The 144,179-nt window shown below is 38.9% G+C and overlaps 8 protein-coding genes across 12 annotated transcripts in view; 4 read left to right on the top strand and 4 right to left on the bottom strand.

Annotated features, from left to right (window-relative positions):
- Positions 1–9,154, bottom strand: part of LOC145483695 (putative E3 ubiquitin-protein ligase UBR7) — an 11,638-nt gene extending 2,484 nt beyond the window's left edge. The window contains exons 1-7 of one of the 2 annotated variants that reach the window (XM_081462240.1): positions 8,883–9,154; positions 7,807–7,940; positions 7,222–7,282; positions 6,850–6,945; positions 6,158–6,211; positions 5,185–5,287; positions 4,644–4,828 (exon numbers count right to left, since the gene is read on the bottom strand). In XM_081462240.1, coding sequence (XP_081318366.1) covers positions 4,644–4,828; positions 5,185–5,287; positions 6,158–6,211; positions 6,850–6,945; positions 7,222–7,282; positions 7,807–7,940; positions 8,883–9,011 — 762 coding nt within the window. In that variant the 5' untranslated portion in view covers positions 9,012–9,154. Of the gene's footprint in view, positions 1–4,643; positions 4,832–5,184; positions 5,288–6,157; positions 6,212–6,849; positions 6,946–7,221; positions 7,283–7,806; positions 7,941–8,882 lie in introns of both variants that reach the window. The other variant, XM_081462239.1, reaches the window with a different exon arrangement.
- A 7,877-nt stretch (positions 9,155–17,031) lies between these two features.
- On the top strand, positions 17,032–26,357 carry LOC145483692 (adenosine receptor A3-like). Of its 3 annotated transcripts, none has more exons than XM_081462234.1 (3): positions 17,032–17,178; positions 21,892–22,018; positions 25,199–26,357. In XM_081462234.1, exon 3 carries the CDS (start codon positions 25,204–25,206, stop codon positions 26,185–26,187), a length of 984 nt encoding a protein of 327 aa, XP_081318360.1. In that variant the 5' UTR covers positions 17,032–17,178; positions 21,892–22,018; positions 25,199–25,203; the 3' UTR covers positions 26,188–26,357. The 3 variants fall into 3 exon arrangements, with proteins under 3 accessions (XP_081318360.1, XP_081318362.1, XP_081318361.1); XM_081462236.1 differs by lacking the exon at positions 17,032–17,178 and adding an exon at positions 18,168–18,903; XM_081462235.1 differs by lacking the exon at positions 17,032–17,178 and having other exon boundaries at positions 20,805–22,018.
- Positions 26,358–32,496: 6,139 nt separating this feature from the next.
- LOC145483717 (adrenocorticotropic hormone receptor-like) lies at positions 32,497–34,665 on the bottom strand. The gene has a single exon (XM_081462266.1). It carries the CDS (start codon positions 34,350–34,352, stop codon positions 33,237–33,239), a length of 1,116 nt encoding a protein of 371 aa, XP_081318392.1. The 5' UTR covers positions 34,353–34,665; the 3' UTR covers positions 32,497–33,236.
- Positions 34,666–81,502: 46,837 nt separating this feature from the next.
- LOC145485347 (octopamine receptor beta-2R-like) lies at positions 81,503–88,400 on the top strand. 2 transcript variants are annotated; one of them, XM_081464027.1, is made up of 2 exons: positions 81,503–82,115; positions 86,623–88,400. In XM_081464027.1, the coding sequence occupies exon 2, from the start codon at positions 86,640–86,642 to the stop codon at positions 87,738–87,740; it is 1,101 nt and encodes a 366-aa protein (XP_081320153.1). In that variant the 5' UTR covers positions 81,503–82,115; positions 86,623–86,639; the 3' UTR covers positions 87,741–88,400. The 2 variants fall into 2 exon arrangements, with proteins under 2 accessions (XP_081320153.1, XP_081320151.1); XM_081464025.1 differs by lacking the exon at positions 81,503–82,115 and adding an exon at positions 83,652–83,898.
- A 7,281-nt stretch (positions 88,401–95,681) lies between these two features.
- On the top strand, positions 95,682–97,957 carry LOC145485380 (beta-2 adrenergic receptor-like). Its single transcript, XM_081464050.1, has 2 exons — positions 95,682–95,764; positions 96,228–97,957. The coding sequence occupies exon 2, from the start codon at positions 96,464–96,466 to the stop codon at positions 97,589–97,591; it is 1,128 nt and encodes a 375-aa protein (XP_081320176.1). The 5' UTR covers positions 95,682–95,764; positions 96,228–96,463; the 3' UTR covers positions 97,592–97,957.
- Positions 97,958–108,995: 11,038 nt separating this feature from the next.
- On the top strand, positions 108,996–110,140 carry LOC145485620 (uncharacterized). The gene has a single exon (XM_081464259.1). The coding sequence runs from the start codon at positions 109,235–109,237 to the stop codon at positions 110,138–110,140; it is 906 nt and encodes a 301-aa protein (XP_081320385.1). The 5' UTR covers positions 108,996–109,234.
- A 14,168-nt stretch (positions 110,141–124,308) lies between these two features.
- Positions 124,309–134,077, bottom strand: LOC145483691 (D(1)-like dopamine receptor). The gene has a single exon (XM_081462233.1). The coding sequence runs from the start codon at positions 126,955–126,957 to the stop codon at positions 125,875–125,877; it is 1,083 nt and encodes a 360-aa protein (XP_081318359.1). The 5' UTR covers positions 126,958–134,077; the 3' UTR covers positions 124,309–125,874.
- Positions 134,078–142,476: 8,399 nt separating this feature from the next.
- The window catches only part of LOC145483690 (uncharacterized), a 26,650-nt gene continuing 24,947 nt past the window's right edge, over positions 142,477–144,179 (bottom strand). The window contains exons 9-10 of the mRNA XM_081462232.1: positions 144,085–144,124; positions 142,477–142,864 (exon numbers count right to left, since the gene is read on the bottom strand). Of these exons, the coding sequence (XP_081318358.1) occupies positions 142,788–142,864; positions 144,085–144,124 (117 nt within the window). The 3' untranslated portion in view covers positions 142,477–142,787. The remainder of the gene's footprint in view (positions 142,865–144,084; positions 144,125–144,179) is intronic.

Raw genomic sequence — 144,179 nt, 5'->3', positions numbered from 1 at the left:
CCCTCGATGATAACTGTTCCTGTGAATATACCACTTCCAGAAAGGATGGATTTAAGCGGTGGAAATCTTCCTGTCAAATGTCAACGATTCTGTCAAGCGTGGTCAAATTATGAAATCGCAGCTCAGCTAAAAGACCCCGAAAACCTGGGCAGAAATAATGAATGACAGGCAGCCACGTTGCTTACGTGCATCGGTTCTGATGCATTAGACGTAATTGACGCTATGGAGTTTGAGAACGAAGACCAAAGAAAAGACCCAGAAGTGATCTTAGAAAAGATGAAACAATACTGCACTGGGGAGTGCAATGAGACCTATGAAAGGTATGTGTTCAACTGTCGGGACCAAGAGTCAAATGAATCAGTTGATGCTTATGTCACTGCATTATGAAAATTAGCGAAGAAATGCGACTATGGGTCATTAACAGACTCACTTATTCGTGATAGAATGGTGGTGGGCATCAATGACAATTCTGCTCGTAAGAAGCTCCTGCAGACAAGCAAGCTCATTTTAGGACAATGTATAGACATCTGCAGATCTTCGCAGACATCAGCAAGGCAGCTAAAGGAGATGAATCAAGAGAATGTCCGTTTCGTGAAGGAAGACAAAAGAAAAACAGTTGACAAAAAGAAGACAAAGGTTCCAGAGAAGAACCAAAACGAGTCACAAGAACGCAAGTGCAAGTTTTCTTCCAGGCACCATCCTTTCACGAAGAAGAACTGCCCTGCATGGGGAACATCTTCCAAGAATTGTGGCAAGCCAAACCATTTTGCAGTGTCCTGCCAAGAATCTAAGAAGAAAGTTCTGTCTGTGGATTACACATCCGAAGATGAGGAGTATGAATATGTGGCCGAGATTGAAGTGAAAGAGCAGGTTAATGCATTAGCCTCCAGTCGTCACCCTAACAAAGTTTTTGCCACTCTACTGGTCAATGGAAACCAGGAAAAGTTTCGGTTAGACAGTGGATCAACAGTAAACATCATGACTGATGAGACAGTGTTAAAGCTCTGTGGCCAAAACGGCTTGAGTGAATTGGAAGAAACCCCTGTGACCTTGGTAATGTACAACCAGTCAGAGGTCAAACCCTTGGGCAAGAAGTGATTCAAAGTCATCAACCCCAAGAACAATAAGAAATACAGCATTGAGTTTCATCTTGTTCATGGTGATTGTAAATCCATTTTGGGCTTGAGGGCCAGCGAACACCTTCAGCTGCTAACAAGTCAACAGCCAAAATATTCTTTCTGTGGAGTCAAGTGGTGTGGAGGAGAAAGGTCCCAAGGTGGAAGACTACATTTCGCAGTACACCGATGTGTTCACTGGAGAAGGCAAACTAGAAGGGCTACTCCACCTGGAGATAGACAAGAATGTCCAACCAGTCCAGCTACCTACACGGAAAGTCCCCATTGCCCTCAGAGAGCCTCTAAAACAAGAACTGGACAGATTGTCAAATATTGGAGTGATTCGGAAGGTTGATACACCTACGAACTGGATTTCAGCACTTGTGGTCACAACAAAGAAAAATGGCAAAGTTAGACTGTGTATTGACCCAAAACCATTGAATGAAGCTTTACACGGAAATCATTACCCCTTACCTACAATAGATGATGTCCTGCCTCTGTTATCAAAGGCCCGTGTGTCCACAGTATTGGATGCAAAAAATGGGTTCTAGCACATACAGCTGGACGAGCCAAGTAGCTTTGCTACTACCTTTGGAACACCCTGGGGACGCTTTCGGTGGCTTCACTTGTCGTTTGGTGTATCCCCAGCTCCAGAGGAGTTTCAGAGGAGGATTGATATTGCACTTGAAGGCCTACCAGGGCGGAATGCTATAGCAGATGACATCCTGGTGTTCGGAGCAGGAGACACCAATGAGGAAGCACTCAAAGATCATGACCGAAACCTGAGTCAGCAGAGCGGCATCAAGCTCAACTCAGAGAAGATACAGTTCAGACAGAAGCAAGTCAGCTACATGGGCCACATCATATCATCAGAGGGTCTCCGGGCTGATCCAAACAAGCTGAAAGCCATCAATGAAATGCTGCCTCCTACGGACAAGGAAGGTGTGCAGAGAGTACTAGGCATGATTAATTACGTGCAGAAGTTTGCTCCCAACCTAGCAGATTTGGCCAAACCACTGAGAGAGCTTGTCAAGAAGGACAATGAGTTTGTCTGGGATAAAGAGGTTCATGGCCAGTGTCTAGATCAAGTGAAGCAGGTTCTAACCCGGGCACCTGCGCTCAAGTTCTTCGACCCTCAAAAGAAGACTGTACTCCAGTGCGACGCCTCTGTGAGTTGTCTTGGAGCGTGCTTGATGCAGAATGGGCACCCTGTGGCGTATGCCTCCAGGGCTCTGATGCGTACTGAGACTAACTACGCTCAGATAGAAAAGGAACTATTAGCAATTGTCTTTAGCGTTAAGTGAGTGCACCAAAGCGATTGCAGAGAATGCTGTTGCGTCTACAGAAATTTGATTTAGAGGTTTCCCACAGAAAGGGTACAGAGATGCACATGGCTGATCCACTTAGCCAAGCTTACCTTCCCCTGGTTAAACAAGACACAGTTGACACCCAGGAAGTATGGAATGTTGCCGACACAAGATCACCAACAGAAGTTGAGACTGAGTATATAGACATGGCAGAGTCTGTGCCCATTCGGAAACTAACCTTGCAGGAAATCAAAAGTGCCACTGAAGTTGATGCAGAGCTCCAGGCATTAGCTCCTATTATCACACAAGGCTGGCCAGAGAGAAGGGCTGATGTACCCTCCCAGTTGCAGGTCTATTTTCCCTTCAGAAAAGAGTTGTCAATACAGGATGGTGTTGTGTTCAAGGGTGAGCACATTGTAGTACCATCTAGCCTCAGGCAATGCATGATGGATAAAGTACATGCCAGTCACCTGGGCATTCAGGGGTGCCTCATGAGAGCCAAAGAAGCCTTCTACTGGCCAGGCATCTACAAGCAAATCACAGAATTCATCTCAAGGTGCAGCATTTGCAACAGCTACAAACCAGAGCAGCAGAAAGAACCTCTGAAATGTCACGAAATACCTACACGACCATGGCAGAGCATCTCGGCAGACCTGTTCAAGCTCAATGGCACCCAGTACTTGATTACAACTGACCGCTATTCTAATTTCTTCGAGTTGGATATCCTGACGTCTACGACAGCCAGAGCGGTCATTAACAAGCTGAAACCTCATCTGGCAAGATATGGTCTTCCAAACCAACTCACAACAGACAACAACCCACAGTTTGACTGTGCTGAGTTTCAGAAGTTTGCAGCCGAGTACCAGTTTGAACACATTAAAACGTCTCCACGGTATCCTCAATCCAACGGGAAGGCTGAGAACAGTGTCAAAACAGCAAAGAATATCTTGAAAAAAGCTGCTGATGCAAGCCATGACCCACACTTGTCTCTACTGGACTTCTGGAATACACCATCAGAAGGAATGGACAGCACCCCTGCACAGCATCTCTTCTTGTGTAGAACCCGTACCGCACTACCCATGGCTAGCCACCTGCTTCAGCCAAAAGTCATTCCCGATGCACACCTGAACTTGCAACAGAGACAAAACAAGCAAGCGCTCTCCTTCAACAGAGGTGCATAAGAGTTGCAACCATTAAAAGATGACGATGTGGTGCAGGTCTGACCATTACCAGGTCATTCAAAGTGGTTTAAAGCGCAAGTGAGTAGTCAGGAAGCTCCACACTCCCATCAAGTCCGCAGAGAGGATGGTAGGCTCTACCGCCGAAACTGTTCACATCTGTACAAAGTTCCTGAGAACTTTCAAGCGATGCCAGACGGAGACATAGGGGAATCGAAGGTCAATGCTCAAACTCTACTCCCCACCAGGAAACCTACTGAGGAGACACTCCAGGTGCCCCCTGAACCTTCAGCGTTGCAGTTACCAGATGTTTCGCAGCCAGATTTACAGCCAGCTTCGCCAAGTATTCCCACTCCTGTCTCTACTAGAAGTGGCAGGATATTTAGGAGACCCGCTTACCTCAGGGATTTCACCACCTAGGAATCCACTGTAAAGGCTTTTCGAACAGTTCTGAACCGTGAACAGTGTTAGATTTGTTTTGTTTCATCACTTGTCCTTTCATCCATTGCCTACCTTACCGTCCCTTCATTTCTTTGTTTTGTTTGTTCAAGAAGGGAGATGTAACAATGTTATGATGTCATAGGCTGTTCGGGCTTGCGCAGTAGAATGAGATGTATCCCGGATGGAGTTGTTGTTGTATTATGGCTACTAATGGTGGGCTTTTATGAGCTTTATTAAGCCGTTGTGTTATCATCGTTTGGTCTCGTTTAGACTATACTACAGGAACTGCTATCAAAAACTCAAATTGTTTGTTTAACAGCTGCTCACCTCTGTCTTCATTCCACCTCCTAGAGTGAGAAGAGGGAGCAGGAAGAGAGAGAGAGAGACCACCAGAGACAAATAGTTCAAAGCCACTGTTGTGACTGTTTTACTACTTTTATATCATTTATATGTGCTCTGTTTTGCTCAAAATTAGTATCATGATAAAATCATTTGCACACCTCTCAGATAATGGACAGAGAAAACAGTACTGTAAATTCACTCTTGCAAGATAGCAGTGGTTCCTCTTATGAGCCTGCAATTGAAGAGATGGAACTACCTACCACTTCTGATTCTTTCTGTTGTTCAGTTTCTTTAGCACTGCAAGTCTTAGTGCTATCTTCATTGTGGCTTGCTTGTGAGTGGCCTTCATCTGAATCACTTGGCTTAACAACTTTAATTTTGGCCTCTGTCTCTTGTTTAGAAACAATTTGTTGACTAGGGCCAATTGAAGACTGCTGCTGCGGTACTGCTATACATGACATAAGAAAAAAAATGAACAGAACACCTATAGACATGGCAAAACATGTAATGCATTCTCAAAAAATGTTCAGTAAATAAAATACAAAAACATTGACAGGGCTAAGCCTAAAGTGTACACAAATATACCCTTAACCTTCCATGAGTGATACACATCTGAATTCTCTACACAGTATCAATGTCAGCTGGTCTGTCTCCTGCCAGTTGGGATTTTAACCATGTTATGTCCATTAATGTTACTTGTTTCACTGCTTGTTTCCATTGGCTCTAAAAGTCCCTTTTGGGGCGTGGTCAATTAAGATATTTATTCATTTATATATATTTTTCTGACATGATTTTGTTTACCTGACAGAGAAAGATAAGCTTGAAGGAAACTACATTTTGTCATACAATCATCACAAATCATCTCTTGAAAGTCACCTCCAGGTGGCGGCAGATTCCCCAAGTGCTGAAAACACAGGGTTCACATAAGTTTTCAAGGTAGGGTGTCAATAACGAATTCCAATGGGTCAACTCCCAGTGCTACCACTGAATCATTACAAATTTTCAATTAATTTGCTGGGTCATGTAGTTGATCTTGTCAGGTTTTTGACCTGAGACCCTTCACTTATCTGGAACACTGACAAACATGTATGTGTAGCATTCTTACAGCATATACATGAAAGGTTGACACCGGAGACTCGTTACTATCTCTCAATATGAGTTATCCGCACTGCAAGAGTTCTCAAAGCTCAGTGCTCAACAAAGCTCTCCTTCACAATGGAAAGTTAACCGATGTAAAGGCATTGTACACCTGTATGTTCAAATTAAACAGAAACTAAACAGGTACAATATACACATCCTATGTTGCTATCATTTTATGGAAACTGAATGTCTGATTAACAAGACTAGCCACAAATAAAACAAACAAATTATGATGCTGGTCTAACCTCAGTGCATTTTAAATCTTTAACTTCCATATCAAACATCTTAACAAGTAAACAGGAGACAACAATAGACACTGGCAATTAAGGGACACTGTTTCAAAGTACCACCAAATTTTCAGAACTGATATTTAATAAGGGTAAAGGTAATTTGGCTAAGTTGGTAGCCAGCGGATTCCCTCACATGATGTGGGTAAACATACGGTTTAGCAGGGCCCCCTAAATGCTAATCGCTATGAAATCAGAGCTCTCCCTTTGAAGCCAAAAACCATTTTGCTTATGTTGTGTCATGTGATGTTACATCCAAAGGCTTTTTGTTTAAAACCCATCCCTTCCTCTGGGTATGTACTAAGTAGTGGACCAAGTCAAGACCCGACGATGGAACCCAAGCTTACCCTTGAGTGGTACCAGTCCTCACAGATAATACACTGAATCATTTCATCTTCAATCTGCAAATAAGATCAAACATATTAATGTGTAAAAGTACACATCAAATTGTTGTGTCCAATTAATGTAATGATTTGATTTACCACCCTCCTTCCAACAACCACCACCATTCCAACAATGCCGCCCCCTCCCCCCGCCCAACTAAAGTGCTTTTGTTAATAAACAGACCTATTTCAAATAGTGCCCCTTTTCCACTAAGCCCCTACTTCTATTTTTAATTAAAGTACCATCAGAGTACAAAGAAATAATCCATGGTTTATCCTCCTCTAACATCACTCCCAACAGCCTTATGCGCCTCATGGTGTGAAGAGAAATAACTAACTAAACTAACATCACTCCCACAACTGCTATTTCAACAGGAGAACACAATAAATTATTCCTTTCAGGCCTGGGGTTTCAATAAGGGCTGATAATGGAGCAAATTGACCGGCCATGAGGACAATTTTGCCTAGCTGTTTAGACCATGAAGAGGAGAGATCTTCTTAAACAGCAGTCCAACTCAAAAAGTTTTAAGCCCACTTGTGAAAACCAGCTGCCCTCCCACTGAAAACATTAATGAAACCCCTGCTTTTAACAAGAGACCCTGTCTAAACCATAAAAGATGACAGCTTTTATTACAACATTAGTGAGAAGGCTTCACCTCATCTTCCAGATCAGGATATGGTCTGTGGCAAGTACAATAAACTCCTCGGAAATTCTGATTATACTTGTTCATTGTATTTCCTGCATCTTTTTGCTACAATGAGAATAAGTTAAAACTTGGTTCAAAAAATTGTAGTACTATGTCTGAGTTATAATGGGAAGAATTCCCTTCCTTTAAAAACTTGTTGATATAAACATGCATGTGTAAGCGTACAGACAAATATGATTTACTCTAAAACTGACAAGGACAGTAGTGTCTGAAAAGAAATGAAATAGAAACAAATAGACACTGACAATACATTGATTAATAAATACCTTTTTAAACAATTGACCAAAAAATTTGTCAAAGACAAGAGTGTCAAAAACTTACAGGGTATAACTTGCACTTGGAATTACCAAATTTCTTGTTTCCACAGTCACAACGAAAATTTCTGAGAAAGAATAAAAGCCTTGTAGATGACATATATGATAATATCTGGTGATTGTTGCAAAGGCAACATAAGAGGGCATCAAGAATAGTGATGGTCCTTATTAGTCTACCTGCACAAGTGATGCCAAAGCTTGCTACAAAGGAATTAACTGGAGCTGTCACGCATAACAATGAGTGAGATATATTGCATGCAGTTTTGTGCATGTATAGTACACTGCAGGTGCTGGAATTCCCATGGTCTGTAAGGCACATGAAAATGGCATGACCGGCTTGTATTGCTATTGGTGAGAGTGTCTAAGAAGTCTTTTTAACACTCTTCTATGCACCCTTCCTTCGAGCATCTCCACATTCCCTGTGCTAGAGATGCTTTTGTGAGAGTGTTCATGATTTACAGCAGTGCCTGGGCCAGAAATTCTTTTGGGTATAAATCCAGCTACTACTTTGTGATATTTTCATGTCAACCTGGATGTTTACTGAGAAGAGAGGACAATTTTAACCACTTAAAACCCCTAGCGTAGTAGTCACCTTTTAGTGTACAGCTCATAGAGCACATGTCCTTCATGGCAAGTCAGGGTACAAGCTAAACATACCCCAGCTGGCTCCGCATCTGTTGGTGAACACGTGCCACACGCATAAAGTGCCTGGCGCTTTACATAACCCTGCAAATTAGATATACAGATACGTGATTCTTCTTCTCTTCTTTAATTGATGTTTTGCATGAACGGCATTTTAATAGCACATTTATCAGTGTTAAGAAACTTGATAAATGAAAAAGAATAACTTCTTCAGCGCTGTCCACACCAGCATGTTTGAAAATGCATACTTTTTTTTTAATTTGTTCATGCCTATCATCCACACTTTTGCGATTGAAGACACTCATAGTTTTCTTCAGACATGCACACAGTTGAAAATGCAGTCCTGAGTGGAGACATTTGAAAATGGAAGAGTGGACAGCAAAAACAGAGGCTTTTGAAAACACTGACTGCACAGCACATGTGAAAATGATAGTTGTAGTGTTTTAGCAAACATATCAAGTGTTTTTTGATACATGGACTGGGACATGACACAATAATAGTATTGTGGACACGGATCATTTGATGCATTTTAGTGCAAAAACAAACATTTTTTAAGAGCGCTGCCTAGGGGGTGGACCATTTGAGTTTTGAGGGTGGGGGATGGGGTGGGTAATTTGTTATTGGCATTTGCAGGACTTGCGTGTGCATTACAATTTTTTTTCTCCGTTTAAAATACTCATTTTTTGGCTCACCAAACATGCATGAAAGTTTTCTTGGCAGTGGTCATGTGTATGTGTTTTTTTCTGGTACGTGTATACTTCCAATATATTTCTCAAATTCACCCACCCCGTCTCAAAAGTCCAATGGTCCACCCCTGATAAGTTCATGTCACGATGGCCATAATCCTTGCACTGATAAACTTCCAGTTTTAGAAATTGAATTTTTAAATAAATTAGGCTCAGTTTGGTTGACAGTGAATAGATTGAAAATTGTCTTGAATCATTTCAATAATAGGTCTTAAATGAAGCGTAAGATCTACCCTAAAATGAGCTAAAAACAGTGTAAGCTTAGTTTAAATGAACTTACGGTGAGGTAAGTACAATGTTGATCGTCGCTGTCGCCCAAAACAGCTCTCGCCTCCTCCTCTAGTTCGTTATCCTCATGCAAAACATCAACCATAGATACCACTTCGTCTTCAAGGACTCCAGCTTCCATCTTTTCAGCTGTTTGTTGGTTCTTTCTCAAAAAACACGAGAAAAATTCACACACACAAAACGCTAAGAACAAAATGGCGCGAAACTTGGATTCGATTGCAGGTCACATGTTACGTCACATGTTTACAAAAATAATCGTTACCAGGCTTTCTTGACCGGACTCGCAGATCTTTGGAGCAGTCTGGGTACGTTTAGAGAGCAATCTTTGGACTCCCATATGAAAAGGACAGGGCGCTCGTCGTAGGGTGTTCAGCCTCAGTCCACAGTGAGAGCTTTTGCAGTACCTTTTGTATTGAACCGAAAAAATATGACATGAGATGATGTGTTGTTTTAGAATTGGTCGCTCTTATTAGGAGTGGAAAAAAAAAATTCAAGCCACGCCCACAAAACAGGATCTTGATACTTCTTAATATTATTATAGGGGTTCTTTTCACTATTTTATGGTTAGTATCAAAATTGATTACAAAATGTTACAGGAAATAGTGATGGGTGCAATTTTACTGTAATGTTCACCCTTAACTTGCTCCCCGGGCGGGAACTTTTTCTCGCCTTGTTCACTTTTTGAGTTCAACGAACATGTCAGGAAAACAAGCGACACAGAGTTTTCTTCCGAAATACTACTGACCTCATTACCACCACAACTTGAATCTCCTCTTGTCTATATTCTTGAAAATTGCGACAAACGAGAGGGGCATATTGGAAGATTCAAAAGAAAAGCTTTGCTGAAAACTATGTGCGCCTTGTGGAATTCAAATCCCGGAATCGAGACTCAGAACTTGTTATTAAACGCGGTTGGCATCATGGATAAACTACACTTTTGTTGCTCAGAATTGATTTAAAAGTTCACCGTAAAGTAAATGTAAGGTAACAAACTGCACTTTATCGCTGAGCTTTTTCACCGTAAATCTATTTTGAATTCCCTAACGAACTTGTCTCGGTTTAGAATCTTTCCTTTTCTTCATTCAGTCGCTTTTGTTGCACATTTACGAGCATTTTTCAATTAAATCTTTCGTATCAAACTCTGCCCAGCTGAGCTGAGTTATATTCTTTGGCTCGTTTTTCTGTTTTTCGGGATGTATTGCCCATTATTGTTTTATTTCCGCAGTAAAAAGTTATCCAAATCTCTAATGACTGGTGACCGAGATCACTAGAAACCCATCATCTGAGGATTAGAATTTGAATGATTTTTGTAAGTTATTAATTGTTAAACTAGTTGTAAACACTGATATTTGCTCACTTACTGAATCAGTAAGCCAGTTTGATATCCAACTGATTACGTGTGCTAATTTAAAATATTTACATACACCTGACGTGTGAATACGAATGAGGGAATTTCTTTTAATCCTTCTCTGGAGTACTTATTTTGAAGTTCAAGAGGTATTGTTTAAATCCAAGGTGCACCCAAATTAATTACGTCAAAAAGTTTTCAATGGAGATTTGCAAATGATAGAAATTACTAGTCTCAACCGGTGAAATGTATTGAACACGTATTAATCAACGAATAGAGACAAAAAGGGAACATCAAGCTGTTTTGAACAAAGAATTCACCGAGCATTTCCTTTTATGTCATTCAGAACAAATGAGTTCAGCCATTCCTGATATATTAAAAATAAAACTTAACCCCGGGGCGATGAGGAATACAACGAAAATTACTTACTCATACTCAATCTCGGTGCAATTTCTGTTGTTTTGTTCCCTTATCTTTCAGGCGAAGTTAAAATCTCGTACATCGGAAACAGGTTCAAATAGCTTCTTGTGTTAATTGTACTGAAGTCTACTGTTTTCATTGGTATATTCAGTTTACTATCCGGCAAGGACTGGCAATTTATTCCGTGCTCACTCAAACAAGATTGAGCAGCTTCCAAGTTATTACCTGCAAAATTGCTAAGAGTATATCAGGTACGTGAACTGGTAAATCTTTTATTTTCAGTCTTTTTTTAATGTGACCGGTGAACTGAAAATGTTTTTTTTTCATTGCCGTCGGGAACTCTATATCTTGCGTAGGAAGTAAAGAGTTAAAAAAGTAAACTTCTCATTTGAAAATAGGGATTGCGACCAATTTAAAACTTGAGCGAGAGTGTTTCAGGGATACATTAACGTGTTTGTCCTTTAATCCCTGAAGCCCCGTGAATGTGTTGGTAAAACGAATCCACGGCATTGGTGTTTGCCGACTGAACTAAAAGAAAAAAATTAATATTCCCGACTTCGTAACAAAAATTTTAATTTTTCAGTTAATATTGCGATTATCATTGGGTTGGCCTCTTTATGGAAAGCAAGCTGGTAGCTGGTGATCCGCTGCCATATACATTGGATACTTCATAATACACTCTTCAAAACAGAACTGAAAATATATATTTTTATGAATATAGACTAACTAACCCATATTAGTCTGCCTAAATATGCCCTATATATTTGTAATCTGCGACATCATTGACACTCGATGAATGCAAGCTTCAGATTTCTTCGTTCAGCGCGCACTTGTCATTTTTAAACCATTTGAATGGGTGACTGAGTTTTTACCTTCATCATTTTTCCTTTGATCAATTGAACTACAACGCGTCATTTTCTATGGGTATCGTGAGACCACCGATAGTTGCGGTTTTCCTTGCATTGAATTGTTGTTAGTGATTTTTGAGTTACGATTTTTGGGTCCACTGTACCACCAGTGTACCAGGATAAAAAGTATTTTACAAATGACGAATTCTTCAATGGCAGTCACATGAACTGAAAATGATAAATGTGAGACTTACTTAAACCATCTAATGTTAAAAGATGTTAACTGAAACATCCTAGATATTTCTTACTTCTAACAATCAGAACAGAGGTTGCCAGCTGTTTTCGATAATTCACCGAACAAAAATCATTTTGGCTTCGGCTGATAACACTTTGCCTCAGTCAACCTAAATTACTCTGGATATCATAAATATCAAAGTTAAAAGCTCATATAAGAATTGTTTTGACATACATTATACAGTAACTCACGTCAAGAAAATAATGGTTTACATCCATTTGCCTACTAGTGAACACGTATTGTAGGTTTATGTTCAAAAATTTAACTTAAAACTAAGTCTTGCACTGGGCGTGTATATCGGAGTATGCAGACCATTGCCTTCGAGAGGGCAGCTGTGGATTAAAGATACGCTGTATTATTACTGAGAGGGCCAATAATTAAAATAAACCAATCAGTCATAAGACTTGGTGATGTTCCCACAGTACTTGTTCAAGCATTAATGTAATAAAACATGGTCTAGCTCTGATATTAATGAGAATTCAGTGATTTTGCCCTCTATGTTATAAAACTGACTACCTTTTTACAAAGAAAACATAGTGGGCAAGAAAATACACTCATATCCAAGATGTAAAAAGCTGCTTTGGGGAGCATGCGCAGAATCCTTGCACGTGAGTCCCGGCGCTACATGGTCTACAATAATTCTACAATTGAAATTCACTCAACAGGCTCAGTTTCATAATGCGCTCCGTAGTTTGATATAAATACATAGTTGTCATCATTTACTTCAGTTATAATGGTTCAGACGCAAATGAGAAAGAGCATGCGAAAAACTGAAATGTCCTCAGAACTAATTTCTCTGAACGCAAATTGAAACACTATTTGTCTAGCTAGACACATGTCCTGATTAAGAACTCTCAAATAGCGCTTCTATACTTATGCTTTATCTCATCAATTATAATTTATTTTTAACCGCGTTTTCTAAGACGAAATATTACGCAACCCGAAAACAGAACATTTTCGAACAACCAGTGTTCTGTTGACACAATCATCATTCAAAGCAGATGTAGATTCCCTTACCGGCAAGTTGTGGTGAAATGTTTCCAATTCGTACTTGTTCGTTTTCTCGTTTCGTTTAAACATTAAAGTGCACCTAACCCCAAAAATTTTTTTTCGCTAAAACGAATCTAGACTTTATTTGAAGCATTTGGGCGAAGAAATTTTTGAATTTGGTTGAATCCTCGACTTTCTATGCCCTTTCAAAGTCGCGCTTGAATTGTTTCACGACCGCGTTTTAGGGAGTCTGGGGCGGCGGTACCTGATGACGTCTACCCAGGAACCAAACACAATAGCGCCTCAGTCAACTCTCTGTATTTGCTCGAGAAAATGGAACCCAAAACTGATCGTTCCGATGTATTTTGGCACTAAAACGTCCAAGTTTTGTCTCAGAATCATTCCTTTTTCGTCACTGGAGTCAGAGTTAAGTTTCGATTCGGAAGACTCCGAAATAAACTTCGATCGAGCACGTGCGACAACTGTGAACTCACTGCTTAGAGCTTTGAGAGCAATTTACAATATTTCAAGCGACGAAGGGGAAGACTTCTTTGTGGACGAGCTGCTTGTACATTAGGAATGGAAAGCTAGATACGAAATGGAGGAGCAGGCAAACGAAAAGTAGGAAAGAAAACTCGAGGACTGCTTTGGATGGTAATTTCGTCAACTAAACACAAGATTCCCACGCGTATTTATAGCCCGTTTACATTTGTCCGTAGCGAGAATGTATTTTGTCAAGGTGTGACTGTTCTGTTAAATCCAGTTTGTGTTTTACTTTCAATTGAATGCTTCATGTTTATAAGAGCGACGTACGTGTTGCAGTTTTGGAGACTTGATGACCTCCAAAACATTGGCTTCGATCGATTGAAAATCGTATTGTTTGGACCTGTATTTTTGAAGCTGCGGGAAGCAAGGCGGAAGGAAACATTTCATACAATTACCGATTTCACATTGTCACACGTTTTAACTCGTAACTCCAAATAACCAATGTAAATTGTTCTTAAAGTTTGCAGTGAAATTCGTCGGATAAGCGAAAAGGATGTGTTTCCTAAGCGGTCCGGAGATAATGTTACGCGGTCATATTTTTTACGCTGTTGCACAGAATCTTTGTCGCACTGCTGATTTCCAAACCTTCGAAAAACTCTTTGAGTCTAAAAATTTTGTTATCATGTAATTCTAAAGGATTGATCTTCGACTTTCATCTAAATCGAAACAGAAATAAGTGTTGGTTAGCGGCGTACAGTTGCGATCTATTTACATATCAGTATAACGCTTCTTTATCATGATCAGATCACACAACTTTGCCGGTTATGTTAATATATAGATTTAGGCCAGCCTAAAGCGTAGCTCCTGGGCCGGGTTGTTCAGCGCCAAATAAACCAGGAAATGGTAGAATTTTGATTTAAGTTTTGTAACTTTGCCGTGAGGTTTTCTGTATATTGTTTGGCCTTCTCTTTGGAGTTTTAACGATGACTATATACACAAGACAAAGCAGTAAAAAGCATTTGTATAGACGAAAAAGTTATAATTCGGTTAACTGTTAATCCTGGGTTAGCGTTAACCGGCTTCCGAACAATCCCGCCCTGTTTTCAACAAGTTAACCTGGGATGAGCCCGCGATCCAATCCAAAACCAGCACTTTGTCAGCGGTCAACTTCAAAAACACACGCGACCGCGATGAGCTGTAAACTTGAGCCCGCGATATGTCACGTGATACTGGTCAGCGGATATCTTGTTTTGACAGGTGTCAATTGATCATAACATGGATGTCCAATATCAAAGAAATACACGGTAAACCAAGGCTGCATGTCTCTGTCAACCTATTATTTGGAGTATGGCCACCATGTTGCGCGACTCCGTCGTCGTCGTCGCCGTCGTGCGTACGCGCCCACAAGCAATACCGCTAGCCATGATAACCACGAGAAAATCAACTCATGGGTTTCCTTTTCTTTCCTATATGAGAATGGGGCTCCGCTTGGGGGCCCTTCGGGCCGCCGGAGCTCCGCTATAAATACTGCGGGATTGGAAGATATAGGTTGTCAATAGTATTTGTACAAATCGCTGGTTAGCTCTAAGCAGAAAATTTATGAAAATAGCGTTCGAAAGTCTGCGGAACAAATTCTACTGAGAGTTCTTCAATGGTTCTCACAGATTCAGTTCGCTTGTTTCGGTTCGACAAAATCAGCCATAGTTTACGTCTTTATTGCACCATTAGCCGATCATCGCCAGTAAATTGTACAGCATATCTTTCTTTGAATCTGGAATATTGCTGCAACAGCCGATAGCACCTCTGGAAGGCGTTTCAGCGCACTTTTCGAATGTGTATTGCACCATCCCGAAGGAAATGAGAGGACGCGAGATATCCAACCTTCCTGGGTAGACGTCACAAGAGCCGCTGGACCCATTCTCCTCAAACTCGGTCGTGAAACAAAATGGCGCTGTTTTGGAGCTATTTTCGAGATTTCGCCGGGGCACAGAAAATCGAGGATTTAACGGAATTTTTTCGCAGAACTATTTCAAATAACAAGTAAATTCGTTTTAGCGAAAAAAAATTTTTGGGGTTAGGTACACTTTAACGATCAGTGGTGTCGATCATGCTGTCGCAGTCTTGTCAGTTTTTTGACACATGTAGTCAATATCCCACTTGAGTGGGCTCGCTGTAATCACTTGCTTTATACACGAAACACACTAAACTCGATTTGCCCTTATGTGTTAGTCCTGCTGGCTGCTATGATTTGACTTTAAAGCATGTCTTCTAAGCTAACTATGTCTAACTAACCCTTCATCGCACTATTCCTGAATTCTGTTTCAACTTTGAAAGGAAAGGTTACGGGCTCCGCCAAACGCACACTGAATATCAGGTACATGTTGCTTGCTGTGTTGTATTACAAACACGTTCAACGTTTAAAACGGGTCTGCATTTTTTGTTAATTTGATGTTTTAAGTCGAATTGTTTCGTTCATGCTCAGATTTTTTTCTGCTCATAAGAATGGATGGTGAGTATGGAAACGAGCAAAAGATATAGTATGTGGTTACATAGGTTTACATGTCGGAAAATCTGCCCGTATACACCATAAATGATTATGAAAATAGTTTTTCCGGTGAACTCTTTAACTCGATTAAGATCTTTGCTATTTTCTCTTCTTTATCAATCAGCCTAAGCACAGTTGTCTTGATGGTATTTCATTTCTAACGGGTAATTTTTTCTTTCTTTTTGCTTCCCTTGAACCTTTTCCAGCTCTTGTCCCTGTGCTATTACAACAAGCGTTTTTTTTATCTGCAACGAATTCTCATTTGACTAGCGAGAATGTCGCCCACTTGGTAACCTTTTTCCTCTCTCAACATGCTTTCCCCGTTTTATTCGGTTGAAGTTATCTTGACTGACGACAATGTCCTAGACTTGGTAACGAGTCCCTCCCAAAAGTGCATTTACCCAATGGTAATCTATTTTCTTTAGGTAGTAACGTAACAAACACAGCTGTCCGCGATGTCCAAATGAACCAATGTGTTCATTTTTTACTTTGACAAGTGTCTCTGCCTTGTTATCTAAACTGTGAAATGACCCACGATTGATTCACTTATAGACAGCTGACAGCTGAGCCAATAATGTGCAACTGACAGTTCCTCTCAGAGTTTAAATAATGTTGATTCATTATAGCCTAATTGTAGATCTTAAGGTCCAATTCTATTCTTTTGAGAGTGAGAAATGTTCTTAACCTAAGCACGTTGCATTGCTTCTGAAAATAGACTTAGTCTCTGAGAATTTCTCTATCACATGAAAACCGTTTCCAAGTAGCTGTTTGTTTGAAGTCAATCAAAATTGACAAAACAACCATCTTCACAGTCCCTGTGCTTGAAACCGTCAATGCAACAAGTCACGTGATATTCTAAACAGGTGTACAGGAAATTCAATTGTGCACTTCTGTTTCAATTGATTCCACCGGCTACATGATTACGAAAGAGGAATAGATTTGAAGAAAATTGTCCTTTTTGATAGTTAGGACTAACATTTTAACAAAGATTAACAAGGGCAATCAATTACAGCAAAATTTACGTTGAAATTCTTCGTCGAAAATAAGATAAAAACTGAATTTATTCGTTTCAGCAAATTTATACGTTTCCTTTGTTTAAAATGTCACCCTGGATGAAATTTTGTGACATCATTGTCAAGCAAGTTTATCCTAGTGCACCAAATAACATTGTTTATTGTAAATATGCGAGTAACACGTGACATTTGAATATCAAAGTATCAGCTAGACGAAACTGAATGTATGAATTGATGAGGTGATTCAGAGCCGAAAAATTGTGTTACAAATTTTCGGGAGCCAAGCTTTCCAGGAAATCAAGTTAATCTGGTTTGTATCACTCCACGACTGGTAAACGAACAGGTAAACATACACGATGACTTACAAGAAGAGTTCGGCGAGCTTAATCCAAAGCTCTATTTCTGTTGTCACAAAACTGAAGTGCGTGGTATTTAAGAATTAGAGAGAAATGTAAAACGAAACAATCCATAGGTAAAAGCGAGGAGGGAGGTTATGTTCTCAAATAATTAGATCATTTTATAAATTCAATATCATTCAGCGGCTTCCTTGATGAGAGAAATTATACACGCGCAGAACTGAGAAGAATCGATTTAACTGCGTTTTAGTCTGTCATAAACATTTTTACCCAATATTAGAGCACACGATATCTCATTTTATTGTTATTTACAATATAAACAAAAAGTGAATATGAAGGAGTCTGAAGTGAAATTCTATATCCCTTAGGAATAGAAAACTGTAGCCATATTCTTGATCCACGGTCACATGATTTTTTATAATTGTTGTTATACACAAAGGGTTATTATCCTGGCATTTGCATGCACGCCATGTAAACTTGTGAAGAGTGATCTCCATATCGGCTATAGATCTCTGGAGGGAAACAGCTCACAAATAACATTATTAAATATGCCAAGCTATTAACTAGCGAGCAAGTGGGTGTAGTGTGTTGTCGAATAGGTTTATTCTGTTTGTTCATACGCACCGCGTGGATGTGTGTGTTTTCTACATTTACATAATGTGCTATCCTACTTAATCCAGTACAACGATTAGGCAGCTGCACTTTTTTATAGAAACATGTTGCTACGGCTGCGCACGCTTAATAATACCAGAGCACCATAAAAGCAACAAATTACCAAGTGAAAAAACGTACACCAATCACTTCGAGTAATTCTTCTTTTCAATGTTCTTCTCTTCGAGTAAAGCGGATTTAAATGCAAAATTTGGTAAATGGAAAATTCCCTTCGATTTTCAGGTGTTAAAAACAAAACGTCATCAAGCGGTTTCTATTTGTTTTAAAATATAGCCCACGGTATAAATTAGCATATTTCAAAGACGTCCGCATTATCTGGAGTAAAGTTCGTAATTGTAAGGATCGTGATGTGGTGTTACAAGATGACAAAACTTGTAATTTCCTGAGACGTACAAAGGAATGATTTTTCACCACACTTCTTAACCCATTTGGCGTCATTATTTATTTCTGATCATTTATGCAATTAGCACATTCCGAACACCGGACAAAGAAAAATTTTGAGTCCCCGACGAGACTAGAAGCCACGAGTCCATGACCTCCTAGATACCGGGTGGGCGATCTAACCACTAAGGTACAGAAATACGCATGGAGAAGAAGTACTAGGTTCACATGTGGACAATATGACGTGGAAACTGTTCCTCATATTGAAATATAAAATCAAACAAATAGCAATCATTGTTATGACCAACCAAAAACATGGCGTAAACACAAAACAAAACATTTCTTGACTCGTCTGAATCGTCCTTAATTAAAAGATAGATTTTGTTTACAGCTTTCTTCCGCTGGTATTCGACACAAAGTCAAGTGAGCTATTTAATTAGTTCGTTTAGAGCAAATATTTGTTTGTTACCTCAAAAAGGGGACTGAACTCAAGAGCTCCAGTCCTCTAGTGCCATAATGTATTCCTTTACCTTGGTCATTATTTACCGAAAGACGATACTGGTGCTAGGTCTCACTGATCTGTCACTGGGTAACTTGCGCGGATTCATAACAAATGCGAACCAGCGAGCGAACGTATCGAGAACAGAGCACTTTTAAAGGTAAGCAGTGTTCAAAATGGCCGTATACAGTCAGGCTCATTCTAACTTCGCTCACTCTTCGAAACAAAAACTTCGAAGAATTGTAATAACTGGTTTTGTCAACGTTATTTCCTCTATAAAGAGTGGCCGGAACACTTAAACAACTACAGAGTTTGTAAATTATGATTTACGCTATACTAGTTTTCGGATATGATGGATCATGATACTGTAAAATGGACTAAAATGAGAGCTTTCGTTATGCAATTTTCTTTCATCGGAAAACTAAGTTGATTTGTTGACATAAACGGTGAAGAAGGAGATCAAAACAAGCTGTTTACCAGTCGCTTTCTTATTATTCTCCAAAACGTCCATGAACTAGCTAGTTTCGGATTCTTTCTGACGAAAACCGAGCGCTAAATTCTGAATATAATTGTTTACAGTCTATGCATGTTTCAGTGAAATATAGTTAACATCGATTTCTTGCTGTAGGGGAAAAATTCTTCACATTTACATTTCTTGAAGACATAATCATATCCAGTTTCACCTGCTCAGCACTGACAATGGCGTCAAGGCTTAAGTAATTTAATAATCTCAATTTTCTCAGTTTTCAATCTAGCTCTAGTAGTGGCTGAGAATCGATTTTTCTTTGCAAAAAGAACCATTCAAGAAACACGTTTAAAGTACTGATATTGCAATCTGTTAGTCAGTGCCTAGGGAGGGCTCGACCGAATTTGGGACATTTTTGTTCATTTCTTTGTATAATTGTAATTAGTTGAATTGAAAACAAAGAGAGCAAGCTTTTCACATTACGAAGCACTTGTATTTGATAGTTTTCCTTGCCCTGGCCCAGTTCCAGCCCAACATATTTTGAAGTCTGTCAGTTTGTTATAAAGGAACACAACCCCTCCGGAACAAAATGTGATTTTAACAAAGCCAAAAAAAAATTATTTACCAGTACGGACTGAATTATTGTCAGTCACAATGAACGTTTCATTTGGTAAAAGACACTGCCTAGTTGTTCCCCATGACACGCAAATGGCAACTGCACTTCTGAACATACAGGCGGACAAGGTAATCGAGAAGACAGTTGCTACACTTGGTTATTTTGCTCTCGTACCTGATCACGTTGGAAGATGGCTTTGTCAATACTTTCTTCAAGTGACATCAGCCTCGAAATTCATGCTAAAAGTTAATACCGTCATTACAGACGTACGTAGCTAAAACTAGAGGGTTTTACATGTATTTGAGAGAGCTGTTAGACCCTGCCACTAAGTGTAGGAAAAAAGAACCAGATTTAGCCAGGACCGAGTAAAATAATGTTAAAACTGACCAATTCATTAGTTAAGAAAACCTTCAAAACATATTGTTTTGTTTGAATTAACACATTTGATGATGGTGCTGTCTTCGTCAGTTGAACACCTCTATTTGGAGCTTGAGACTGATTATTTCACTTGTGACGTAATGCTCTTCTTCTCGCCACCGCGTGATGCGTCATCTGATTTATAGCAAGTAGATATATATTGACTAAAGCATTAACCAAATGTTAAATGTCCGATAGGTCGTTTAAGACCTATTTTTATATTTTTTATAAGACCTATTATTGTTTTTTTTTTTTTACCACTATATATTTGGTAATTTTTCTAATTTATAGCAAGTACATACATATTCAGTTGACCAAACCATTAACCAAATGTTTAGTGCCCGATAGGTCGTTTAAGACCTATTTTTATATTTTTATGAAACCTATTATTCTATGTTTTTTTTTACCACTATATATGTGGTAATTTTTCTGATTTATAGCAAGTACATACATATTGACCAAACCATTAACCGAGGGTTAAATGCAGGATGGGTCTTAAAGGGGGGGGGGGGGGGGTTGTCTATCTTTATTAGCTGGTATCTGTTATTGTTTAATGCATCGAATTACTTTCAGGCAAAAGCTTCCTTCCCGTAGAATATCCAAGGAATGATCCAAGATGACCTGATTTGGAAATAAGTTTATGTCCAGCAAGCCCAAAGCGACTTCATGTCCGCTTTCTGTAAACATCTTAGTAAATAAAACTACAGAGAGAATGTGATGCTTCTACACTTGCAAGATTAATTATTGCCTCATACACTTTTCTGAACAACGAACATAGCGTGCTATGGGGTCAATATGTCAAATATTTACGCCAACAAACAACTCTGTTGTTTTTAAACGCTGTTGTTTTAACACTGAACATCAAACTAGGAGTTGGAAGAGTTATCAACAGTTTTGTTTGGAAACGACTACTTGCTAATTTAAAACTACCAGGGGGCAAAGATATTGTCACTTGTTAAAATCATTTTCATGCTCAGGAATTATTTTCTAATGTTCAGTGCCACCTTGGTTTTTTTTTCCTCCGACGATAGAATAGCTTTAAAAGAAAGTGAAAGATTACTCGTTTTCTCTGAGTGGTATTCGCCGGGAAAATCGTAGTTACGTTAAGTAGTTCGTAACATTCGCGTTGCACACCGCGATTTTGAATGTATTATAGTCTAAAGCTGCAAACAGGCCGGCATTCTGTTAGCGTAGAAAAAGTTTCCTGCTCGTAGGATGAAATAGGAAAACTCGAGACACATTCAATGGAATTTTTCTTCTAGAAGAACGCGTTGGATGAGTAATCTAAAACTGAAATGTTCGGAAATATTACTTGCTGTCTGATGTAACAACAGCACGTAGTAATTTCATGGATGTTAAAAATGAGCTTTTTCAGAGCCCGCTTTCATATGGTAAAGGTGAAAAGTTTGTCTTTAATAGCTTATTAAAAAATACATTAAGTTAAAACTACTTCCCCTTTATACATCACGTTTTTGTTTCTGGCTGAATAATAAAACGAATCGATCACTTTTTATTGAATTTTTTTTAAGTAAGCTTTCAAATTGCTGATTGGGATGTCTTGGAGCACGTCCCACAAGAACATTAACTTCTATCTGTCTACTTAATTTGCTTTCATAGAATCTGATTGGTTTTCAATTTATATTTCACAGCAAATATATCGCGCGCAGCTGCTACGGTTGGTGTATTTTACAAGGAGAAAATAGAATAGCAGATTGTCAGAGAATAGGGAACTGCGATTCACAGTCGACCGGATTCAACTGGATTCTACGTATACAGGTCAGTGAAAAAGACGTCAAATATAAAAAAGTAAAGCTTAATACAGGCAGTTAATACTCAGAAAATCCTTATACATCTTCCCATGGATCCCTTGTCTTAATGAAACACTTTCATCTCAAATTGTTATGAATGAATGTTACTCCAGTTCGCCGACCTACTGGCATCTGTAGTCAAATATGATGTTTCGACTTCCTCGTATAATACCTAGAAAGGTGTTAATCACGAGTTCGGTCGACTAAAACGTGACATTACATGCGTTGCTGTCGACTGCGGCAATAAATTCGTTTGAAAGTGACGTTTTTAAATTATTTTGCCCAGAGTTCATTACAAGACACTTAAACCATCAAAAGAAAATGGCATGTCTGTCTCAGTTATCTTGATCTCGGCTTTAATAAAGGAAAACGCCAAGAGTTACTATCAAGACCTGTCCGCAGTATGGTTGATGACTTGTAGGCGCCTCTTATGGCAGCTTAAGTTTCATTTGTGTCAAAACACGTGTTCTTGTTCAAACAAGGGTTTCAAGATTACTTTTAAAGAATTTTAAATTTATTTCTGGAATTTCGGGTATGGGATATAATATTGAATTGTGGGTGTGAAACGATAGCAAATACTTTACACTACAGTTTTATCCTTGTAACAAAATTAAACAAAATTTAAATTCACGGGTAAGAACACCCGTTGAACACTCCTTTCAGTTTTTCTAGAAGTCAAAGCGATCTATGTTTGCTGTTTATATTTCATGTTAGGAAAATGTTAATATTTTTATCTCAAACCATATAAATAAGCATTAGAAAATAGGAAATACTGTAGATTTATCTTAATTTCGTAAGATATACATACCGTGAAAACAAAAATAGAAATGCAAGTTGAACAAAATGTTAGATGGTGGTTGATAGTTTGTGTTACCAACCTTAATTAAGGTAACTAATAACAATAGTATGCAGAAGCTTATGACCTTCACTAATGGACATTTCAATTCGGAATAACGCCAAAACTTGAAATGAATTTTAATGGCACAGCTCTTTAATTTAAATTTTGTATTATGATGGTACTCTATATTTATTACGATTGTCAGAGAGAAGTTTTACATGTAATTTTTTTTCTTGTGAGAGAAATCCGGCAACGAAGAAAAATAACAAACATTTCGGTCAGATTTTATCAGCTGGAACCGACAAACAATTAAAAAGCTAAATGTAATATAGAAGTAACTCCCTTTCCGTATTAAAATAAGTTGAGTATTTTAATACATTATTGTAAGTTGGAAATTGAACACCGGAACTAAAGCACAGTGGATTCATATAAATCAGTTGGCCAGCCAATGCCTTGACGTTATTTTTTCTTTTTGAGGCTTTGTTTTGAAAACCGTACACAATAGGCCTGAGGTTAAAAGTAAATTCTAAAATTCTGCCATTGTATTCTGATTTTGGCATCGCTTGTATATTAAGAAAACAAATATCTATCATTTAACTTTAACACAAAATAGTACATTTCCTTCGCGAATGAAATTCGTTTTTTGATTTATTTTCATGTTAGGTATTTATATGTTAAAAGCATTTTAAGCACATGTACTTAAAGTAAAATTAAACAGTATTGCATGACAATTACTGCACAAATAATATCCATTAGAAGCAGGGCTCTTGCAGTCAGATATTCATAGAAAATCATGAATTAAGGATGAAGGTGATATATTTCTGACTTATCGCAAAATCTCTCAGTAACTCAGAGATCCAGAAATTGAAAGCGAATTACCTGGGCTTTTCACTAGTCTAAAACAATATTCGCCTTTTACTCTGTTGAATTTGTTCAGCATGAAAATAGGCCGGTCTGTTAACGTTTGACGGAAGCGCAGTTGGATGTAGCAAGAATGTAGTGCTTCAATATCAGTAAGAGCAACTGTTTTGCTGGAATCGTGCTGTGATATTTAAAAATACATATATGTACCACTCAAACTGAGCTGTATTTTCTAATAAGTAAACTTGCTTTCCAATGTATCAGACAAACATTTATGGCCTATGATAACACCTCCATCCTTCTCTCTCAACGCTCGAGATCAAGGAAAACTGGCATGCACATGCTCTAAGTAGACCAATCAGATTTGATAGTAAGTATGTTGTATCTTCCTCTTTACAAAGGCGGGCTGACTTTCCTGCCCTGGGGCCCGTTTCTCGAAAGCTCCGGAAACTTTTCGGGTCAGCGAAGCCATTTTTAATTAGTCTATATCTCAAAACAGAGAGGGGTATACACCTGAAACTTTTTGTATGAAGAGAACCTCTCTTCATATTAAGAATACGTGAATAAAACAGCTCTGTAATCATAGGGTTTGAGATTTTGCTACGGTTTTCCGGGTGCTAAAACATTTCGGGACCTTCGAGAAACGGGCCCCTGCTCACAAAACTCAGCATTGAAAAAGGACCATAAAGAAGAGTTAAGTAGAGCGATTGCAGATCAATTGGACTTGAAACCTGGTTGACCTCAAGCTGATTGATGATAAACTGAGTGCTTAGATTTCAGTCATTTAACTTGTATTTAACCACAAGGACCACACAAGTGTTTGAGATCAAGAACTGAGCTTTATCCTGGTTTAACTTGTCAGTCTCAGATGGAAGCAAGAGTATTTCTCAAGTTACATGTTATGCATTTCTATTAAACTGGAAAAGTTGATATTTGCTTATAGGATAAGTGGCATATCAGAATATTTACAATCAGTCGCTATGATGGCTATGTCCAATGTTCATTGCTGGGCTGGCGGAGTTTACTCAGCACAACTGCTGTTTGCGTGTATTTATTTTACCTAGAAATCATTGTTTTGCTACTTATACTAGTTACTTTTTTATGCAAGTTATTTTTGCGCTGCCATTTACTTGACCAAGGCGGTATCCAACCAGAAGCTTCTGCTACCTTGGTCACTGCTCACATATAAATTTTATTTCTTTACAGGGTCATATTTCTCAATTTTATCACTATTTTCATTACTTTACCTTATAAAATTTATCTAAAGCCCTGTATAGTGTAAATAAAGAATTGAACTGATTGAATTACTGTTAAACTACATCCAGTCTGCGCTATAAAAGTTCTTATTCATAAATGTCAACGTCGGTAGCTGTTCAAGAGATTAGTGGAACCGAACTTTATTTATGTACCCCAGTAACTTATTTCAAAACACTTTTCTTTGTTTTTTAGGGAAAATGAACAACTCCACACCAGTCAATCAAACATTGCCATCGCCTGAGACGATAACACCGTTTTCTATAATGGCTTGGAGCGTAGCTTTTGGCACGTTAGCAGCCATGGCCATATTTGGAAACTCAACCGTCATTCTGGCGTTCAGTCGAAATATTAAATTGCACACGCGCACTAACTACATTATAGTAGGACTAGCAACCGCTGACCTGCTGGTAGGATTCATTGCAGTTCCACTCTATATCAGCATGATACTTCTGTACAAACGTCATCTTGCAATACCTCTGGTTTTGAGTGTGATTTACCACGCAATGGATGTGTTTGGAGGTTTCGCTTCCATATTTCATTTGATGTTAATAAGCTTGGAACGTTTCTATGCTATTGCGTTTCCGGTGAGTCATCGGAATTCATCCAAAGTTGTCTATTTTGGTGTTTTAGTGATTTGCTGGGCGACTGCAGGATCTCTATCCTTCATCCACTCAATCAGATACAGTAACTACAATATCACAAGAGCTTTCTTCATTCTCTTTTGCGTTTGCTTCACGGTAGCCTTTATTGTCATCTGTTCCATGTATCTCGGAATATGGCGAAAAGCAAAAGCAAAGAAGTTGATGAGGAAGGGTTCAAGGAAGACACTTCAGAAAAGAGATCATGAAGTCATGATTGCCATGTCCCTTCTTATCGTCATTATCATTTTTGCCGTGACCTGGCTGCCATTCTTTTGTATAAACGCAGTTTACTTTTTTCAATCGGAACTAAAACGAAGAGCAATATCGTTTGAAGTCATTCAGTTCACCAAGCTCTTACACTACTCCAACTCCGCCATTAATCCAATTATTTACTCGCTAAAAATTCCCGGATTTAAAAAAACCTTTACAAGCCTGCTAAAGCGGGAGTCAACGAGATCACTAAGAACTTCGTTTAGTATGTTACGACGAGATTCTTCAAAGAAGCCTGTGGCTCAAGCCGATAGGCAAGACCACTGTTGATTGTAGGTGCTGAGAGCAGGACGTAGAGAGAGAGAGAGAGAGAGAGAGAGAGAGAGAGAGAGAGAGAGAGAGAGAGAGAGAGAGAGAGAGAGTCTAAAGGCTGTATATCGCGTTAAGAATATAAAAAGTAATTATTCAAATCATCATACTGAGGCTGTGAATGTTGTAGCAATGAGATCCAACTCTGTTAAAAGAAGAAATAGGTCACGTTCGATATATCAATATTCTAACATGGCTCCGAAGCTTTCAGGACAAACTTCCATATTTGGTGTTGTTTTCTTTGTATCCAAGTCTCTTTTGGGAATTGAGAGACAAAAGAAACTTTAAAAAAATTACAATTTTTAAATATTGATATATCGAGCGTGGCCTAAAAACACAAGTTCTGAAAAATCGATCACAGGAAATAAAACTTCTCGTCTTAATTAAGGTTAGGTCAGCGCTCTATAATTCTACGTCGCACGTTTTACACTTGTTTCAGTTGTTATATCCCATCTACGATATAGATCGTTTTCACGTGACGTCATCACTTTCTAAAATCCAAACTAAAGAGCCACCGAAGTTTTTATCCTCACCAGGCATAAGAGGCGGTATATTTATATCTGTTTACAATTTTACAGCTCAATAGCGTGCTTCGTTTGGAATCCAGAGCATTTTGAATTTTAGGGTTGTGGAGGTGCGTGACACAAGGTTACAATCGAGTTTGTCGAAAAATGTGTACTTATCTCATGACTTTGAGCCTTTCTAGACGTTAGGGCATTAGGAAAAGTGCTAATGTAAATGCTTGTTTAATCAGTACTGATAATCAGTCGCCTAGATAGCCAAAGTAAGTTCCAGTTTACACTATTTTCCGGCCACCACATTGGTGTACCACAGAGGTACACCAACATGGCGTTTTTATACTGGGCTCTGTAAATATCTGCGAAACATTTCGACGAATATCTGAAGTTTGAGAAAACGCACAGGCCTAAAACTTGGAGAAGTGTCTTATTTAGTTATCTTCTGCAACATCATAATTTCATAGCATTTTCCACTGGATGGTTTTCGATTTTTTTTTTTATTGCGTGACAGTGAAAACGACCTATTGTTATGGACGCGTTTTTTTGCTCGGAATAATCAATACGCAAAAACGGGTTGGACTTAGGAGACTTAGTGAAAGTCCCGTACATAAATTGTCTAGCATCCGAACATACAAAAAATTTTGGATTTTGTGCACTCTCTGGTTGACTAAAAAACTCCAACGTGGTTATTCGCTTCAGCTGAAAAAATTCGCGTCAAAATCTTAACTTAGCTATAGAATTCTTTAAACTTTGGCTGGGATCGGAAAATAAGTTATTTGTGCCAGAAATGCATATATTGAAAAAGGCGGTTACCGACTTCGTTCCTGAGGTAAAGCGTGTGGAAAAACACCCTGGTTTCGAAACAGTGGCGCATGTTACTCAGAATGTTCTCCAGGATTTAATAACAAATATCGAAGATATTTCAACGGAGGCAAACTGTCGTTGTCTGTTACGTGATAAATTCAAAATGTTCCATTTCTTTGGAGTTCTTTGAAGCCATCGCACCATGGGTATTTCATTTCAACAAAAGTGGTTCTTCCCAAAAGCCTGTTAGGCCCACAAGCAGTTTACAAGGGTCCGGACAAATTTTTGCACGGACGAATTTTGTTCGTGGACCGCCTGTTTACATGGATCCGTGCAAATTCTGTTACAGATTGCAGCGGTGTATACACGGATCCGTGCAAATTTTAGACCAGTCGCGGCACCTGAATGGCTTTTTTACGTCTCTGTTGTGATTGGTTATCGCTAATGTTTTAAGTCAATCATGTTGCAGCCGATGCAGAACGCGGCAAATCAAACAGGGTGATAGACAAAAACTTCACGTGGTCCGATGCTACATGTAGTTATTGACTACAAAACAGGAAAAGCCGGGGAAGGAGTTGATTGGGAAACGGTCCGGAGCAAGTACGAAGACGTAACCAGCTAATCCGGCTAAAATAGCGATGCATGCTGCCACCGCTCGTCTCCTCATATCTGTAATCTGCTTTTGTTTCTTTCTTTTGTCTTAAATTTAACAAAATGGGACAAACTAGGGACAAAATGTAACAAACTGTTTCTTTTTTGCTAAGCAACCAGGCAAAACATAACTAGATTCGAGGCCTTAGCTTAACTGCGCTATCCGAGTAAAAAGTTGCTCGGTTCGGGTGTTTGCACGATTCGGTACGAAATATGGAACTGTGTCGGTCAAAAAATTGACCTTCTTTTTTCAGGTCCCAAACTTGCAGAGAGAGAGCGCGGGGGCCGATCGATTGTGTCGTGTGAATGCAGTGCGAACTCATTCATTCTGGAACGAAACTCATTCCCGAATGAAGATCATTCCAGAATCATGTGACTAGCCCTTTAACAAAGTAAAAAAACCGTGTTCTTTTCAAAAGAAATAAAGCTTCTACACTGACTGTCAGCAAAAACAAGCCTAAAAAAACATTTATAATGCTGCATGCTAACTTTACTTTGTTTTACTACTTTTCAGTCACTTTTACGCTGTCTACAAGACAGCACGGACAAAATAATAATAAAAAAAAATCATAAATGACATTATTACCTTATCTGAGTGCCTCCCTGGGGAATAGGTGTTCCCTTTAAATTACTTAGTAAAAAGAGAAGGCAAAAAGTGCTCAGTAGCAGCTGGCATGTCTTTTAAAGTTTCTAGAGATGCCACTTGGAGAAAGTTTAGTGCAGCGCAATAGGGAGAATAGCGTGTTTCTGTCGAGGGTCTATGGGTTGATAGTGGACTCCGTGAAACATCAGCGCACAGACCCTAGAAACACTCTTAATATATAGATTTAGGGCAGCCTAAAAGCGTAGCTCCTTGGCCGGGTTGTTCAAAACCCGATTAAGCTAACCCAGAAAAAGGTAGAATTTTGATTTGAGTTTTGTAACTTTGCGGTGAGGTTTCTGTATACTGTTTGGCCTTCTGTTTTGAGTTTTAATAATCACCATATACACAAAAAAACCCAGCAAAACACATTTGTATAGAAGAAAAAGTTATAATTCGATTAACTTTTAATCCTGGGTTAGCGTAAACTGGCTTCCGAGCAATCCTGCCCTGTTTCCAACAAGCTAACCCAATATGAGCCCGCGATCCAATCGATAACCAGCGCTTGGTCACCGGTCAACTTCAAGAAAACACGTGACCTCGAGGAACTGTAAACCTGAGCCCGCGATATGGTCACGTGATACTGGTCAGCGGATACCTTGTATTGACAGGTGTCAATTGATCATAACATGGATGTCCAATATCAGGGAAGTACACGGTAAACCAAGGCTGCATGTCTCTGTCAACCTATTATTTGGAGTATGGCCACCATGTTGCGCGACTCCGTCGTCGTCGTCGTCGTCGTGCGTACGCGCCCACGAGTAATACCGCTAGCCATGATAACCATGAGAAAATCAACTCATGGGTTTCCTTTTCTTTCCCATATGAGTATGGGGCTCCGCTTGGCGGCCCTTCGGGCCGCCGGAGCTCCGCTACTATTGTTACATTACATGATCAGTGAAGAAGCTCATGAAAGGCAGCTTCTTATAAAAAGTTTTTTTTTTAAACGAATTCAAAGTAGAAAGAATTCAAACCCAACCCTCCTCGTCCCAAATATGGATTCAGGTGAAAGATAGCTCGAAGAATAAGTCAATTAACTGGCTGAAAAGTGAGGCAAACTACAATTCTGTAAAACGACAGTTGGACACAGAAGTTTCAGGTTGCTGAGAAACCCAGGTTATCATTTCTCATTTCGCACGCTTTTGCAGGTCAACAGATGACCTTCAAAATTTCTTTTTGAATGTTAATGGTACAATAAAACATTAATTTTCAGACCTCACTACAAATAACAAACCTGACAAGTGACGTCACGCGGGTAATAAAGTGAGGTCACGCGGGGAGTATCTCAATGACGGTTTGAATATTTTCTACTAATAGGAGGTTAATAAACGAAGTTGTCATTTGTTATAATTTCATCATTCTTAAGTTTGTCCCTCGTAATCACAAAATCGCATCCATCGTAAAAAGAACTTGAGAGTAGCTTCTTGTGTTTCTGCTAGGGGGGCTGGCAGCGAGGCCTGGAACCGAGTTTCTATGATCGCCCCAGTTAAGAAATTTGGCCGAGCGAGACTAAGTACTGATTCGTGGAAAACAAACATGGCGGACTTCCATTAGCCTGCGAACGCAGACGTATTTCCGGCTGTCACTTGGTTCCGCCGAAAAATAACGTCTGCGAACCCGAGCCAGCAAACGATTTCTGTGACGTAGGAATTCTAAGCCAATCACAGTTTAGCTCAAATAACCCCAGAACTACTGCGCGACTCTGCGCGAGGTATTCGCTGCGAGGAGCACTCGAGTTTTATTCTATCATGGAATCTGATTGGCTAAGGAGAAACAAAAGTCATTACGTCACAGAAATCGTTACCTGGCTCGGGTTCGAAGACGTTATTTTTCGGCAGAACCAAGTGACAGCCGGAAATACGTCTGCGTTCGCAGGCTAGACTTCCATGAGCGGAAGGCGTTTGTAAACGTTTTGCATGTTTGACGTTCAAACATCTTAGGAAATGTTCCAGTTGCCCAACATCTAAATTTTGGATATTTTGAGGCATCGGGGATAAATATTCCAGTGTAAACTTGCGAGCGGGAACTCCATTATGAATTAATGTCGATGTTTAATTCAGTGGGTGTGAGCCAGATTGCAGTCATCTATTTCATTCGAGCAGTGGTGCATTCGAGCATTCGAGTAATGGTGTCATATCAACGGGATAAACTGAAGTGTTTCTGTATTTCTGGACTTTGGTGGTAAGGGTTGCCTTATTTGAACAGCTTCGTGACCCTTTACAGCGTTGAAGTTAGTTATAGCAATACAGTAGGTACGGCGCCTTCCTGTTACGGGCCGTTACGTTAAGGTGGAGGATTTTGCCTCTCACCGAATAACTTATCAGGTGAGGTCTGTTTCAGTTTCAGACATAGCATCTGACATTATTTGTTGAATACTGGATACGTCCCTCGGCAGTATTGAGAATCATCACCATCTCTTTGGTCCTATTTGAAACTAATAATTTATTTTTTTGTTTCTTCATGATCATCCTCAGACTTTCGTTTTGATCTTCTAGACTTTACTGCTTGAATAATTGGCCCCATTAAGCAGTTATGATAGAGATTTTGCAGGAAGTTTGACTTTATTACCTCATTTTGTTGACCTTTCTGTAGTCCACTATTTTTTTGGCTGCCTCTGAAACAGTTTACAAACAGTTCATGCTCCTCTATTCCACAAAGAATTGCCATTTGAGACAAGCACAATTAGAGAATGCATTCATCTGACTTTATTTTAGCTTTCCTTATTGTCTTATTTTACTGTCCTTTCATTAAAGGAGCTAGCTACCGCTAGGCAAAACTTCAGGCCAATTTTGATATGTTTAACTCCTTATCCATCTCTTTGCCTTGAAGGAATAAAACAAAGATCCCTTGCAATTGATACAACTTCTTGTTATTTTCCAAAGCGTTGGAGTCAAGTATCAAAATTGGCCTATTTCAACATCGTGAAGGTTCTGTTGACTCAGGTTTGTCCAAGCTAAAGTCATTTTTCTGGGTAAATGACCATTTTGCCTGTCTAGCTCATTACTAACTAGCACACACATACAGGTAACAGGGCTCATTTGCCTTCCCTGAGTCCCTGGTTTTATTTCATATCTCAATTTGCAGATGAGTGTATGGAAGCCCGATTTCAGTTGATCTCCAGAAGTATGACAGAGTTTTCTTCCACCACAAATCATGCCAAAGCATGTGAGCAGAAGCTGCTTTCTTTATTTCTACGAGTCAAGAAATTCTAAATAGCTTGTAAATGAAATACCTCAACCTAGTAAAAGTTCACAGTCAATCTGTACCCAGCAATTCCATTTTGGGCATTCCCATGCAGAAGCTCAAGAAGGAATATGCTTTCAAGTTTTAGAGTTCAAACTGGTACTGAACAGTAAGGAATGGAGGTTTCCAAAGCTTTTACTATCACTGCATTATTGAAACATGCCACTCTTGTTGAGTGCTCTGTAACTGTCTTCAAGTTTCATGATTTAAATCACTCGTAGAATGTCTTCAAACTCAACATATCACAGGGAAATCATAAAGTAGATGCGGTGTTTCATAAGTAAATCAAGACGGACAAAACTGTAGATAGAAAAGCCTATTGAATGTAAGCTCGAGTTTATAATACAAAACGCTGAACAGTTAGGAAATATTTCAAAGACTTACATTCAGAGGCTTCGCGCTATATGATGGCAGTCAAGAAACAGTTCGACATCGCTATTTTGCACAGAAATTAGAGAAGAATAATTGCAAAGGAAGTCTTCTCTTTCGTCGGTGTGAAAATGGGAGTTAAGTTAATGAACTTTAGAATTTCCACGGCAAAATAAAAACAGAATACAATAGTTATCTTCCTGATACAGCAACCAAGAATGTGAAATTCACTTAAGCTCAGCAGGAAAATATCAGCCTGAAACTTGTCGCTAATCTGACACAAAGTTGGCCGTCATTCCCTTAGTCCTGATTGTCTCAGAACTGTTGCTACAAAGTACTAAGAGCGAATAAAAAAATATCGAATCGAAGGCAAATCCTGCACAGAAGTGGCGGCGAAACATGTTGCGGTTCCGTGTTATGTTCGCGATCTGTGCATGCCGGCTACGGTTCTCAAATGATTGACAGATTTCTTTACTGGGGCGAACATAGAAACCAGAAAAGCGGCGAGATCAAAGGTAGCTGCCAGCCCCCCGCTCCTGATTTCTGCTTTCGCTCCAAACCATATCGTACGATCTAATCAAGGCCATGCATGTGGCTTATACACGATAATATGTTAATTGTATGACGTTTGAATGATCACCTTTTTATCCGTACACTGTAAGTATTACTCTCAAGTGATGTATTCAATGTGGAAGTGAAAGTAGTTTTAAACTGCTTCGTGATCGATCCAGCTAGTTAAGAATGCATTAAGAATGCGTTAAGAATGCGTTAAATTAATAATCTGACTAAAGTATTGCTCGACTAGGAATTAAATCTTGGGATTTACTTCTAGTTACGACTTCAGATGGCGTTGTTACGGTTATGGCGGGAAGGCTGGCTCGTCTGGCGCAGTTGTCTTCAGCTAGCCGTGTTACTTTGTGGTTGTTGCCATGAGTATCCACAAAACCGTTAGCGTTATCTCCAAAGCTTCGCGGAGAATTTTTTACAGCGAGGCTATCCAACTCGATAGAATCACGTGCAGGAATCATATACTTGAGTCCGAGAAGTTTGAAGAAAGTGTCTCTGTATTCTGGAATGCGTAAGCCGTATACCAGTGGATTAACTGCAGAGTTACTAAAATGAAGCAACTTGGTAAAGTAAAAGATTCTCCACGAGACACAATAGTGTCTACAGAAATGAAGTACCGCGCGAACCACGAAAAATGGTAACCAGGCAACAAAAAATAAACCAATGACAATGAACAAGGTGAGGGACGTCTTTAAAGCTGTATCCGGGGCTTTCCTGAGGCGAGTTTTGGCTTTGAACCAGATACCAGTGTAAGTCACAGACATTATCAACAGCGGTATCACAAACAGAATGTTAATTAGATAGAAACGAAAATCTATGGTTGGTTTGCTGACTGGCAGAAAGAAAGAGCTGGAAACAAGAGCGGAAGTAATCCAAATTCCCAGTAAGAAGACATGGTACATCCTTTGCGTGGCTCTTCGATGTCTCCACGGGTAAACTGTTGCAAAGAACCGCTCGATACTTATTGCAGTCAAATGAAAAATGGAGTTTAACGCGGCAAAAACATCCAGGACGTCATAAATTATGGTTATCTTGGTATTTCCGGAAGTACTGTTACCTTTCCAAGCCAAATATAACATGTACATCCACATTGGAATAGAAAGCAGCCCCACCAATACATCAGCTATAGCTAAACCAGCCACAAAGAAAGTCACGTGGTGACGGAGATTGGAAGACATGAAGAACGAAGCAAGCACCAATGTATTGCCAAATATGGCAGCAATAGCAGCAAAGCCACAAGGTAGGCACCAGGCCACAAGCTCACCAACAGACAGCTCGGTCAGCCAGGGATCTGGTGATATGCTTTCAGTTAGATTCGTCGTGGTAGGATACATGGTTCCTCGAGCTTAAATTCTGTGAAGGAAAAAAAGTAATATACACTTAGATTAAACACATAGATGCATATCTGGTGGATCAGAGTTTACTCTCTGCAGTAACTGTGGTCATTTTACGTTAATATTTTGCTCAGTAGGCTTCAGAACAGTGCCAATATGCAAACAGACGCAAATTTACTGTTCATTAAAGTACATTAAAGTCTTTCTCGGCGACATTGTTTGGCGACATTACTTCCATCTCGCCGATAGTATCGATCGTTGCGATCACATAGACACTACTAACATGACTGGCAAGTAAATCTGACTAATAAGGATATTTAAAAAATACGGGATGTGCTGTAGTCACCCGCTACCAGTGCTCAGATGTAATTTATTGGACTGTATTTGTTTTTATATTCTTCATGTCAACACAGAGCTGTCTTGCGCGTTCACCGATAACTACATACATACATATACGTTTTATTGAGCCTCCCCATTGGGGCATTTCAGGAACAATCAATTTAAAATTTACAATAATTAAACTGTTTTAAATGCACGTCACGTTAAAATGTTAAAAATATGTTCAATTAAATAGAAACTAAGATAGCATCGTAAATATGTATAAAATACTAAGCCATTTAAACATTAAAATAATTTATCGAGATGCTTAGAAGCTAAAATTTTTTTTAATAGCTGATGTAGCAAGGTCTTCTTAAAGGTTGCTACCGATTCGCACAGTTTTAAGGTCGGCACTGGAGAATTCACCAGAGGAGTAAAACCAGCTGTACATCAACGATGAAGCATGTGAAGTCCTTCCATTAACCCCAATTTTTTTCTTTGTTAAACAGGAGGCAAAAAGTTTCTTTTTAATTCCTTTGCTGAATGACGAGTTACATTTCTGTATTTTTGTCCCGTCGAAATGGCTTGAAATGGCGAGATACACTCTCCTTAAATGTAAAGCTTTGTGGATGAATAGTGGAAAGAAAATGTTTATATCTCGCTGAGCCCCTTCCCGCAAAAAAACCTGAGACGGCATCTGCCACGGAGCCCGGGCTACGTAAATGTCTACCGGTACTTCTTCTTATTCGGGGCCGCTTTAAATTCTAACATTTGCTTTTCTTCTCCATAGACCTCAATTATGATTTTTTTCTCTCTATTTGTGGTAGGTCTTCTTCTAGTTGCGCCTGCCTGTACACTGCTACTAAGCTACTGAGCTTCTAACAGAAAGGAAACGGCCCGGGGGGGGTACTCGCTTATATGAGTTATATAGGTACGTGCGGCCCCAAAGGGTATGGTTTTCAGCCGTTTTGGTCCATTTTAGCTGATTTTGGCTATTTTGGTCAAATATAGGGTAAAGGTTTTGGGAAGCGGGCCGCACACCCCCTAAACATGAGTTTATTCAGCTTTTTTGGCCGCTGACTTGAAACCTACTTACATTAGGAGGAATCTTTGTCTATTTTTCTCTTCTTTACGCGCTGCACGCGTGGACACTTGCTGCCAAGATCTCGCGACAACGTCTGCTTTTACTCGGTTACCGTCGGTTACTGAGCTAAACCATGCCTGATGAGGCGTTCAACTGTCGACAAACCTAGGTTGGCTTACTTTTGGTTTTGCCGCCATTTACCGAGGTTTCCTACTGTGATTTCACGATTAAAAATTTCACCTCACTTAAGTTAAAAGAAAACCAAGGTAAACATCTCTCGTGATAACAAGGGCTTGTATGTTGAATAAAGAAAATTACGAATGCGCGCGCGTCAATTTCAACTGCAGGGCAGATTAAACATTAATGATTAATAGGCCTGCTCGCAACCACTTAATTGAAGTACTTCTCTCAGTCTTAAAATAACGCTATGAATACCCTGTGACGGTACATTTGTCTTCACGGTCGATAAGATTAACTGAAGAACAGAAATTGATGAACATCATCTCAGAAAATTCATACTTGAGAAATAACACATTTTACCAAATTTGGTCATATAACGATACAGCCCATGATACCTAATTAGTGAGTTTTCACCTGTTTATAAAGACATATGTTGCCTTATTTAACTAACCAGCCACAACACTACAGACAGATATAAATTACCAATGATAATCGAAACATTGTCAGTTAAATGATAATTATTGGCTCAGTAAAACCTACGTAAGCGAGAGCTTATTCACAAACACGTTAAAATTGACACTGATCTGTTTGAAATTGGAAAACACAAACTTATCACAGTTCCGTCCAACGTAGCAATTTGCTGACTTTCCTCGTGTTTCCTCAGGAAACGATCATATCTACCTATTTTTGTGTTTTCCTCTTGCTGTCTTCCCTGATAGACAGGACCTATTGTTCTTCAGGTAAGATTCTAAAACTTTAGTTGTTTGATAATGTTTAGCTGTTAATGCTTTTAAGCAGGTGATGTGTCCAACACACTTTAAAAACAAATTATATAGAAATGTTATAAGAAACGATTTGGAAATACATGAGACAAGAAATATAAGTGATAGAAACCGACGTTTCGGTGCATCTTGCGCCATTATCAAGGTTACATAATTAAAGATAACAAGCGGTTTGTGAAGAGGCTAAGTTGAAGCGAATTTGCATAAAAGACTGCGAAGCTAATAGACCAATTTCGCTGTGTTAAAATTCACCCTAACAAAATAGACCTCAGCACGAGGTTCTGGGGAATAACCCCAAAAACTTTGTAGTTATTCCCCAGAGCCTCGCACTGGGGTCTATTGTTTAAGGCTGAATTTTAATATATCGAAATTGGTCTGTTACATGAATACTTTAGCACGAAGAGAGTCGGACTGTATGCAGATAGAGAACCTAAGTTGTTGCATTATCAGAAAGGAAATTCCACCAAAATAACGAAATAGTCGAAACACCGTCGGCGGAAAATTTTCACACTTTGTTTAAAAGTGAACGAATAGTGTTTTGCTTAATTTCTTTGTCAGTGTTTTGTATTCGGTTAATAGTTTCTTGCCATTTGTATTAAGCTTCTTTCAAGGCCATGCTAGGCCCCTAATTCATTACAGATTTAACCATATATAAGACATAAGACGAGGTTTTATTACGAGCAATACTAGGTGGCGATCTTTGTTAGCCAGCTTCACACAGGCAAAACGAGCACTAAAAGTTATCGCATTTACTTCAATGCACATAGCTTCTCATAGCTGGGAACGATTTTGTTCGCCCCAGAAGGGGACGACTATTCGAGAGTGAGGGCTATTGCGTGATTGGAATGGGGGTGATTTCTTCTCAAATACTGCGCGTATAAGGTACGATGTACTCCTTTAATTAGGTACAACTTGTGTAAGAAGGGCAAAAGATAAAGAGCAAAATTAGATGATAAGTATGCGGTTGGTTTATTGAAAACAGTTAAGACAGCATTGGTGGCTCTGATGTTCTCATTCAGCATGTATTTATTGAACATTTTATCTCGTATGCCCATTTCTGAATGCAGATAGCAGTGAAAATGATACTGAGATTATCCGACCCTAGAAAGGGTTTTTGAAAGTGTTTTTGGCCCCAGCACTTTGGAGGGGTGAGGGAGGGTGATTATTCCAACTTGGAGACCATTATTTTAAATGTTTCCACCACATGGGGGCGGATACTCGAGGGGAGACTGATCAATCGAGTTAGGGCTATATTGTTATTGCTCGAGGAAACACAGGCCATCTTATCGCATACTGTAGTGTATTGTATCACGTTATCTTTTTATAAGTCTTGCATAATATGCAAGTCCGTATGTGGTATTTTTTCGTGCGTGATTTGCACTCTTCTTCGTAGAGCTGGATCAGTAATAATAAAAACACCGCTACTTACATGCAGCTTTAAGAGCTTTAAGGTCCAACGACGCGAGCAGAATGAAAGCTAACGGAATTAAAATTTCAAAAATGGCTACCATTGCGCGTTTTGGCAACCCAAACCCGCCACGTCCGTGCTAAAGACGAACGACCTGATGGTCAATTGTTTCTGTTGTTGACGAACTGTAAGTATTTCAACGTAAATATTTTCTAGTAGTCAAATGTTGCCCTCAGTATATACTAAAATGAGCCAATGATTTACGTGTTCTTGAGCAGGGTATATATGTTATAGGACACCAGAATAACAGCTTAGTTGTAATTTTCTGCTGTCCTTAATCGTTCTTAGCTCGCAGAATGCAAAACCCAGCTAAAGATTGCGAGACTGTTAAAAAAAAGATTCTGTGATACTATACACACTAAAATGTCAGATAAGATACAACTACTCGGAACTGTTAAAGAAAACTTACATTGAAATATTTCCTAGTCAGTCATCCGGTAGTCATACCAACACCTGACAGCGGGAGAGTGTGCAGAGGAAGCGCTTGATATTACATCCCATGAAAAGATGACGCCATTAATTATTGTACATTATTCAACGATAAGCAAAGCCATTAAGGAGCTTGAAATGGTTCGATTACTTAGCCATTAGTAGTGATGGTCTTATCAGACGAAGTGTGTTATTTCTTTAGACGAGACACTCCTTTCTCCCAGGTGGTTACATAGCCTTTGATATATGCATTTTTCGATGTTATCAGTTGTTAAGTATTTATCTCTGCTGTTGCCTTTTCTGAATTCCCTGTAACTTATATAAAGCAATTCCCTAAACTTACATCCCAAGAAACTCATTTTCGCTGAAATGTTCCCGCATGGATATATAACTGTTGAGATGAAGCTTCATAACCAATGACCGAGTCTTATTCAAAAAACGTAATCATTTTTCGCGCCCCATCCACTCCTCCCCCTCCAAGGCTACTAAATTAAGACTTTATTTTTTCAAAACGATATAAGTTTTTTGAGATTACGACACTCACGCTAGGCATGGAGCTTGCCTCAAACTGAATAAGACCGTATATTAGCAGAATTCGTTTGTTGAAGCTACGACAGCGGAGCTTAACTTGTGTTTCATATCAGTTCTATTTACACAAATTTCCTTCGGAGAGGAAAAGATAACCGCCAGATAATAAGCCCCCCGCTAATATCTTTTTCAAAACTTCTTCGTTATAGGTGGATATAGTCTATACTGCCATTTAGTGGGTGTTAAATATGAATTCAAAGCAATATATTTTTGTCAAGAACTCAACCCTTGGCCGACGCAGTGGAACAAAATGATTACTCTTAGTGAATGATTTTAATGGAACGTAAAAGTGAGCAAAGCTTAAGAATAAAAAAACAGGTTTGCTATCAAAATAAAGTACTCTAAGTCTTGCCGGCGGTTATTTTCACTATAAGAAGATAAATAATTCTGATTAAGGTACAAAAAATTTGCAACAAAGAAAACCGCCTTCTCGCCGTCTCGTCTCTTTCTTGCACGGCGACACTTTTCATTTCCGTAATTCTTATTTTGGTCACAAAGCAAAAAAAAATACTCTTGATTTTCCTAGAAAATTTTTATAACGGTTTAAGCAGTAAATCACTCATGTCGTTTAATTGCTTGCTGTGAAAATTTAGAGAACAGACAAAAAGTGCCATACCTTCATAGCTTCGAATCCTTTTATTTAAGTTCCCAGGGCTGTGTTTGCTAATGGAAACAGTGAACGTCGAACCGAAAATATTTTTCGTAAGTCTCCAATGTACTTTACATGTGATACAAAAGTAGCATTGGCTATCCGTGAACAGTGTTGTAACGAGTGAAGTTACTTGCAAATTTTAGATGTGCATCTATTTTGCAGCGGTATTCCATTACCCAAAACATTCGATGTTTTCACCGGACTCATGCTTGTTTACCGTGAAGTACAAAGCTTATAAGGAAAGCTTAAGACATTTGCTTTAAGATTTCCACCCACAAAGACGAAGCTCGAAATGAAATATACCTTCAATTCCAGCTGGATTATTTCCTTCCTGAAGACCCCTGTTATTCGTAATGTTCGACTCTGCTGCTCAGCAACCTTGAAACTGTCTGGAAACAAATTGAAAGGTCTTAAAATCGAGCTGTCGAACAACCACCTTTTAACTTATGAATTTAATAATGCATTTTACTGGACCATCAATTAGCCGCTACTGCAAATGGAAACGAAGAAAATACTCGAATTTGGGAAGACGTAGCACCTATTTTAAAAGAATTTGATAGGTTTTATCATCTAGCTGCTAAACACCCACGTTCCACGTTTCATATTATGCATTTTAATGGATCATTAAGTTGCAAAACCGAGATCGAATTTTTCCTCTAGTGTAAATGGAAACTAAGAAAACACTCGAATTATGGAAGTCGCGACGTCAGTTCTGAAAGAACTTGAAGGCTCTTAAACACCAGCTGCATAAAAACGACATTTTCACTATTGATAGTTTCGTATTAAATTGCAAAAGTGAGAGCGAATTTTTCCGCTAGTGCAAATGGAAACGAAGAGGACACTCCAATTATGGAAGTCACGACGTCAATTCTGAAAAAAACTTGAAGGCTCTTAAACTCCAGCTGCACAACAACTACATTTTCACTTGACTATTCATTTGAAAAAACGGGGATGAACTTGGCCGTTACTGCAACTGGAAACTAAGAAAACACTCAAACTTAGGAACTGCTGCCTCGCATGTTCTATAAAAACATTGCCCTAGCTGACAGGTAATACGCGTAAGAATTTGTTTTTAACTTTAGCTCGCGAGCCGAGCGGCTGCCTATTCACAGCTTTTCTAGAATTGTTGAAGCCTTATTGAAGTACGTGTAAAGGCGTCTTTTTTTTTAATAAACTGGGACAATTTCACAGTTTAGATTTAAAGTTAGATGTAAATTCTGAATTTAGTCCAACGGAACGAACGTCAAATTTAATAATCGATTCAAATTCGACAGACAAAATCTTAAACTCAAAGTTTAGCTGCAGTCTCTTGTGATCGCCGGCTCCTGCAAATGAACTTTCCGTGGATGGTCTTTCATTAAGCAACTTTAGTTCAACATCAGTAAACAAGCTTAAACATTAACGCAAAATCACTTTCATCAGAATGTTGAAAGTGAGATTTCCTCGAAAAGTGTACACTGAATAAAAGTGTTAATTAAATGCAATAGTGAGATCGAGATGCAATTTCTGGATGCATTATGATATTGATGGCACAGCCCAGGTCAACCCAGTTTGCTTACTTAACGTGACTCTTACGATTTGCTTGAAGGGTAAAACTGCCTGGTGATTTGGGTTAATACCCAAGAGAATGCCTACTGGGGTGGTGTTGGTGGTGGGCTCAAAAAATAACTGGACAAGGGACAGTGAACTGCCATCACTTCGAATAACACAGAGCGCCGGTCTCGGTTTTGGATTCCTATTGTCCTCGGAGCTTTTGAATTTATTTTGTGTAGCAGGAACACTCTTGTCTTGTCTTAAATCATGCTTTAAAATTCAGAAAATGGTCGCGTGCAACAGAACTTTAAAAGGATGAGGAAGGAACAAACGATTGGAGTTGAAAGAGTTATTGATCAACAAATTTGTAACTGCGCCGCAAAGTTGACTTTAGTGGCCAAACAGTTGTCTTATTAATTGTTTCTTTTTTTTCCCCAAAACTATCTGGACTTACTTACGACTTTAATTACGCTCTACTATAGCGAGGCGTTTACATGGAAATTTTGGCCAACTGATGGACGGAAAACAAAACTAATTCTGACTTAGTAACCTAAAATTTATCTGGGCTGGATCATTGCTCTGGCATGAAATTAAACAATAAGCGCAGCACAAAACTTGATTTACCGAGAAAAGGATTAACGTCAATCCCACCGAATTCACGAATGAACTCTTTACCCTAACCTCCAATATTCAGTTCAACTACGTTTTATAATTAGCGCCTGATAAGAGCGCGGGAATACTCCCAAATCAAACGGTTCGGTGATATTTTCAGACTAACAACAAAGCAATCAACAGATTTGGCTAGTGTGGCTAATTCTATTTATCCTTATAACATTGCGACTTTTTGTTACTTGGGATTACATACCTTATCGACGCAAAGATTGGAAACTTTCTGATTCTGGAAATGACGAGACGAGCGGGAATGCGCGCGGCGTCCTGCGGTTCGTTCTGAAATTCAACACCGACCGTGTGCGGCGAAACTCTTCAAAGGAAAGGAAGATTGAATTGAAATTCTGTTTCATCTGTCGCTCTGTGAGATTGAGATTTCTTTTATGTAACAAACAACGTGGTAGGCTGCAAAACGTTTTAATGCTATCAATTGTAAACATATCTCCCTTCCACTGCATATGATCACAATAGAAATCCGGTGCCAACACGGCTGGTGACGAAATCAATTTGAGAGCAAAAGATATTTGATTTCAAAAGCCAGCACTGAGTTGCAATTTGGATTTGGGTTGAACAGCATCATTTTAGAGAATTCTTTTATATGGCATGAGTCGGCGCTCTGTAAAGTTATCGTATTGTTGTTGTATTTCTAAGGCTTGTCTTGTTTTAGTTATGTGCAAAGACGTTTTTCGTTAGAAAAGGAAATTTGTGTACATAAATGAGAGTCGTTAATTATCTTCTTGAATGCAAATTACTTTCCCTGGCTGAAACTTAATGAAACGGTGTGCTTCAAAGGAACTGAAAAAAATAATAATAAATGATGATAATTAGGCGTGTAATGATAAAATTCAAAATAATTCATCTCAACGTAAATTTATCCACATACAGTACACATATAAATAACAAACGCTATATTGCTAGTAAAGACTGCAATAGCGGACTCAGATACAATGTGATCGAGCTTTCTTCTAAAACGCAATTTAGCTACAAATGAAAAGAAGTAGAATTAAGAGCAGGCCATTGATGGCCATGACACATACTACCACTGTTTCATGGGTGCAAATCAAATAACTCTTTCACGATTTAGTGTATACTATATTTGCTCTTCGTTACTTTCCTTATATTAACGTACAGATATGCCAAGAAGGCCATCAACTAAGCTGAGTGGAAAATGAGCCTGGGGAAAGGGGGGGGGGGTTCTACTCAACCAACCCCTTAGCGGCTTGTATACCATTTTGACAGAAAAGGTACCCCTTTTGAATATCTTTAGCTGAAAAAGGTGTCCCTTTCACATACTTTTATAGCCGACCCGTATCATCAATAAATCGCAAAAAAGGGAAATCTTCTCATCATTTTTATGTAGTGTTTAATAAATTAAATGATGCAGCCATCAGGTGCGTCTGTTCGAAATGTTTTAATAAAAGTCCCTTTTAGAAAAATATCTAAATGACAGATTTCCGTACCCTTTCATTTCATTTCACTTGTGCAATCCCTACCGTTTTATATACTTGAAGCCTGAAAAAGTTACCCCTCTCGACCAGAGCCATATAGGCCATTATGGAGAGTACCCCCCGGGCCAGTGAGAGCCTTGTCGAATCACTGAATACTAAATACACATAACAAAATGATGAACGTGACTCCATCGTTGTTATTTGAAAGCCGAAGTAGAGACGACTCACTACTGTTAGCCAAATGGAATAAAGCATACGCTTTCAAAATATTCACATCAAACAAGCTGAAATAGCTACAAAGACTGCAAACGCAATGGAGAAACTAAATACCTCATCCAAAACACACATTGCCGTAGTTACGCTACCTTTTGACCCGTATGTTAAGACGCCTACCGGTTTCTCTTTAAAAAGTTATTGGTGTAGTTTTTGACCCTTCAGGATTTTTCTGAAAATTTCTTTGCTCCGTTGTTTTCTACTTAGATTATCCAACAACAGAACACCTTCAATCTAGCTTAACTATTCAAAACTTTTGCTGGGCTTCATTTCCGCGACTTGAAATACAATTTTGGACCCGCCCAAAATAGCAAACGTGAAAATTCATCGTCGTCGGAAGGCAGGCGACCATAACCTTCCTCCAACCGCAGCAATCCGCTTGGGCACGCGACAATTTGGCTTGGCCGCAGCATCCCTTAGATTTTATTTATTTCATTTTTTTTAGTCAGCAGGACCCCGTTGATAACAATTTTGCTGTACTGAAGGGTCATTTAAGTTACATATTCGATTATCTTCCAGAAGGTGCTGTACATACCGTCGATACAGGCTGTGTGGTAGTTCTGGCTTTTTGTTTGCGTGCGTTCGAACGTATTGTGAATACTCTTTCCCAGGCTCGCCTTGTAGCCGACGAAACACTTGACCCACAAATATGAGTCAGCATTTCCTCACTTTGGCAATCAGCAGTTTATTGATACGACGGCCATTTTAAATTCTACTGATTGTTTTAAATAGCTATTATGGGATGCTTAAGGGGAAAATACATACTAAGATCAATGGAGTGATGAAGTGTCTACTAGAGCGATGCTATGTGAAATCAAATCATTGAGCATCTTAGCAGGATACCTCCCCGACAGGCGTGGAACTGGCTCACAACCACAGCATCATTCCCGAAAGAGGATTTCTTGGAAAAAATGGCGCCACCTCATCGCCCTGCAGCACTCCAGATTTTAGTATGTTTGAAAAGTTCATAGATAATTTCATCTACCATTACAACATTGTTAGAGTTACTGTAGAGTTTTCACTTTTAGCACTGACTAAAACCTTTGGTAATCATTAATTTTGCGACACGGCAAACATAACCAACCTATTGATGGAGTCCAAAGCTTTCTTGTCGACAGGGGCAACTGTCAGGGGGGGGGGTGAGGGGTTGATAATTGTGGAAGCCTTCTAGGGTCCACCTCCAGACGTGTATTTGCTGAGCAGATCTGTGGGCAGATCTAAAACCAGCTTGTTCAGTTAATTCTCAGTAAAGGATCAAAAATAGGTCGAATCTGTTCAGAAGGACCTTCTTGCTTATTGTTGTGCCCGGATGAGAAATCAGTCACACACTCTTGTAGTTTGCCATAGGAGAGAGATCGCCTTCCTTTGACTTCAATGACTTCAAACAAATACCAGTACTTTTAGTGCAGTTAGTCGTAGGATAAGACAGTCGTATTATTTATTTAATGCCAATCTCCTTATTTTCATTTATTGTATTTAACGTTTCTGTGTGTGTAGCCACTGGGCTGGCGGTGACAAGGCGTTGAATTCTTCCCAGCAACATCGATGCGTCATATCTACCATGGTATCACGTCCTCCCTGTAATGCTTCAGCAGCGTCTGTTGGTCTTCATGGCTCTTACTACTTTAGTTAATCTTTGCGCGTAACACTAACTCTAAGCTACACGAAAAAGGCACGGACTCTTTCGTCCTTTTCTCCGTCTTGTCTTTTTAATTATGCGTTCTTCTTAGAAAGTGAGTGGATACTTTTCTAGACAGCCAGCTTTGGTCTGTTTTGTCTGTGTCCCGCAGGACTTTCCCTTGTAGCTAGAAGGATGCTCACAGTGTGATGATCCGTGTCTAATTAAATGGTAAATAGATAACGAAAAAGAGTGCCAGAGGCGCTAACTTGTAGGGGGTCTGGAGATATTTGTAAATTTATTTTTTAATGTATATTTTGTTTGAAAGCCCCCCCGGCTCCGCCGTCCCTGATAGTGATTTGTCTATTTCAATGGAAAAGACTTTCTGAAGGAAAGCTTGTCAAGAAACGATCGATTTCAAAACAAACGCTCCATAATTCTTGCTTAGACATGCAGACTGTTTAGGACATAAGCTAAATTTTTGCTAGAAATGCTGCCGTAAAGTTACGAAACGAAGTGATGATAGAAACACAAAGACAAAACGACAATTTTCCCTCAGGATACTTTTAAAAACTGTTTAAGATAAATAAAGTTAGACCAGAAGAAGCTAATAAAAGACCAAAACAGAGACTAAGCGGGGAAAAACGTTGAGAGAACTAGAATTAGACCACTCAACTGGGACCTCCGACAACTGAAGGTATACCTTGCTCAATCCGGTGTCATTTGCCAACATTTAATGTCCTATTATTAATGCCCTGGAGGTAAGATTAATAAGCCTACAATGACTCGTGTTTCAGTAGTCTTCATGCTTATCTTTGTATCACTTTTTTTGTCTTCTTTAAAAGCTCTTATTTTCAGTCAAGCTCACAATTACCGACTCACTACTTTCAAGGTATTGCTTTGCGATGCTCTTCAGCTCGACCGTAATATTTAAGTGATCCTAAAACGGTTAGCGATACAGATAATGTGTCGTTTTTCTTAAAACTAAGTGCTCCACTCGTACAAATGAATCATCTCCATCACAGCTGTTTCTTGACAGGAAGCGCTCTATTCACATTATTAATTCATAGATACACAGTTTTGACTTGGAAATTTCTATTTTTATACGACACTGACATGTATTATGACATTCACCCATCGATACTATACATTTTTTAACCACCGAAAGAGACATGTTGAAACTATCCACCGTGTTTATAATAATTTTCGGCATTACAGGTGTTTTAGCAAGCGCTTTGACTTTGAAAGGCTGTGCTATTTGAGACAAAATTACTCAAAACTTCCATGAATTTTTCGTACAAGACAAGTAATGTTTTTTTAATTACTCGGATAAATTATTGAGCTTTATTTTCAAAAGGAAATAAGTTTGACACCACCTAAGAAAATTAATAAATATGAAAAATAAATAATAGCTTGAAATACGAAACGTTCGACAGCCTTTGCACAGTTGTATCTCGTATTGTTGTGAAAAGAAACGACATATCAGTCATATCAGCCGGAAAGTCACCAAACTCAAGACAAAATATGTTGACCTAACCTTCATCTCGGGCTCGGCCATGCAATTAGCCAAGGAAACGTCATTAATAAGTGCAACAAGATGTTTATTTAATGCGCTCATTGCTTCAAAATTCTGTATGCATGTGGCACTGGAGGCAACCGAGCTAACCTGTTGAAAAGAGTCCAGGCAGGATTCTGAAAACCCTGAAGTGTTGTGGAGCTATAGTCTTCCACCCCATTCTTGATTTACAAACAAGTAATATTTCAGGTATGTTTGTACGTAATATCTCTTTGACTTTGTAGATCATTGCGGTCGCTTTGGCCTTGGGTTGAATAGCTGACACATCAAACTCCACTAAGCCTTACCGTGAGTATGGTATTGTGATCAGTCAGTAATTTGTTCCATATTTCGATGGTTTTCCCTGAAGAGTGTTACAAATAATTCTCAATACTGTTCGCTTCACAACTCTGGCTCAACTTTGTTATTTACATCTATTGGGTGACAGAATGCCAAAATGACACTGAAATTTCTCCAGACTTACTTAATCCGAGCCCCCTCTGCGATTCTTTAAATTCTGTGTAACCTTTTGATTTTACCGGTTTTCATATTTCCAAATGCTTTGGGAACACCATTCTAATTTTCCATTAGCTTTCCATGCGCATTTGGTTCAATATAAAGCTCCTTCATTGAACTAATCGTATGGAAAGAATAATTATCCGACCTAACTATCGGGTTGCTAAATCTAATTTAAAACATCCATAGACCAGACGCCAAAGAAATGCGATAATTATTGGCAAAGAGGTGTTTTAATCAGGGTGTGTACATGATTCAAGTGATGGAGCCACCTCGACACCCCAACAGACAGAAGAATGAGTCTTTTATGACTAGGCTGGTGACTCCATGTCAAATACCATTTAACAGAAAATCGACACTGACTGCGCACATACAAGTAACAAGCGCTTGACCCCGGGGGGGGGGGGGAGGTACTCCCAGAAAAGTTGGATGGGGGTGTGCGGCTCACTTTCCAAACCCCTTACCCTAATTCTGACCAAAATCTGCGATTTTTGCTACCCTTTATGACTTGACCAAAAAATTGGATACCCTATTTATCACCGTTGCGTCTGGCACAGTTGTCCTAAACATAAGTTATGAAGGGCTTTTGTTGATGGTCTTATCGATAATAATAAAAGAAGTAGCTTCCTCTAAGAAACGTACCCAATTCAAGACATGAGTGCAAAAGCCATACCCTATTTGTGACCAAAATGGCCAAAGTTGATACCCTATTTATGACCAAAACGGCTGAAAAACCCTACCCTTTGGGGTCGCACATACCTATTTAGCCTATATAAAGGAGTACTCCCCCCCCCCCCCGGGCGCTTAGTAAAGTGAGAGAGACAGGCAATCTGGGAGAAAATGGTGAACTTTTATCGTGTGCTTATCGCAGTAATAGAGGAGCTGACATATTATGACTTGTGTTAAGATAAGTAAAATCTGCAAAGAGGTTAGAGATTCTGCACAGCTGTAAGCTGTAAGGGGAAAGTGAATGTAGACTCCTGTGAACGACAAATGGTTCCCATTAACCTAATTCAAAATGGAGGATCTCTTCCTTTGCAACTGATATAGCCATTACCTTGATGCGCAGTTGTGGAAATGTAATTACTTTAACAAACGACTGGTATCCGGAGATTTTAGAATGAGTAATGAGACATGCTTTACGGGTCAGCGAGTTCAATCAGGGTTAATTTCTTCAGTGCTAGTTTTTTTTTTTTAATGTGTTGTTGTTAATTGCACGCTGTATCAGATGTGCCCTGGAGGTAAGACTAAGAGTAATAAAAATTTACTAATTACCTTGGTCTTTACATACCTTATTACATGAAATTTTCACGACACGTTAATCTCGCGAATTTCGCGATTTAAAAAAAATTGGGAAATTTAAGTGACGCGAAAATTAAATGTCGCGAAATTAACATGATGCGAAAATTAAGTGACTCACATTACGTCAATAATTAAAAAAGCGACTTCATTGCCATTACACACGTTTATAACAATCATTTTGAACTATTCTGTGGTAATGTTCTGGTCCTCTTCATCACTACTGCTTTCCGTCTCCACTCCAGGTAGCATTTCTTTTGTACAATCCTCGAACTGTCCATTTACTGGCTCCTTGTAGTGCTGTTCCACTAGTTGCTTAAACCTTTCAATTGCCTTGTAGACACTGTGAGAACATCTTTCTTTTTACTGTTTAAACAATCAGGTTGCGTTTCTGTTTACTTGGACGTTGTTGATTAATTTGTTTGATCAAATTCAGGGACATCTTAAATAACATTGACGAAGAAATATAGTGTGTCTCACTCAAAAACGCGAAATTAAAGTGAGTCAAAATGCAAAATTTTCGCAAAATCGCGAAATTAAGGTGTCGCGAAATATGCGAACCTCAAAATCGCGAAATTAACGTGTCGCGAAAATTTCATGTAATAAGGTAGTTAATTTTTGAAGGCGGCAAACATCAAAGGAGCAAACAAAGATTTCAAGATTTATGTTGGAAGGTCCAGGACCGTGCACAATTAACTATGGTCAAGACCAAAAAACCGAACAAAAACATACAACAAAGAACTTTGTTGGGTTTCATAACCATTCCCCTCTATTAAGTTTTTAACTATGGTGTTTAGCGGAGCCATTGAAGTGCCATCCTATCTGTATTTTTGTCATCTTTGCTTTGTCTCTTATATTTAATCACTCTCATTTTCACCAATTAAAGGCTCCTACTTTTCATGTATTCTTTCGTGATTCATTTCAGCTTCTGTAACACGTTATTTTAAATAACGTGTTGTTTGTCTAAATATCAAGTATTGATGGATCGCGCTTTTTGTCCCGAAACACCTCAATTATTGAAGCAAGACTGTGAAATCCACTCATGGTTGACGTAGCTATAAAGCTACGTCCGTTTTGATACGACACTGACAAAGATAATTCATTTTTGCCAATCAAAAATTACAGTAAAAGTTATGCTAAAAGTATCCATCAATCTGCATATAAAACTTGCAGTATTGCAGACGTTTTGCTATATTTCGTGTCGGCTTCGTTATTTGAGACAAATTATCTCAAGACTTTGATGTATTCTGCCCGTTGGTGAAAGAGTGTTCCAGTTTTGGAATATGTGTTTACTTTGTTTTGTTTTGTACAGTTTTTTTGTACCCACTGCATCGAACTGCAGACGAAGCCCTCTGCCAATAACCGGGCATAAGCTCACATCCTGAGCATTTCTCTACCAGTTTGCTCCCTCGAACGCGCTTCTTATGGGCGATCGATAAATTAATTTCATTTTTGAAAGGAGACATTATGTTTAATTGAGTCCAAAAGCATATTAATGCCAGTCGAGACTAAACAACTATTTGAAAAACAAAACCTTCCGCGGAAGTTCTTATATCTCGCGCTGATGAGATTAGAACGGCATCTCAGAGGAATATCATCAACTTCAAGACAAAATATGTTGACCTAGCCATCATCTCAGGCTTGGCCACGCAATTAGCCAAGGAAGCGCCATTAATAAGGGCAACAAGCTGTTAATTCAATGTGGTCCTTGGAAAGGAAAGTCACTGTAAGTAAATTCAACTGAGTGTTTTGAAGTTGTGAGAGTTTGTTTGGTTGTTTTTAGCTTGGCGCTGTAATGGCGCGTAATCCTGTGTTTCTCTCGCCATAAAATTTGAGTCAATTTCAGTCGAGTTTACCTCTCTGATCCGGTTGCTGTATTTAGGAGAATTTCTGTGGAATACATTTAACGAATTTCCTCGCTTTCTGCTATTCAATTTACGGTAGAAAAGTCTGATTTCAAGTGATTTTAAAAGTAACGACTGACAGAAATTGTTTTTGTACTGAAAACTTCAAACTTCGTACGAAATTTCACCCCGCAAAAACAATTTTTGAGAATTTAACTGGTGAAATAAATGCAACTAACATAAAGTAGTTCGAAAAAAATCTGTTCTTTAATACATCTTTCTTTGTCTACGATCTGAGTTACTCGCTCGTTACCGAGGTTTTTTACAAATCGTTAGTAGACGGCGCGGAAGCCGATTCAGTGACAAGAGTTACGTAAACAAACCCATTTGTAATCTGTAAAACTAATTTACTGCAGGAGAAAAAAATAAACATGTTATTTGCCGGCTTAGGTCGGTCCGTATAGTGAAAAACTGTGACCTCGGGCTTGAAAATGCTGCCCGAGGCCGCAGGCCTCGGGCAGCATTTTCAAGACCTCGGTCACAGTTTTTCACCATACGGACCTCCAAGCCGGCAAATAACATATATATCCGTTGGAGGTAAGTATAAGAAACATTACAGAAAGGATTCTAAATACCCTGCAAAAAGGTGTTGTGGGTCTACTGTCTCAAACTTTCAGCTGGTTTCTGTTTTACAAAGAATATTTGAGGTATGTTTGCACGTAACATTTCTTTACCATACCGCGTCGCTTCCAGTGCGCCTTGCAGTATGATATTGAAAATGAAACTGTGAAAAATTGGGGATAATTTTTCCAAATTTTGAAGTTTGGCCCTCATGAGTATCACAGCTTGATCTTGCTGTTGGTCACTTCGCAAGTCTGTTGTCTTATTTAGGGCAACAGAAAGATGGCGAAAGTGTCGGGGAACCGAGCTTTGGAATAATTTGGAATTAATTTACCGTCGAGAAAACGGACAGTTATCAAAAGTTGCTTCTTATTTTTCAAATGAGTCGAACCACTGTTATCAAAGAAAAATGTCAATCTGTTTCCACGAAAAAAAATTGCGCACTTTATGTAACTGGAAAAAAAGCAAATTGCCCAGTTGTATTTCTTTTTTAAATACGTACTTGGAAAAGAATTTGTTTTTTTTAAAAATTTTCTGTGGTTGGAACCTTCACCCGGCAACACTTCAATACCTTAGGTATGTAAGAAGTATGGAAAGGTTTTCAATTTTATTATTAAAATTAGCTTCAAAGCTTTTGGATATCACTTTTAAATATTTATCATATTTGAAACCTTAAAATAGCCCCAAGGTATTATATTTTGTGACATTTGAGAAATAAGTTGAGCAGGGCCGTCACAGATTTCAAAGCCTTTGATCTCTGACGCAAGGCACTTTGTCAACATGATCATTTACACAGAGATTGATGAGTATGATTGAGTATGATGCGTTCAACATATGAAACGAAGAACCTTGTTAGGTCAATAATCTAAGGATTTAAATTTTCGTGACGTCATAGTGCTTTCCAACTTAGGTCCCAGGGTCGTTTCTCCCCAAAGCGAGGCGGGAGGAATGGAGATCCTGGAAACGAGGCTGACCAGACTCTTTCTTTTTCATACCTGGCTATCGTGAGTACTTCTTTGAGTTGATGAAATGTGCCGTGGATATTAGCTCCGCAGTGAGCATCGTTGTGTTATTTACCACCATTACCGCGCTTTGGTAAAAAGGGTTTGGCTCACGCTTTATGTGAGACATAGACCCTATGCATAAATGGCGCCGACATATGAATAATAATACTTATACATCCTAAGCCTCACATTCATGTGAAAAATCCTTTGTCTGGAAACATGAGCACGAGGCTAAGGATGTACAAAGTCTATTAATATCTCAAAGGAGGTATTAATCCTGATCATGTATATGGATTAAAACCGACGTTCGAAGTATTTATCTGACATATTTCGTGGTTTAATTGGGAGCTTAAGTAATGACGACGGCGACCCCGAGGATAACGCCTAGAGAAAACTAAATCTATATTTTACCTTCGAATTTCTCAATTGTGTAAGTCGTTTCAGTGCGACTATCGGTCTCAAAATTTACTCAAGCTAAATATGTAACGCCAACGTTCAATTTCAACTAAAAATACGACAAATTAGCCGCCGTCGTTCGAGTTCTCCAAAATACGCAAAACTAAGTCATTTCACGTTGTTGTTTTGCAGAGGACGACAAAGAAATGTACCAAGATTTATAACGCACGAGCACAGCTATTGTTTTCCTCATTAAAACCGTCGTCGTGGTTTGCTTAAGCTCTTTAATAAGAACATTATACAAAGCCCAAGAGGACGCGGAAAAGCTTGCAAATTTATAGTACCATGTTTTTGGGCTCCAGCAGGAAGCAAAATACTTTTTGTCTCGTCACCTGACATTGTTACCATTGTGTGGCTCTCTGACAAATGAAGAGATCGTCCGGATTTGACTCGAAGACTAAGTCATTTGAATAACACAAGGTTGTTTGGATTGCACGCTGTTTTCTTTGCCTTGTCTGATGTTGACAAGAAGCGGTTGCACGCGTCGTTGGTTTTGTCAGTCTGTCAAGTAGGCCAAAACGTATGAAGTGAAACTCGACAGAAACAGCTAAAAGATTTTATGAAGAGCAAAGTACCGACAGCTCCAACACACTGCATACGAAGTTGTTCGGCGGAACCAAATTCCAGACAAGTTGTCAAGAAAAGGGTTAATGTATAGGAATACCGTAATGCCATGTTTTCGATAATGCGAACCATGTTGTCGATTCCAAGTTGACAATGCTGTAATTAGAAGAATTAATTCACTGGGGAAACTGGTAAGCTCTAATGCGTGGCCTTACAATTTGAATGGTTAGCACAGCGGGTGTCTAATATTACATAATTAATCTGAAAGTTACAGTCAATCAAACCCTATCGTGACATACTGAAGTAGTTAACGTATTTGATTTCGTCAGAAAGAGCTTGTATTAATTACAAACTACAACATTTCATAGACCACAATACATAATCTGCGTAATTCCCTTACAAAAGGGATTTATATGTATAAATCCCTTACTAATCGATCAATTCAATTCATTTGCCCTGCTCCATCAGGTCCTCCACCCACTTTCAATTAGTTTACTATTCACACGCGTTGTAAGATAAATATGGGTCAGTGGATAACAAAAGACAATGTGTGAATTATAAACTAAGTTATAATAAAGTTATCTTATCTTATCTCAAAAGAAACTTAGAAAGTTCTTTACGAATACATCAAATCTCACAACAATGTCAACATTTGTGAGTCAAACCAAGCGACGTGTACCCCTCAAGATTTCGTTAATGAATTGATTATTTGAATATTTTAACCGCTAGTCGTTTCAAGAATACAATAATGAGTTTTATCTTTTTCTCAGCTCGTGAGCGGGCGAAATTCAACAATTCCTGGAATCTAATTGGTTCTTGTAGCAGGCGTAATTTTGTCATCCGGACCGCCACAGCGGACGGAATCCGTCGAGTTGATCTATTTTCGTGAACGAATTAGCGGTAATCGTCAATCTTTCGCCCTTTTTACACCTCATAGACGATTCACCTCTAAATGGCAAGGAAATTCACTGTCAGTAGATTTAATTGAGTTTTTTTGAAGTTGTGAGAGTTTGTTTGGCTCTTTGTAGCTCGGCGCTGTAATGGCGCGTAAACCTGTGTGTCTCTCTCTGTACAATTTTAAGTAAAAAATGAGTCAATTTCAGTCGAGTTTACCTCACTGATCATTGCTGCATTTGACAGAATTTCGGTGGAGTACACTTTACGAATTTCCTCGCTATCTGCTACTCAATTTACGGTAGAAGAGTCTGATTTCGACTGATTTCGCAACGACTGACAGAAATTGTTTTTGTAGTACAACTTCAAACTTATACAGGCAAAAACTAACGATAGATAAATCCGACGTTTCGGCGACATCTTGGCGCCATTGTCAAGGGAAACTAATTAAATATGCGATTTCAAGAGTAACTAAGAGTTCAGAGTTCATTTGTCCACAGCTAGGGACTTTCTTAACACCCTCAACCACGCTCACCCCGCCATCAACTTTACTATGGAGGTCGAAAATGATGGAATGCTTCCCTTTCTCGGTACTCAACTCCTAAACAGAGCGCCTCGTATTGAAACTTAAGTGTTTGTGAAGCCAACAAACAGTGGTCTGCTTCTCCATTACCACAGTCATGTCGATAATAGGTACAAGCGCGGACTATTGACAACTATGCTCGATCGCGCACATCGCCTGTCTTCGTCATGGTCCTACTTCACTGAGGAGTGCGAACGACTGAAGTCTGTTTTCTCTAAACTGAAATATCCCAAGCACCTTGTTGACTCCACTGTCAAAACCTTCCTAAATTTAAAGGTCGCTGACCAGCCCTCATTACGGTCCAGATCTACGACAGAAAACACTACTCGGGTTGTCATACCCTTTAAAGACCAGGAGTCTGCTAATATCGTGAAGACACAGTTGAAAGATCTCAGTGTGAAGCTGCAGACCAGTGTTCAACCGGTGTTTACGAGCCGCAAGATTGCCCAGGAGTTCCCGACAAGCGAACCTAAGCCTCAGCTCATTGATCAACAATTTGTTGTGTATAACTTCAAGTGTGACCAGTGCGATGCTGGTTATGTCGGTTACACCTGTGGCCATCTGTTCGTACGCGTTGATGGACATAGAAGCAAGACCTCGTCAGTACGCAATCACTATGATAGTAGACACGCAGGCAGGATTCCGGATGACCTTCGCAATTGTTTTAGCGTGTTGAAAAAATGCCACAACAAGTTTGATTGTCTCATTAATGAGATGTTACTCATTAAACAATTACGACCGTGTTTAAATGTACAATCAGACTCAGTTCGCGCTAAAGTCTTTGTCTAACTTATGCAAATTAGAAACTCTGAACTCTTAGTTACTCTTGAAATCGCATATTTAATTAGTTTCCCTTGACAATGGCGCCAAGATGTCCCCGAAACGTCGGATTTATCTATCGTTAGTTTTTGCCTGTATATGTTTATCTAAATCATTGTTGATTAGAACTTCAAACTTTGCACGAAATTTCACACCGGAAAAACACTTCTGGAGAACGTAACTGGTGAACTAAATGCAACTAACGTAAAGTAGTTCGAAATAAATCTGTTCTTTAATACATCTTTGTCTAGTACCTGAGTTACTCGCTCGTTCGCTCGTTAGATTTTTTTACGAATGGTATGTAGACGGCACGTAAGCTAATTCAATGACAAAGTTGCGTAAACAATAAGCACTTAATGATTGGCCCTAAGAGAAACTGTGAGTTTTACTTCCCCGAGACCCTCAATGTTCTTTAATTGAGGTCGAGGAGAAACAAAACTCACTGTTTCCCGCGGGGCCAGTCATTAAGGTTTTGATTATACCTCCCAACTCAAAAATAGAAAATAAACTACGAAAAAGTCGTTTGCGTAAGAGCGCAGCAGACAATTGATTCGTCGCCATTAGGTGAAACAAAATGTAGTTCTGAGCGGGCTCCTTAGCGATTAGCTAAAGTAAAAGAGTACGTCATTGTGTGATTTCACAGGGAACCAATAGAGTTCTTTGACCACTGGAGTGGAGTCAGAAAGCAAATCAAGTATATTTTGCATTGATTATATTCACCTAGAATTTCTTCGTAACTAACCTATAACCAATTTTCAACATACCTTACAGGTGCAAGACGGTTTTCGTCGTAATCAGGAATGGATGGCGCATTACTTGTTAGCAGTACCCAGTAACTGAATTCGTGGTAAGGTTTATGAGATTAATTACGTCCATGTGCAATACCAAAAAGAAATAATAATAAAGTAATGGACTCCTTAATATTTTAATTTGAGATACTTTTATCAATTTGAAGGGAATGTTAATCTTCCTCGTTCATTTTGGAATAAGAAGAATAAGGGATTGGTGGGCCCCAGCACCGTACAGACTTCTACTGTGAAAGTCCTACAATAAATTTAAAAACTATCCGCACATATGATGATTCTACTGGATTGGACTTCTGCCTGCACTTTTACAGTAGTTAAGTTTTCATTCGGTTTGCCGACTACAAACGAGGTTTATTAAATCTTTAAACTGATTTTGGCAATCTCGACTAAAACTGTTTAAGGATACTTTAATAAAATCGATACCACTAAATTCGCTAAATCCAGTGTCTGCTAAAGTGAAAACTTGTGACCGCCGGTTAACGCTTGAGAGTAACAGTAGTTGCTACCTGTTGATTGGCTGAGAGAGGGTCAGAGTAACAAACGTCGTGTTGCATGTCAGCTTGGCGCCTTGAATTCTTAATGACAACAATTCTTGAAAAAATAAAATTTACCCCACCGGAGTCCTTTGTGAATTGATCAGATTCTCAGACCAGAGCTGGCATCAAACAACTGAGGAGGAAATAGAATAATTCAGTTTCCATTGAAAGCAAATAGCGGATTGAGTAAAAGCAAACTAGTCACCCGTCGCAGCGAAATACATTACGGATGTGTCTTCTTAGCCAAAATATCATGGTGGCAATTGTTTAAGTTTGCCAATTTGAAAAAGTTATTTTCAAGTTAGGCTACCATTTTCCTTTATTTCATAATTGCTTTTGAAGTTTGCAGATTGACCGGCTGATCTACATTTCATGTTTCTTTCTTCCAATCGTTTGGAACAAACAATTATGTCCATGATCAAGAGCCAATCACTGTTTATCAACTGTTTATAAATAATCGAGCCAACAGCCGGGCTCTGATCACTATGATCTCATTTCTTTTTGTTCTCACTTACACTTTTTTGAATTTTGTTGCTACAAATACAAATCAGGTCTACTCTTATTAACTTATTGGTCTTGGGTGAAAAAGGGAACCTGCGCTAAAGTTAACCAAGTGAACAACCAAGCCCCTCGATATCCAACTCCAGCTACAAAGTCCACGAGTTTGACAAGCCTTACACTTCCACAATGTGATTAAAATCTCTAGCTTTTTTGTGGACGTTTTTCGCTAATGAATACCGGCCTTGCTGTGGAGATCTATTTTTCACTTTAAAAAGGCTTACTGTCCTTAGTGGGGAATGTCGCGACGCGACGCTTCACGATAAGCTCAATTATGATATTTGTGATGCAGATCTATGTCAAGGGAATGAAAAAGCAAAGCTGTAACACCAGAAATCGTGAAAAATGGGTGAGATTCTTGTCTGGAACAAACATAGCTGCTGCACCGAGCGTGATACATCATGCCATGGATGCTGATAACAAGTAAGAACGCCTCGAAGACACTCGGTGCCTGACGGGCCAGCCAATAGCGTACAACCTCTCCAAGCTTATCAGCAGCAAATGGAGAATGGAAGCGATGCCAGAGACGACATCCAGGGCGATAAATGCTCTGTACAACAATGAATTACTCATCCAGGACACACTCTCAAGCCAAATTGAGACCAAAGTCGCCGTCCAGAATGCTATCGACAAAAGGCCCACCAGGACGTCAGCAGCTGCAAGTCCAACGACAAAGTAGGTGGTGCGCGTTCTAAGCTTCTTAAAACAGATAAAGGCTGCTATGACTAGAGAGTTGCCGAAGATGGCTAAAATGGCTACAAGGCCGTTAACGATACATCAAGACACCAGTCCAGCCAGGTGCATCTTGTTGAAAGACTGCTGATGGACCGACATGGACACGCCAGATGACTTATTCATCGTTGAAACCTGTGCTTCGGAATTCCGTTTCTAAATAAACAACAAAATGTGTTATCATCTTTTTCTCATTCACCTTAAACTGGTTCACCATGTTCTCTGTAAAAGACTGCAATGAAAAAATACCAGAACGTTTTGAGTTCAACAAGTAGTAACAATTACCACCTTCTAAACAGTAACATTCGCATTTTAATCTAATTGGAGACTAAACAATTACGTGGCTAGGAGCGGGTTGCTCTATACAAGTCACGCAATTGTTTTTGCCTCTACTATTTTTGAGTTGACAACCTCTTTACCTATTTTCAAATAGATAAAGAGATTGTTTCCTAGTTTGAAATACGTATAAAAGGAATATTCAAAATATTCAAAGTTGCATTTATCAAGGTATTGTTTGTTTAAGCACTGTGATTGCAGCTCCCTTCTTATTACAGCTCATCAGTTCTGTGGTCAAAATCAGGTGGGATATGAATATTTCAAACTAGTTTCTTTTTTTAATTTAAGAACAATTTTCCCTGCATTTTTTGCAGGCTATATAAATTTTTCCCGTTTGAAAGTGATTTGAAGAATAGCCGTGAGCAGTGATTTACCATAGTGATTATAATTTTTTGCCATCTAAGAATGAATCTTTTTGTTTGCCCGGCCGGGGCTGTAGACGCCTGCTTTAACAGAATTTAATATATGATGACCTTACCGTAAAATAAGTGAGATTCCTCGTGCGTTCTGATTGGTACAAACCCATAAAAATCCGCAAAGAAATTTCTTCACAGCATGAACAGGAGTTGTCGCTCGTCTGGCATAACACCAATAACGTATGGATATCTCTTATTCAGCAGCAGTCGCAAACGGTAGGTGCAAAGAGGAACGGATCACGGAATGGTCGCTATATAAGCTCACAAGAGCTGATACAGCGACTCGTTTCACGCTTGCCTTAAACTACAAGTTTTTAAGCGCTTTCTGAGCTTTTTGTTGTCAGCAAGGCGTTAGCTAGTTACTTAAAATCCCGATTTAAAATAAACAAGACGAATCCGAGGATTGTTAACATTGTTGAAAACCTTAGCCTTGATATGTAAGCTGTCCACTTGTTTTGATTTAACTGTATGACTATAACTATGAAATAGAGGTGAAATATTATGACAACGATTCCTCGTTGTAATAAATCAAACAACGTGAACAATCTTCGGACGGACACGTCCTGTTTATGTTATATTCAAAACTGTCAGATGGTGCTGTATTTTAAATTCGGACAGTTTTTTCTGTGCACCTATGTGCAAAAACAAAACAGCTCCGTCAACTTGTCATCTGAACGAGTGAGCAGAGTTTTTTGCCGATTTAGCAGAATCCATCAGTAGCTCTCTTACAGCAAATTGTCTTCAATAAACTCGATGCAATAACATCAGAAAGAGAAGCTACATCTGAGAATTTGAAAATTTCTCCAGCCTGGTAAAATCTTTGGCAGTCACTGGGTGGTGAGTTAACTGGGCATAAACACGGTAAGCCTGCTGGCGTACATTCTTGTTATGCGTGTCTTCCGGAGAAAAACTCTTGTAAATTATCAAAATTATTGTTGCTTTTCTGTATGTAAACGCGAAGTCTGAGGCATCTGATCGCTGAATTCAGCATTTTTCAGTTTGAGAATTAAAGCTCATCTCTGAAAACTTTTCTGTGAAAATAGTATAGTTACCGCCAGTTTTCTTTTTCGATCCCAATAGCGTTTGTTGAAATCCTATTTTTTACATCATCCTAATTTGGGCAAAAGACTTATGTATTTAGCACGCACCATCTTTAAGCCACGTTATTACGAACTCGATCCGGTTATCATGGACACACTCGGCCGCATCATAGCCATTTACCGGTTTAGTTTCTCACGAGACAGTTTAAAAAATAGTATATTGGCAAAAACGAAACGAAGAAAAAGTGGTCAGAAGCATCGTTTAAAATTCGGCTGCGCCTTTACTTCATTTCTCTTTCCAAGGTTTAAGCTAGCAATTCACAGGTAACTTACGGCTTTAGTTCAAAAATTGTCATGCGACTCAGCTGTTAGAATCTACTTATTTCTCATTAAATGTTATATTACATCGCAGTTTCAGTTCAAAACTGGTATTTGGTGTTTAGTTTGTGCAAAAAATTTACATGTTTGGTTTCAAAAGTGTACTTGATTTCTACAGAGCATCAGTTTTTCTCTCAATCACTTACATGTTATTTGCAGGGGAGGTATTTTTAAAATGAACGTTTTCCTCACGTTATAAGGATCCTTTTCGACGATAAATGAAGTGTGATCCTGTTCACCAATTTGCATGAACCCCTTTATGTCTAAATTAGGCACTGTCAATAATATTGAAAATTTGTGCCTTTTCCCATATTCTCTTCAGCGTTCAATATGAATTTAAAGCATCTTAACTGCAAGCTAATTTCCCTTTATATATCATAATTATCATATATATTCATAATTAAAGCTAAACTATAGGGAAAAGTCTGTACAGAAAGCTGCTCAGACAGTGAACTCACTTTCCGTAGTATGGATGTTATCTTATCAACTAACCAATAAATGAAATTGTTTTACATAAATTTTGCCCTCCATTTCAAAGCTTATAGGACATATTAATGATGCCGTAGTCAGATTTAGTGAGACTGGAAACTGACTCAACTTCCTTTGCTATTCTATCGAGGTAATAAAGCAGTATTTCGTAAAAATGGAACAGGACCTTTCTCAGCACAACTGTTCCAGTCAAGTTCGTGATTTCTTGTAGTTTACTTGCAGTTTGTCAAAAGGAAGTGTAGGTATCTAAGCATCTATGCTTTTTACCATTATAGTCATGGCTAGTGAAGTGAATAGTGTACCTCTCGCATGGCTTGTGTTCATTTTCGTCCCTCTCTCTGTCCCAATCACACCAACATAGCTCCCTGAGAAATGTTTGTTGATTTCACTTTTTCTCCCTGGCTCTCTCTTAATCTGTCTAGTGCTTCCCATGAGGTCCGATCATTATCGATAAAACCTCTCAGGAGACGTTTTAAAATTTCCATACGTCAAATTCAAATAAAAAAGGATAGTCTGTATGCAGATGTGTTTTAAATTTTGTTTGCCTTGCTCTTTTCAACGACATGTTCTTCCGATGTTTTCATTCTATTGTTCGCAAATTAACGCGGAAAACCTTTAAACGCTACTGATGCCTTTCAGAAAAATAAACACTTAGATAAGCTATGTGCATTTTAATATTTGCTATTAATTATTTTGTTACCTGCCCATTCCTTTTGAGAGGTACGTATGGCCATAGCTTCTAACTGTGGGATCTCTCTTTTTCCTAACATACATCACAAATGCAAAAAGATGTAGACAGATGACGAAAAAAGTAGAAAATAGCAAATAACCACATGGTAGAAATGAGCTCCTTTCAAAGTCCTTAGGCTAACATTAGAATTGCCTTTCTAACAAATATCACACTGTATGTGGTCAATCTGATGAGACAAACTGAATCGTTTTATAGAGAGTAATTAACCAATATTTACATTTTTAAGAAAACGCAAGGGACTGCTAACGACTAGTTTTGCTTTGGATATTCGTATCTTAAACTAAGTCGGTGTGGTAAGAGACATTGTATTTCAATTTTTATTCCCAGTAAAACCGTCGTTGGCGCGGTTACTCATAGACTGCATTTTTTGTCCGTTTATTTCAGCTGTCAGCAGTTCTGAGTTTAGCGTCTGTACTCCCTTATGTGAACATCAAGCGACGATGATAAGGTTTCACTTAAAGCTGGAATCTTTGATTTATCGCTGAAATGCAAAACGTTTAATTAAACATTTAGTTTGTCATAGAGAAGTCAACGATAATGCAGCTTAGTTTTTGAATAGGGGTATTCTAAGTAGTAACACCGGTCAGCGTGATTTGTTTACCACGAAAGGGCGTCCTATCGATAGAGATCTGGATTTCCAGTGTCTTTATCTTGAAGATTTTTGTTGCACTTGCAGTTGCAAAGAAAGCAGTGAATACTTTAAGACCTTTCCCGGCGTCAAGAATACACTGTAGATTAAAATTGGACAAAAGCACACTGCATACTGCAGCGAAACTAATTACCGTTTTAGTGTTGGCGGTTACCAATCCTACAATTTACACTTTATCTACTTTATCGAATCTCCGATATTGGCCTCTTTTAAGGTAAGCTCATGTTGCTTTTGCACAAAAATGTCGATAACAGAGCTCAGTGCGTTTAGAGGACTTAATTTAAGTGAATGGTTCCTATTATTAGCAGGAATTTCATTTGCTTCCGTTGAGTCCAAGCTCCGGAACAACGCTAGCCAATGCCGTGGCTCAGAAGACCAAAACGTTTGCATAATTATGTCTAATTTTCAGTAGTATTTGAAATTCCCGCGATCGCGTACAAAGTTGCGAAAACTTATAATGGAACCCACTTTTGCCTTGAAACACTCGTTTGAATTTGTACATGGTAGCCATATGAAAGGTCAGTGGGTTTTTCGTAAAGGGGATTCGTCGCTTCGACAGTCGGAATTTCAATTTTTGTCATCAACGCATTTCAACGCCACTGTCTATCGAGTCAGTGAACTTTTATACTTTCCGTGTACTTGTTGTCTTGTCTGCGATAAGAGTGAATTATCTCTTGACCTGCTGCACTTGTTCAGGGCCCAATAGTATCAATCAAGACTGTATTTTTTTCAAGCCTTAAACAGGCGATAGAAAAATGAGACAAATCAGATGTATCCGTAATACTGGATGTAGTCGATTTAAAAATTTTGTCGAAATTTAAAATTGCGCCGTTTCGGTTATACTGAAACCCTCTTGAGCATTTCGTGGTCGTGTGGCATACAATACTGCGACCTAGCGAGTTCTTGTTACCCGTTGAAACAGCTCTTTTGTGTTGATTTTTTCTGGATCTTAACGGTCGTGATGTTCGTTTGATATTAACTCTCTCGTGGCCAACAGAGATGGGTGGTAAGCATTTGGGAAGCGTGCCGAAAAGACTTCAATCCTAACCAACTTCAAAGACGTACGTCACATCGGATGTAACACAAAAAAAAACGAGGTTGAAATCTTAAAAGGTTGATACGTCAGTCACCATCCTGCCTGAAGATAAAAATGGATGGAAGTGATAATCAGTAAAATATAAATGTCCTTATGCAAGATCGGGAGACTTCAGACCAGCGTAGAAATCCTACGTCTCACACAGAGAAATCCAAACAGGTCAATGACCAAAAATCCATTCCTGACCCTGTTATAAAACCGACCCCTTGTATTTCACATTCCAAAGCACCGATGCCATACCAGCTACCTTCTATGAGTTACATGATAGATAAATAAACCGAAGATTTCGTTGAGAGTCCATTAACAGTTTTGGAAACTGTCCCACTTATCAAGTTTTCAAGCATCTAGCCCTTATTTCGTCCTCCTTACAGCACAACACTGTTAAAAAGGCAGCGACTCCATGGAAAGATACTAATCAGGTGTAACCTAAGCTCGCGTGTTTTATAGCCTCAAATAGGTCAGCGAAAACCGAGAGATCTTGGTTTTGGGTGTAAGTCAACCCGAATTTTCTGACTTCAATGTAATTAAAGCTGAAAGATTTTGGTATAAATTCCGCAGCTGATGCAAACCAGTAACACATTGACGTAACACATTGAGAAGCCTCAAGGGACCATTTCAAGTTTGTTTTTAGCGACATAGTGGACTCAGTATTAGCAAATTAAACCTAAGGTGCTTTATCACTTGTTTTAAACCACATTTGAGTGGCATAAAATGTCTATTTAATCCTTAGCAAAACAAATATTCAGATATTTTACTTCCGAAGGGGTGGGGGTGGAATAACACTTAACGCCTTAACGAAAGGCAAAAATAGTTTATTTATCATTTACCCTGAAGGTTGTGATGTAAACGAAGAGCTTTGATCTATTTTACTCTAATGGAGAGCTTCTTAAAAAACACCAAATATGGGCAAAATAAAACACATTTAACCAACTACCTATTATAAGATAATAAAACAGGTTGTGCTTGCGCAAGGAAAATATTATAATTTGATGTTGTCAAATTAGACCAAAAAGAATATTATATATTTACCTTGGATATCAAGACAGAAACTGCACTTACAAGCCATGAATTAAGCCAATGGCAAGACAAAGGCCTTACTTATATGATTTTGTCTATTTAGTATTTTCCTTTATTCTTAAACAGATTGTGTTTAATTTTCAACTTGCTGGATCAAAATAACAATATTTCAAAAGGATTTAAAGCGATTTTCCGTAAAAGTGTAAACACTTTGGAATCGGAAAGGAATAGTTATTAGTATTAAAGAAATTAAAGAAAACGGTCTCTATCTGTGCTCTCTAAATTCCATAAAGCCTTAATAACAAGTGTAATAAGTTTGATTTCGATGCAAACAGTTAACACTAAAGAGAGAAATTCGATAATTCAGGAGACAAAAGAAAACGTAGAAATGGCTTTATTCTCATAGTTACCATGAATAACTAAAATCTGTCCCCGTAAAAAATATGACTTCCAATCGTTTTAAGATAAGCAAGAAATGCATTTAGTTTGTTGATTTTCGCAAAGCTGATATGCATTGGGTGTACTCTTTTGAAGGCTGAGCGATGAAGAGGCAAATATGTTGGGCCTCCATGGCTGAAACAGGTGTTTGGTGCAAGAAAGTTCACCAAAGATACGATGTAATTTCATTGAATAAAGTTGTTGTCGCTTTATTTATTGGTTTATTGGTTTATTTATTATTCTCTCGTCTATAGACGCCTGCAGGATCCGGTAATCAAGTCTTGACGACAGTGTACGCCACACGAGCCGTCTTCGGCCATCCATTAAGAACAGCATTTGGACGGTATTTGAAATATCGCGACTGGTGAAAGGGGAGGAACAACCATTTTATGGACTTACAACTGAATAACGTTTAGAATCCCCGGAAAGACACGGTAAGCCTTGAATCTCATAAGTTTATTAAAATAAGATTTGCTCCTGTCCCTGAATGTCTACAATTTAGATTTATGTTTTCTTTTTTGCCGATTTTATCGCACTCTTAGACTTAGCATCCAAATAATAATGAAATTTGCAGACTCCTGGCTACAGCCAAGGAAACAATCACTATCAGAAAAAGTAAATTGTTGAGGCGATAAAACGCAGCACTTTGTGACCGTTTAGCTCGGCAATTTGTCAATCGACGTAAATTCCACGGAAGACAAAATGTTATCTTCTAGAGGCTAGAAAACCATTTCTTCTGGGTAGCAATATCTCACCATGTACATAAGAGGCGACCAAACTTGTTTTGCCCAGACCTTCATAAAAGAAAAAGTTGTTGGTCGGAGTAGTGTGTAAAGTAAAAGGGTTTAATTTTTGACTGTGTGTCCAAGAATTTATAATTAGCAATACGGCAAGAGCACGGCAAAGGTTTTGTTTCTTAGTTTTCTTTGTTGGCGAAGGAACTGGTAGACCTTAGAACAGACTTGCCTCTAGCGTAAGTTGGGTTATAATTATAGTGTAGATGAACACAGCTTTGAACACTGCGTAGTTAGTCATTCAAGCTAATGCTGTGTGTTCGCATCAAGCCGTTGATGATTAAATCAATGTTTCTAAAACCTGTCTTCATATCAGTCAGGGCCTTCTTACTAATCCATAGGAATCAAACTGTGTTTATTTTGTGACATTTAATCTACACTTTCATTAGTTTAAATCAAGAATGTCAGAAATTGTGTTTAAGAAATGTACTTTTGCTGTTTTTCCGAGAGAAGAGGAACACAATTGTAAAATCAATATTGCGACGATGAACCATTGACTGTGCAGCAGATGTAATTGACTTTCCGTGAACAAAGGGGTTTGTAAACAATTTTATGTCGCTATAAATCGTTCGATAAAACTTCCATGGACAACTGCAAAGACTATAAACAAGCTGAATAAGATATACGCGGCATTCACAGGGCTTAAAGTAGTACCTGATTAACACTGAAAGTTACAAAGGCAGTTCATCTCGATTTCGCTACGTTTTTATACTGCCATTATACTTGTCGTCAATACCATCCAGAGTGGGGAAGTAATTTTCATACACATAAGTAGGGGCAAGCAGTTCAGATAAATATCTTGCTTATCAGCATGGAATAAAAGCTCAGCTTTGACAGTCACGATATAATGCCCAGAGTCAGGCGAAGTTAATTTCCAAAAAAAAAAGTGTGTAATGGAGAGTAACAATGAAGATGTTATGGTACCTGACGGGTTTACTGGCCGCATTAATTCGGAGTAAGTGAGTGAGTGTAGTTTCTGTGATACTGTATCGCCTCCTTTGTTGAGCACATGATATCTTGCGTGGGTTTTTGTATCCTATTCTACTCTGGAGTATGACGGCGGAGGATCAGAAACGTTTAATTAAGAAGGAAACCATCTATTCCAATTGTTAAGAATGATTGTTAAACCAAATTAAGTTAATTTAACTTAATAAAAGAACACTCCAGTTGTGGTATGTCAAAATAATTAGAAAAATATCTTAGTGAAACGCTTGGTCCATCGAATGGCTAGAACTGTGACTAACCTAGCAATTTTTGAAAGTTACCTCAGGTCATCATAATTTCGAGTTAAAATCGAAGTTTAAGTGTCAGCTTTCATGAATTGCTTTCCTTCTTCGCTTAGAAACGTTAATAATGTCGAGGGTGAAATAGGGTTCGATGGCATAATATAAACACTCAGGAACATGTTGCTTTGGGGTTAGAAAGGTTTCGGACAAAATAGTGTATTTTTGGCTCTATTTAGGATCCACCTTGTGCTAATTACGATGCCTAAAGTAACCGAGTTTACCCTGCGAGAACAAAGGGGCTATTTAATTTCTAATGATTAACGATATTCTGGCTCCGAGATACATTATAAAGTGATATTCGACCTAGTATGGAGTAATGACACTATGTTGAGTCGAGTGAGCAGTGTATTTGAGGTACTCAGTTGTTCCAGTGCTTCCTCCATGCTTCTACACGTACTTTGTCGGGTAGCCAAGTCACCTAACGTCGTATTTTGGGGGAAAAACATCTTCTACATGAATATCTATAGGTGTATATTTTTTCACAGAGATACGAAGAACGCATGACACAATTTGCACATGATTTCATTTTGTGCTGTATGATTCTAAACTGATGACAGAAGAACAAGTTATTCCTCCATTCAAGCAAATGTCCAAAATGCAGTCAACATGATAAAGTTGTTTTAGATCTATGGATGCACTGAGTTATGTCTCAAGTTGGCTACTTCTGAAAATTGTATTGCCATGACGAACATGCACAGATGAATGATAACACGTATTTTTACCGATTTGTTTACTTTGAATTCGATAAGAACACCGCAATGAAACCTCATCGTTTTTAGAGATGCCACTATATGAAAAATAAATCTGATCATTGCCCGAAACATATCTAACGTCGCTCGAAATGAAGCTATATATGCATTTGTTGTCATTATAGAGCGCGCTTTAGATCGCAGTGCCAAGTAACAAAGGGACAAGTTGGTGGTGTACTCCTGCAACTTTTACTTGTAAAAATCGCTTTTGTCACTTACAAGAACATTGTCTATCATGACAGGTAGCACGAAATGTCTTCAGTTGTAATGATGTGTTTTAGCTATACTGCAATATGTTGAACAGAAAGAGTAGATCTTAAGTCAACATACTTACAATGTTTGAAGCATCCTAACCAACAGACGACATTTTAGACCCGTAACTTTGTGTTTCCAGTATCCCTGATTATCATTCGATGCACTTTTACTTTTTCTTCCTTTTCATTGCCTTCAAATAATTGTCTGCTTATGTGTAGTACCGTCTAATTGTGTTTTGCTCATGCATAATTGTAACCATGATCTCTAGTGAAAAATAGCAGATTGCTCCCCTGAGCTGTCAGAGAGTGATTTAAATAAGAAAACAAATTTGGTGATCGAATGATGAAACAATTATTGAACTCAGATATCGCAGCTGTCAATTTCTTTTGATAAAAGCAAGGAAAAACAGAAAGCCATGACGTCATAACTGTAGTTTTCCAATCAGAATGTTGCACGAAGTTGCATAATTTGATTTTCTTAAAGGAGCTCAGTCACGGTATTTTGAGTTATTTTGGCCACATACAAAATTACCTTTAAATGGTAGGAAACCTGAAAATAACAGTTTAATAAGATAGAAAAACACCAAAGACATAATGATAAACCATAAAGGAACAAGGATGGTTAAGGATGGAGAAGATTCACACGGGTTACAAACGACGAATTTGAAAAATTGAGGCTATGCGCAAACCGTGACTGAGCTCCTTTAAAGAAATGATAAGAAGCTCGTCCAGATTTAACGCAGGTTAAATTTTTAAACATAACTATTTTGAGACGTATTTACATTAAAACTTTGTTTAGTTTCTACAAACACTAACTCTTAATTGTTGACTGAGAACTGATACGCGAATTGAATTCGATGGCGAATAGCATAGTAGAGGTTTCCCTAGACTACACGTCGTTACCGAAAGACTCGGAAAGAAATAGTAGCTGTTTTGTTAAACGTTTATACTCTTGACTTCGGTCTTTTTGCTGATTCTCCCAGATCGTCCTAGTTCAAGGAAACAAGAGCCTCGTTGTTTGTGATAGCTTTCACAACCATGTTCTATCTTTACATTACAATACATTATGTATTATTTCAAATTTTATCGTCTTTTGACGGCCCAAATATCTAACTGATTATTCGTTTGTCAATAAACATACGTAAATTGGCATACATTACATCTGAATTGTAGAGTTGTAAATATCTGTGAGTTTAAAAATCTGCAAGCTAAGAGGTATTAAGTTTCGTGATAGTTTTTGTCCGGGAATCACTTCAAGATTAGTGAGCAGAAATTGCCTTATCGTCAGGCAGCTGTTAGACTGGAAAATCAATCAACCACATTATATTCTTAATTAGTGTCTGTGTATTTGCTTAATTTTTTGGATATAAGGCATAAGGTTCAAAACTATGAAGCTCATTGTCATTCTTCGCCAACCGCTCGAAATAATTTACCAAATATTAAATCTGTGATATTTGTGAAATGCAAACAAAGAGTACAAATATACAGCGATACTACACATCAAATCAAAGGAGACCTATCGTCAAACTCGTGGATTAAGTAATCTAGAGATGAAACATGTTGGCGAACTTGCAATTACTGGTGTATTTTTAAAGGCTGTTAAAAAAAGCTGGGTTCGTACCACGCAAGGTCGCAATTATCTCACAAAGCGTAGGCTTTTTTCGTTGGCTTTTGGTGCACACATATCACAGAATAGCTAGGGTGGCAAAATTGCAGCTGAACAGAGAGTGGTAAAGGCTAAGGGTTCTTGGGTCACAGAGGACACTCATGCCAAAGAAATCACAGAGTACTCCCCCCCCCCCCCCCCCAAACACACACACACATACACCCAGATCTCGATGTTGATGTTTGTCTGCCTGCTGGGGAAATTTACAAGTATTCAAGTCGTACGAGCTTACAGACCTTTTTCATTGCATTTCACTCAAGGCTATAGGTAAGGTTTCTTATGAGACAGCACTTCTTTGCCAATGTAGAACCGCTTGTCTCTATATATATATTGCATGTAAAGTACATCAAAATAAGTAGCCTCATTTGCAAGCATTTTCAGTGTTGATCCAAAAAGTCTTTCCACCCACAAATATGGGGTCCTAGAAGCTCATAGAGGGGTTTCTTTCCCTTTGTTATCTTTTCAATCAGGAAGCAAAAGTGTAAACAAAAGACAGGGTAAAAATCATTTAAGCTTATCAAAATCAAGTATTTGGGAATTTTTTTCCAAGTTTATGTGCATTTCACATCCCACTCAGAGTTCAGATCAATATACTAAAATAAACAAGACAAGTGTAGAGAACACAACTGTAATCTAAACTTAACTCGATGTCGGTTGAACGTGGACTACTCAATTGATTGAACGTTGGATCTCACAGGAGATCTAATCAGCCAAACTTGAAAAGTAATAAGTCAAAGACTACTGCAAGGCTGACACAAGGTATATCCAAAACAATATTTTGGCTGGCCTCAGGTTTAGATGTTACTAATTATAAAAATGAAATTACAATATTATATAATGGTGCCGATGTTTGCCCTGGTTTCGTTCATTGAGAAGTGTTCGTTTCGCTCATATAAGTTCATTAAGGTTCTCGAATAAGACACATTCTCATCGAAGCTTACCACATTTGTGGGTCACTTTCCAGCAAACAAATGCTCATCTCCTGGTCATTTCGAACGCCTGGACGAGTCAAATGCTCATGAAATTCAGCGCTCAAGTTGGCCATAGTACTAATTCGAACATTCGAAGTCAACCCCACTTCAATCTAGCGAAACACGTAACATTAATGGTCGCGTAAAAGCTACAAAATCATCCATTCGGGCTGGTACGATACATCCTTTGGGTAGTAACCGCGCAAACACGATAGCGAGGCTCGCGCTGACTGCACGGTTACTATTCCAACATGGCGTCGGGCTCGGTAACTATTCCAACATGGCGTCGGCCTCGGGCGTTCTCGTTCGGGCCGACTAATTACGAACGGTGTCTACACCTGAGTGAGTGAGTGAGTGAGTGAGTGACACATTTGCATATCGGGGTCCCCGCAAGAAACACGTTTCTACGCTTCGCGTATCCACGAGTTTAAAAATCAGAGATTTATTATCCAACTTTTGTAATCACTGAGTTTATCAGCGAAAGAGGCAGAATGTGACAGTTTTGCGTGACACGCGCTCACCAAACTATACAAGAAATTGCTCGTTTCGAGCGTTATTTGGACAATATTCACTGCAATTGGATAATAATTCGTGCATATCGTCACATAGTCAGTCTTTCTCTTCAAAATAAACAACAAAACGAGTGTCTCTTAACATCAGCTAATAACACTATTAAAAACACAGTTAAAATCTTTACATGTTCTCAAACCTAAAAGCAGTCCTTTAACCGTTTTGGCGGGCGAACATTTCCACCAGACCTGGTACACATCACAGGTGATGTTGGTGTACATTCAGAGGGTGTGGCAGAGAAGCTTGAGCTTCTTTAACAGTTTGGGAACTAAAACGTCCTCCTCTAAGATTGTTGACTACATCTCGTCGGGTTAAAAGATGTCTAGTTCATACTCTGGTGATGATGATTCTTAAGTCTTCACCAGGTGACCACTGTTTTTCCCAACACTCTTCCTCGCAGGTTTACCTCATAAACTTCTAGGTCCAACTTGTTTGATTATTGTGGCTGTCTTCCCCAACTTTTCTTTGTCGGATGGTAACTCTCACGTCCCTCTGTTATGGTAGTGTTCTCGATTTGACTTTCTTCCTTTTAACTTTCCATACAAGGGCCCAATCGAATTGACGCCAACACGCCGCTCCATTGTACTCTGAATATTTTTACTTTGTTGGTTTTACATTTGAGGACATTTTCTACTTCAGCTTCAAAGCTCTAATACAACGACTATTGAACCCAACTAACAGTTCACATTTATTTAAATCAGTCTCCTGGGACGGTTACATTGACGCCCGTAACGTGAAATGTATGCCTGACACGTCGGTTTGTACACGTCAAACGGTAATCGGAACCAGCCAAAACGACCAAAGAATGTGTTGAAAATTTGAGATAGGATGACTTTATGGTAGTTGTACTTGCTAGAATCATTTTGGCATCCAAAACAGACATCTCTTTGCGTTACTTAGTCTAGTTGCCACTTATCCGATGGTTAGGAGAGGATACTCGGTGAACTTTCAGGAGTGCTTTGTTTAGGAATTGCGGGTCAACACAGATTCTTAACTTGTCTGGCTTTAACTAGGCTGGATACCCACTTGGTAGACTCTATCACTGGCATGATAATCCCGTCTCCAACTAACTTGACCAGTTCTTTTAAACGGTGTCTGAGGTCTACAGGAACTTTTCGAGGAGGATGAGCTACTGGCCGGACCCTTTCATCACCTTCCATATGATGTAGAAAATCTATACACCCTAAGCCTTCGGACACATTACTGTATCTTTTCAGAATTCACTCTTTGCTTAGAACCTAGGTGTGGTTTAAAACGTGTCATTTAGGAGTCAGCAAAGTCAGGCACCATTACCTTGAGAAAGTTCAGTTCCTGATATATTGAGTTACTTCGCCTGCAATTCACTCTCTTAAATGGTCGGTAACCTCGTCTTTTCTTTTCACAGCTTTGCTGATAAAATATCTCAACAAATCTGATTATTTTACTGATAGCATAGATACTGATTATTGACATTAAGGTGACACAGCTTGTGTAACACGCTAACACTTTATACACTGGGCATATTCTCTTCCCAGACCCCTCTCCTCCCTTGTTTTCTACATTGGGAGGGCAGAGAAGACTTTTGTACGACAAATTTGTCTTCTATTGAAACTCTGGTATAAATGAAATAATTTTATTTATTATAGAGACGAGGGTTTAACGGGAAAATACACCACTTGTAAAATTCATGCGAATTTACATCCGGCACTGTACTGGCGTATTTTCCATATCCTCACTAGTGAAGATATGGATGACTGCATTGATATCATGTTTGACCCATAAACTGTACTTACATTTGTTAGTGTATGATCGAAACATGTTCGGATCTTCCTCGAAAATCTTCGGAAATTTCGGTTATCTTCTGAAATGTTTGGTAATCTTCCGAAATTTTCGGAAAATGTTCGGAAACGTTCTTGTGGCCTTCGGACAACTTATAGAGAATCTTCGGAAATCTTCGGAAAGTGGTCAGAAAACTTCAGAAAATCGTCAAAAATGTCGTTATCCTTATGTTTGTGTTTTAACAAAATAATACATGGTTGCTTGTGGATATGGAATATCTCTTCTTACGCGTTTGCTGCGTTCACTCGTGGGCCATCGCTTGAACAGAACAAAGTAATTGAGAGTAACCAGCTCAGCTACCTGATAAACACGACTTACTGTACAGCAAGTCTCTCGTTCCCTTTAGCTCACTGGTCTGTCTTGCATCAAGTGAGTTGTCAAATGTCTGAACCGAATCACCCATGACAATGGAGTGACGTCACTTACCATTTGTGCAGATTACTTCAGTTTACATCAAGGGCACGTCTACCGTCGTCGCAACGAGGGCGCCAACTACATTTACTCAGATGCATGTTTAAAGAAAGTCGCTTTATCAAAGCTTAAAAGGGAATAAATAGCTTTTCCATTTAAATGTTCAACTTCAGGAACTCGTCAGTTAACTCTTCAGGAACTCATTTAGTTAAAATCTGTGGTCTATTGACATTGAATGATGGCTCATTTGGTTTGCGTTCCATTACTAGTCCTCTCATCGTTAGTTAATGTAACAATGTCACACAATTCAATGCCAGTTGAGATTTTTCAAATCGAACTTATTCAGGATTAGCTGTTAACCACAATCAAAGCACTTCAGTCTCCTTTTCAAACGCCTTCTGAAACGCCTTGTAATGTCGGTCAGTTTAGGTAGTCCCTGTGTTGATCACGTCTTTGTCAATCAGTCATACGTAATTCCATTTTGTATTATTTTTCTAGTATAACAGGTTTCTGTAATAGAAGTAGCGAAGATTAAAGTTATAAAAAAATAATAAAAGCCATATCCAATTTTTGAATACTCGAAGTCTCGTTACCTAGCAATGGAGCTCGAGTCCAGGAATGGGCTAGCTATTTCAGACCACAGATGACGTTACAAATAGCACGCATGAGAATGACTCAGGTTTCGTTTGACATTAGGTAGACACAGGTCAAAACAAGACCTGGCTTTCTGCGGTCTTCATTTTCCCAACATGGTACATCCCTCCAGCTTGTCCGCAGAAGAACTCTCGAAATGCTGTTGTTATTCTTTGATGGGACAGTAAAAGTCAGAAAGGTTTCAAACGTCTTCATAGAAAACTTGCTAAAATCGGTATATTTTTTTCCCGACAGCTAGAAACGATGAGGTCTTAGATCCTTGGATTTCCCGCACTTGATTTGGAGCAGTAGTTTTAAAATGTTGATCAGCTCACCACATATTTAAAATCAAAAGTATAGCTGCCACCATAACTTGACAGGTATTTCTCTTTGATTGGGTTGAGCAACAACCAGAATATAAAACAAATCTAGCATTGAAAATTGGGCTATTATTAAAATTAGTGGAGGTACTTTGTTTAGAGGTCGCGGAGACGTGCGGAGACGTGCGGAAAAGTGTGTGAGAAAATGACTCACATTTTCTCTACCCCACGCCAGAGACCAAATGAGTTTGCTTCTTTGTTATTTCATTTTCTGCGCGCAAAATCTCTTTTTCTCTGTGGCAACAGGGCTTTGAAATGTATCTTAGTTTGAGAAACGTCTGAGCGCAAGCTTTATGTCAGTTAGCTGTAACAGCTTATTTGAACTCTGTTTCAAAGATTTAGTTTTTTTTCTGAAAAGAGTATGGTAAGGCATTGTTTTTCATTTTGCTGGGAAAAACTTGTTTCTTAAGACTACAGTTTTTCTTTTCCGATCTCATCGTGAAATTTTATCCCGCTTTCAGGCTTTATTATCCGAATCTCGCATGAAGTTAGATGCCTGACAAATCATAAAGGACATTTTCTCACGGAAAAAGAGCCAGCTTCATTTGCTTTTATCTTGAAATTACAGAAAAGCCGACTTTGAATGTAAGCTCATCAATATTCAACACAGTTGTAATAAATGTACACAGTGTGACGCGTATTTGATTATACAGGAGTTCTATGAATGGTATGGTATGTTGTATGTTACTACATTTTACTAAAATAATTAGATATTTGTGTAGCATTGGATCAAAGAAAAGTGCACACTTCATCTGAGTAGTCCCGGCCCAGAAAGTTATCTGTTAAAAATGCAAATGTCGACAAAAAATATGACATCTTATCGTATAAAACTGTCACAAAATTGTCATTAAGTTTGTTGACACAGCTTATTGCGCGTGCATAGTTATAATGCAAAGATTAGTTTTCCCAAAAGACTGGGACTTTTTAATATTCCATTCTCAAATTAACTATATTTATTAAAACAATGTTAATATTGGGTGGAAACTTATTTACACTAGCCATCACTTACCGCGGTGTTTTGCGGACTGGGCATCAGATAATCATCGGCGGTAGCAACCACAGTTATCTTGAATTTACTAGGAAAACATAGGAAAAACGTCACAGAAGTTATGGGTTGAAAACTACTCTGTCAGCAATATATCCAGCTCATTAATCAACAACAGGTAACAAACGCTGATTCAGGTTCTTTCTTGTGTTTAACGGTCTGATCTGTTCGCTGTTGAATTCTGCAGTCGATATTTGACGATCCCCGATTTGTAAACTGCAGACAGAATCTAAAAACACTTGATGTGCTGCGTTGAGGTGATCTAGTTAAATATCCCACAACTTGCAGTAAAAATACTGGCCACTGTTTCTGTGGATATGCGACTGAATTCCATTATGATGTTTTGAATAATACTGCTGCTTCTATACGGCGTCAAAATTCAACTTCGTTGTCAGGAGTGATCAATAAATCCCTGCTTGTAAATACAAATCATTATCGTTTGGCTCAAGAGCAAGTGACCAAAGATATCGATCGAGAGTTTGGAGAGGTTCTTCTATAGAATTTGTAACAACCGTGTTGTGAGTCAAAGCGCAAAACAAAATCTTTCGAGTCGTCTGTGAATCGTGCTTTAGAGACAATCATTTCAATGACAGTAAACTTTTCAGTAGTCCGACAGGTCTATGCAGTTATTGAAAAAACGAGAAATTTTGATTGATATCAACAATTTTGCTGCATAATTTACCACTTCATCTCATTGGCGCAAAATGTTCTCTTTTGAAGCTTGCCTTAATGAAATAATTTCAAATATGAATGAAGAAACATTATTCAAAAGCTGAAACAGAAAAATAAAAAAAATGAGAAAGAAAAATAACAAGAATGGCGAGTGCATGAGATAAAAATCTTCTGAGCGTGAGTTGACTGAGTAAACATGAAAGGAATAAAAGCTACTGAAATACTGAATAATTTCTATTGTGACAGATACAGAGAAATGAGTGGTTAGAGCCGGCCTATAAAGTAAGAATTCTTTGTGATGATGGTGATGATAAATTATATCTTTTTAAATCCGCCACGATAACTGGGTTATTGTTACGTAGATTAAACTAATTTCTGGCCCATTTGAATCACTTTGGCAATTAGTACGGCGTATTCAAGATAAATTTGTAACCATATTGCATTTACAAGATTAAATCACAATGATAAAATAGCGGTTTGATGACAAATGACTATTTGGCTTGCTCCTTTGAAAAGAGAAAAGGCGGTGACACCCTTCATTCTATCTCTATAATAAAACTCAATCTCCCTTGGAACTCCAAAAGTGTCTTTTTATTCTTGGGAATATGAAGATGAACATGATTAGAATTTTGGCATTGTGGTTATTAACACTCTCTGTTGCTGGATTTCATAAGCGTTTAGAATAATCTATAGGGTGAAATTCATTTTTATTAAATTATTTATATAGGTTTAAATCAAAGAAAGTGAAGAATGATCCTCGCAGTAAATTTTCCAATTTAAGCAATTGGAAAGAGGAAGCCTGAAAAAATCAGGGCTTCAACGGGATTCGAACCCGTGACCTCCGCGATACCGGTGCGATGCTCTACCGTCTGAGCTATGAAGCCACACATTGGGAGCGAGATCAATTAATTTAGTTCATATCTTCCCGTGAGGAGTGAAATGATGTGAAGTATATATGAAATAATTCATATTTGAACTGCGGTTGTAGATGAAAGTGAAGAATGATCATCGCAGTAAATGTTCCAACTTAATTTACTGCGATGATCATTCTTCACTTTCATCTACAACCGCAGTTCAAATATGAATTATTTCATATATACTTCACATAGGTTTAAATCGTTAGTACATTCCACGCAGTCTAATTTCAAAATATTTTTTGTACTCCCTAACAGTTTATTATTAACTTATTCAACCAATTTTTACGAGACAGCTTTCTCGTTCTTAAGAACAGGAACAGTTTATTATTAACTTATTCAACCAGTTTTTACGAGACAGCTTTCTCGTTCTTAAGAACAGTTTTTCACGGTCTTACATTTCAGTCAAGTCCATGTAAGTTCATTTATTATATCTCTCAGTTAGTACACGTTCTGTGATTGGTCAATTTAGCAGGCCGTACTCTACTGGACGGCCCGCTAAAATTTAAAGCTGTTTTTGTTGCCAAACTGTTTCGTGATTCATCTCCAAGTGTTCTTAACTTTTATAGCAAGTAAATGTTTAAAACTTTCTTTTGCTTTAAATTGTGTCGTGCCAGGAGCCATAATCGGGGACGGAGACCGTAAGTCTTGGGATCCGCGCGCACCTATGATATGGGACAATTTTTCTATTTTTAGAACAAATTGCGCCATCCTGACGTCATATATCCGCGCGGATCCACGCACATGTCCGGGGCTCTCGCGTGGATGTTGTCACGTTGCGTGATCAAATGGTGAGAGTTGAGAGACCTTGAGAGATTCTCTTGGGTATTTTTCACAGCGATGGCAGGGAATAAGGCAGGGAATACGAACCAGGGCGCTTATATGTAGTTTTATGCTCTGCGCTAACGGAAAAGGTGGGTTTTCCAGGGTCGAAAACAAGACTTCAATCTCGCGCTGGAAATGAATAATAAGATCTGGTCGCGCTAGTTGTAAGCTTACGCGTATGTTTTTGCGTTTGTTCTGACTTAAGAGTATAGCAAGAAAACTCTCTACTCTGGTATCGAGTTAATTTTTGAGTTTCTCAGACAATGGTTAATCATAACCAAAACCTGTTTTGATGGTTTCTTATTGTTTCTGCTTGTTTGGTGAGTTTGCAAAAGTTTTTGAAAGGAAAGTCTGACCCGTACAATTAGCTCATTTGCATAGTGCAGCTCGTGCACTTTCAAGTCCGCGTCGGTGTTTTCAATTGTCAACAAATCTTGAAAAAGATTTCTTTCGTTATCTTTTGTGCTGAGATGCTGCAACAAAATTCACGAACGCAAAAAATGCTACTAACATCATGTGTGTTTCTTCAACATAAGCATAGTGAAGTTTTACACTGCGGAAATGAATATAAACAAGGAGTTTTGATAACTCGATCAACAAAATCGAGATCGTTTTTCGAAGTTGATTAAAGAAAGCGTCAATGTAACTTTGCTGATTATTTCTGCTTTATTCACATATTTTCAGCTTAGCTTTTAATATGTTATCAAACATTTATCAATCTTAAACATATTTAAAAACTATAGAGTTATTGTTTGAGTTCGATGTACGTTTTCACACGAAAGTGCGGCGCAAGTACAATTTGTCATGTTTACTGACTGTACAAAACAAGCATCGGCGGGCGCTCTCATTCATCGACAACAGAGAATTTAGTGGAATTTTACACGAATAAAACTGAGCAGTATCTACGGACATAAAGTTATTGGGCCTTGATGAAACAGCAAGCGTTGCTTACAATTCAGGCGAAACTCAAACTGACCAAACTAGCAATTATTTTGTTTTACTTTTCAGTCGCGATAGACTGGCAAATTGCTCGCAAGCGTGTGGCAAGAGGAGCTAGGAACTATGAAGTCCTAAAGCTCTGCTATATCTAAATATATCCAGCTGGTTTGTTGCTGTGTAATGGAAAAGCTGTTAATCTTCAACATATGTGAAATTTAAAGTGGAGTAATGTACAGCTCATGTAAAAGAAGCATCCGTCGGAACACAACTTGGTCAGCGATATATATAAGCTCGAAGCGGAACATACCTAAATTCGACACTGTCTTACTTCACTCGGCTCAAACTGGAGCAGCTTACGACGAAAATACTTAAGAAAAATTCCAACAGACGTAAACGCATTGAGTTGTGGGCCAAAAACATGAAAAATTTCGGGAATTTCGGACGCCATTTCCCCCGCGCGACATCCGCAAAAATCCTCGCAGCATGTACGTGCGTGTGCCTCAGGCGATGGCGCAATCTGTTCTAAAAATAGAATTATTGTCCCATATCATGGGGACAACCCCAATACTTGAAATGGCGCGCGCTTACGGTCTCCGTCCCCGATTATGGCTCCTGGTCGTGCTAACGACTTTACCATTTCAAATTGACTCGTTTTGCTTTCGAGGTGCGTCAGAAATTTGAAGCCGTTCCGCGTGAATAGAAATCGTTCCCGAATCCTTCAGACACACAGTAGAGATATAATAAATATATTACTAACCTCGTTTTCTCGGTCCGTACTGTAAGTTACGAATCCTCGTTTTTTTCCCTTTCGATTTATGGCCCGCGCGCTTCGCGCTTAGGCCATAATTGGATGGAAAAAACTCGGTCCGTTAGTCTGATCTCGGCCTGAACTCAGTTAGCAAGAGGTATTTACATGGTAAATCAGCGGTGACTGTGTCTGTATATAATCTACTCTGAAATATTCCGTCTTTGTTAGGAAGAGAAGCTACTCCATCAGAAAGAAGAACATGATTTCTTCAAACTTCGTTCCTGCTCATAGTTTATACTAGAAATCTAACTGTGATTTGAGATAGACGTAAGAATGAAAACAGACTGGGTGTGACAAACAATGATTTACCAAAGAGAAGATGGAGTTCCATGTTCTCCAGAATATAATGCACACTCTAGGTCTAAAAATACTGCTGGTGGATGCACTAAGAAGCCGAGCGCGATTGCGTTCAGCAGTTTTTCTAGACCTTTAAAGTGCATTATCTTATTAGAAAATACGAAAATAGTCTATTTATATCTGACAAGGGGGAGTGGGGGGAGGCTGATTGCTCTGGCAACACAACATCCGGGACTTACGTGCTGTATAATTTGCAGCCGCGCATCTTCAGCTCAGCTCCAGTAGCAGGTGTACACAGGTAGCAAAGGGTTTATGAGGTGTTGCGTAATGAAGCAAAAACTATTGCGTGACGCTTGAAAGTAACCAAGGTATGAATAAATCTGAACAGCGATACAGTTGGGAGACATGCGATGGTAGTGAGGGTAGCTTATGTTGACAAAAGAGGATGACAATTTTTTTTTTCATAGATGACAAATCAACTGGTACAACTTGCAAAAGAAAAGGTGCGACAAGTGTCTCAACCGATTTCTATTGTTCATCTTGTCACGTTTGTTTTGTCAAACTGCCTCTATAAATATAAAGGTTTTCATGCGTGAAAGATTTAATATCCCATTCTTAAATTAATTATGTTTGTTAAAACAACGTCTGTATTTATATGACGATGATTTCCTAACTTTGATGACAGTGGCCATCGCTGAAAGTGCATCCTACGGATCACTTACTCGGATGGCACATAAATAGTGCTGTGGTACCATGAAAATTATAACTTGCTCCGAGCTAAGGGAAATCAAATGAAATTAGCCAGCTCAATATTTAATGGATTAGTGTCATCTTCTTGTATTCTAGTAGCCTTATCCTCTGAGTTAGGATACATTTTTGATACATTGACCCAAATTGGTGTACTTTCAAAGTACTGAATTTCTGATCAAAGTTTGAAAAAACTTCTATCAGTTCTGTTTGGTCAAATGCTTTTACATACAAAATTTGTTCAGTGAGGTTTACGGATTTTCATTGCAAAACGGCGTGCGATTTACGCCTTGAACCAAAAGCGACGCCCCTCTTCCTTTAGAGGCCTGCTGCATGATTATAACACAAAGTAATCATTTTCTCAAAATTTGTAACACCATAAAGAAGCCACGGCTGTGAGAAAATATCTGTGCTTTCTTTGTTAATCGCTTTATCATATAGTTGTGTTTACCTGCTAAACTAAGACTATTGAGCGATAAAATTAAAATTGTTAAATTGATTCGCTGACATTGCCTAATGCATTTTGCTTGGTCAAGATTTATATCTAAAACCTTTGAAAAATCCTTGGCTTTTCATAGCTGTCGCGAATTCAATGCGGTCGCCACTTTTCTTTCACAAATATATACGTTTTAATGAAAATTTGAAAAAGAATGGCGACGTTAATTGCTTCGGACTGCGGGTGACCAACTATTTACACAAGAAAAAGTAGAAAAGAGTTTGCCGCTTTAAATTTCCTTTCAATGAAAGGATGATATCGGGCTATCAAAGAAAAATCCACATAGATCAAGACTGCGAGATTTATTTAAAATTAAGCAGCAGCTGTTTGAATTTTTATCTTTTCCTGAGGTTCCTAAATGTCGGAAAATTTAAGTGCCATTTATATTCAGCAACGGCTAAGACTGATTTACGTAACTTACCAAAGGCCGGCGGAAACTAACACTACAAAACAAATTTTCGTTGACGAGTTTACAATCGATATCTTAAGATGAAATTTTGTTGGTTTCATCGATTGTATATATCATCTTTGAGGCTGGTTTTCGTTCATTAAAACTTCAGGAGTTAAAGCTTTGTTCACAGTGAGAAGTACCCCACTGGGAGGAAAATAAAATTCATCAATTTTGAGTCTCTTGATCTTTTGAAAAACTAAAATAGCAGATGCTATCATTTCCAAAAATCCCACAACTTGGAGAGCACTTTGGCAAGCGGGAGTACTATTGGGTTCTCAGTGACAGAGAATAAATGCTTGATTTCTAATCACTCAGTCGACCAAAAACGGAGAAGATGGGGTGCTTTGCGTATTAAGCAGTTTAATACTTAAGATTTTAAAAGTGTTCTGGATTTTTATTATGGTAATTAGCAATATTAGTGATACTGTAGTCATCTGCGCTCTCCGAAATACCCGCTGGGCATCAGAAATTTCAAAGGTTTGTTTGCTTAAATAAAAACTACAAAAGCGTGCTGACGAGTAGAGCTGTGTTTCATAAGGTGCGGTTAGACTCATTAGCTTCACTGAACCTATCTCAGCTAGCAGGCTCAATTCTCACGGTAAGAGTTGAATAATGCCACAATAATACGTAGATCTTCTTTTTAATATTTCCTCGAGGTACGCATAATGTTTTCTCAGCAGACTCATATCAAAACAACCAGACAAGCTACGGTTTCAATCTGAACTTGCTTGGCTTGTAGTTTGGAGAGGCTTTATTTGCGCGTTATTTTAGCTGTCACATAATGAACAGTGACGAAAAAGCGACTAAAAAGTGTTTGTAATCAGGTTGCTCTTCCAATGCGCCATAGGAAGATATAAATACTATTTGGTTAACGCGATAATTTCAGCCCTGTATGTCGCGCTCCGCCCGCCGGCTTAAGTTAGTAACATTTTATTGAAATTGCATACCAGCTGATAATGTGTTTAAAAATGCTAGCTACAAAATATTTCTTACCGAAACACGAAAAAACGTCACTGTGTCCGTTGTAATTAAAATAGGGTTGGTTTTAAACTCTCTTCAACAGGATATTATCGGTTTGATTTCTCAGTTTTGGTAAGATTTTATTTTAAACTGATGATTTATGAATAATTAATGCCTCGATAACCACCTGACATATGTTTAGTTAAATAAACATGGGCCTCGCATAATGTAGGACATTTTAGATGGTATAAGGAGGCCAAAGATTCCATTCACTTACCGTTAAAGGCAACTGATCTCACAAGTCCCTCCAATTCAGCAAGTTTCCAAGTTCTCTACTGATACAAAAAACATTCGATTCCCTGTGGCCTATCTTATTGTAGAGTGTGGAAAACGGAGAAGATCAGCTCTAGGATTACTTATTGCTGCTGCCGGCTGCCGGCAAAAGGTTACAATCCCAGTAAAACGTTGTCAAATTCTTAATATACAGACATAAATCACGGCCTTTGCCATTTTTATTGCAAGCTATATTACATGTTAGCAGCTATTGTTCAATTAGTTTCAAGAGATGTCCTTTTCCGGCTAGTTATTAGAAACACATTTTGTTCCTTTGGGAAACGTCGATTCTACCAGCAAATTTGTGATAAGGCTTGCCGTTTAAATTATTACCTCGTGCAAGCGTTTTCGGCTAACATCACGTTAAGTCGCGTACATTGTCGATTTATTTCTAAACACTGCTTTGAGGTTACCTAGTAACCAGATGTTTATAATGGCGCGATAATTGTTATGGGGGAATAGACCACCATGCATCTAAGCTTGCAACTCTAGGATCCTGAATATTAACGATTTTACAGCATCAGAAGCGTAAGATACAGAATCAGCTCTCGAAATACAAAAAAACACACATTTATTGACTTTTGTTGTTAAAATTTACGTTTTCTCTTCCCTTACTGATTTGCGCATGCCCTTGTAAAGAGATAAAGACCACCCACAGTTGTGATGGTAAAATATACGAAATTTTAAATAAATTCATTGTTTTCTATTTGCCAGAACAACCAGTAATTCTTTATTTCACTTCAGTTCGATGTTGTCATTTTTTCGAGGTTGGATACCAGTCCTTAAGGAGACAACTTCCCGAAACATTATTTCAAATATTTGTGCAAAAAGTATTCGCGAACAAAAAGACCAACACGAGTAGAGTCTATCGCGCGGTAAGATTTTTGCATATCTTGGTTTTTCTTTTTTTCTGAATAATTCTCAATGGGTTTTAATGAAAGGAAAAGGCTACTACGATAGTAAGGCTCGCTTGTATTGTTGATTAATCGGTTATATTGTCAGTTGTTTCCTAGTTTATTTACAGACCCATTTCGATTTTGCGTTTGGACAGTGATCAGGCGCTCTGAATAGCACAGCACTTTGAAAAGGTAATCATCGCTGAGAAAAATTTCAGAAATCCCTTCAGCTAAGCTTCGTAATGTTCATATCCGATAAAATACTCACGTTATATGTCAATAAGATGCTTAAAAAAACAGACATGAATTTTACCTTATCTACAATCCTTAATATCATCAAACAATTGTGTGTTTATCTGAACATTATCCATAGCCAAATTTAAAAATAACTGAGTCTATGTCACTTTTTTATATTTAAGTATTTCTACAACGTGCGGTTTGTAAACAGAAACAATACTTTCACGCCATTAAGAGACTTCTACACATTCGATTCGTCCATTGAATGATACAAAGTTGTTGATTGAATTGGTGGTGAACCTGGCCTTGTCCGATCCAAACCAAACCAGAAGGCGGAATAATTAGAACTGCGTACAGACAGGATACTCGTATTTTGTTTTATTGAAATTTATTCATAAACTACAGGACACCCGCGGTGATTTGTTTTAGGAAGACATGCGGTTTTCGTCATCTGCACGAACTTCCCTTTCTTGAGATTCCAGCTTAAATCAGAATTCAACGATGGGGGTGTAGCATCTAACTTATGAAACAACTGTGAGTATGATTAAATTCGTTTTTTGTGTTACAGAAGGATAAAGTTTAGATAAACCACAGGTGTATTTAATGTCACGAGCTCCGATTTCGACAAAATCATCAGTCTACAAAGAATATAATTTCTTTTCTCCATAATCAGATCACTCAAATGAGGGACAATCACGTATTCTGAATCATTTCAAACACTCACTAACAGCAATTTTAATTGCATTGAAAGCAATAAATACTACCAGCTGTGATTGGTTACAAAATTCTACTATCTTTGTAGTTTTTTGCTACATTTACAACCGACCTGGGTCTGGGCACGCGAAATCTTGAATTCGGAAAACAGAGGAGTATTATATGGAAAGCACGGCAAGACTGTCTGACCCGCGCTGAACACACATAAAAAAACCCACAACACATTACGTTTGTTTTTAAAACCCACTGGCTTTGATGGTGAAGTTATTTGCCTATGATGTGTATACAAATCAAATAGATAAGCCCAAGGGAAATGAAACAGGGAAATAAAAATCTAATCGTCATTATAAAAATGTGAGATGAAAATTCTAGAGTTATACAAAATAGAAGATTTGGGATATAATCTTAACGAAAGCCGCGTAGAAAGACAGTCACTAACATAGATAAAAGATTTTTTTAGTAAATCATCTTCGGCTTCGTCGCAGATTAGGCAAACACGGAGACATTTTCACACTGTACTTGACAAGAATCACGTTTTATGTCATTTAATGTGCCAGTTGTGCTCAGCAACGACACTAGTCACCATACCATGTTGTAACATTCAAACGATTGTAGCTATATATTTTTGTTTCACGCTATTCGGGAGTTTTTATCGACGCAGGGTATAACTAAATATTTTTCTGAATAATTCGTGATATTAGTAGCTCCATACATATGTGACTGTTAAAACAAACTTATTATATATTTTTACACTGACAAATTTCGCGATATGTGACGATTCGGCCTTCTTAAATCATTGTCAAATAAAATAACAGTTTGAACACTGTTTTCACTAAAAGAGGATTAAAAATGCCAGCTTGAAACAAAGATATCTCCCAGAAGTATATCTCCGAGCTCAACTTCTTTATTTGATACTGGTGAATTTACCATAAATGTTGCTACACGGGATCAAAAGACTCGAGGTTTTTTTTCCTATTTTTACTGGTATTCGTCTTTGCGGTTCTAGAAAGGATTGAGTCCATTCAAAACCAATTTTGGATTGTCTGCTTATGTGGATTGCACTGTAGCAAGTGTTAATTGAATATAACTTGTAGACATATCATCACAGACTAGGAACTGATATCGCTCCTTGTATACCAATTAGCAAATAATCAACAAGGCCGCGGCTTGTCGTCAATATCAAATAAGCGAATATCCATGAACTGCTTTCTTAAATCATTCAATAACTCCCTTCCGTGTTAAATTGTACAAAATCGAAAGACAGCTATAAACACGTCATTTTGGTAAAATTGGGGAAGCGGTTGTATAATTAGGCATTCAGAGCAGTTGAAAGTGGAATAAAGCACGCAAAGGGTGGTTTTCACAAACGCATAAGTAACATGCGCAGACGCAGTAGAGCGCTGCTAAGTAACACCTTCACCTTACTGCGTCTGCGCATTTCAGTTTATGTTCATGCGCTAGTGAGAACCAACCTGTTAAAGAAAGCTAATCTCTAGAAAACGGTTCATATTAACTAAAGGAAGCCAAATTATTGCGGAGCTGAACATAGCATCCATTGTACAAATCTGAAAGGAAACTGCGCTGAAAACCGAGTAAGTTCACTGAAGTAAAAACAGGTAAAAGACAACTGCAGCTGTCTATAGCAACTGGAGTTTGCTTATTCTATCACGAAATACGAGTGCTTAAATAGTTTTACTCTCCACGTGCACTGCAGTTTTGTTAAGGAATGTTGAAGGTTTCCCTTGCTGTATGGGTGAAAAGTCATCCTATATCGCTAGTTCATGGTCATTTGTATACTGCCACTCAGCTATTATAATGCTTTCACGATAAGCCGGGGCCATAGAGGTAAGAATGATCTAAAAACGGTCTAGTAACAGCACTTCGTCCCATGATGACAGTACGGGTCAAAAAGCCTGCATAAGGAACAGCCCTTTCCTAACTATTTGATTAATTCTCACACTACAGGTCTCACACCACAGGAAATGGCGTCTAACAATTCAAACAGCACCAACTCAAGTGGTCCCACAGCTGTCTATTCGGGTTCCCCGCCTCCTTTCATCGAATTACAATACCTGATATTATGGTGTGTGGTGTACTTGATTCTCGCCACTTTCGCCATATGTGGGAACGTCCTCATTATATTGGTGTTTTCAAAGAAGCGAAACTTAAGGACAAGGACCAATTATTTTGTGATTGGCCTGGCACTCGGTGATATTTTGGTGGGCACCGTAACGATTCCATTGTATGTGACTTTGCTTATTCTACTGTTCAATCAGAACTTCAAGCCAGCAAGCTTTGTGCGAAAAATATTCAGCCCGATGGATATTCTCTCTGGAATGCTCTCTATTCTCCAGTTGATGACAATCAGCGTTGAGCGAGTGTACGCCATTGCCTTCCCATTGCGTCATCGCACTACATCCGCCCGCATCAACTTCGTAATCTTGGCAACAGTGTGGTTAATGGCCGCTGGTATTGCCTCTCTTAACTTCTTCATACCGAAAGGCCCCGAATGGAAAGGCACGTTCCTCATTTATTCCACGCTTGGCTTCTTTATACCTTTCTCTGTGATTTTCTTCGCTTACACGTCGATTTGTATCATCATAAAACATAAGACAAAGATACCGCGCAACAGAGCTCGAGTTGTCAAAAGAGAGAGCCGTACAGCGCTCACAGTCTTTGCTCTTATCCTTCTTTTCCTCGTCACATGGTTGCCATTTTTCAGTCTTAATTTAGTGCTCTTCTCCTGCACAAGTTGCGCAGCAGCAGTGCCGTTGCAAGTTGTTTTATTATTCAAAGCGCTGCATTACAGTGGATCCGCATTAAATCCTGCTGTGTACTCTGCACGCATGCCTGAATTTCGACGACCAATCACCATTCTTCTCAAGGAAAGAAGATTTACAACATCTTTCTATCGGCATTCGATAGAGCGACAAACACTTAGGAGAACAAGTTCTCGACGCCGAGATGTTGAACTGTCAGACATTAATGATCAGCGGACGAGCAGTTATAGTGGAAATGAACCACGTGCTGTTACTACAAATGGAAATGATTCGGAAAAGACTGCGATTGTGGGAGGGATTTGATAGCAGCTGAACGGAAAATGCACTCATTACACGAAAGGGTCAAAAAAGATAAAAATACAGTTTTCCATTGTACGCGAAAATATGCGTGGATTATTATATTATCGCGGGGATTAGCTTTCCGATTGCGAACGTCGCGGAAAACCTCATTGGTACTTCGAGAAACACACGCTGTCCACTGAATCTATGCACATCTTTCTAACCTAATGGAAGGTCTAGTATCGCCGCCCCACCCTGTTTTGAGAAATCCCTATTAATAGGCCAAAGTAATTTTGTCGTGGTTCAACTAAACCCAATAGCCTTGTTTAAAACATTCAGTTCTATTCTTAACAATAATCGGTTGACGAACACTGAAAAAAAAACACGTGAAAAGTAGAGGATATTCTCAGATATCCCTTGTGCCATAAACATAATATAACAATAAATCTACCAACAATAAAACGTTATAACAATAAATCGATTAGCGAAAGAACTATGCAGTGTTTTTTGCTCTGCACACCACCCTGTGATCATGGAGTGGCTTATCATAGACTGGCTGTTATTTAGGCTGTCGCGTCATTTGGATTAACATGACGGACTTGCTATCAATACAAATAATAAAGCGTATAGGCGTAAAAAAACTGAAAATTTTTTTTTATGTTTTATGCTGTTAGTTAAGTTTAATCGAAGGTTGGGTAGTCTAACAGCTCTGATGCGTCTTTCAATATTAATCATACATAAGCAACCTCGAGTTAGATTTCTCCCCTGAACGTCAAGAAGCCTTTAATAGGACTTGCATAATAAGGAGGAAACAGCTCTCCTTTGCTAGGATAGAGGAGTTCAACGGTGATCAATTCTACACCTGAGACTATGTCATTATTATTACAAAGTAAGACAAATTTTGCCAACTCTTTAAAACCTATCATTTCAATCATATCATATAATGGATGAAGGGCAGGTTTGAAAATCTGCTTAAGATGTTTCTTAAGGACGTTCCCGCGAAAATTCCCAGTCAATAGAAATTTTTCAGATTTTTACTGCCGTCAGATAATGAGTTACTTATGTCAGAAATGCAAAAAAATTGGGGTCACCGATTTCGTTGCAGAGATAAAGCGTTTGTAAAACTACCCTGATTTTGAAAAATTGGCGCTCGTAATTTACCATGGTCTACAGGGGTTTATAGTTAAAAATATCGAAGGTGAGTCGACGGAGGTAAACGATCTTTGTCACATTTTGTAGAAGTGGGTCTGTTGCGTAAATAATTCTAAATGTTGCCAACGTTTTCACAAAACTTAACCCCTCGAGAGGCATTTGTAACCGCCGCACAGATGAACGAGGAGCTAAAAATAACGGAATTTGATGGTGCATTTTGCAAAAAATTCAAACCTCTAATCGATAGAGTTTGTTCATATTTTCGCTAAACGTAGAAAATCGGTAAAGAAAATGATCCATCAAAAGAAAAATAGGGGTCACTGAACGTCCAAGATCGTTAAATCCAAGCAAAGCTATAGCAATGGCCATCTGCCCTATCATTGTTCATTTTATTACTTAGCGCGCGCATCGATGCGTGTGAATTTGCTTTCGCAGTAAGGATGCGCAGAAACAATTAGCGCGAACATCCTAAATCTGGTTGTGGAACCACAAATAAGGTTGTCATAGATACACGTAATTTATTTTTGTTCAATAGTGCACTAACATAGAATTATTTAAAATCTTGTAAATGTGTCGTAACGACATATCTGTAGAGTAACAATCTAAGTACCAAAATTATTAAAAGCTGGGAGTTTCCTGTTATCACTATATGGTTTATGTTTGCATAAATACATATGATATACATTACTCTAAATATAAATATAATTCTCCAAGTTCCGCACTTTGTTGCTGTTTTTGTAGTAACAGCTTAACATTCTTTCATATTTTTGGAGAATACCATTCGTATCAGAGCATAATTGTAATTTTTCTTTCCTTTTTAACTTGGAAAATATTATTTTCCAAGTTGTAGTGGTGAAGCGATTTCACTCCACCACTCCTTCACTCCTTCACTTCCTGTTAGACAATTGAAACCCCGGGGGGGAGCCCCATATGAAAAGGTCACGGATGCTCGTCGGAAAATTTGGACATGGACATGGCGAAATGAGGAACAAATCGTTGATAAATAAAAGAAACGACATTCCACAAGGCTGGGAGTTCTACAGTCTTTAATATCGCCTTGGAAAGGGAACGAAAAAAGAAAAGAAGAAAAAAAAAGTTATTACAACACGGGGTATTCGTATTTGGTCACTCCTCCAAGTACGAACCCCACCGAACAGGGCTTAACTATGTTGAGCGGACGAGACGTGGTGCTCTCCTTGTGATGTAGTGAGTCTACGCTGAACGAATTTTTTTTTAGCTTCTAAGATGAGAAAAGGTAACAAAGAGAGAAAAAAAATCTCTGATACTGGCTGGGAAAATAAAGAACGAAAAAACTGACAGCAATGAAAATGAGAATTATTACTTGCTTTTGCGATCGGACAAGCGGTACTTTCTTTATAATTGTCTCGGCCTCTTCGATAATAACTCCGTCTCTCGAGGATAACTCGGTCTCTCGGACCGATAGCTTCATGAATGTTTTCAACAGTGTCACATCTCCCCGTGTATTCTCTTACCGTTGCGTTTTGCACTATTTCTTAACAATGCTTGTAGGCTTTAACTTTAACTTAACCTACGGATTAAAACCTTAAGTGAGTGGCATCAAAATTGTCACTGCTTACAGACGATCCATTTTCCAAGTTGAGTGGCTCATAGCCACTTTGATTTTCTACCAATATCTCCCAACGTGGTGACATGGTGAAGCGTGCTTCCAATAATAACAGAATCTTACAACAACGAGTAGCAGAAGGTGCAATTTCAGCAGTTTCTGGTTCCAGACACTGACAATAAACGTTTCAGACCATTTTCTCCGATTGTAATAACTTTATTATCGGCAATGTTTTTTTATTCTGTCAATTATTATTTACGAAGAAAACAGCAACAGCGGTCTCTGCACGCGGGACGCGCTAATGTTTGAATAATTTTAATGACAGTGAGTTTGGCACCTGCCTTGTGTTCCAACCACAAATTGAAAAATACGACTCAGTTTAGCCAACTTCTACATAACTTAAAGAAACTTCCACACTTGAAGCAACTAAATTTAAAGCGACAATAAATATAATGAAGTTATGTTTCATTTTCAAAGCATGTTCAATTATTGTCAGGTGTAGCTTGAAAATACTTTTTCCCTCCACGGTGTGAAATTACAGCGACCACTCGATTTGTAAATAACAAGTTCATATCATGCTATTGCACAGTGATCGAACGTGTGTTGACTACATTTATACAATTATTGGCAACCTATGCTATAGTTTTGGGTAGACTAATTTATTAGCTCGTTCATTCATCGTAAAAGCTATCTCCTTCATTATCTAGACAATTAGCAAGAAGCCGTTTGTATTGTTATTAAATAGCCTGTGGTTTGAGGTATTTTATTTTAATTGGACGAGTCTAGGCCACTGTGAAGTACGGTTTGCGCTATGCCGGCTGTGAAACATGCGTATCAATAGAATTACTTCAAGATCGGTATTTAAGAGAAAAGGAAATTATTTATTTAAAGTTCTATTATCAAAGATCTGATCTGTTTCTGTAGAAGATTTGCCTGAAAAATCATTCAGATCAGATCGCAAAACAAATAACGGATGTTAAACAAAGCCACTCTGAAGAACTCAAAGAAGAGGAAAAGTATCAGAATATAAACAAACAATGAGAAAAGAGTGAGTGCAGCCACAGACTATCTATTTGGTAAGTATCACTGTTATCATTTTAAAATTTCCTTTACAACATAAGCATTATATGTAATAGTTTTCCTTGTTCTTCTGTTTTCGCCGAAATCAAACGATTTTCTCTCCCAGATGCAATCGCCATTGTGTTAAAGTTCTTTTGTGTTGTATTTGTTGGAGCCTATATTACTCAGTCAGAAGCAGGATGAGATATGGTGGGACACTGGCCTTCAGCGTGCGATGGGCGAATCTCTCCTAAAACAATATCAGCGTTGAAGTTTTTTTGCCTCCTCAGAAGGTAAGCAACCGAAGAACTGACATCTTCAAAACGCGTAGAGAAGTTCTGTAATACTCCTAATTTTTAATCATTAGATCGTTTTTCAAAAAACATGAAAACAACTCATTTAACTTTTAAAAACGTGTGGTTACCCCCTACATTTCATGTTATGAAATGGAATGGCAAACCTATTCAACACTTGATTAGTTTCTGGTTGTGAGGAAAAGTTATTTAGATTGTATTTTTGGGTAAGCCAGAGGAGAGCTGTCAGGGACGATAAAAGCGCCATTCCAGCGATTTTGTTATCAGACATACCAAAAGTGGTTCTTATGTTACCATTCATCATGTAATTTAAAGATCTATATCGATGTGTTTGCTTTTCTGTATGTAAAGACGAATTCAAAGGAAATGTGTGAAGAAATATGTTTTCCTTCTTTTTCAGAAAAATGCTGACGTCAGCATTTTTGTCAGAGATTCAAGGCTAATTATCTCGGAAAAATGCGTGCAATAGACCTTGCTAAGATCGAATTTTCTGACAGGGTCCTGACCTGGCAAAAAGACCTTTATATCTAGTAGACACCGTCCTTAAGTTTAGCTGTACAGTAATACGACGTGAATAAGATTTTAACCAGAGTTGTCAAAATCATGTTAGTTGATATCGCAGGATATAGATAGCCGTACGATTAATAGAGTTTGATTGGTTGGATCTGGATTTGTGCTAAAAGCGTCATCTTCCCCTTCTCCCCTCGCAGAGAAGGGGACCATCAATCAGTCTCCTCCAAACAACTCGGTTTTTTGCCGCCACCTCTGCCTCCCTCCATGTCTTGAATCAGAGATGTTCTCTCTCCTTGTTAACCGTTCTTTGCCCCGTCTCACTTAACTGTCCTCTTCTGCGTTTGCCTTCTGGTGCCCATGTTAGTGCTATCTTGGGATTTTGGTCTGAAGACATTCCCAAGACATGGCCCGGCCATTTCCATCTCCTAGCTCTTACTTGTTCACTGATTGTTGCTGGTAAAATAGAAAAGCAATAGAAAAGCAAAAAATAGGAATCAAAATTATGCAACCCTACGAGAAACTAGCTAAAACTGAGATTCTGAGGATTCTGAACATTTCGTGAGGTTGTTTGCTCGGCTTTGCGATTGTATTACATGCGGGTACGTGACACGTTGGAGCCCCGGGATTATGGACGTTTGGTGCCTTTTTCATCTTGAACCTGCAGTGACTGGAGCTCATCCATAAAGTTTTGACTGGTGTTTTAACAGGCAGCAATACATCCATATGGTCACACCAATAAGTGTTCTTATTTATAACGGACAAAACTGAATCTGAAGTTGACCCACCTGTTAAACCGCTTCGTTTCATTTGCAGCTAACGAAACATTGCACAGAAATTAAGAATACGTTTTACTTTTTGTTTCCCATTTAATTTCTTTCAGGTAGTAGAAGACAGTGGTGAAAGAAACCTACCATGGCAAGTCTAGATCCTGTTTTAACCTGGATATATTTTGTTCTTCTCTGTGTTACAAGCATTATTGCATTACCAGCCAACATCACTGTTCTGACCTGGAAGCCATCCAATCCCGATGATCGATTGTGTTTTGCAAGGCTTGGTCATTTACTAGCCAGTCAAGCTCTCGCAAACATCATTATAGCTATTGTTTTTATCCCGCTGTGGTTGTTTATTCTAATTGTGCAACACAAAAACAACACCTCAATGAATCTTGACGAACTAAATGAAATATGTGTTCATAGTTTTGATGTCTTTCATGGATTACTAGCTAACCTTCATCTGGTTGTTATAGCAACAGAAAGGACGTGTGCCATTGGCTGGCCAATCATTCATCGCACGGCAGCAGATCGGATCACCTACATAGCAAGCGTCTCGCCCTGGTTGGCTGCTTCTTCACTATCATCAATTATGATAGTCATATACTATTTCACTAGGGCGCCAGTACTCGCAGTTGTCTCTTCCTCTACCTTTTTTGGATTCCCCGCTCTTGTCACCTGTGCTGTATTCTTAATGGTGCCGCTGAGATTGCTTCAACACGAGTTAACTCCATCACAAGAAAATAACGTTGCAATTAGCAAAACAATGGCTCTCGTATTTTCGTCATATTTTATTACAAGCTTGCCATACCACGTTGTCAGTGTTCTGAACTTCTTCTGTACCTCCTGCGATCTTAACAAGCTTTCTACATCAATCGGATTAAGATGTCTTCTGTACAGCAGTTCTGCCCTAATTCCCATGACAGTAATGTTATCAGTGCCTGATCTGAGAGCTAAAGTACAGTGGTGCTGTTTCAGGTTTCACGCCATTAATGAAGAATCTCAGAATGATCTGCATGCTATGGAAATTCCAGGTATTCAATCAACAAACAACTCATGCACCCTTGTTAACACAGTACAGAAGAAGGACGAGCCTGTACAAGATGAAATTCCACTTTAAAGAGGCTTAGACACCTACAATGTATTACAATGTCTAGACTGGACTAGAAGTTCAATGACACCACACCGAAATGATATTTCAAGGGGCACGGTAAAATGAAGACAATTGATGGGATTAGAAAATTGCACTCTGATGGATGTCGGACCGAACACGTAATACGTAACTCGTAGTTTAGTGCAGTTTAGTTCAGTTTCAGTGCGGTTGATTACGAAGCATGCTCAAATCAACACCCCAGTCTATATTACAAAGTATCTAGCTCGAGGCTTGATCGACTTTCTCGCTATTTTTGTGGGCAATTTTATTCTCCTCTCAAGTGACACGTGACAAAGCGATGCTTTTTGTTTTTACGTTCTTCGTACCACCGGACCTATCTGTTCTGTGTCCCTCGTAGTTTTCTTCCAAATGCTGGTTTTTGTTGTTTTTTTTTGTTTTTTGTTTTTTTCATTTAACACTCCATCTAGCTTAGGAAAGTAAGACCTTTGTAGATGGTTCACTCGTTCTCAGTTGTAGAGGTCAGGAAAAGACCCCGGGAACGAGTTTTCGGCCAATACGCACTGGAGCTTTGAACATTCAAATGAGTTGCAGTACTTTTATTAAAGATACAAAGAGAACCGTCTCCACGCTTTCATGTTGTCTTAAAATGATTGTCTACCAAAGGATGTCTAATAACCAAGATAAGACAAATAAATGAAATGTTTTGAATAGCATCTGTTAACTAGATTTTTTGAGTCAACAGAGCACCCAAACATTGCAAAAAATAATCAGCAACATCGGACATGAAAAATCACAGAAACTTGATATGCGAATAACTTTTCATGCAGATTTTATTCTTTGGTTTAACGAATGTACTGAAGTGATTTGTGTATTCACTAAACTTGCCATCAAATTAACAACTCCAGTAATCGATGATAATTTTTAAATTGGTGAAGGTGGCCGACAGTTTGCTCTGTTCGAATACGACAGGGACGGCTGAATAAACACCAGCATTTAAAAATGTTAATTGAAACGATATCGAAGCACAAAGCACAGCCAAAATGACAACGCTTGTTTACTGTGTTCGGAATTATAAATGTGTGGGATAAAAATAACTGAGATTTTTTCTTGACTAATTAATTTTCGTTTTGGTTAAACGTGGTCAAAACTCGCGAACGGATTTCATTTGAGAATACGTTTTTCACACCCATGGTAAAATTTTGATTTTAAACTCGTTATTCAGAAATTGGAAACATTCGATTCATGGTTTGAAAAAAGGATATTAGCAAGAGTAGTTGTCTTCAAAATTTTATTATAAACAGTAGTCATTTCAAATTAGTTGCCGTGACATCTCGCGAAAGAAAACTAAGTTTTGACTACTCCTTGATTTCCTTAATCTGCCAATTTGTTTGCCTTCGTTGTTTGTTCGCTGTAAGGTGGAAACAATTGATATTCTACGACACAAAAAGCTCTGCTGAAGGTTGACAGTTGGTAGCAGTATTCTATTTATGATGCGGGCGGCCAGCCACAGAGATATGCTTAAAGTTAACACCAACAAAAAGGTAAGAATGTTATTATATAAGACGTTTACCAGGTATTTTTGTAGATCAAAGCCAATTTCTCGTCATATATATATGGCCTAAAGGAGATATGAAAAAATCTCTGATGTGCTAAATACTAAATCTCGACAACCGTTTAAAGCAAGAAAACGCGTGAAGTCTTTTCCTCCTGAAACATACTGATATTCACAAAGTGATGCTTTTGTTCCGAAACAAATGAGTATGACCCTTAATTCCCCAGCATGATAGAAGGAATTCAGTCAACAACCGAGCCCGGCAGCACCAGGATATAGTTCTCGGTCTTGATTTTTAAAACGACCGTGAAATGCGTAACAAAACAATGAACAGATAAAACAACAAACCCTATAAATAATTTAAAATGAAAGAGCAGTGTAGGGAGAATAAATCTGGCTTACCTTTAAAAATGCAATAATATATCAACGACATTTGTCTTTTTGTGTTGCAGCGAATATAAAAGAAACTAACATCGTGTCATGACCGTGACTCATAATTAACATTGGTTTGACTCGTTTCCTTCGCGGTTTAACTGATGTTACAAAGTGACACGATTCTCTCCTTCCTTTTCTAAACATGAACAGCATGAGATAAACAGAAGCTCGAGAACAGTCATCACACCATAAGCAGCGAGAAGCTAATGTCACTTCTATAGCCTGAAGACGAGGATCTCTAATAAGGCGAAGGATGATAACTAACACCAATTCATCTGGGGATCACTTGATTGGTTCCAACAGAACTAATACAACCGAGGCGTTCCAAGAACTGGTTCGCACAAGCGCTGCTATAAAAATTACATTTTGTATTATCTACTCGATTATTTCTTTTAGTATCGTCTTGGGAAACATTATTATTGTTTCAGTTTTTCTAAGAAAGCATAAACTACGCACTCGCACTGCCTATTTTCTTGTGAATCTTGCGTTTTCGGACATCATCGTGGGTGGCGTTGGAGTACCTTCTTTCATCTACATTCTCGCTAATTCAGTGGAATTTCCAAGCTTTGTTTATACTCTGTGGAACACAATCGACGTATTCAGTGCGACAGCATCCATTTGGCATTTAATGATGATAAGTATAGAAAGGTTTTATGCAGTAGGATGGCCATTCCTGCATCGCATATCTTCTAAAAAGCCATATTTCTGTGTCATTGCCCTGGTATGGAGCGTATCAGTAGCGCTGTGCTGTATCACAGTGACAGAAGCGTCCAGATGGCCTTATTACACACTCTTCGTTTCTGTGGTTTCTTTCCTTTGGCCTCTATCAGTCATTCTTGTCGTCTACATTGCCATGTTTGTAATTGCGTCAAAAAGTGTTCATCACAATCATCAACAAGCCCAAGGCGCAGAAAAGGAGACACGCATCGCTAAAGCAATCTTGCTAGTGATTGGTTGTTTTCTAGTGGCTTGGGGTCCTTTCTTCGGCCTGAACTTTGCATACTGGGCGTGCCGTTCATGTGTTGATATCAAATACGAAGTGATTCTTGCTTTCAAGGTTCTTCAATACAGCAGTTCGCTGGCGAATCCTGTCATATACACACTGCGACTTCCTGGTTGCTATGAAGCATTCATGGAGATGTATGGCCACTGGTTAATTAAGTGTAAAAAGTCTAATTATCTAGATAACTTGGAATATCCGCTTGCTCCTTATGACGACATATCTTTGATCAGAATTCGTGGCATCAACAACATCTCGTTTCATTCCCCGTCATGGCGAGTAAATCCTACAAAGCGATCGATGAAAACACGGGTCGGCAATGGAAATTCATCAAGATTGTTTCGAAAATCCAAAAACATGACGTTCTCGTCGGTGATATAGTCGACCATGTGTGATCTTGTGACACAACATTAACATAACTGGCCTGTGTTTTTAATTTCGCCGATTCAAGTCTTAAGACTTGACATTTTCATGTACAAACAGTGTACTTGCTCCTCAACGATGTTATCGTTGTCACATGGTCTCAATGAAAATTAGAGGAAAAGACAATTATATTGGTTTTAATAACCACAATAAGAAGATAACTGGGAAGGGGATAAACAAATAGGATCAATATGTGTTTCAAGCAAGTAACTTTGTTGTAACCTGGGAATAGGCAAGAAAATTTGTCCTTGGACACTTTCCGGGTAGACGGGCGCAACCAAAAAAATAAAGAATTCAGTTACTGCAAGATCAACTCAAGGACGTTTAGCGAAACATGGCTTCAGTAGTCTTGAGTCGTCAAAAATATTTCTATTTTTCCTTTTCCCTTGATAAATTCTACAAAACCAATAGAAGAAAATAAATATTCCTTTATTTACTTCTCTTTATTTACTTATTAGATACTTTATATCCAATAATCAAACCTGTAAGCAAAACTCAAGGTAATTTCTTTCATTCTTTTATCTGTTTGCAATTCCGTATTAAATGGACGGGGAAGACGCTACAAACTCGCTTTGGTGATTTTCAAAATGAATGCAGTCCAAAGATGAAAAATATTGCATCCTCTTAATAAATAACTTATGATTTATTATGAGAGATAAACGTTGATAAAAATTTCTTCATCCACTTATTGATATCCATTGAAATATTACATCAGAATATGTTTGAAGTAACAGTCTACATGTAGTCTGTAGGTCTAGCATTTTTGGGCAAATGAAGAACTTTTCGCCATTCGTATATATTCGATGTGAAAATCAAGATATGAAAGGGCGTTTCATTACTCTATGCCTCTGCTATCTAAGAAACGTTTCAGTGTTAATAAAATAAAAATCATTTTTCAAAAGACTTTCTTCACCTTCTCCTAGAAAAAATTGCACGATAAGTAAGTATGCGCTGAGTCTAGCTTTTTACACCTCAAACGTTTAAAAAATATATAAAGTGACAAAACAAATACATATATATATCTGACCGATTTTCCAAACAAAAAGGTGCAAATCCTTAACACGGTTTTCATAAATCCAGTCATACATATTTTGTTCAGAATAACACAACTATCATCCTACGTGGCGACACTCGAGCTGTCGGCCGCTGGCGCCAAATTAGATTTTTGGAGACACAAAATGTTTCCTAATTTTCACCTCTTATAGCCTGATATGGTTTTGGAATTCTAAATTCTTTTGGGTGAACATTGGATGCCGTCTCCGGTGAGAAAAGTTGCTCGATTTCAATGCTTACATTGAATTTAAGACAGTAGAGTTTATCCCGCCAGCTTAATACTGATTAGTTAATTCAAATTTTAGGCGCACCAGCCGTATGCAAGACTAGGGGGTTAGAATATCATTAGGGTTAGGGCATTAGGGTATTGGGGTATTCGGGTATTAGGGTGTTAGGATATTAGGGTATTAGGGGATTACGTTATTAGGGCATTGGGGTATTAGGATATTAGGGTATTATGGTATTAGGGTATTAAGGTATTGGAGCATTCGGGTGTCAGGGTATTGGGGCATTGGGGTTTTGAGTCTTTAGGGTATTAGGGTATTAGAATAGAAGTGTATTAGGGTATTGGTTTATTAGGGTTTTGGGTATTTGGGGTATTGGCGTTTTGGAGTATTAAGGTATTAGAGTATTGGGGTATTGGGTTATTGGTGTATTAGTGTATTAGGGTATTGGGGAATTACCCTCTCGTATCCGCTTTAGCACACGTTTCATTTTTCTCTTTTTTTTTCTGTCAGCCAATCATGTCACATATTTCCTTAAGTATCATTTAAATTTTATAACCGTTTCATCCATATCTACTTAGCTTCAGTGTAGCCCCTGAAGAAGGTTAGTCCTATCTAATCGAAATATTGGGTATTAAATTTACCCTTTTCAGCCGTACTGTCAGCCTTTCAATTGGTTTTATGAATTACTCTTATACCCTAATATCCTGATAGTCTATCATCCTAACACCCTAATATCCTAATACCCTAATACACTAACGCCCTAATACCCTAACGCCCTAATACCTAAATGCACTAATACCCTAATACCGTAACACCCTAATACCCTAATACCCTAATACCCTAATACACTAATAACTTAATACTATTATACCCTGATACCCTAATACCCCAATACTGCAATACCATAACACCCTAATACCTAAATGCCCTAAAATCCTAATACCGTAACACCCTAATACCCTTATACCCTGATACACTAATATCTTAATACTATAATTCCCTGATACCCTAATACCCCAATACTCCAATACCGTGTTGCCTTAATACCGTAATACCCTAATACCCCAATACCCTAATACCTTAATACCCCAATACCCTATTACCCTAATACCCAAATACCCTAACAGGCTAATACCTTAACACATTAATACCCTAATACTTTAAGACCCTAAGTCCCTAATACCTTAACAGCCTAACACACTAGCACCCTAATCCCTTAACAACTTATACCCCAATAGCCTAATACCTCTTAAACTGCAAATTTCTCGGATACCGACGTTTATTGTGGTTAGTACATAGGGAACATAGGAGTCATATTTGACCTTTTCTCCAGTTAAATTCGCCGTACAATTGTAGCGCGAATCGATTTTTTGTTGATTCATGTTATGATAAGTTGGTTGTCCTGTGTGAGGTATTGTCACGTGATCTTGAGGATCACGTGTGGTGTAAAAGTACTGCAATAAACTCTTGAAGTTGAAGCGAGCAGATGTGTATTTTCTCATACTCATACCAATTCAAATGACTCAAAATCAAACTGTGCACATCCGATCGTGTTGCGATGATTAAGAGTCTGTCCACGAGAGGACCAGGCAGACGTGGCACATGCCATCTCACCGATTTCTCTCAAACTTTCACAGATGATTAAGGTCATTAAGTTATTCAAGAGTCCAAAGTAGCTCGGGCTCCCGGTCAATCCTCGGGGTGTTAGGGCTTTCACATCAAATCCCAGGGATAAAACCCCGAAATTAGCTCTAAAATTGCACTTCCAACAAAGATTTCTCACACTAACAGAATGCGATGGATTTTCATCTTGTTTAATCCAACAATTCTTTAAACCTTAAGCAATAAAAGGTCCAAAGTTGGAGTGATTTGAAATTATTCTCGCCAATCTAGAACATTTGAAAATTAACCATGTCACGCAATAATTTTAAGAAACCACAAATTAGTCTTTTTAAATTGCAAATATCTCCAATGGGCAACGTTGCATGTCGACAAACATGTAGTCACAGTAAAACCCTATTATAGTGCTATGTTTCTGACGAAAACAATTTTTGGCCTCTGTGAAATATTCATGATCACATTCCTCTGAGGTACGTGACAGTCCAAGCTAACTGGAGCACTCTGTGACCATAAGCTGCTGTTTAAGGAGCCGATTCGAATCCTGTAATGGCATCAGTGACTCCAATTTGTTTGTTTCTCAGCTCTAAAAACCTTAAGAGATATTTATCAGCATAGCTAAGGAGTTAAATTAATTATATAAATTCTAACAGGTACTAGTAAATCTAGTAAAACCGATACACTCTATGCCGGAAGTCGACAGCTGAAAGCAAAGTGTGTCAGGTATATTTTGCCACATTTTGTTACTTTCCACACTTATTAAATTTATTTCAAACTTGGAAGGCACTCAAAGTAATTTCCTTACAGAAGAAACAGCACCCCTCAAGTGAATGTAGGTGTGTGGCGTGACACTTGTTTCTGTTACATGTATCAGTATATCTACTTGAATTCAGAAATAATATTCACTGAGCTCGAAAAAAAAATATAGTCTATCTTTGACAGGCAATCCACATTCTACAGCGAATTAAGTTCTTATCGGTTACTTTTCTAAAGTATATTTTGGAGATAGAGGTCTTTCAATCAGGCTAATGTAAACACCGTCGCAATGAAAAGTAAACAAAAATAAACCATGGTCTCGCTCTCCCGAGGATAAACCCCAGAATACGTTAAACACAATTCGTAACATCAAAAACACCAGTGAAAACATTAAAAACCGCATTGCAAACTGCTTAACTAAATCCCAAACTTAGTTTTGGCGGTAATCATCCCTCGTAGAAAGGGGACCTTCACATTACATCACGCATTATTTTACCGTTGAAAATTGACAAATTTACAAACGCACTCACTTGATCACACGTGTATCACGTATTTTCCTGCGTGTCAAGTCTCCCACGACGTCTAAGAAAACCACGGGAAATCCTGCGTGGGGACACCTTGTCAGTATAAAAACTCACAATAACATTCAGAGACTTGAAAATTGGCTGAAATGAATTCTGAAGGCAAGTTTCTCCTGAAAAATTTTGGGTTCAATTGAATAAAAAATTTGCGTCATTAGATAAAAGTGGTCGTGACTACAAAGCGTGACTAATTTGTACATTCACGCTTTTCACGGCGTCGACAAATCTGGATCAGACGGGACCGGATCACGGAGCGGATCACGGATCGGATTACGGATCGGATCAGAAAAAAAAAATTCAAAATTTTGTTGAGCAAATTGCACTACTGTGACTACTGTGAGCAGGGCGTTTTATTTAATTTAGGTGTGATATTCCTTTATTCTTTTATAATATCAAGCCAACTTGGAGCTGGTAAGTAAGTAAGTAAGTAACCTTTATTTAAATACGATAAGTAATTAAGCTTGCAGCTTGTGGGGTCGTGTATAAATAAACAATAAAGAATAATTACAAAATAAGAATTAAAAAAAAAATTTACAATGTAAGATGTAATCTAGTTTACATAAAAATTTGTAGCTAATAATAATTACCTAATTATTAACATTATGTGACTACTAAACGTATACCAATGGGCAGTCGAGTCATCTTCTGCAGTATATATTCGCAAAGCTAATGTCCCTGACCAAAGTAAGATTATTGATCATCTTAGAGAAGCTGTTTACACTGTTCGCCATTCGGCATCCAATCGGTAGAAAATTCCACAGAATTGTACCTCTTTAAGATACGGAGGAATTCTTGATATTTGATTTAAAATGAGGGATTTCCAGCTTAAGGCTGTTTCTTAGATTATAGGAGGATGGTAATTTTGCAATATGTGCAGTCATACAGGGTGGTGAATCATTGTAGTACATTTTATAAATTAGTTTCAAAATGGAGTTCTTATAATAGGTTCTTAGAGTGTCCCATTTGGCCCTAGTGAGGGCTTCAACTGATGGTAGGTCCTTAGGAAAATTGAACATAAGCCTTGCTGCTCTGGAGTGTAGTCTTTCGAGTGAGTCGAAGTCATCTGAGCGATTCGTGCCTCCCCATACGGATATACCGTACGTGACTGCAGGGATTATAACTTTGAAATATAGGTTTAAGTGATCTTGCTTAGGTAAAAATCTGCTCTTCTCTACGAGACTCAATTTGTTGACGAAGCTCTTCTTTAGTCCCTTAATATGTGCTGACCAGTTCAATTTATCGTCAATATCGACACCCAAGAGTCGACTTTGTGTGATCCGTTCCAGAATGTTGTTTCCAAGGTATATGGGTGGGTGGGGGCCTGTAAAGGATCCTCTGTGGATTAGCATGTATTCGGATTTTTTCGGGTGCGGGGTCAGCTTATTTCTCACACACCACGCATACAACTCGGTTAGGGATTGATTTAGCGCAGCGGCGACCTCGTCTACGCTCCTCCCTATGCAGTAGATGGTCGTATCATCAGCATACATATGGACGGTCCCAGACTGAACTGACCCCACGAGATCGCTTGTGTAGAGAATAAATAGAGTGGGACCCAGGAAAGTTCCTTGTGGGACACCGGAAGAGACCGTGCAGAATCTGGATCGTTGCCCGTTTAGGGCCGTGTACTGCAGCCTAGATGTAAGGTAACTCGTCAGCCAATCTAGTAAGAGGCCTCGTATTCCAAATTGACATTGAAGCTTGTTTAATGGGATGTAATGATCTACACAGTCAAAGGCTTTCTGAAAGTCGACAAATGCAGCACCCACAACGAGACCTGAGTCTATCGCATCTCTCCAAGTTTCTGTCAGGTGGACAAGGAGGAGCTCGGTGGAGTAGCCCTTTCGATATGCCCACTGATTATCTGTTACCAGACGATTAAAGTTCAGCACGTGGTCTATAATTGTATCGTTGACACATGATTCCAGAATCTTGCTTGGTATGCCAAGAATAGAGAGAGGACGATAGTTTCCTCTGACCGTTTCGTCGTCTTTTTTATGTACTATCGTTAATTTTGCCGTTTTCCACTCCTGGAAGACGACGCCTGTCTTGAAGCTTAAATTAAACAGAGATGTCAATGGGGGTACCACAGTTTCTCCAAGCAGTTTAATTAACCTCGGGGCGATGTCACCTGGGCTGGTTGCCTTGTTCGTTTTTAAATTCGATATTTTATATTTAACAGTACTTTCTTGTATTCTGATGACATCTAAGATTGGTCTGCCTGTTGGGTCGATGTCTGTGTCTGCTTCAGTTTAAAGTACCGGTAACTGCGCTGCTAGTGTCGCGCCAATCGAAGAAAAGTAAGCATTCATCATGTTTGCTTTTTCCACGTCGCAAACAGCCAGACTTCCGTCGTCCCGTTTCAGTGGCCCAATTGGTTTATGGCATTTGGACAGATTTGTTGCGTCTTTCACGAGTCTCCAGTAAGCGCTGGAAGTTTTGACCTCGTTGACTTTGTTTTTGAAATACTCCGCTTTCGCACTCCTTACTTCAGCTGTGATGGTATTTCGTAGGTATTTATATTCCCGCCATTTTTGATTATCGCTCGTGTTAACCGCATCCTTGTAGAGCTTAAATCTCCTGTTCATTTTCCTCCTGATATCGTTATTGATCCATGGAAGTGAGTGACTTCTCACCTTGACCTGTTTCGTCGGCGCGTGATCGTTTGCAATTTGTAGAAATAATTTGTTCCACATCCATAGCGTGTCGTCCGGATCATCAAAAATCATAGCTACATGAAAAGGAGCACTTTCGATATCGCGTTTGAAGTCCTTCTCGTTCAGTTTGTTGTAGTTACGGGACTGTACAAACTTCGGCGGTGGACGTTTACAAACAAACCTAACAACAGCGTAGACGAGGTTATTGTCTGAAATGCCCAAGGGACAAGAGCCGGCATTTTTAACCAGGTCCTGACGCCTGGTGACAATGAGATCTATAAGCGTGTTTGAAGCTGGAGTCACGCGGCTATCCGTAGTGATCACATTCTGCATATTAAATAACTCAAAAATTTGGTTTAATTTTATGGAAATTAGCGGTGCCACAGTTTCGTTTAGAGTAAGAAAAAACTTCATGTTGCAGTTGAAGTCACCCAGCAGGAAAATATTGTTCGTTTTTAGCCAAGCCCTTTCGAGAACAGCGCTAAAATTTTCGAAGAAGTTTACTTGGTCAGGTGGGCGGTAAACAACTGAGAATAAACATTATTCATGGGAAATTTAACTTCAATCCAAATAGCTTCTATATCTTTGTGACTTAGATCTCTTCGATGGATTACTTGTAAGTCTTCCCTGTAGTAAAGTACGCATCCTCCACCTTTTCGTCCAATTCTGTCTCTGCGGATGAATTTAAGACCATCTATACTAAGCTCAGAATTTCTGTCTTTGTTGTGGAGATGACTCTCGGTAATTCCAATAATGTCAAATTTACAAAGTTCCTGCAGAACTTTCAGCTCATCAAGTTTATTTCTCAGGCTGCTGATGTTTAGGTGGGCGATTCTCAAAGATTTTGGAGAATAATCTAAGCTGGTGAGAAGGTCTCCTAGGTGGCATTCCGAAGGTTCAGCGTCGATGGAGCTTTCATACGGAACATGATTTTCCTCGTCGTGCCCGATGTTTGACAAGAATGAGGTGCTCGACAAGAAGGGGAATGGGAGAATGGATTTAAAAGTACACTGCCTGCAAATCCAGTCTAGTGTGTTTCCTTGGATGTTGATGAACTCCTTTGGCTTTACGTCTCCGCATTTCATATGATAATAACTTTCACAGGTCGCACATTCGAGCAACCGATGGTTGATCGCTATCGTTCTGAGACATCCCTGACAGCGCGTTCTCGTGGAAGGTCTCCACTGATGACCATGCGACTTAGATTAAACGTTGAGTCGGTGTTCGGGTAGTGACTAGCCCTGAATCCGAAGTATCCCTTGACCACAACTCGAAGATAAGCAACATGGCCACGACACGTGTACGAAGTCATGAAGCCAGTTTTAATCCGTTCATTCAATGAGATAGTCACTCCAGCTTTGCTAAATAGGAACTGATCATCAGAGTATCCATATTTCGACCCCTTAATAGAGATGCGAGCTACAAATAGGCCAAGTAGAGCGAAAGCAAGCGGAGCCATAAATTTCGTGTCCGCCATCTTAACATCATGTCATGTGTCAAGAAGGGGTCACAGATGAATTTTCTTCAGGCTGTTGGGTTTTGATTGCGATGATCAATAATGTCTTCATATCTTTCTCCCCAGTTCAACTATATGATATTTCGTATATTCACTTGCACTCTTCACCATCTACGGGTATATTACGAACTCACAATGTGACCAGCTCCCAGCTGGCTTGATAGTTCAGTTGGTAGAGCACTGCACCGGGTTCGAGTCCCGTTCAGGCCCGAATTTTTTTCAGGCTAAATTCAGATAAATGATATTTCGTATATTCACTTGCATCAAAGGTAAACTGTCATAAAACGAGTCAGTATGGTAATAACAGGACGAAGGTATGAATCGAAACACAAAAACCAAAAACACTAAAAAAAAACACCTGATGATTTCGAACAATTTCCGTTTTTGAGACAAGTCTATACTTCCTCACAAGATGTGACTTTGGAAAACGATATTTCGCACTGGAAGAAAACGAAACAAACCATATGTATTTCAAGGAAATATAGCTGTTTTACAAAAAATTGTAGGAATAACATCGATAGTGTGAACGATAACGCAACCCGAGAAAAAACAACATTTTAGGAGTTACGTCACGATTTTTAGAGTCATTTTTTAGGGTCGTAAAGAGTTGCCTTTAAATAAAATAAAACGTTAAAATGATTGTGTTCTAGGTTAGAAAACACTTAAGAGGCAAGAACAAATCAAAACGAAATGAGGATCGTTAAGGATGGCAAAGATTAGCGAGGACTGCAAATGACGAACTTGAAAAACTAGGCTAGTTTTTTCAAGATGCGCAAATCGTGACGTAGCTCCTTTAAAGCAAGTCATGTCCTTCAGCTTTCGTACGTAAGTTTTCTCATTAACTGTAACGCCAACTGTAACGCTCACATCTGACACAAAAATGTAGCCGAGAATTAGCTACTGATACTAACAGCAATTTCAAAAGCGAGAATGAGAGGTTCACGCAAGCTTCGAGCCAACTAACGTTCAAATATAACTACATCTGCCTGTTCATTACAATTTAAATTCGTCGTAAATTAGGCGCTTATGTGGCTTTTTAAATGACCTCTTGTCATTCTCTGTAATTAACATGTCATTGCGTCAAATTCGGGGTTCTTTTTTTCATTTAACATATTTTAGTTTTCCGCTTAATGGACAACCGGCTGTAAGGGCTGCCTCCTATGCTGCGCAGAATGCCCCTCAAGTCATTTATTTTTTATTGTATTAATATTAGTATTAGTATAGTTTTTTAGCAGTGTCCCCTAATTAGTATAGTGTATTATTTCCAGGCTATAAGGTTTTTTTGACACTTTAACAAGACGCATGGCTGCGTGAACTCGGACTTTCAATATCGCACATCTGGAGTTATCTTTAGGGGACTGCCATATTGCGATTGTCACTGTTGTCACGCAATTTCGTTATTGCTAGTCATGAATAATTCTACTTGTGTTTATTTTTGTCTGCTGAGTGTAATGACTGTTGTTATAGTACTAGAAAACAATCAAAATAATATATTACCATATAGGATTAGGCTCCTACAAATGCCAAAGGTTGAAATTCAAGGACTTTTCAATTACTTTGAAGGCCAAGTTTTAGAAAATTGAAGGACCGCTTTTGGAATGGTTTGCATAAGCAATTTTATAATTATTTAATTTTATTTCTCAGCTTTTCCATGAAAGTACTGTAATTTTCAACTTGAAAATTGCTTAAGGAAAAGCATTGCTAAAATGAAGCCCCAGTCCTCAAATTCAAGTACTTTCAAGGCCTCGAATTTTTTGTTTTAAATTCAAGCATCTTCAAGGACTTTCAAGGCGAGCGAGCGGGAGAGCGAGACCATGGTTTATTTTTGTTTACTTTTCATTGCGACGGTGTTTACATTAGCCTGATTGAAAGATCTCTATCTCCAAAATATACTTTAGAAAAGTAACCAATAAGAACTTAAGAGCCAGTTCCTGTAAATACCGAGAATGGGATGACAGTCGCGAAATTTTCGATTTCTTCATATTTTGCCCAAATAACCTCTGTAGTGAGTTGTTTTCGAAAATACCATTCAAAGGTCCTGAAGCGCTTTAGTTTTTTCGAAATTGAGGAAAGTTTGAAAATCGCCATTTTAGCCGCCTGACGCCGCCGAAAATGGCCGAAAATTGTGCATTTTGTTTTCGCTCGTACAGATCAACGCGATGATATCTATCAATATACTTTGGGTAGCTCATAGTGCATGTCTTACTGTTTCTAAAGCATTAATTTGATTAGCAAAAGCTCCAAGTTTAATAACATTTTAGGCCGATACAAGTACCTTCGTCCAAGCTCGTGAGCGAAATGGCTAATTTTAGCTAATTTCAATACCATCAAAAGCCCACTGGTACATTGAATTTGAAGTCGAAACTAAAATTTTCTGAAAGCCCGTACTCTATTTTATGTTGTGTGAAAGTCTCTTCCGCGGCCCGAAAAAACTAACCCGTCGAGAGACATAAACGTGGGGTAGATTTTTGTAAATTCGTCACTCGCGAAACCAACATGGAACTAAGCTACCTTCATCAAGAACAAAAATAAGCGAATGGAAACCTTTTTTGTCAATAAGGATACTTGTAATCTGTTTTTTTCCCTTTTAGATTAACCACATGATTAACTTTTGCAAACATTTACAGTTAAATCAAAATAGACGCTGCTTTTGGTACATTGTAATGTTATACAAATTTATTTCGATCACCGGCACGCGCATATCGCCCGAAACTGATTTTCCTTCTGCCTACTGTATGTTTCTTTTCGAAGGCTACAACTGTAGCACACATTATTCGTTCAATATCGGCAGTTTTGATTTTTGTGGAACACCCATGGCCACAGCCAAACTTGTCTTTAAGTAAAAATAAACATTTTGAAACGTGAAGTAAGCAATCGGTTACAGTTGCATCCATCATGTTTGGCGTAATATTCGATGTAAACATGTAAACAAGTGTGTAGTAACATGAAGTCCTAACTAACCGCTGACCGGTAGGGGGGAGAGAATTGTGCTAGCGGTAGGAATCGACCGTATTAAAGCATGTTGCGTTAATGTCTGTTGTCTTGGTACCTTTCCGGACGCAAGATGGTGTCAGAAGCGAGATCGTGCTACTAGCCTACAGCTGCTGAGATCAAACCAGTCGGAGGAACGGATTGAATAGACGAATTGACCCGTCAAACTGCGCGCGGATCCTACACACGTGGTTTCAAACAAGATGGCGGAAAGTGTGTCATTTGCCAGACCGCCGGTACCACTGGAAATTTCGACGGGAAATCCCGCTCATTCGTGGGGGAAATGGAAACAAAAATTCGAAATTTACCTCAAGGCAATTGGAGCTGCAAAGAAACCTGATGAAATGAAAGTGGGGCTGCTATTAAACCACATCGGCGAGCCGTGTTTGGAAATTTACTCAAACTTCATCTTCTTACCCGAGCGTGACGACCCCGCCGGAGGAGAAGACAAACTCCCAGCCGAAAATCCCGACAACTACGCGACCGTTACGGCAAAGTTTGATAAATACTTTCAAACACGAGACCCTCAACTCATGCTGCGAGAGAAATTTTGGGTTCACCTTAAACGAGAGCCGACACAGACCCTTGATTCGTGGGTCGTGACTGTCAAAGAAAGAGCCGCCGAGTGCAAGTTTCCAGCCGATTTCTACGAGCAAGCAGTTAGAGACAAACTCACCTTTTCCTGCAAGGAAGACACCTACAAGCTAAAACTCTATGACGAAGGAGCAGCCCTTTCACTCGAAAAGGCAGTGAAGATCCTGTCTTTGAAGGAAGCAACAAAACGTGAGTTACAAGAATCAAAAACCTCAGAGATTGAGAGTGTCACACCGCGAGGGAACACGCCAGACCTTGTCACTGATCAAGATACAGAGCAAAGGACCCAGCGAGACTCTAAGAGGAAGCCCTTCCAAACGAGTGGCCGGAACTGTGGTTATTGCAACCGCCAACATGCCCCTGGAAGGAGGAACTGCCCAGCTGCCGATACACGATGCAGCAAGTGCAATAAAATGGGACATTTCCCTGTCATATGCAAGAGTGTACCTTGTTGGAGCAAGGGATGTTCCTCTGGTGACCCTTGGATGTGCGGTAATGAGCCTCTCCTTAGCTGAAACAGTCATTAAAGAACGAATGTACGTAGTCAGAGGGGCATCCAAGCTGCTTCTTGGGGTACCTGCCATCCGAAGTCTTGGCCTTATCCATGAAATCCCCGGGACGTACAGTGTCAAAGCTGTCAATCAGATGCCTGATAACCATCCACTCCGATCAGGGACAAAGGAGGACATTGTCAAGCAGTACCCGACGCTCTTTCAAGGCCTTGGCAAACTGGAGGGTGAGCATGCAATTCATCTGAAGGAAGGGGCCACACCCTTTTATCTGACCACTCCCAGGCGAATACCACTGCCACTTATGAAGAAAGTGCAGGAGGAGATCAAACGTATGGAGCAACTGGACGTTATTGAACCAATACACGAGCCGACAGAATGGTGTTCGCCGATTGTGGTAGTGCCAAAGGCCGACGGAAGAGTAAGGATATGTGTTGACCTTACTAGGTTTAACCAAGCAGTCCGCCGAGAAGTCTATCAAATGCCAACAGTTAAAGAGACACTGAGAAGCCTCACAGAAGGGTCGGTATTCTCCAAACTCGATGCTAACTCAGGGTTTCACCAGATAGTCCTAAACCCAGAAAGTGCCAAGCTAACTACCTTTATTACGCCCTTTGGCCGTTACATGTTCAAGCGTCTTCCCTTTGGCATATCATCGGCGCCCGAATAGTTCCAGAAGAGGATGGATAAAGAACTCTCTGAAATAGAGGGGTTCAAATGCCGCATGGACGATAATCTAGTCATCGGGAGAAACCAAGCGGAACATGATCAGCGACTTAAGGAAGTCCTTGACAGGCTAGTGGAGAGGAAACTCACGCTCAACCTTGAGAAGTGTTTATTCTCTCAAACCAGGTTGCAATACTTGGGCCAAATCATTGACAGTGAAGGAATCAGGAAAGATCCCTCAAAGGTTAAAGCTATCACTGACATGGCAGAACCCCAGGACATTGCAAGCCTGAGACGTTTCTTAGGATTGGTCAACCACCTAATGAAGTTCTGCCCAAACCTGGCTGAGAAGACGAAACCCTTAAGAGACTTGCTCAAGAAGGAGAGTGCTTGGGTATGGGGCCCAGCCCAACAAGAAGCCTTTCAACAGCTGAAAGCAGACATGGCATCCGAGCAAGTTCTTGCACTGTACGATCCGGAAAAGGAGACCATGGTCTCATCTGATGCCAGCAGTTTTGGACTTGGTGCAGTCCTTATGCAGAAGCAGCCATCCGGCGAGATGAGGCCGGTGGCCTATGCTAGCAGATCAATGACTGAGACAGAACGTCGTTATGCCCAAATCGACAAAGAGGCTTTGGCTATCACTTGGGCACTTGAACACTGGGCAGAATTCTTGATCGGAATGAGATTTAAAGTAGAAACAGGTCACAAGCCATTGATTCCGTTGTTTTCCACTAAGTTGATAGACGAGCTTCCAGTGCGCATACAACGCTTCAGGATGAGACTCATGAGGTTTGACTTTGCCATCGCACATGTTCCTGGTAAACTCCTGTACACAGCTGATTCATTGTCTCGATCCCCGCAAGAAAGTAAAGGCCAGGAGTCTAAGTCATGGAACGACCTACATGACGAAGTTGAGGGCTATATGAGTGCTGTACTAGTGACTTTACCTGTCTCAGACCAGCGGTTAGATGAGATACGTTCTGAGCTGAAGAACGATGACACACTCAAAACTGTGATGCAGTATGTACAGAATGGGTGGCCTGAAGAGAAACGAAGAGTCCATGGGCCAGTAGCTAAATACTGGAGTGAACGCGGCAACATCTCCCTCCACAGCGGGCTACTCCTGAGAGGACGACGAATCATTATACCTCCAAGATTAAGAGCGGATGTATTGAGGCGTCTACATGATGGTCATCAAGGGATTACCAAAACACGTGCGAATGCGGCCTCCTCGGTCTGGTGGCCTGGAATCTCCCATGACATCACAAAGGTTGTGCAAAACTGTGCCACATGTGAGAAATATCGCAGAGAACGCATTGAGCCAATGAAAGGTACTGAATTTCCAGATCGACCATGGAGCAGAGTCGGCGTAGACTTCTTTCAGCACAAGGATAAGCATTACCTCCTGGCCGTAGATTATTTTCAAGAGATGTAGAGATATGCCTAGTGCCCAAGGATGTGAACTCCTCCCAGACTATCCTGCAGCTTAAAAGGATCTTCAGTCGACATGGGATTCCGGACATCTTATTTACCGACAACGGCCCCCAGTTTGATTCACGTGAGTTCGCCAACTTTTCCACTGAGTGGCAGTTTCAGCACATTACCTCATCTCCAAGATATCCCCAGTCCAACGGTGAAGTGGAATGGGCGGTCCAAACTATGAAGATGGTCTTAAATAAGACTAGTGACGAATACTTGGCTCTCCTGAATTACAGAGATATCCCATTGCATCATGGTTACTCTCCAGCACAATTAAGCATGGGTCGGAAACTACGTACTAGAGTCCCCTGTCACCCGGATGAGCTAAAGCCAGAGACCCCTGACTATGATCACATCAGAAGAAAAGAGAGGGAGTACCGAGCAAAACTGAAATTCAATTATGACCAGAGACACAGAGTAGTAGAGGGAGAGGAGCTGTCACCTGGTGACCGCGTTTGGATTCCTGACCTGAAAGCAGAAGGGACAGTAATTAAGCAACACGAATCTCCACGGTCTGTAGTCATACAGACCTCAAATGGCCAAGTCAGAAGGAACCGGAGGATGACACGAAGAGTTCTTGAGGGAAGACCTCCAGTCTCACCCCAGAATGAGGGCTATGAGAGCCACGAAGCAGCACCAACAAGAGAGAGGAGCCCAGACGTTCCCTCAGCACTTGGAGCCAGCCAAGAAGACTACGGAGAACTGCCTGTTCCTGAGGACCAACCAGCAGTAAATGAGCCCTTACAGCCTGAACCATTGCTGACCCGCCTTAGACCTAGAGGAGCTCTTAGAAGACCGGAAAGACTTATTGAACAATGCTAAGATTAGTATTCATTTAGGATACTGGAGAACAGTGATGTGCTTATTGACATTTAGTTAAGTTAAAAGAAAAAGGAAGATGTAGTAACATGAAGTCCTAACTAACCGCTGACCGGTAGGGGAGAGAGAATTGTGCTAGCGGTAGGAATCAACCGTTTTAAAGCATGTTGCGTTAATGTCTGTTGTCTTGGTACCTTTCCGGACACAACAAGGTGCACTTTACTTTAAAAACAACCGTCTCATCGCAGCATTTCTTGAAATCCTGGTCTGAGACCAGGTAATGCCGATAACAAAGCGCGAGCAGTTGACAAAGCTTCATGATCAACTGTCGAAACGTTGTACTTGTGGAATAAGTAAGGTGATTCAACCTTTGTATTTCTTACCCGAGTGCTTGCAATTCTTATGGATACAATTGCCCCTGTCTGTTACCACCAAATTTATAAATGAATCGTTCGTTTCTTTCGCTAATATGGTGAATACCTCTGAATAAAACACATACTGTGACATCATTTTTCTTGGAGTGTTCCAACAGTCGTCCGTGACCACGCATAAAACGTAAGCAGCAAGACAGAAAAACCATAAGGGCTTCTTCGTCAATCGTACTACGCTGTCCAGATCTCTTTCTTACAAAGTTTCCAGACTTCGCTCTCTTTTAAAATTCCGAGACTTCGCCGTTCTGTTGGCCAGTCCGAATAATTGTCATGGTGTTAGTTGAGTAAGTTCTTGACTTTGTTTGGTGGTCCCAGTTCAGACCATCCGGCAAATGTCGATTGCGTGACAAACGGCCACTCGCAGGGTCCAAATTGGGTGAAGCTGGCGGCCAGCGAAACTGTTTGCTCGTGCAAGTAACGTGGTTCGCACTGTCAGCCTAAATAAACATTTTTGGACGAAATTGAAGGATGTAGGGGGAAGGGGGTGTTGTTTCATTCTGCAAGAGGACAGAACTCGACGAACTGACAGAGCCGTCCGCGGGTCCTGCTATCACGGCATGTCTACGTAGATTAATGGGAAGTATCACCGCGTTCACAAAAGTTGTGCAAACACCTTTCCTCTTTACCTTTAAAATACATGTTTGTCGTTAGTACTTTTTGAATAGAAATGCACCGGTGATAGGGCTGGAATACAAAAAGGACAAAGGAGGCCTAGAGGGCATCAGATCTTAGATACGCGGTGTGAGTTTACATACATATTCATCCCTGTTGCCTTCTGCTAAACTATATAGACAATAATATGGGCGCTTTCCAAAAATCGGACACTCAGAAGAGCTAAAATCTTCCTTTATTTTACCTTGAGAATTCACAATTATTGACCTAGCGAACTTCCCATCAACAATTAGGCGGTATAAAATAGTTAGGCATTATGTATAGCTGGTTTTCACATGACGTCACTAAAATTCGAACTACAAAACTATTGATCTTCCTGAGATATTACTTTAATGATGTATGAGAGCAGCTGAAAACTAATATTCATACAAATTTTCGCTCGGAATGGGTTCTTGGTTTTGTGATACACTACGCTTGAATTTTGAAGCTTTTGCGTGACCCGGCATTTACATGACGGCGTCATGATGGTTAAAAAAGTGACTTATTTCGCGGAATTTGGCTATCTGAATAGTTCATGTCTTAGAAAAAGTATTATTTTAATGTTTTAGAGTTCCTCGAGGGATAAATTCACGCTTTTGTAGCAAAACTCAGTGACAGATGTTTCTGTTCGGTTTCCGGCCGCCATGTTGGTGCCCATACGGATGGGCACTAGCATGGCGTCTCCATACAAATCTCTTTAAATTTGGGTAAAAAATTTCTCCGCATATCTTACATAAGAAAAATTGCTGTGACCAGAATCTTGGCGAGAGTCTTTGTATATTTACTTTCGTTCATTTCCCAGATTCTGGACTTAATCTATTGAACGGTTTTGATTTTTATTTTGATCTATTTTGAATGGCGTGACACTGAAAACCAGCAATTGTAGCCTTATTTTGCGCATTTCAGAGGCAAAAATAAGAGCGAATGTATGGACTGTCCACTGGGACAAAAAAATGTGTCTGTTGTAAAGAGAAGTTCACTGTGGAGAGGTGACCGTTAGTGGAGGTTCAACTGTATAGTTTATATAGGTTTAAAAAAGAACCGGTAACCTGAGTGAATATGTACGTAAATTCTCAACACGTACCCATTTAAGACTAGTGCCTCCTAGGCCTTCTTTTTCCATCCCACTCATGCCCCTGGTGCATTTCTATACCAAAAACCTAGAGCAATATACCTGTATTTTAAAGTTCAATAGGAAGGGTGTGTTTTTTATTAACGGTAATAAAGTCGAAACTTTCTACACCTTGGGAACAGAGGAAAGTCGCCGTTATGGAGCGGTATCAGTAGGGGTGAAATATGACACCGATATTTTCTTGGGTTTCAACATTTTTATCTTAAAAAAGGCTTAGTGTAACATCTAAATTCGTAATACAATCAAAATATATCAATAGGACAGAAACCAAACAGAAATAGAGACCAAAGACCTGCGGCATGCATCAAGTTTCGTGACCATGTCCAATAAAAAATGGGGTTTGGTGGACAGCGTTCGTCAGTGGTTGATTAATTGGCCTTTGTGGAGAGGTTTTTTTGGCAGTTGGGACGTGTTTTAGTGGCTGTTACTGTTGTGGAGAGATGGCCGTTGTAGAGAGATTAGAATAAGAGTGACCGTCCGCCGGAATGAAAAAAGTGGCCGTTGCAGAGAGGTGGTCCTTTGTGGAGAGGTGGCTGTGCAGGTTCGACTGTAGTTCCCATTTTTTCACGCAGACATAGAGAAAACACCCTGCCTACACGAGGCGAGCAAGGAGCAGTTTGGATTCCCTGTCCACGCCTCCCGGGGCGGGGGAGCTCGTCGTACCTTTTAGGGGTTAAAAATGAAGTTTTAGTAGCGTTCAGGGTGTTCAGCCTCAAAAGGTCCAAAGCGGGAGCTTTTGCGATGCCTTTTGAGGTATTGAGCCGAAAAAAAATATGACGCGGGGAGAAAATGTGTTATGTAAGAATTGGTATCTTTTAGAGAAGAAAAAACAGGATCTTGGTACCTCTTAGGGGATCTTTGGGGATCAAAATTTTTGAGGAGCACCCCCGTCCTTCTTATATGGGTGTTCCCTTCCCCTCGAGGTCCACGTCGCCATCTTCACTCACTTTGCAAAACGTCAGATATCGACATATTTGGTACAGTGGCCGATTGTCACGCAATCCACATTTGCCTAATTGTCCGAACCGGGACCACCAAACAAAGTCAAGTACTTAATCAACTAACGCCATGACAGTTATTCGGATTGGGCAACAGAACGGCGAAGTCTTGGAATTTTAAAAGAGAGCGAAGTCTGGAAACTTTGTAAGAAAGAAATCTGGACAGCGTAGTGCGATTGACGAAGAAGCCTTTGTAGTTTTCTGTTTTGCTGCAGTACGTTTTGCAATTGGCGGACGCCTGTTGGAACACTCCAAGAAAAATGATGTCACCGTATGTGTTTTATTCCGAGGTATGTGCCATATTAAGTGATAGGAAACGAACGATTCATTTATAAATCTGGTGGTAACAGACAGGGGCAGTTGTATCCATAAGAATTGCAAGCACACGGGTAAGAAATACAAAGGTTGAATTATCTTGCATATTCCACAAGTACAACGTTTCGACAGTTGATCATGAAGCTTTGTCAACTGCTCGCGCTTTGTTATCGGCATAACCTGGTCTCAGACCAGGATTTCAAGAAATGCTGCGATGAGACGGTTGTTTTTAAAGTAAAGTGCACCTGTTTACATGAAATGGTTGTGTTCAAATATTACGCCAAACATGATGGATGCAATTGTAACCGATTGTTTACTTCACGTTTCAAAATGTTTATTTTTACTTAAAGACAAGTTTGGCTGTGGCCATGGGTGTTCCACAAAAATCAAAACTGCCGATATTGAACGAATAATGTGTGCTACAGTTGTAACCTTCGAAAAGAAACATACAGTAGGCGGAAGGAAAATCAGTTTCGGGCGATATGCGCGTGCCGGTGATCGAAATAAATTTGCATAACATTACAATGTACCAAAAGCGGCGTCTATTTTGATTTAACTGCAAGTTGTTTACAAAAGTTAATGATGTGGTCAATCTAAAAGGGAAAAAACATCACAAGTATCCTTATTGACGAAAAAGGTTTCCATTCGCTTATTTTTGTTCTTGATGAAGGTAGCTGGCCAAGTTCCATGTTGGTTTCACGAATGACGAATTTACAAACATAGGCACGCAAGGCGTGCAAGAGTTATTTTTTTGTCGGAAGTGTTGGAGATAGAAGCATTCATGGTACAGTAATGATTTGGTTAATTTGACAAGTTTTTTTTGGTTGCGATGTTACATCGGTCATGGTAAGATCGTTAAATAGTAAGCCATAAAATGTTTGACTGAACAAACTACAGTAATCTGACACATCTCCAGATTAATGTAGATACCATATTATTTTCTAACAGGCAATTTGATTCGTTCTTTGATACAACCCGCCACCAAACCTCTGACACGTTGAAAGTCTGATTTAATTAAATTGCACTTTAACTTGGTGCCACGCAGTCTTCAAAGAACATTTGAACAGTTTTCATACTTTTTACCTTTAAATATATCGGACTGAAATGAATGTCATCAAATAAAACTATTAAACTGCTACTGCAGAGACGTAAAAACCTTCCAGAAATGAAAGCTTCTTTTTTGTTTAATATCCTGGAAACAATAGCCGATAACTTGTCAGCTCTAATTGAATTTACTCCCATATAAAAAACAAAGGTGTTAAGTTACCATTTGTTACTAAAGATAGCAAGCATCTCGAGGGAAAGAGTGGCGACGATTCGTTCGCTCTAATTGAATTTACTCCCCTGTGAAAAACAAGAGTGTCAAAATACACTTTGTAACTAAAAAACAAAAATATCTTGTTATATTTGCATGTAACAAGAACAAAACAATCGTTACCCGCACTTACTATTGTAAACGTTAGAACTGTTTCAAATCTAAAGTCTCGTCCCCTCTAAAACATGTCCTAAGAACTAGACGCGACGATTCGTGACCTCTAATTGAATTTACTCCTTGTGAAAAACAAAAGTATCAAGTTACCTTTGTAACTAAAAATAAAAATATCTCGTTGCATTTGCATACTACTAACTCACGAACAGTTTCACACCTCAAGGCTCATCTCGTTCATTTAACTAAAATCCTCAGCCTAACCCACAGAAAATGTCGAAGTAAACCCATTGAATACTTCCTCCTCTTTTATAGAAGAATGAATACGGCCGTTCTGAACTCTATCGGGATCAAATCTTCTCACATACCATTTACCTTTACAATAAGAAATTTGATTGGCTGTTTATAGTAGATCCAATCTGATTGGTGTGACATACATACATCTCTCACTCACTCAACTCACTCACTCACTCACTCACCCATTGACCCGTCCATAACATACCCGACGCGCCGACTAAGAGGTATTTTTTTTACAAAAAAATAACTCAAAAATGTACCACACGTTTATGTCTCTCGACGGGTTAGTTTTTTCGGGCCGCGGAAGAGACTTTCACACAACATAAAATAGAGTATGGGCTTTCAGAAAATTTTAGTTTCGACTTCAAATTCAATGTACCAGTGGGCTTTTGATGGTATTGAAATTAGCTAAAATTAGCCATTTCGCTCACGAGCTTGGATGAAGGTACTTGTATCGGCCTAAAATGTTATTAAACTTGGAGCTTTTGCTAATCAAATTAATGCTTTAGAAACAGTAAGACATGCACTATGAGCTACCCAAAGTATATTGATAGATATCATCGCGTTGATCTGTACGAGCGAAAACAAAATGCACAATTTTCAGCCATTTTCGGCGGCGTCAGGCGGCTAAAATGGCGATTTTCAAACTTTCCTCAATTTCGAAAAAACTAAAGCGCTTCAGGACCTTTGAATGGTATTTTCGAAAACAACTCACTACAGAGGTTATTTGGGCAAAATATGAAGAAATCGAAAATTTCGCGACTGTCATCTCATTCTCGGTATTTACAGGAACTGGCTCTTAATTCGCTGTAGAATGTGGATTGCCTGTCAAAGATAGACTATATTTTTTCGAGCTCAGTGAATATTATTTCTGAATTCAAGTAGATATACTGACACATGTAACAGAAACAAGTGTCACGCCACACACCTACATTTACATGAAGGGTGCAGTTTCTCCTGTAAGGAAATTACTTTGAGTGCCTTCCAAGTTTGAAATAAATTTAATAAGTGTGGAAAGTAACAAAATGTGGCAAAATATACCTGACACACTTTGCTTTCAACTGTCGACTTCCAGCATAAAGCGTATCGGTTTTACTAGATTTACTAGTACCTGTTAGAATTTATATAATTAATTTAACTCCTTAGCTATGCTGATAAATATCTCTTAAGGTTTTTAGAGCTGAGAAACAAACAAATTGGAGTCACTGATACCATTACAGGATTCGAATCGGCTCCTTAAACAGCAGCTTATGGTCACAGAGTGCTCCAGTTAGCTTGGACTGTCACGTACTTCAGAGGAATGTGATCATGAATATTTCACAGAGGCCAAAAATTGTTTTCGTCAGAAACATAGCACTATAATAGGGTTTTACTGTGACTACATGTTTGTCGACATGCAACGTTGCCCATTGGAGATATTTGCAATTTAAAAAGACTAATTTGTGGTTTCTTAAAATTATTGCGTGACATGGTTAATTTTCAAATGTTCTAGATTGGCGAGAATAATTTCAAATCACTCCAACTTTGGACCTTTCATTGCTTAAGGTTTAAAGAATTGTTGGATGAAACAAGATGAAAATCCATCGCATTCTGTTAGTGTGAGAAATCTTTGTTGGAAGTACAATTTTAGAGCTAATTTCGGGGTTTTATCCCTGGGATTTGATGTGAAAGCCCTAATACCCCAGGGATTGACCGGGAGTCCGAGCTACTTTGGACTCTTGAATAACTTAATGACCTTAATCATCTGTGAAAGTTTGAGAGAAATCGGTGAGATGGCATGTGTCACGTCTGCCTGGTCCTCTCGTGGACAGACTCTTAAATATACTGCAAATAGATATATAAAGCTTTTCGCGAGAGCCGTTGTGTGACTTTGCGATATGATAGTTCATCAGCCTATTCAAGTGCCAAAGTGTATCAGCTTGAACAAGCCCAACAATTTTTGTCTGTGGGCAAAATGTTAATGCTCGGATTGCATTTCAATTCGTGAAGTTCTCTCTAGTTCTCCTCGCTCCCGCTGTGCGGGGTTCGTCTTCCAATGCGACTTATCTGGCTGGGCAGGAAATTCTTGTGGTGGATTCCACGCCCGCGGTTGAAAGTTATAATCTGGCGTAATCATGAGCCTTTTAGAGGCTTGCGAGATCGCGGTGTTCTTTATTAGAGACTTTTTCGACAAACGCTACGGTGGCCTCAAGGAAACTGTTCGCTTTGATTTCCGAAATTTAATTTCAGGAGCTCAACCCTCCAGTAGTAGTACCATCGATATGTAGAGAGGGTTGCCTCTTGTCAATCTTTACTAAACTTCAAACCTCGGAGCGGAAATTTAAAATAGCAGCTCCCAGCAACTTCACCTCTGTCATCTAAAACGTTCCCAATGCGTATTAAAAAAGCCAACGTTTGGTCTTATTTAGAGTTGACTGTTAATTTAAGATTAGAATTGTAATAGAAATGGTAACTGAACTATACCCAAAAAGCAAACAAAACAAGTTTCCATTTTTAGTGCAACAATCGCAGCTAGACCTTGTAATGTAAAGCGATACACGTGCCTGCAAGATTGACTAATACAGTGATTTCGGGAGCTTTATCTACTGGTCAGAGGAATTACTCCAAAAAGCTTACAGATGATGGAAGGTCGTCATTTACATATTGTTTGCATAATCTGCCCCACCACTAAAACCCTATAGATTGCTTATGCAATCTCTGGGTTAATAAAGAGAATGCTAAAGTTGCTTTGGCCTCATATAATAGTTAACTTGAGAATTCTGGTTTTAATTTAACGAGGAACTACATATGTCTGGATTTATGAAAACAGTGTTAAAGAAGTCAAGCGGTTTTTATTTCTTTTTTTTTTATTATTTAATTTTTTTTTCTTTGCTTTCCGTATGGCAGCAGCTTGTAAATCTTACCTAGAATAAAATGTAGGGAACTTCTTGCTGCGTGTTTTATTTATTTGTCCATTTTTTCGTTATTTATCGCTACCCCTCCCCTTTTCAACAGACCATATTCGTATTCTCGGTATTGGACTCGAACTAGCTTGCAACTGAGGCTAATGAGGGGAGTCTTTTCAAATGCAAATAGCATTTATCCCTGTTCAAGGCGGGGGTACACAAGAATTGAAGTGAAATTTTAGGAAGTTGAAAGAGGGATTAAAAGGATAAAAAGGGGTTTGGAACACCACCAGACAGTTGAGTACCCCCAAAAGGGCACCCCGGGTTGGTGGGCAACTGTTTGGTGTACGTCTACCAATTTCTAACTTCAAATTCTAATTTTAAAACAACATCAAATCTTCAAAATTTCCTATTTCCATAAATTTTACTTATCCTTTGAGAAAGACTATTTATCCCCAAATATACCCAAAAATCACCAAAAAAATTCACAAAACAGCCCAAAACGTAGCTATGTGAAATGAGCAAAGAGATTTTTCACTGCTTGAAACGTGAACGAGATATTTGCATTCAAACCATAAAACCCAGCAAAAATATGGCCTTCAAGTTAACCCCCGCCTTAATGATAATCCCCCACATGAGCCTCCACTGCAAGCTAGTTCCAGTCCAATACCGAGAATACGAATATGGTCTATTACTGTTAATTTTAGCCCAGACTACACTTGTCTGAATTTCAGTTCGCGCGGTGACTCTGAGAAGGAGCCCACCGATCAGCGTTCTGTAACTGCTGTCTAAAGGAAGTCTGCCCGAGGACATCATTAAGTCCAATAAAGGTGCAAGTCTAACGATATGTTAGCAAGCGTCGTCCATTATCGTACATGGAGCGGTCCTGAGACGTATTACATGTTATTACATGTAAATGGGGCGTCACTTAGCCCCGTAATAGTAGGCCGTTTGCACTGTGGCGATAATGTTGTGCTTGCTGTAGACAGCAAAGAGCTTTAGCCACATCAATTTATGACTTAGACGTGCAATGGACTAAACATTTGTAGCTGCTGTCGGCGTTATTTGCCCTGAACTTTGATGCCGCTTAAGACTTGGAAAAAAATCTCTTGAAGTCTGGATATGGCATTTCCCGCCCAACGAAATTCAAGTACATCCGGAACATTGCTATTTGCGAGCAAAACATGGCTAGGAACGGAGTGAAAAACATTGGGTCAAGCGCGCCAATCGTGAGTAGAATTTCGTTGTTTTATCAATTTTAGGCGTTCTCGGCCTGGCTAACTATCAGAACTGACCGTGATTCGCTAGCGCGGAAGAAATTTTTTTGCGTGGCTTCCAGTCGATAATTGACGTAACGACAACATGTTGAGTGTTCGCTTACTGCTAACTATGGCCTAGTTTGTTTGAATTTCAATCGATTCTCGATGTAGGAAGCTCTTGTTCAGTCCATTTAGGACGATGCAGGCCTTTAGAAAGGCGGTTTTGATATCTGGACGTTCGTGTTGATCTAGACTCCAATTTCATGTTAAAAGCACTCTTAATTAAATTGTACAATTCATGATTCAACGAAAAGACGGTGAATTTAGTTTTCCTGGCCTCTAAAGGTATACAGGAGAGTTCTTTCCTTTTATTTGAGCTACGATAAGCTTTGTGGAAAGCGCTAGCTAGCTCTAGGACAGAATTGTATCAAGATTATCAGTGACAAGTCAAATTCTGTTGCTATGTTTTTACGGATCCAGACAGATACAACGTGGTTATAAATAGCCCTAACTAACTGGGGTATTGGAGTTTATTAAACAATTGGGTTCTTATATTTCGTGACTGAGGATTTGAACTCGGGTCTAACGAGGAGCAAATTCAGCTTGTAGTATGTTGGAGACCTCCGGATTACAAGACGGCGTCCTACTGACTGCAGCACAGTGCCTCCCTATTGTCATGCGCTACTTCTTATAAGTCAAGGGAATGGCACCGATAAGAAAATTTTGTCTTTTTGTACGTTGGCCACTTTTTTCTCAAACTGTGACTAGTTTTCTGCACCGGTGAATCTTTACCCTTCATAAGGACAAGTCTGACCCCTCTTCTATAATGAAGCAACTGACGTTGCACGTTCCAAGGAAAGCTTTTGACTTTGTCTCGGGTTTGTGAGCGGGTTGGCCTGTGTTGCAGTTTACTCTCGGCTTCTGCTGCCTCGCATCATCAGTAAGCTGGCTGGAGCTGCTTCTCTATCGAGCACCAGCGTTTTAATTTTTGCCATGATAGATGCGTTAACCTTGACAACAATTCCCAGCCCGGTCCATTAAGACATTACCAAGAATATGAGATTCCTTACATTCGTAAAATCGCTGAGGTTCAGGCGTCCTACCCCTCAAAGGTAATAGTGAAACCTCGGAGCCAACTGGCTCATAGCTGCCGGAGCTTATCCTGGTTTCTGCAGCGTGACGCGGCAAGGAGTATTTCTACTCCCCCTGGACGGGATGCTAGTTCATCGCAGGTCACTCCCCCGGAATTTATACCCCTGGGTTGAGAAAGGCAGTGTCTCGCCCAAGAACACAACACAGTGTTCCTGGCCAGGGTTCGAACCCGGACCGCTCGATCCGGGGACGAGCGCACTAACCATGAGGCCACCGCGCCTCCCCTCAAAGGTAATGCTCCATGGAATAATTAATTAAGCTTTTAGAATTTTAATCTCGTAGGGGGCTGCCTTTTTATGGGTTGTTCAGTATTTTGGGGAAGTAGTATTTATACTATTTGACATGACTACAGTGTTAAGGGATAAGCTTGAATTTTCAAGTGTGGTTACAAACAGTGCCATGTAATATTTAACAATTAGACCCGTAGCCCTTGCGGGCTACGGGTCAATAGGCCATGAGGCGAAGCCAAATGGGCCATGGACCCGTGACCCTTGAGGGCGAAGGGTCTAATTGTTTTAGTATGACCCAACTAGTCGGACAGAAAAGGCAACAATAAAGTTGGCAAATGCAAGTTGCAGAAATTTATTTATTTGGGAATAAAACTGAAGAAAGCGTCACGCTCGATTGCGCCAATTTCGCTACTCGAGGACTATTACTAATAATCCTCTAGTAACGTAACCAATTAAAATGCAGGATTTTCATTAGTCCACTAGTTGGGTGATACTAAAAGCTTTTATCAACACGTTGTCAAGAAGGCAAGACTGACGGGAGGAAGAATACAATGAATAAGAGAAAAAGGTTTCGTGGAAGGTCTGGAAGTGTTCTCAAAATTGTAACAACACTAACCATATTATTTTATTTCAATTTTCGAATATTGATTAAATTTTTACAGCCATGTTTTATATGCATATAAATATTCACATACGTGCTAATGAAGAAGGCGTTGAAAAGCCCGGGGTTTCCCAATTAAACTTTAACGGTTATTAACGCTGCAGTAAATACTTCGGTCAGTGAGTATGATATGAGATTCGAGTTCACCCAACCCACTTCCATGTATACCTCAGTCGAATTATTTAATCGCTTGCACGTTTTTCTTCCTTAATCATATGTTTATTTAGAGATTTTGTCAGCCACCTCTATTATATTATCATCGTCATTATCACCCACCCATCTATCACGCCGCCCGTCTCCCTTTAGTAATAAGCGCTCCCCTCGAGTGCACCTTTTTAACAAGCGACCATATTGTAATAAGCGCCTCCATAAAAAAAGTGACATTTATGACACTAACATAGAACAGACCGATTAGATGGATGAATTAAGTTCGTTTTCTCATTTGAACGTAATGTTGAACTTAAACTGACAGTATCTGCCGTTCTTCATCAGATTATAATGTATCAAATTCTTATGTATATGTTTAAAATGAAATAAGCGCCCCGTCCTCGATAAGCACCTCGTCTCCAATAAGCGCCCACCTTAGAACCATCAAAGGTAAATTAGAGCCTCGTACACTAAGTCGAATTATAGATTTACAGATTACGGTAACTTGACGATTTTGTGACAGGTCCAAGTTTTCTAAGAGCAAATAATTAAGGAAACGCCCCGAGTTGACCAACTCTCGCACTCATGTAAGCTTGTTGTTGTTGTCATGTAAGCGAGTAGTGACATCAGCGTTTCAGAAGCTAACAGACCTCACTTTTCTTATACCCTTCAAAGCAAAACATGCTTTAGGTCTCACACCACTGCGAAAAAAGTAGTAATCTCGGTAGATGAGATATTTTAACATAGCATGAATGAATTAGACTTCTCAAGCAATTTAAGATTTATATTTCGAGTTAACGCTAAGTCTGTTAAAAGTTTTCAACAATTGATCCCTGGCTTGGTCGATCAGCTGGCAGCGGAGCCGAGCGGTCGGTCAATCGATCAATCAAATCTATTGATCAGCTTGATTGGTTGATTAATGATCACTAATCTATAGAACGTTTGACTCCTGCCTGTGATCCGTAAATTCGTTTTCTCCGGCATAATACATTATTGTTACAGTGATCACATGTCGGTTTTCTCTTTTCTTCAATATCAGTAAAGATGAGCAATCAAAGAAAAATGTCAGTTTCCAACATTGTTATATCTAAAACCAATCACCACTCCTAGGAAAAGTTTTTCTTAGGGAGAGAACTATTAAGGTTATAACTTCGTTGCTTCCAGAGCGACAATATACTTTTGGTTCTCTTTATGAAGAACCGTTAGAGTTGCTACCTTGCAGTTCGATTTCCTCGGAAGCGGAATGTCGATCAGTCGTACCAGTGTCGCGTGCCGAATTGTGCGGCGACGAATCCAAGTTCGAACTGTTATCACGATTATAGATAGCTGACTGCAAGCTTGTCCAGTAACTTGCGCTTGTTTTCTTTCGAATCGAACCAGAAGCGAAGGAAGATAATGTGGTCCTGAAACTCTCTCCGACGTTTCGTGCCGTTTTGCTCACTTCGCGACAAGGACACAGTATGGCCGCAAACGCTTTACGGAAGTGAGGGAACTTGTGAGCATACAACACTGGATTGACGGCTGAATTTCCGTACTGAAGGAATTTTACAGCGCAGATCGCTTGCCATGAAGGCTTTATCTCTGGCTTTAAGTAAGTGATCAAGGAGAGTGTGAAGAAAGGAAGCCACCCAATGATGAACAACGCAATCATTACGATTACTGTCTTGGCAACGCGGACCTCTTTGCGAAGACTCCTTTTAAACCTGTAAGAGTTCTGCACCCTGTTCTTGCGAATAGAAATAACTACGGCAACTTGTGTTCCGCACACAATAAACAGTGGAACGAAAAAACAAAGTACTATGACAGTCACGTTGTATGCTTTTGGTGCTAATGCCATTCCCGGTTTGGAACACAGAGCAACTGGAATCGCTATCGACCAAATTAAGGCCAAAATACACAAGTAGCGTTTGCTGGTGTAGATACGATGGCTCAAAGGCCATACAATGGCACAAAATCTATCCCAGCTTAAAGCAACTAGATGCAGTATTGAACCTACACCGCCAAGTATATCAAATATCACCCAAATGTCGTGCAAATACGCATACCAAGTTTCTCCTTCATGGCTAATAAACAGAACAACAATCCACCAAGGAATGGAGATAATGCCAACGAACCAATCAGTGGCTGCCAGAGAAACGATGAAGTAGTTGGTATGAGTACGAAGAAACTTGTTCTTGACAAAAGAGATTATCACAAGGCCATTACCAAACAGAATGGCTGCGGCAACCATAGAGTATGCAACAGTCCATGGAACGAGAATATCGTAAGTCATTTTTAAGTAGCCACTAGCTTCACTTTGAACGGCTGATGAGTTTCTTGTGGTATTGAACGAAGCTCCTGAAAAAAATTATTGCATGAGAAAAAACAAACTGAGAATTCTTCACTACGACATAAAACTAATCCTTGCCTTCAAAACTGATTTCGCTGTCAAGCATCATCTTCCCTGAACCGCGACCGAGCAAGGCCGTAATACATCAACGGACTTTAGAAATGACCAACATGGAGATGATTGCAATTGCAGTAAACAATTAAAGTTCTGACAAATTAATTCAATAGTGAAGGTTCATTTTAACTCCAGTCGTGCACGTACGCGCACAATGTTTATTTGCACTTGATCTTTTTATCTCCCCCGCAAAAAGATCAGCTAAATCAGAATGGAGATAGGAGTATCTTTTACACTCATTGAACGACATGGGCTACTGCATCATATATCTGCCCTAGACCTCTCAACGAAGGTGGCGAGTTTAGATTAAATTATTTTCCATATACTCTTCAGTATCCCTCTTCATTTGCCTTGGTGTGCAGCAACTGTTTGCTATTGTTGTTGCTGTTCTGTAATCTATGGGATAAGGGTTGTATTTCTGATCTTAAGTTTCTTCAAACATGACGTCCTTTATCAAATGCACTAGAAAAGAAACAGTTCTCGCATGTCAAAGTGAGCTTATTTGAATGTGGCAAATTCGTGGGTTTGGTATATAATTTAACATTGATGCATCTGTGAACTCGACGTTGACATGTCACAATTGTAGTTAAGAGTTTCTTCGACCTCAGTTGCTGCTTTTTCGTTAGAAACAGAAGCTCGGAAATTTGATTATTACATGAAATCAAACATATTTTCTCCTGAACCATCGTCTGCGGAACATGTACAGACTACTGAAACGTTTGAACAAATTTCCGCTGGAGTCACTACTCAGGAATTGGAATATTTTAATTAGATTGCCGTCGTCAAATGACGTTTTTTCAGATTGAAACGATATGAAGAGTCGCAGAGCAGCAATAAACTAGGTCTGTTCCTGCTTCAAGTGAAGGAAGACTTGAGGATAATTAACTTACACTGAAAAAAAATTGTGACAGTATTTCTTGTCAAGAATTTTGAGTTTAAAATGATTGCCATTATCGATGCTGTGATCGTATCCCAATATTCAAATACGGAGTCATTTTTTCCCAGAGAGGTCTTATCAGGATTTCCATCAAGATTGCTTCAAGTCTTAGGAAAAGGGGAAATTGAAAGGCCAAAAAGGTTGCAAAGTGATCCTCATGTTTATCCATGTAATCTTAATTTTTGCACGCAATACACGAACTTGTAAAGATTCCAACAATTTCAAACAAGAGATAAATATAAATATGTTCCCTTGACCTTCACTGAGGAAAATTCCTTAAAGAACTGAAAGACTTTCGACTTTGTACCTTCATGTACCTTGAAAACACACTGCATCACCCGAATAACGTGTTCTGCTTGTAATAAACCTGAGCTTTCATCGCTGGTCTGTCTATTTAAATTGACTATCACTTCAGCATATAGCTATAATATCAGTTGAACTGGTAGTTTTTCTCTAGAGGCCTTCCCCACTGAGCAGTTAATTTTGCATGAAATTCGGTTTACATGGAGGCGTTTAAAAAAGATCGAACGAGATATAGCTCAGTAGTGGCTCATTTGAACTATTAACAAAACACAAAAGAAAGAAAACCAAGATGAGAACAGAAAAGCATCAACCATTTTAATTTACGTGTAACCAACAATAAGGCGATTGACATTTTCCACTGTTGAGAGTGAATTATCTCGTAATGTGTCAAAAGTCATTTCTAAACACTGACTGACTCGAAGCAGCAACAGCAAATAAAAATTCTTAAGACCCACAAATCAGTCTAAAACAAAAGACGATTACACGACAAAGAACATTTGTAATTCCTTAAAAAATTTATAGTGAAATGATTTTTTAAGATGAAACTGAATAATTTTCCGGGTTTTTTTTTTTAAATTATAACTGACGTTGATTATTATGAGTAAAACTGAGTCGAGTTCATTCAGACAGTTCCAATCGTCTTAAATGTTACAATTCATCGTCTAAAGTTATTAAATTCATCGCCGCCAAAGGAGAGACACTCGGGCAGAATCAGTGACTTATTTAGCAGTTGAAAGTGGTTTAGTCATTTAAGTATATATGAGGAATCACCTTGAGTTTTGATAATGTGGTACTTAGAAAGTGTCAGTTTATGTATTCGGTCAGCGACAGAAGGAGAAGTTAACAAGTGAATTTAGTAATGGTGATGATAACGTTAACTCAAGAATTATTGTCCATAAAATTTTGTTTACAAATTACAAGGCAATGCGGTCCATATCCAACACTTGCGTATCATAAACGCTGACTGAATACGCATGCGCAACATAAAGGTTGGAAAATTTTAAAACCACCTCGTATTCGAGAGTACTTCAAAAAAAACAACTTTTTTTTTTTTTACGTCAAAAATTATAATATAGTGTTTAGAAGGTATAATTTGCGGTTCAGTGATTTTTGCTAGAGCCAGACAAGAAGCAAAGTTTCAGTCTATAATGGATTTTAAAGTTGCTGTAGATGTTCAAGGGTCAATGTTTTCTTAATGTTTACCATCGTTGCTATTTTCAGAGTAGTAGGTCAGTTTTGTCCTGGAGGTTTTCAACACAACTAGGTTTTGATTTCGTGATTTCTGTCAGTGTCAAGACAATTTCAAATATTACAAAATAATTTTGCGTTGTCGTAACATTATTTCTTGTAGTCAAATAAAAATTAAGTCGTGTCAACTTACGCACCATGATGGCGATGCGGTGTTGTTGTTGCTTATGATAAGGAAAATCTGTTCCGAATATTTTCCAAAACCACTAAGTAACAGGATATTCACACGAAGTTCACGGCTGAGGTAATGATCAATTGTGGTTTTGATTTCTTCTAGTTATGACGAAAAATATTGGATATAATATCAAATGTTCCCCGCATTGAAAATTGGTTTTTCCACTCACACACAAAAGGAAATAATCTGCATATTTACAACAGAGCAAGTGCCTTTGTTCTTTAAAAGCGTCTAAAACAGCACGTCGTTTATCAAGTTTATCTAAATGAATAAAAACATCAAACCCACAATTGTAACTAAATTTCAGGACAAACATCTTTCTATATACATGTCGATGAAATGCTCGGATAAGTTAAGAGATCCAGACCCGATGGCGACAAAAGCGAAAGAGTTTCACGCCTTAGACTTCAAAAATTTGAGAACACTTGACAAATCCCTTTTAACCGCCTGTAGATCATTTCCTTTCATCAGTGCTCAATAAGTCCAAACACAAATCAGAATTACTAAGTACTTTCTCATCTTGGGAGTGAAATAATCGCATCTTAACCAAGACAAAGCTAGAATGCCTTCTTCCTATTTTATAAGGATAATCCCTTTCTTCCTCTTCATCAAGTACGCACATGACTGAGTGGATTAATAAATCCCCGCCAAGAACATCTTTCACTCGTGGTTATGTCGTTCGTCGACAGCTTTTGGACAGACACGACTTGTTTTTTGGCTTACATTATTTTTTCTAAATTTAAAGATGGAAGCATTTGTATGACATTATTTATACAGTGACATGTCTTTTTGATTCTGAATTTGAGACTGAAGACTTAACAAACGTTGATTGACATGCGGTGTTTTCTCTCCCAGTCAGCTTCACAAATGTCCTTTAAAACAGGCAAAAATTCCGCATTTGCAGTTAAGACTTATTGTTTCACAATTAATTTCAAAAATTTATTTTATGAGCCAGCAGCCGCGGGACTAACAAGTCTATTTTCTAGTATGATTATTAGGCTTTTTATCATCTAACTAAATGAAGAAATAACTAACGCAAAGATACAGAAGCTATTCACCTGAAAACTTTCCAACAGATCCCATAACGAGTACTCCTGGACTTTGAAATCTCCGTCGTCAAGAACACGTTTTTATTTCATGTAAACAGAATTCGTGCGTTTGGCGCCGTTTATTAAGGATGTAGGTGTCAATTTAACTTTTATTCAACATCACAAATGAAAGTGGTCTACATATTAACATGCAATCAAGCGAGTGCTGTAATCTTATTGTATTGGTCCACGCTTCTGGAAGCTTATGTTTTGGGCCGGTTTATTTACACAGGTGAAAAGTGAAATGAACATGCTAGTGACTGCCAGCTTGTGCTACAATCAACGGATGAGTCTTATGACAATGACTCAGCTCTTATTCGTATTGAACTGAATTCTAAAGAGGTTATTGGTAGATCGTTGTCAAATGTTAAAAGCGAGGTTAGTCCACGGCCGAATTAAACAAAAACGCTAGTAGGTGTGGTAGATAGTTGAAAGTCGAACGGACTTGTTTGAGAATTTGAGAATATAGTAGAAAATGTTTTTGTATGTTTGCAAGGAAGAGATAAAAAAAGATGTGCGGAAACATCACAATGTACTTCAGAGGAGCATATTATACCTGAATAATTTCAACTTTCTAGAGCAATCTTTTTTTGCTCCAGACTGACATTTTTAAAATTGCTGTCAGTAAATGAATTGACAGATTACTGGCCGCCCAAGGCTCAGTGGACAGACAGACTGACACGCCTGATATGCACGATAGAAATGAGATCAATAAAATGAACGCACTAGATGTCTTAGACATGGACACCGTTTATTACCCGGAGGCCAAAGAATATGGTGCGTTTTGTAATATAGAATCAGGGGCCCGTTTCTCGAAAGCCCCGGAAACTTTTCGGGCCCGTAAAGCCATAGCAAAATCTCGAACCTTACGATTACAGAGCTGTTTTGTTCACATATTCTTAATATGAAGAGAAGTTCCCTTCATACAAGAAGTTTCAGGTGCATACACTTCTCGGTTTTTAGATACAGATGGACTGAAAATGGCTTTACGGGCCCGAAAGGTTTTCGGGGCTTTCGAGAAACGGGTCCCTGGTTCCTATTCAGTTTGTGCAGTGTAGGTGCAGCTTCTAAGGTTTCGATCCAAAGACTGAAATCACTCTTTTCTACAAAAATAGTTATTTCATCTATGAGGGTAAATAATAAACTAACCATCTATTGTTTTTCTTTTTTAATCAGGTTGGAAAGAAAAAAAGGTAGTTTTCGATTTCAAGCAAAAGCCCCCAAAACGAACACATGTCTAACCACTAATACTTGAGCATTTTAAACACAAACCACAAAAATCAAACGAAAGAGGTAACACTGGCTTAAGTGTGTACCTGTGTGAGTGTTAACCCCAATTTTATACTTGTTGTATGTAAGGTACTATGATTCCATTACTTGTTTGCTTGCTATCTTGTTAACCAAAGGAGAAACAATTAAACATTTGCTATCACGCTGTTTATCAACTGTACAAACATTTTAATGTTCGGTTATGTTTAGAAACATAACCGACCTTTTAAGTGAGAAAATACAATTTGTCCTAAACACCCTAATTTGCTACTCGGACTACTTGTTCCCAAAACGTCAATGTTGTGAAACATTAACACTCAAGCTTTCACGCTAAAAGACACCCCTCATCTCCTAAAACGTGTTTGCAAACAAGTTTTTTTAAACTTTTCTATTTGCTTCTTTTTAATACAATCCTGTGTAGATAGAAATATCTTATCAGTAAACAATTAAGGCAAGTTTTTTTGCGTGAGTAAGTTACGTAATTAGCGCATGAACGGTCGAATTTTAAAACAAGTGACCAGACTTTTAAGTTTTAACTGACAAACTACTACTCTTGCACTTTGGCAGGATGTTCAATCATAGTCAATCTAGAAGATACCAAATTATGCTTTTTATTTAATAACTGTTACACCTATATAGCAAGAATCAAAAGGATGCCATGATGTCTACCTCAAATTGGAATTTTGTCAGGTGCAAGGTACCTTAAGATAAAACAAAAGTGTCCACTTAAAAAGAAATACATTCTAGTTGTTTTTCTCACACTGACCTATTTGCTGCATTGAAAAAGACATTAAATGTTTCAGAAACAAAGGAGTGGTTTTTTTAAATTTGGTTGCTGTTGTTCTTTTTGTTGTTTTTTTTTTTTGCTATTGTTCTTGGCTAATCCCGCCATTAGTATGTGAAATCCCACTGCCGCGGTGTCTTTTTCCCCTTCAATTTAAAATTTCACTCCTGTGGATTTTCTACGTGTTTGATCTGATTTTAATGCTGAACTCAGGTCAAAAATTTTCAAATTTTGCACGGTGTTAGGATGAAAAAATGAAATGCCCTAAAATAGAAATAGCGCGATTAAAATAGAAAAGTTTTGTCGCAATAAAGTATTTTTTATTGAAGAACTCGTTAGTCAGTAACGAATAATAACTTTTTTATGAAAATTAAACGTAACACTAACAATAAAGAAATCGAGTGGGCTTTTAATGTTGTAGCCCACGAAGAAGGCAAAATCTAATTCTCTATTGTTTTACAACAAAAGCATATTTTACAGCCGAGACTTGTTTTTTTGTTTACAAAACAGAAACAATTTGCAGCGTACTTAAGGAACAGTAAGACCTTTTGAGCTTTTAGACCAATTCATTATATCTAAAAATACATCAAATAATTATTAAAACAAATCAATTATTGACTAATTACTACCAATGGGGGGTTTTACATGTCCCTGAAGCATGGTAAATATTTTACTTTCTTTAGTTTAAACGGAACTCAAGTTTGCAGTTAGCCATTGAACAGCGGTGAGGTTTCGTCTTGACAAAATTCTAGTTTGAATGACGTGTCTTAATCTTTTAGTGGTAAAATTGGGTTCCCTCGGGGAAGAACAATCTCTTTAACAGTTTTTCTGTGTTTTAGGGGCAATTGGCGGCCAAATAACGAAATACGTTTTCTGATAACAGAGGATTCAAACACTCATAGAATTTAGCACGTGGCAGCTACAGCAACATTGACAATGCTATGACGTAATTCGCTGTTAGCAAGTCCAGACACGCAAAAAACTTGACCTTTATATTTCAGTCTTTCCAATTTTCAGGGAGGTCCCCTCCCCCGAACAATTCTTAACAACAAACCTACACATGAACTGAACGAGTTCGGTCGACAGTGAACGTTTACTGACGTAAACAGGCATTCAACGGTATGACGAAATATTTACATGTTACATGTGAAAAGTCATATTGTAATTAGCTTGCATGGAAAAGCTCTACTGAGCGAATAATGTCAATTAAAACTTCTAATAAAGGCAAAATTTCTTATTTCTGCCTTAATCGTTTCTCTTTGACAAGAGGATTCCTTTTTTTAATTACATTTCAAGATTTTCACTGCCAACTCGGCAGATCTAGAAAAGATCCAGTTATCTTCGCTGGCGTGTCGCTTTTGGCTGCCATGAGGATTAGCAATATAATCAGTTATACCGCGGAAATTGACTCGTTTTGTTCTTTCGTGCATTATATAAGCACTAATATTGACCGTTGGCTTTTATAATTGGCTGATCTCAAAAAAATTATTAACCGTGGTGTAAGAAAGCTGGATTCATATAGTCCTTTTTGGATGAGGACCCGTTTCTCCGAAAACAATAATAAATTATGAGAAAAAGATCAATGATAATTCATTTATGCAATTTATCCAAAAATCGTCACACAACTTGTGGCTGGCTACCAAGAACCAGAAAGTTTCTGTCGCTTACTTATTGCTAAAGTATCATCCATGGGGATATCTAAGTCCTAGTATCTTAGGTCAAGAACATAGCAAAACTGGTGGATCTAGGGGAGGGACCCGGAGGGCCCGCCCCCCCCCCCCCCCCTTTATTTTGGTTAAAAACAAAAATTGCGGAAAGCAGAAAAGCCGGCGGGGCAAGCAAAACCTTAGCTCAGTCAAGGTCAGGATCTGCCAATGTTTACCACGGTAGCCTTAACTCTTCTCGCAAAGCCGTATTAACCAGCCGGTCTACAAATCGTTTTTTGTTGGTCTTCTGAAAGGTTAATTACATTTTCGCCAAAACAAGCTGCACAATAGCAATGTAACGAGTGCATAAAAAGTAATATTTCTGGGAGTAAATAATGCAATACTTGAATAATACAGTGAACAAGAGGCTGATTGTTAATCTAAATAAGTAAGCTGCTCAAGCCGACAGCCGTCATTACACAGCTAAGTAATGAGTTCAATTAAAGAGTCACTGATTCTATTGTAATCCATGAGTCCATGATAATCTTATACGTTTCATGGAGTCATAGACCAATATTACTCTGGAGTATGTCTCTTCAATCCAGTTTACAATTAAATGTTTCAACTTTTGAGTCCGAATTTCAAAGACAGAAAATAACCAAGTGAAGCCATTTGATGGCCTGGGCCTAATAACTCTGTGGTCTTGAAATGTTTATTCGCCTAAATACCAGAGAGTACTTAAACGGCACACTTAACATATTGCTCGGACTACCGGAGAAATAATAGTCGATATCACAACCGTACTCACCAGTGAAAAGCTCCATTTCTCAAACAAAAGTATTTTAATGCATATAATTCTTTTGGGATTTTGTTGCTGCTTCATGACTAAACGACTCTTTCAACGCTGATTGGCAATCAAGATATCACTTAGTATCGACCATACGTACATTGCCGAAACAAAATGATTGAGATAAAATAGTTTGATATATTTCAACATCTGGGCAATGTTGTTTAGAACAAGAGAAAATTCGTACCCATAAAGGACTTTAATCGTATTCTCAAAGAAAATTTTATTGGAGTATTGTTCGCTAATCCGGGTATAATCCGTTATACATGTACCAACTTAACGAACAGTAAACACATTTTGCAGACCTCCCAGGTAGTTAGTTGCTAGGTTTCACTCGAAAAGCGGTTTCGGCAACACAGTATGAACATCACTGAGTAAGTGTGCATTTCTCAACAAAACAGCAGGTCTATTGGATGGATAATTTATGACACATCAAAAGGGTTTTTCATCTGAAATTGCACGAAATATTCTTAGCATTCCGAATGCACGGGACACGCCGACGTGGCAAAGCCTACGCCCAGCTAACGTTTCGAAAACCGAGGATAATACCATTGCCTTAATCCGCAATTGATACCGATCAGCTCCCAGCTACCTACCAGACAGTGTCGTGTGACAATGTGCTGTCCACAAACAGTATAAGACATTTAATAGAAGCAAAATTGAAAGCAGCTAGAACTAACCTTGAGATAACACAACTGGATTACATTCACACCGCTAAAAGCGCCAACAGCCGTGCTTGTATCAGCGAAGCAAAGTCGATTGACACTAGTATATAGTTAGCGGCTGAGTGCGACTGCAAATTACAGTCAGGGAGTTAATCTTATTGACAACTTTTTCTGTTTGTGAATGAAATTATCATTCACAAAGCTTAGATAAGAAAAGTATATAAATATACATTACAATGCCTGTCAATGCCCTTGATAATTCGACCAAATCAATAATTACAAGTAACGTTCGCTAAATGTATATGATTATCACAAGGGTGTGTATGAGGTCTCCGTAACAGAGAGAAGAGGGTAAAAGTGAGGAGACATACTACAGAACCTGTCTTGAAACATAAACACAGGTACGCCCCAAAAAAGGAAGAACTCGGATGTGACCCCGTGTGGGACCCCCGTGAAGTCCGCTGCATTGTCGTTTCCAGGCGCGCTCGGTGAAAATTTTGATTTTGATTTGTAATTGAAAATTTGTTAATATGGCAAAGCGGATTTTCTGCACCACAGAAAGTAACAGATTAACTTTGTCCTCTCAAAACTTCATAGCTGTGCAACTTTGATACCAGAATTAAACTCTATAGTCAAACTTCAGTAAACGTCCGACTGTAAAACACAGTAACTCAGCTGGTAGCAATCGCGTAATTACAATTTTTGTTGCTTCTGAGAGTAATTCGCTATTGCAGATCGTTTGTTATCGTCAGTTGACACCATACAAACAAAGACTATGAAATGATTTTGCAAATGCACCCCTTGAAAAACAGACTTCATATAATCTCTTTGTCAAAAGCTATCCATAGAAAACAATGCAGGGAACGTCTGGGTACCTATTAAAACGGGTCCCAGCATTAAGGACGTTCACGCGAAAATTTCCCAACATTGATTTTTACTGAGACTTTTATTACTGTGAGATGATGAGTTAGTTATGTCAGAGGAACACCCTAAATCTGAAAAAATTGGGCTTCGTTAGCGAATAAGGCCACAGAGTCTGTAAGCCCAAAAATATTGCAATTAGAACTTTGAAGTGAAATGTTCTCTGCTAAATATTGTTTAATTGGACCTATTAAGTGAATTTAGTCAACTAGTGAGGTTCCTTAAAGAACAAGTTCACATTTAGCGACCATAGTTTCACACGCCTTGCAGCCGCAAGATGGCAGGATTCGATGTCCCGTGGACAGAAATCTTGAAATTTTTTTAACTTCCCACATTGATTTTTTGTTCATTTTTGGACAATGGGGAGATAATTGCAAATAAAATCTGTTTCTGGAAAGAAAAATAGGGGTCATCGAACGTCCAAGATCGTTAAATCCAAGCAAAGCTATAGCAATGGTCATCTGCCCTATCATTGTTCATTTTATTACTTAGCGCGCGCGCTCATGCATGACGTGGCGTGTGAATTAGCGTGCGCAGTAAGGATGCGCAGAAACAATTAGCGCGAACGTCCTAAAAGAGCAATATATATCATATAACAAGATAGAACAAGGCGGCGCGTAGATATGCATCTTATTTTCGAGTGGAAAAAACAATTTTACGAACGAGCGCAGTGAGTGGGTAAAATACTGCTTTGAACACGAGAAAATAAAATTCATATCTTCAAGCCACCGTGTAATTTTCTATTTATTATATAGATGAAAGTGTTACTCGCCATTTTCATTGTACAAAGCGCGAAAAAAGGATAAATGACATCATCAATATTTTCGCTAGTGATGATATAGAAAATACGACATTCGGGTCCCGCATGTAGTTTCGTACGAATTCTATCAGTGGTGTAGTTCAGTATTAAACATACTCGTGTCTATGTAATAAAAAAAGGATTATTTTAGTTTCCTCGAAACTGTGGACTTAGTTGAAAACTGATCCAAACATTTAATAGTCAATATTTTATGTGTTTATGGGTGTAAAGAATTTGGATTTAGGATTTTTCAGATTTTTAGATTAGGATTATTTTAGATATTCATATGTTAACTAATTTACGCAAACCCACAAGGAAGAGGTTTAACGATCATGGTGTTTGCTTGATATTATTTTGAGTTTGGTCAAATCTGATTTAAGGTGACTCAAAGCAGTTTCCAGCACTTAGATTTTGATGCGTCGTTATAACAATTCTTTATCACTTGATGCTGCAATCATGGTATGAAAAAACAGCCCATTGGTGAACACTGTTATCATTTTTGTGACACAATAGGTTACCACAGCAACAGCATGACAAGCTAAAAGGACCTTTAATTACAGCTTATTATTCAAAAACGGCACCATGAATTTTTTTATATTATCAAATTTTGAGAAGCATGATAAGGCGCAACTTTTGGTAAAGTTTAAAAAATTCTGTACATAAGTAGGGGTCAGAGTCACCTTAAATTTTAAACTTTTAAAACACTTTTTTTTTGTAATTTCCAGTCCCAATGACCGAAATATTTTTCCAGTGAAAAAATACGCACATCCTAGTTCGCATTTACCTCTTCAGGTCCCATATATAGTATGACGGCAAAATACGTACAAAGAGCTACCAACGACTGAGGCAATCGCCTGGGTCAGGAATGTGAAGGGGAATTATAGTTGTGTAGCTATGTCTTTTGTTATGTTTTTCTTACCAAGCTCAAATTCGTTCTCTTGCCTTAACTTATTATTTTGAATCGGTATGATCACGTGACGTGTCACGTGATCATTTTGTTAAACATTTAGGGGAATTTTACATGTATTTGATCAATAAAAGTGTTTTCGATGCAAATTTAAATGATCTACCTTGATACGTTTAGCATTGTCTTCCTCGAAAAGAAAATATAAATGGAAAATGGAAATGGTCAAAAGTCCAATCTACCTTAAAATGTCAAGGAGGTTAAAACCTGATTGCGTGCTAAATTTGGTTCCATTGTCATTTGTGTCTTTAGAAGTGTAACTAATAAATTATTTGTGACCAGTAAAAGTCTTTGACCAAGGCCTTAAACTGCTTGAGAAACTGATCAAGCCGACAAGTTAAGAAACCAGTCTTGAAAGAGCAGGAAAACGGCGGCATATATATTCCAGAAAAAGCGTAATGCGAGAATTATCCTTCACAGCAACCAGGAAATCAAACAATAAGGAGGAAGAGAAATAGAACAGAATTGGTATAACAAGAACAGCCGAAAGGAAGCTAGGAAAAATTTTCAGGTTATAAACCATACCTGTAGACTATAATAAGAAGACTTCTTGTAACAAAAACACTGTTGTAGGATGGACTATAGCAGCTCAATATTGCTTAAATAGACGAAAGACTAAAGAAAGGACTGAATGTAGGCAAGAACCAGATGACAAGGAAGGAAGTGTCAGCGATGGCATTTATCGTAACGCAAACAAAAAGGCAACTGAACGGCAGAAGTTGATTTATCTCCGGCACAAGCGTGTTTAAGAGCAAAAACAACTTGACATGATGAATACAATTTCTAAAGTGCTCCCCAAAAAGACAAAATATCCCGGGGAAGTTGAATCTCATTCGTTGTTTGTAGCTAATGATACACAAACGTCCAAACAAAAGACTTGCTATTCACTGAAAACATGGACGGATTTCTTTGCAGATGAAAAAACTGTATATTTTCGTGCATGTTCTTTGCCGTTTTAGCAAGTATAAACGTTTTAGGGCGAATAGAATTTGCATTTTTTTTCTTTCTCAGGCACCGCCTAATATTTTAATGTCAGTCTTAGTCAGTAAGAAGAAGGGAGCCGGAAGCAGTGGGAAGCTGACCACGAAATTCATGATTTTGTCAGCGGCTCAGTTCATGTTTCTCTGTTGTGTATTTGCAGTGTCATTCTTTCGTTTAGTTTGTTCATTTGGTTTGTTACTTTAGTTTGTCCATTTAGTTCGTTCGTTTAGTCCTAATTTTAGCACTGCTTTGATCAAAAATACAGCAAAATTGCCGTGATACTGTCCTTTTAACAAACAAAGTTGCGAATACCACGAAGCAGCACGTCCGAAAACTGTAAAGAAAAATCTACGATTACTGGAAACCTTTTATTCATCACGAATTCAAACAGGAAAATACGAAGATAAAATGGTATTAACACAGATGAAGATAGACCATAGTTTGTAAGAAATCAGCTATACGTGCAGACGTATGTTGCAAACAAGGAAGAAAGTCGTAGCGACAAACGTATTCAACTGGTACTTTAGCAAAACCTCTTTGCATTATGCTTTTTCATATAATTATTTGTCAAGTTAATGTTCATCTTTGACTATAAGTAGACCATCTACTTTCCATTCATTCTTTCGTTCGTTCCTTCGTTTGTTCGTTCGTTCGTTCGTTCGTTCGTTCGTTCGTTCGTTCGTTCGTTCGTTCGTTCGTTTGTTCGCTCCTTCAACAGATAAATAAATCGGGCAGTATTTAAGTGACAAATGTATTTGCACTGCTCCGCAAATTGGAGTACTGTAACTAATTAAACACCTATGTCAAATAGGACACAAACTATTAATCAAGACTTCCAGCTGGTGGGAGGCTGCCTAGTTGGCTCTTTACACAACCGACTCGGCCGAGGAGTTGAAGTCGGGATTACCGAGTACAAATCCAGATGGGTTAGGGTGGAGAATTTGAACTAGGGACCTACGTAAGAAAACAGTGGGCAATGATGAAAGATAAAGTACCTGAGTAGGACTGCCACCATATGCCTCTTGTTATTTATTGATCGGGTTATTTACTTGACGCTACAAAACAGAAAACAACATCAATTGATCTTGAACCTTTCTTCCAAAGCTAAACGAAAACACACAAGTTAAATGTCATCAAAATTGTAGCAACCAGCAACTTTATTTAATTTGTGGAAAAAATAGAGCTTTAGGCCTTCTTTTAAACAATCAAGGATTGGTCTACAAAACAAGGAAGAACCATATCGAGTCTTCCGTTTCCTAGTTATTCGTTCCCATCGGCATGGAGCCTTTTTTCTTTACGTCTCACTATGACAAGATACAAAGTCTTTTAGCTCTGTTCCCTGATAAAAACAAAGATATTCCTTCAAAAAATAAATACAGCCAACAACACCTTGCCACAGCTAAAAGAAGAACAAAAGGTAAAGTGATTTACTCACCTCCGACATCGGTATGAAAGATGCTCGCCACAAAAGTTGCTTCACATGGAACATTTCAAGTCCGCTCTTTCTGGACGATTGAACTGAATTGATGTTAAACATTCCCAATCAGTTTTTTCAATTCGAAGCTAATCTGCATTCTGGTAACTTGTAATTAACGCCTTCAAGTAAAACTTAGTTAGTAATTGTGAAAACTTGATTTAATTGGTTGAGAAAAACGAAGAGGTGAAAACTTAACATCTTTTGAATTTGCTGGATAATTTCCACTCGATTATCAGCCTGACAAGCAACACAGCAGAAAATTATTTTTAAATGCACTTAAAAAGTTGTCGTCCTAAGTTGTAAAAAGATGTATTTGTCACGTTGTAAATTCTTTAACTGTAGATTCAGCAGTTCATGAGGCTTAGTGTAACCATTTCGACTAATCACCTTTGCTGTCCAATCAGTTTTAATCAATCTGCAGCATAAAAGATAATACACAATGCTTCTGATTTTCTCGACCCGAGCTCTCTGGTAGGATTAAGGCTTTTCTGTAGTGTCTATATGGTGATATTTTTCTTTCTTCGGTAGCGAAAATGGGGCAGACGGTCTAATGGTGAACTGAGTTGTGTGTATACGGACCTTTCGGTCTGACGGATTATACACAAACTCCCAGCTCAAGTTCATACCGTGGGTTCAGTTCAGTATCAAGTCATTCAAGCGAGCAGCGTAGTTTTTACTTCTCTTTTCCTTTTTTTTTTCGTCCTTTCTGTGTCGTATGTATTTAAGTAGTCATTGCTGTTAAATTGTTTATTAGGAGTACCAAAGACCTTGATAAATTCCCCAGGAATATCTGAAGATGTCAATGAGTTTATTATAATCTCTAGTGTATTTCCAGCTGCAAGCCGGGCATAAACCTTCGTAGAAATAAACCAATCAAAGCGCGCGTTATATATCTGCTGAAACGACACCTGAAGGTCAAGGTAGTTATTGTCTTAGATTGCAATATTTGGCATAACCGACGCCGCCGAAATCACTACATCGTATTCCAGGTTCTTCTGAGATGAATGCATAGCAAACAAACACTCACATTCTAAATTCCCACAGCTTATCACATACTGTTTCATTTCTATTTGAAGCACAATGGATTTCTTTCAGAGATCAAAGCAGAAAAGATTACGCGCCGAAAGAGAAAGAGTCGTAATCTATGATCAGTGCCCTAAAACAGGAAGGAATTCACATTTCCTCCTCTAAAATTGAAAATTCACAGCTCTACAATGCGCCAAGGAAGCGCCTGCTACACAGAATAAATACTGTAACATTCAAGATTTCTTTTATTTGCAGTGCATACCTACTTACAAGTCAATTGTCTTATTACTTAAAAAATACAGAAATTTCTAAAAATGTAAAAATAAAAACGATAACAACATAAATGGCTTCTGTCTTAGATGCATTCTACTGCATTTCGCTACTATAAAACTATATAGATATATAAAAACGTTTTAAATTATGACATTATACTTTACTAGCTTCTAATTGAAACTATTAAGCTTCTGTTTTGTATTCCTGGAATTCTACTGCACAGTCAGTAACGGCCAGCAATTCTGTTTGCCAGCTTTCACATAGCTGGGATACCAGCAGTCACACCACTTTCAATACCACACTCATCAGTACCACGGCGAATCAGGAAAAACCCTGATAAATCAAACAATTACATTAACCATCACTTTTAAGACTAGGTAACTCATAACGTTATCAGTGCCGCAGAAATATAGCCACTAAATCAAAGCCAACACAATGTTAAGGAAGCAATAAAACAAAAAGGTACAAGAATTTTCAAGATTGAGAGCAATTACGAAGGGCAAACTTATATAATATAAATAAATATACAGTTCACACACAGAATGTGCAGTGAATGGTACGTGTGAAGGAGCAGGACTCTTTGACAAGACACTGTATTCTCAGAGTAAGTAAAGGTTTCATGATACAAAAATAGTCCACTCGGCTCTAAAACTCTGCTTTTTTGTGAGGATCGCTTACGTTTTAAGCTTTCTAGCGTAGTTCATGCATAGATTTAACAAAGGTTTACAGAAAAAGGTGTATTTCCTTTGCGGTTTTGAAGGTATAAAACAAGAAAGAGTTCACAACAGTAGTTACACGAAGTATACAACAACAACTTCGCGTTACAGTCAGCCATTTTTATAAATGCGCCTAACAGAGATCTATTTAAGGCTACTAACGACCCAAACAGGTCTTGGCCAATTTGAATATCAAAAAGAATCTGTCTTCGCTGTTTCTAAACATTACATATTACTATTCACCTACGACAGCGTCTACACCTGTGAAAACGCAGCTTTAATTCTACGGTTAGGCCTACCGTCTACACTACTCCGTCACGAAAACGGAGCTTTTCGTAAACGCTCTTCAAACAGGAGGAAACACCAGCTTTTCGTTTGGTGGGGACGGAAAACATTTTGAAAACGGAACTTTTCGAAAACGAAGTGCATCATTTGATTTCCCCGTCCGAGTTTTTCCTCAAACACAAACCCAAAACATGCGGTGATTGTTGCGTCTTTGAATTCCTCCGGTGTAGTGTGGACGGAAAACATTTGATGCGTTTTCGAGGAAACCTTCAATTTCAAATTCCTCCAGCGTATCGTTGAAGGGGGTGGGCGGGAGGGGTGGGGGCTTAGACATAGCCATGTATTTTACAGGGCTCATTATGCTGTCATAAAACACGACAAAAATTAAGAACACAACAGAATTTTGGAATGCTAATATAATTATCAACTATTTTTCTCAAATTCTCATCATTTTTAAGCTGTGATTAAACATGGTTTTTAATCAATCAGAGTGTGCGCAGAATTCGGCAATCTTTATTACAATTTAACCGTAACATCTGCACTTGAACTCACCATCCATTCCCCACTTAGGTCCCCACGAATTGGCACAAATCTACAACGACAATTAATGAACATTAATCTCACGTAATTTAAACGTGATTAAGAAT

This window comes from Orbicella franksi, chromosome 4 (genome assembly GCF_964199315.1).
Source record: "Orbicella franksi chromosome 4, jaOrbFran1.1, whole genome shotgun sequence".
Taxonomy (NCBI): domain Eukaryota; kingdom Metazoa; phylum Cnidaria; class Anthozoa; order Scleractinia; family Merulinidae; genus Orbicella; species Orbicella franksi.
Note: the sequence above shows the minus strand (reverse complement) of the source record. Positions and strands in the feature narration are given on the sequence as shown.

Excerpts from the sequence above, each read along its gene's own strand:
- LOC145483692 (XM_081462234.1), top strand. The coding sequence starts at position 25,204 with ATGAACAACTCCACACCAGTCAATCAAACATTGCCATCGCCTGAGACG.
- LOC145485347 (XM_081464027.1), top strand. The coding sequence starts at position 86,640 with ATGGCGTCTAACAATTCAAACAGCACCAACTCAAGTGGTCCCACAGCT.
- LOC145485620 (XM_081464259.1), top strand. The coding sequence starts at position 109,235 with ATGGCGGAAAGTGTGTCATTTGCCAGACCGCCGGTACCACTGGAAATT.
- LOC145483691 (XM_081462233.1), bottom strand. The coding sequence starts at position 126,957 with ATGACTTACGATATTCTCGTTCCATGGACTGTTGCATACTCTATGGTT.
- LOC145485380 (XM_081464050.1), top strand. The coding sequence starts at position 96,464 with ATGATAACTAACACCAATTCATCTGGGGATCACTTGATTGGTTCCAAC.
- LOC145483717 (XM_081462266.1), bottom strand. The coding sequence starts at position 34,352 with ATGTATCCTACCACGACGAATCTAACTGAAAGCATATCACCAGATCCC.